This window comes from Hippopotamus amphibius, chromosome 14, assembly GCF_030028045.1.
Source record: "Hippopotamus amphibius kiboko isolate mHipAmp2 chromosome 14, mHipAmp2.hap2, whole genome shotgun sequence".
Classification (NCBI taxonomy): Eukaryota; Metazoa; Chordata; class Mammalia; order Artiodactyla; family Hippopotamidae; genus Hippopotamus; species Hippopotamus amphibius.
In genome coordinates, this window is record NC_080199.1 from 78,840,675 (window position 1) to 78,984,853 (window position 144,179).

A 144,179-nucleotide genomic window follows, 5' to 3' on the forward strand; every position below is an offset into this window, starting at 1 on the left:
CCTTAATATGTTAATATTTGCTTTATATATTGAGATGCTCCTATGTTGGGTGCATAAATATTTACAAATATGATATCTTCTTGTTGGATTGATATCTTTATCATTATGTAGTGTCCTTCTTTGTCTATTGTAACCATCTTTGTTCTATAGTCTATTTTGTCTGATATGAGTACTGCTAACTCCAGCCTTTTTTTTTCATTGGAGTAGAGTTGCTTACAATGTTGTGTTAGTTTCTGCTGTACAACGAAGTGAATCCCATTTGCATGGGATACCTTTTTCCATCCCTTTGCTTACAGTCTGTGTGTGTCTTTAGATCTGACATGGGTTTCTTTTAGGCAGCATATAGATGAATCTTATTTTTTACCTCTTCAGTTATCCTCTGTCTTTTGATTGGAGAATTTAGTCCATTTACATTTATATTGTTGATAGGTATATACTTACTGCTGTTTTGTTTACTGTTTTCTGGTTGTTTCTGTAGTCCTTCTCTGTTCCTTTCTTTTCTTTAGTTCTCTCCTCTTGTGTTTTCATTCTTTTCTTTAGTGTTATGTTCGGATTTCTTTCTCGTTTTTTTTGTATCAAGTATAGATTTTTAGTCTGTGGTTACCATGTGGTTCTTACATAACTTTGTACATATAACACAGTCTGTTTTAAGTTGATCACTTAAGTTTGAATGCATTCTGAAAGCACTACATTTTTACTCCACTCTCCACATATTTTACATCTTTTAATTTTGTATAGTCATTAATAATTTATTTTATTTATAGTTGCTTTTACTACTTTTGTCTTTTTAACCTTCATACTAGCTTTACATGCGGTTCATCCACCATCTTTACTAGATATTTGCCTTTACCAGTGAGATTTTTTTTCTTTCATATATTTTCTTATTTCCAGTTATGGCCTTTTCTTTTCCTCTAAAGAGGTCCCTTTAACATGTCTTATAAGGCCAGTTTAGTGGTGATGAACTTCTCTAGTTTTTGCTTATTGGGGAAACTCTCTTTCAATTCTGATGATAACCTTGCTGGACAGAGTATTCCTTTTTTTTTTTTTTTTTCCTTTTCCAGCACTTTGAATATATCCTGCCACTCCCTTGTGGCCTGCAAACTTTCTACTGAAAACTACACTGGTAGCCTTATGGGGGGTTCCCTTATAGGTAACTGTATATATCTAGTGCTATGGGACCACAATCATAGCTCCTGTTGGCCTCCAGACCAGGAGATCCGGAGGCGTCCCCTGGGAAAGAGCTGGAAAACTCAAGGCTCCTGACACGTGTACAAGCTCCCTTCTGGGGAGCTCATCGAGCTATAGGGAGGCCAAGGGGGTGCGCAGGGATAGTAACCCCATCTTACTTCCCCTGGGGTCACCTCTTTAGCATCTGGATGTGAGGGAAACATGAGGCCTGTCCCTCATGGCAAAGCTCCAGGCCAAGTAAACAGGTAAGCAGGCCGTTTTCACAGCCCACTGTGTTTCCACTGGCTTTCTGTGCCCAGGGCTGGTGGCCTGACAAGAACCGTCCTCATGGCTGTTACATCCCCAAGGATCAGGGACGCCAGCCCCGCCCCGCCCCCAGCCGCCAGGCACAGGTGACGGAGGTGTGCCCCGTGCAGACTGTGCACACTGGCTTCAGCCTGCTGGGGGGTGTGGGGGCGGGGCTGCTGGGCAGCGTGAGAGCCCTGTGTCTGAGTACACGTGGTGGCTTCAGGCTGGGGCCCCGGGAGACCAGGACGGCTGGCGCCCCAGCCCCAGCACGGGGCCTCGGCGGTCGCTCAGCCCTTCAGCAACGCGGCAGGACAGTGCCCGGTCGCTCGGCCCTGCGTCCGGCTCGCCCACCTGTGCTGGGAGCTGAGACAGGGCTCAGTGATGGCTTCTGCCAGCGTCTGGGTCTCCAGGAGACATTTTCCCTGCCTCCGCCCCTCGCCCATGCTCTCAGATTCACACACGAGGCTCCTTCACACACAGCCTGGGAACTTTTCAAACCACTGTTATTTCACTTGTCTTGGCGGAGTGAGACCACATGTGAGCCCTTAAGAAGGGAGTCTCAGTGTCCTGGGCACTTGGGACACTTGGACATCAGCCCCGTTGGTTTTCTAGGCTGGACACGGTGGGGGTTAGCTCTGGTGCAGATCCCAGGGGCCGGGTGTCCGATGGGGGCCCTGCCCCTCGATCCTGCAGGAGAAGCCTGGTCCAGCCAGAACCCCCACCCCCGCTGTGCGCCACCAGGTCCCTCGGCCTCCCCTGTCGTCCCCAGGTGGCCTTTCATCCTCTGTCCTGGAGCAGGTGCGCAGCTGGTCCTCGGGCTCCTCTCAGGAGGAACAGAGGCACAGGCCGCGGCGTACTCGCTACGTCTGGGGAGGAGGTGAGCTCAGACTCTTCCTACAGCAGCACCGCGAAGCGCCCCTGTAGCGCGTCACTTTATTACAACTTCTGCCTTCTGATTTTGTCTCCACCTGTACCAGACCCATCCACCTACGGCCGAGGGCAGCACTTGTTAGAAACGGCACAGCCCTGAGCCTGTGAACGGCTCCATTAACAATAATTCACCAAGTTGCTCAGCATTTATTTAAATTTAGCAGATAAAGAAGCAGGCTGGACAGATCGTCATTAATAGCCCTAATTATAACATTAACTCGGCACACTCGCTATTCCAGGAGCTGTGATGAGCTCTGTAAAGGTCCATGAATTCAGTTTGACTTCAGGGAATCCTCTTATTAATCCTAGGAGCCAACTGCTGGGTCCCGTCCCACTCTTAGGAGGCAGAGGTATGAGGGGCTAAGGAAACCAGCCGTGACCGCACGGGCGCTAAGACCAGCCTCAAATCCAGAGCCCACAGAAGCCATGCTCTGAACAATCTCTCTGTCTGCCTAGGAAGGGAAACTCCAGATTGCCAAACCACCCCTTAGAAACCACTTCCTGAGATACCCCTTGGAATGCCTCTTCCTCATCCCCAGACCCACACATCCTGGGCTGACGATTGCACCAGCGCACTCGATTTTAGGTCTGGATCGCACGCCACTTCCAGTCTGCCTGCTGGAGAAACAGCCCCTGCAATGTTTCAGCACGTCTTGTTCCAACAAATAGGATAATTACAGGAGGGGAAGGAAGAGGCCATGCGGGCAAAGGGGAACCAGAGCCTTTCAAATGACCCTTGAAAAACTTCATGCCAAACGTTGGTTCAGACTGGGAAACAAAGCGTTGAGGAAATACCCGGAAAAACTCATCTTTTCTTCACCTCCTGAGAAAATATAATTTTCATCAGACATTAAAGTCTTTTGGGGTGAAGAGTCCATTCTAGTTGGCCAAGCCACTTACAAGGACTGTTTAACCAAAAATATAAATGCAATAAAAGTACGATACAGAATTAAAGATGAGATACTTACGGATGACTTCTCAGGAAAACTTTCAAAAAACATGAAATTATAGGTGACTCATCCTTCCAACTCTCATGACTAAAAAGAGGCATGTGGCCCACAGCGGGCCAACAGCACGCCGTCTGAAATCCCTGCAATGCTCACGGGCTTCTCTGAATTTGAGGAAATTCTCCCTCCTTCAGTCAACGTGAGTTTGAAAGCCTGAGAGCTCTGTGGTTGTCAGGAGCTATACAACAAACCTAAAACACAGAATCAACTTGTGTTCCAGAGGTTTGCTGGCCTTTTCAGGAAAGTCGAACGAAACCACAAATCTCTTCAGATTCTTGAGGCCACAAGGTCTCATTAGAAACCAAAGCAAGAGTCTTCTTACAAAACTGTAGCCAGAAATTGTCATGGTGAGTGATAAATCCCAGCCGGTCTCTATCCAATGCCAAAGCAGCAAGGAGAAACCTACACCACTTCCTCTGTCTTTGGACTGAAAAAGGCCCGCCTCTCTGCCCGCCTGGCACCTCTGCCTTGAGGGCCCCCCCCCTCCCGATGCAGCTCGGGGCTTCCTCGAGGCCCGGCCCCGCCCCGCACCACCCAGCTCGCAGGAACAGGGACAGTGCTGTGTGACTCAGCCAGGGCGGCTCGGCCGCCGCATCAGACACACCCATCACCTCTGCCTCCCTCCAGGTCGCGGATGTTTTAATGACACATGACATCTACCGTGGCAGGGCTGTCGAGCGCCTTGACCTCTAAGGACACATGACATCTACCGTGGCAGGGTTGTCGAGCACCTTGACCACAAACGCTTCCCCGGCCATGGCGGTTGGGGTCCTGGCGGCCCCGCGCCCGTGACCGTGCAGGCGGGCCCCGCCCCTGCCTCCGCGTCAGCCCTGGAGCTGCCCGCGCTGCAGCCGGGACCATGAACCCAGGACCACCTGCCCTGCCCGCCCCCTCTGAGCAGGCCTCGGCTTTACTGGACTTTCCCTGACAGTCTTTCTCGAGTGCAGCAAAGGCAGAGGGCTGACTGCACAGGAGAGAAGGTTCTGGAGCGGAAGCTACTGGGCACCTCCCAGCACCAGGCACGTTTCCCAAGCTGCACCCCCCGCAGTAGAGCTGGGGGCGAGTGCCCAGCCCCGACCCTTCGCCGCACGGCAGATGCTGAGACGCAAAGAATGGCATCCCACACGCACCCTTTCAGTCACAGGGCCTGTGACACCAGAAGCCACGGAGACGTCACACACGGGCTGCCCTCGGGGTTCACGGAGGCTGCGCTCCCCGCCTCTGCACAGGACCGCCTCCCTCCCCACCTCACCCGTCACCTCTCCTCCTGCTTCTCCTCAGGGCGCTTCCCCACGTCACCCTGCTGCAGGGGGAGTAACTGGTCACCACTGTCACTGCAAGCCTCAGTAACCAGTTACTTCCATAACTAGTGACCAGTAACTGCAGTAACTGGTCACTCCTGTAACTGCAGCAGTGATTAACTAGTCGCCTCTGTAACTGCAGAGTGAGTAACCAGTCACTCCTGTAACTGGCGCCCAGCCTGTGAGATCCTGAGAGCAAGACCCCGTCCCCTCCCCACTCCAAGCCCGTGGACACCTGCTTCCCAGGGGCGTCTCGGTGCGTGTCTGCTGGACGAGGGGACAGATGAACAAACAAGGGCTCCCCTGGGGACGGACAGGAGGGCTGGAAACTGCGGATGAAGCAGGGTCAGCGTCTGGCCCGGCGGACCCCGCAGCAGCTGCAGTCCACCTGAGTTGTGACCACAACCAAAGCTCCAACAGCGTCTAAGTCAGAATAAACCTCATTACACCCTTGGAAGCAGGAAATATGGAAGAGATCAGAGAAGTGGTTTTCGTGAGACTTCAGGCTCAGAGCACCTGTAGTGCGTCTCTTACATAATATGCATCAAAACTCAAGTTCACCGCTGGATGCAGATTTAAGGCCTGACTGACCCAGGAGCCACCACACTCCTCGTGACGGGCGGGTTATTGTAATAAACGAGGGGCCTGTGACACACAAAAGGCCACCACCGCCACTGTCCCCCCAGCATCGCATGGATGGTTTCGATACGGAGGTTTGCAAAACTATTTTACATTTTGGATAAAAGCCACACCCACTGTCATCGAGTCCCCCTTGTCCAGAATTAAACAAGGATGACAAATGCCCTCAATGCCCAGGATAAAAATACGAATGCTGTTTGCACATCGGCCCTGGAAGGACTCCCCAGAAGAGATGAGCTTTAAGGAGAATTTAGAAGAAGAGGCGTATGCATCAGACAGAGCCCAGAGTCGACCGTCTAGAGAAACATGGAAGAAAGGGAAACGGAGACAGGCACGTGTGTAAAGAGCTGTCTGAAGGCTTAACAAGGAGCACTAAATGGAAGTCATCCTGTAGGGTGACGGAGTTATTTCTGGCTTGAACCTTCCAAGATATTAAATGAACTCACGTTAATTTCTCTTTTTAAAAAAATACAAATGGCAAGATCAAGAGAATATTTATTTTAGAATTGGCTGTCCATGGCTGTGCCCGTCACTCACTTTCCCCTAAATCTCTCTCCTCCAAAAACAACTGACAGCCTGACAGATAAAAATATGCCAATATTCCATAAATAAAGAACCATCAGAACAGACGTTAAGAGTAACTGATACACGCGAAGACGCCTCTCTCCTCACACAAACAAGCTATTATTTTAACAGAACTGCGTGGTAGATGCTTTCACCTGTCCAAATAGCAAAAGCAAGTCTCTGCAAAGCGGGAATCAGAATGAGACGTGAACAGAAGCTCATGAGATTAGCTGTACGGAAATGGAGCAATTTGGTGGCCGACAAGCCCACCTTTCCCTGCGCAGCCATCAAAGTGACAGTCCTTTTGTCTGTAAACACGCGCGGCCTCGTATTAAATACTCTAGCAGCATCCAAGGATGGAGGCAGACTTTCACGTTTCTCAGCCATCTCTGGAATGTGTGTGGTGTGTGCATTGTTCATTGTGTGTCTCTGTGTGTCCGTGTGTCTGTGTTCATTGTAAGTACGCCTGTGTGTGTGTCTGTGCCTGTGTGTGTGTGCATGTGTGTGTCCGTGTGTCTGTGTGTGTCTGTATGTGTGCACGTGTGTGTGTGTGTCTGTGGGTGTGTGCACACCCACACACTTAGCTGCACTTGAACATCCAGTGCTACGGCTACATGGATTCACTCCACATTTCAAAGGTGAGGTGAGATCTCAGTCCACGTCCGCTGTGAGTCTTGGCCAGTGTGGGTGCCCTCTGCAAACAGGCTGCTGCCCTGCGAAGCCGCAGGGGAGGCAGGAGGCAGCTGGCGACCGGCCAGGCCTTGCAGTTGTGTGATATCACGGACAGGACGCAGGTCACATGCCTTCCAAAAACATGGCTCCTGTTTAGGGCCCGCATTTTTCTCTCCCTCTGCAGCTGTCTAACTATGAAAAGCCTGGAAGAGACATCAAAATGCAGTTATTTTTTACACAGGGCACATTCCATAAAACCCGAGCTTCTCCTGTGGAGTTGACACTTCTTTTCTGCTAATCCCTTGCCTCTCATCTTTCTCCCTCTCTCATCTCCCTAATCCCTCTGATTCAACCGCCGTCTCCACTCACCTTCTGTGGCTCCAGGCCTGTGACTCCACCCCCACCCGTGCCCAGACCTAAAAACGGCGCCACACACCCTGCTCTGGGACCCAAGGTGGAAGGCCGCATCCCCCGCAGCTCAGACTCTGGGCCGTGCTGATCCCCAGTCCAAGGAATTCAAAGACACGTGTCTGTGTGTGAAAATGTGCTCACGTACACTGTGTATTAACCAGACACCGGACAGTTAAAGCGTGGATTGGCTGTCAGCGACGGGGTGGTCAGAAAGCTGGCTTGGGGCTCTGTGGTTCTGCTCAAAAACGTTCCTAACTTGCGTGATGTCTCCATGAAGATACGTCAGAAGTGCAGGACTTACCAATCTCTTCTGGGATTTCATTATCTTTTTAAACAACAATTAATGGACTAGATCCAGGATGAAGAAATAATTGCCACAAGTGACTGCAGTATGACACCCAAAATGTAAAATGACTGCAGGAAAAAAACTGCCACGGTTCCCAGTTCTGCCAGGAGCCTCGCCATGTACGTGTGTGTGTGTGTGTGTGTGTGTGTGTGTGTGTGTCAGGTGGGGAGGAGACCCACCACGGCCACGCCAGCCCCACGGGACACAAGCAGACACTGCGGCTGTATCTGTTTCATGGCCAGACTGGGAAGATTCATTGGAAACGTTTCTAAAGTGCTTTGGATTCATTAGAACAATGCAGGTGTGAACTTCCCACAAGTCTCCAGAAGCAACCTTGTCACCACTTTGGTTTTACACGGCGACCCTGGCACAGAGTGAGGGGAGAGGGTTTCCGTGTCTTTGGGGCACTAAATTAGGAAAGAAAGGATTAAATAGGTGCTAAATACTGAAAATACCTAAGCTCCAGCTGTCTCTTTCAATCCTAAATTCAGAAGAGCCCACCAAATGTGCCAGTCACAGCACCATCACCCTCCAAGTCTTTGGTTCCCTCCTTCCCCAAAATTTCCATCTGTGGATTTGATGTAAGTGGGTCCAAGACCTTCTTGCCTAATCATAGCTTCCAAGGTAGCACAAACTTCCCGACTCCTGCACACACACAGACACGCCCTGCGCACACACATCCCCTCATAACACGCCACTCACCACCCACCACTCCTCTCCTCCTTGCCCGCCTCCTGTCCGATCCCCTCCCCCAGCCCTGGAAGACCAGCCCCCTTGTTCACAGAAAAGAAGTCTGTCCTCTCCTGCACACGTGGTTTAGGACACGTCTTCTCTCTGAAGTCCAAGAAGAAAGAGACGACACGTAGATTCATCAAGACACTGAAGTCCTGCCTCAGCCGTGAGCCGACTGCCCTGGGGACCTCCGTGAGCTCCTGACCTGGCCTAGGGGTCCTCGTCAGCAACGCCCACCTCCCAGGGAGGACAGAGCCCAGGAACAAACAGCAGGGAACTCTGAAAAGCATGGAAACAGTTTAAACACGTCGCCAGTAGCTTGCTGATTAAATCAGAGGCAGCTCCACGTGCACTCCCACCTCTTTGAGGCAGATGTCATGGAGGGTGAGTACGCCACTTCCTCCTGAAGCACTCCGTGTCTCATCTCGCCCCCCGAAGAGTTCTGTGGGTCTGGAGGAGACCCCCAACCCCCTACCCTCCGTGTGGCCCCGCCACCCTACAGCTCCGGGCGGGACAGGGCACCCGTGCCCCCCGGGGGCAGATCCCACTCGCGAAGCCCTAGAATTCTACATTTGTATGAGCTCTCTTTAAGGAAAAGAATACAAAATTACAAGTTGAAAATTAAGAACAGGCCCTTAGAAGGGGCCTGGGCAAGTGAGGTATCTGACCTGTCTCAGCCTCATGGTAAATATGCTTCTAAGATGTTTCACAAATAGACAGAGAGCCCACTAAAGACACAGCGGGGTCTTGTAACCTTGGGAAGCCGCTCAGGGGCCCTCGGGCGGGCTGGCAGTGTGCGCTCAGAACTGCCCCGGCCGCACGCGCCTCCTGCCTGCACGTCTGACAACGCACGTTAAATCACGTCCATCCACAGCTATTTTGAGGCACTTCCGTTCAGAGTACTTGCCAGGCCTTGGACCAGAGTCGGTGCAAAGACACACGAGGCAGGTCCTGGAGGTGAGGACCCACAGGGGGCCGTGGAGGAGGATGTGCAAACTAGTGACCATGACACAGGAGGCAGGTGCTACACTCACAGGACGGGCACAGAGGAAACAGCAAACCCTGTGGCTGCTTGGGAGGTGGCCCTGAGCAGACCTTCAGAGGACAGGCACGTGGGAGGAGCAGACAAGGGAGCCCAGAGCACGTGCGTGTGACAGGCTAGTGGCTGCAGCCAGTCCAGAGGCCCCAGAGCCCGGACCACGGCAGCAGCAGGTGGCGAGGGGGTTGCTGCCGTCAAGAGGTGGCCAGGAAGGCCGGTCAACATTCGGCAGGTTCGGGCAGATTCGGGCAGCCTGCAATCACAGAGTACAGCATGTCCGCCACGTCTCGCTAAATAAAACCTCATCTCATTGGATTTAAAGTGGGGACGGCAATTAATGCATCAATGTGTTTGCGGCAGGTGCCGCCCTGCTGTATCCTGAACCCGGGAGCGAAGGATGAGATCCCTTTCCGTGGACCCTCCGGAAGGAGAAGGCCCCCAGACAACACAAGAACCTCTCAGCGTTAATTTGTCTGACACGGACTGTAAGTGCAAAGAAATTCAGGAAGGGAAAGATTCCAGGGGGTTAGAGCCACGGAGGAGAGGAGCTCAAGGGTGTCCTTGGAGGGAGGACCTGAGGCCATGGGCTGGGCCAGAGCCGGAGGCAGTTCTAGACCGAATCTCACCGGGACCCCCTCTGCTTCAGCATCACAGATCTGGGGTCCTCACGAGGGTCACTCAGCCTCCCTGGGCCTCGTTTGCTCAACTACAAAATGAAATAGATTCGTCTCCTATATTTCAAAATCCTGTAACTAGATGTTCATAAAGCAAAGAGTATCACTTGAGGGCTGTGTCCATATTAAAAGGCACCAAAGAGAAAAACGTGGACCAAGAGCTATTTTTAAAAAGGTGGTGGGTTTACTCTGGAGAAGTGAAAACTTATGTTCACACAAAAACCTGAGCGTGAATATTTATAGGAGCTCTATTGAAAAAACCACCTAAAGATGGAAACAACTAAAACGTCCTTCAATGAGCTAATGGATTTGTTTTTAATTGTGGTACATCCAAATGGTGGAATACTACTTACCTATGAAAAAGGAAGAACTATTGACGCACAGGGTAAAGTGTATGAAACGGAAAGGTTACGCTAGGCGCGAGAGCCAGTCTCAACAGTTTGTATGTTGTACCATTTCATTTGGACATTTGTACAACATCCTCAAAACAACCTTTCATAAGAAAGCTCAGAGGTTGTCAGGCGCCCACTGTGGGGTAAGGTATGAACACAAGGGGGTAACAGTGTGTGAGTTATGGGACTGACCTGCATTCTGGTTTTCACAGTAGTTACACATGTATTAAACTTTCTACAACTATATGCCAAAAGAAGTGTAACTTACCATATGCGAGTGTAAAAAATGAAAGTCTGAAAAATAAATAAATAAAATATAAAGGTGGTGGGAGAGACAGGCGCAGCTCTGCGGATAAAACCTCCTCTGTTGAGGCCTGACGTGAGGAGAGGCGGTGGAGGCAGCAGGGGACCTCCCGGGAGCCGGATGGTCAGACAGACTCGGGCTGGGGGAGGAACGAGCCCCAGGTTTCCAGGTGAGCAAGCCCCGCCCCGGGGGAGCTTCCAGCTACCCAGACTCCGAGGAGAGTCCTGAGGAAGGCAGTCCAGGGACTGTTTACTGGCGCGTGTTCAAGGCAGCCGGCCTCCAGCACCCCAGCCCCACCGAGCACCTGAAACTGGACCTTACTGGAATAAACCACGCAGTGTAAACAAACCAGCAGAGACGCATCTGTGGCCGCGAGGAGCCCCTGAGGTCCGAGGACGGCGGAGGCTGGTTCTGTGTGTGTTCTGGTCTGGTTTGGACTGCATTTTCTTCCAAAGAACTCAGTTTCTTTCCAGAGCAGGTGAGGAGAAGGAATGTGAGGCTGAAAGATCAAATTTCATCCAAAAAGTACAAAAGTAATGGAATCAGCCGTGGCATGAATCCTCACCTTCAGACGAGCTTTTCTCAAAGTCGGCAGGTGCCAAAGGTGACAGCTGCACAATCCGCTCCTTCCTCCTGCAGAGGCCGTCACAGAACCCGCTATCCTTGCCCGACATCACCAGGAAACTGCTCTTTTTGGTGTACAAATAACAGATCCCAGTAATTATTTCTTCCTTAAACCCTTCGTCCGTGGTCTGGGATCAAAGCCACCCTCACTCGCACCAGAGGCTCCCAGCCGCCCCGAGGGGTCAGCGCGCCCTGGGCCGGGCTAGGGCCACGTTTCTGGGCAGCAGGGCAGGAAGATCTCCAGGGAGACAGCTGCACTCTCGCCTGTCATGTGGCTTGAACAAAATATCACATTTTCTGAGCCCCGATTTCTTCTTCTGTAATTTAGAAACGCCCCAAATTACCTAAATGACCGTCCCTTCCTCTCCTGACGGGCTGTTGGAAGAGCCGCGCTGCCCCTGTCACCCTGGAGGCGAGGCCGCATCTGCATGGAGCGGCGCTGCGGGCCAGGAGGCGGGAGGCCGCCTGTGGGACCCGGAAGGCCCGGATCCCAGAGCGAGCCCTCTCCTCCTCGGCACTTCATCACCTTCGTTCCCAGAACAGAGGTTCCAGGGAGGCTCCCTGTTCTTAATACGCTTAATACAGAGGCCCCTCAATACTCCTCTGGGTCTAAATTCTGATTCTAGTGTACAGCAAAATACTCTGTAAAGTGTTAATTTTTACATAAATGTGAGGTTTTGTTAGGAAATTGCTCAACAGGCCTGACTGGGGTGCCCTGAAATGAAACCAGAGGCACCCCACCTTCTCTGCCCCCAACACCGTGGGGCCCAGAGGCCTAGCGTTAGAACTTCAGAGAAGAAAACACACCCCTTCAGCAAAGATGCTGGCTTCCCTGGGTGGAGTGAAAAGAGCTTCCCAGGAAAGCTCCCTGCCCTGCAGTGATTCCTCACCTATGTAGTCCAGAATTCAAATCTTTCACCCCAAAGTTACTTGCAGAAAACCAGCTTCTGGAAACAGCCCTCCTCTGGCTTAAACCCATTCACATACAAACAATATCTTTATCCCAAGGAAAAACGACCTTTTCCTCAGGCCTTCTAACACATTTGATCAATTGCAACGACCATTTTATAACATCAGTGGGAATGCCTTTATCTTTAAATGTTCAGTAGATATCTGAAGAGCTCTTATAAGTAAATCTACAGAATTTTTAAAATATCGAGTTTCTCTTCTTAAAGCTCCATACAGCATGGAGACAAACACTGCTCAGATAAAAATCTGAGCAAGGACATCTGAGACCCGCCCAACACTCAGAGCTTCTCAAATATGTCCATCAAGGTCCTAAGAACAAAGACGCTTGAGTGAACAGCCCCAGAAGTCTGGGGACAGAACTTTCTGTGGGCTGATGTCAAGCGAAAACCTGTTGCTGAACTGAGTGTTCTAATTTCAACATTCGTGCACAATGACTGTGTTTTGTTTTTTAATTTAATTTTTGTTTCATATTGGAGTATAGGTGATGTACAATGTTGTGTTCGTTTCAGGTGTACAGCAAAGTGATTCAGTTAGACATATACATATATCCACCCTTTTTCAGAATCTTTTCCCGCAGTGGTTATGACAGAGTATTGAGTAGAGAGTTCCCTGTGCTCTACAGTAGGTCCCTGTTGCTTCTCTATTTTCTATATCGTAGTATGTATACATTAGTCGCAAACTCCAAACGGTTTGTGTTTTCATGCATAATATTCCCTGTGTGTGTTTTGATACAATGTGAATGGATTTTTTTTTGTTTTTTGTGTTTTTTTTATTGGAATATAATTGCTTTACACTCTTGTACCAGTTTTTGAGGTACACCAAGGTCAATCCTCTGTATTTATACACATATCCCCGTATGCCCTCCCTCCGTCGACTCCCCCCCAGCCTCCCCATCCCAGTCCTCCAAGGCATCAGCCATCCTCGAGCGGAACTCCCTTCATGTGAATGTTTTGAATCATCCACCCGTTAAATCCCTTGACTCTGTGCTGCCACCTCCTCGATCCAATTCAAGTTCTTGGAAGCAGCTCCGGGAAGCTGCGCCAACACCTGCCGGGAACGGGTGGCCGCCATCACGGGCTCAGGAGCTGGCGGCGCTGGACAGAAGAAGGGGGACAGCCCCGACCTCTGAGCGCCGGGGCATCAACACCCTCAGTCCAAACAGGGAGCGGCTCTGGTGACACGTTGAGCGAGGACCCCCTTAACCTCCTCCTCGTCAGGCAGGAACGGCCAGAAGAGAGCGAAGGACAAAGACAGCCCGCTCCACGCCTCACGTCCTGTCCTGTCTCTCCTGGGTCGTGGGGCGACCCTGCTACACGTTCCATGTCGTGCCTGCAGCCTGTTCAAACGTGATCCAAACGCGTACTCTCAGATGCTGCACCATCTTCTTCTCAGTTTATAAACATATTCATTCACAAATGGCTGATTTCTCCAACTCTGACATTCACTTCACAAAGGAGAAGACATACTGTCCTGCCTGTGACACATACACACATGTACACCTACCTTCTCCGAGCAGGAATTCACCATCCCAAACTTCACAAACCTTGCTGTAAGGCTGTTCTGGGGTTTTGTTTGGTGTGTAGCGGACGGTGTCCATTCGCCTGTGACACTGAAGTTAACGTCCCACAAGGCAAATCCCCAGATCCCCGGCCCAGCACAGTAAAGGCGGGTTTCTCACCAGGCAAAGCCAGCCTGCTGCCTCCGGAAGCCCCTCTCTCCGCAACATGGGCCTCCACACAGAAGCGGACCTGGAGGCGGGGGGCCCGTCTGCCCTGCGCTTCCCCCGCCTGATGCGGCCGCAGCCCCTGCGCACAGCGCTGGGCGAGCCCGTGCCGCCCCGCCTGCTGCCCGGGAGGCCCTGCCGGCAGGTCTGCGTGGCCTCGACCACAGGGCCGAGAGCGCGGCCCTTTGGCAGTGTGGTCCCTGAGCGTCCAGAGCGAGGACGAGGCCGCCATTCGGGCTGAGCCCTGAGTGCCCACGTGCAGGCCCTGCCCAGGGGCCCAGCGCAATTACTCACATTAGAGCAAGCTGGTCTTTACAACAAGGGGCACTAAGACCTAAAATACAGGGAAAAGGACATTGGATTGAGGGGCTGGAAGAAAAGAAATCTGGGACCAGGCACCTCCGGGGACCCCAGATCGATGAGATTAGTTTGTTTCCTGTGATAAACAAGTGTGGTCTTCAGCATACACAAGAGACAAAAATTCTCCCCTCTCTTGGAGAACAAAAAACATATTCAATTAAGGAGCTTCTATGCTAGAGGAAAAGGCCAGCGAAGCCCTTGACCCCACGAGGGGCTTGCCGGGGAAGCTGTCTGGAACGTGAGGCTTGTCTGCCACTGGAGCGCAGGCTTTTTCAAGCATCCTGTGCCCACTGCGGTCAAGACGCACCAAAGTTTTGGGATGGAGGCGACGGCGGGGAATGGGTCCCACGTGGGGACAGGACGGGCCCTGACGTGGCCCAGCTGCTGCTCACTCCCTGGCCATAAAGCAGGGGCAGTGGAGCCGGAGTCCTGGTGTGGGCGCCTCGGAGAGCTGGCGTGAGGTCGTGCCCTGTCCACTCGAGGGGCTGGTCAGCGGCCGGAGCCACAGGGAGAGGCTGAGAGGACTTTTTTAAATATGATGGAATTTATTCCTATGACACAGCATCCCCCAGAGCCCTCTGAGCTGTCCTGGCCCCTCTGGCTGTAACGGCCCAGAGAGGCCACAGGCACTGTACCCAGGATATTCTGGTCACCATCCTGTCACTTCCCGGCCTTCGTCTGGACCTCAGCGTTAAGCTGTAATGGGCCACTCTTCCCCCTGAACGCAGGACCATAAGCTGCAAAAATATAAGTGGAACAGCATCCAGAAGTCCCGAATCCTGGGGCCACAATGTGTTTAAAAGTGGATTGAGTAACTTAGGTCTTGTGGAGTGAGGGAGTCGGGGAGCTCAGAAAATCCAAACCAAGTCCGAGAGCCGGATAAGACAAGGGTGTGGGTAGAGCTGTTAGGAAGGCAGGGAACATAAAACTGCAAAACGCAACCTTGCCCAGGAGAGGTGACGGTGTGTCTTCATCCCTGCAGGAGAGGGGAGCCGCAGTCCCCGAGCCCAGGCAGGCGTCCATGGGCACCTGTATGACCAACACCACTTCGCAGGCAGAGCCTGAGGATGACGAAGGCCCACGCCCATCTAGAGACAGCAAAGTACATCCGTCTATTTCCTCTGTTGTTTTTTATAATAATGACAATTACAGGGAACGCTTACGGAACACCCAATTACACGCAGAGTGTTGGGCCACGCACTTCATACCATCATCTCCTTTCATTTCTAGAATAATAGTCATGAAAGGCAAATTCCTGAGTGACTGTGAATCAGAAAGTGTCGGTTGCTGAAAGGCAGGCACTACATGCGCTCAGCCCAGCTCAGAGCTGGGAGCGGAGTCGGCCTCCAGTACATGTTTGTTCAATCATTTTTGTGAAACCAGAAGCAGGATTGGATAGTTAGGAGCTGGTTTACAATATGGACCTGCTTGCCACCCTTTAACCACTGTTTATTAAATCTGTTTAACGTGTGTTTAAAGATGTGCATAGTAGCCGTCCTCCCTGATATGGTACTAAAGAGGCCACACGAGCACAGGGGATTTCACGGCAACTCATGAAGAAGGGCATCACTTTCTCTCACCAGCATTTCAATGTTTCAAAGCTGAGTCTTTCCATGTAAGCAGGAGACAGCATCTCCAATAGCGAAAATAAAAATTTTCCATCCCCTTTCATTGTTAGGGATTTACAGTACTGCCAAAGAGAGGGATTTCTCAAGTCTATTATTTATATCTGCAAACCCTTCTGAAACCATGTACTCAGTCCGACGAACAAGTACAGCAATTAGTACTAAGTACGGAAAGACGGGTCCACATCACCGGAAAGGCTGCGCGCCACGGTGTGTCAATAAAAAGTATATTCCCTCTGAATGTTGATAAGAAATCTATAAACACTGGCAGTCCTCAATGTAAACAAGCTGTGATCCAAAAATGAGCTTGTAAATAGCCTTTGGGAATTTAGAACGTATTTTCCCATGAATGCAAAGCTGTAGCTTACAGTTCGTGCTGGTGCTGGGGAGTCAGGAAGGCATTCGGCCAGAATCCCAGTCCTTGACCGCTCGCTCCCTGAGCAGTCGTGGTCGGCCTGCTGGGGCAGGGCCAGGAGGCGGCAGGACAAGCCCATCTGTTACTACAGGTCACCCTGGCCTGGTGACTTATGCTGGATCACACGTGGGCCACAGGCACCGAACCCTAAGGAATGAGGCCAGAGCCTGGGCCAGAGGCTGCTGACTTCTGTCCCATCCTGGTCTTTGGAGGGTCGGCAGGGAGGCCGGGGCTCGCAGGAGTTTGCTTGTAACAAAGCACCACACGCGGACGGCTCAGACAACAGAAACACTGTCTCTCAGTCCTGGAAGCTGGAACTCCCAGATGGAGGTGTTGGCTGGCGTGTCCCCCGAGGCCTCGCCCCTTGGGCTGTGGACGTGGCCACCTCCCCGTGTCCGCACACAGTCATCCCTCTGTGTGTGTCTGCGTCCTAATCTCCTCTCCTTATGACACCGGCTACCGGCTTAGGGCTCAGCTAACCAGCTCCTTACCTGGGTCACCTCTGAAAGGTCCCCTCTCTAGACACGGGCAGATCCCAAGCTGCTGGGGGTTAGTTAGTTCTCCAACATACGGGTTAGGGGAGGACAATTCCCATCATCAGTGTCCCTCCCTTTCAGAAGAAAAGGAAAAAGGAAAGGAAAGACTCATACCTGTCCCCAAGAGCTAGAGCAGAGCCAGCACACAGTGATCAGACCAAGGACTTCTCAGATGGCGAGGGGCCCCTACGTGGCAGGAAGCCCCGGTCCTGCCCACTCACACGAGCCACAGGGGAGAAAAAAAATCCCTCTACAAACCCTGTCTGCCCTCCCCCTGCAAGAGGATGACGTCAGCCAGACCACGCCGTGGGCTCCCGGAGCTTCTGCCCACTCGCCGGCACCCCAGCCGCGAGGCCCCTTGGTCCGGACACAGGACGCGGACGTCAGGCAGGGAGGAGGGCGTGGGCCGGGGGAGGGGGACATCTGGAGCTGCCTCAGGAGGCTGCGGTGAAAGGCTGAGTTGTTCTGGGGGAGACACAGCAGAAGCTGAACCCACAAAGTGGGAGAACTCTTTAATGACAGGTCCTGGGTCTCAAGAACAGAGACTCACTGAGAACCAGAAGGGGACACCAAGGGCGAGGGGAAGAGTGTCCCCTCCTTCAATGAACTGCTGGAGATGGGGCGCCCGGTGCAAACTTTCCGAACAGGTGAACCTTGACCTCGCGGTCCTCTGCGTGCTTTTCCAAGTCCCTCTATCCCAGGGTCTCGCGTTTCTGTTCAGATTCTTCCAAAATCAGTGCTGCGCTCTCTTTCCCGTCAAAACTCCCTGTCCTTCCTGCCACTGAGCTGTAAGGAAAGGCGCTGGGCAGGGTCATGCATGCGATGACAAGACACCCTGTTCAGCAGTGCCTCCGTTCTGAAGGGGACCTAAGGCAGGTGGGTCTACACGGGAGGACACAGAAGTACACCCACCGGTGCGGATTCCACCGTGAGCTGTTCCAGGGCAGGAGCCCCGAGCCCTCACCACTGCGCCCTCCACCACGTGCGTCCGCAGGGGTCAGCCTGCGTCCCCGTGTGCGCCCCACCACCCCACCCACACGGCCCACCCCACTTCTGAAGGCAAAGACAGTCTGAAAGCTCCAAGTAGGCCCCGAGCCAGGGGACAGCTGTGACGGTCATCTAACAGGAGCCCGTCGGACCTCTTCCACATGCCCGGCAGTGTTCTGGGAGCGGCACGGAGCCCAGCACACGGCCCTCCAGAGGCCCCACCGGGCCAGAGGCGGTGGCGCAACGACGTGCATCAGACCCCAGGCACCCGGCCCTGCCTCCCAGCCCCGCCCCACAGGTGAGTCAGGAGGAGCTGTGCAGTCACCAAATACACGTGTGGAAATACAACTGTGTCCATATCAGCCTCAGACCCGAGCAGACAATAGCGATGAATCAATAAATAACTGCTGAAAACTTTCCAGTGATAGACGCCATGCCCTGCACCGTGGGGCAAACAGACCTGCGCGAGCCGAGCGCCTCCCTAAAGAGGTTTACCACCCGGCTGAGCAGCAAGCCTCCTCGGGGTTCCCCAGCCTCCAGGCACAAACACGGCCACCCGCGCAGGGCCACGGAGGCCACTGCCGGGGGTGGGGCCCCTGCGCCATCAGACCAAGGGTCCCCAGGCAACGCCAGCTCTGCAAGGGGGCGAGGCTCCACCAGGTCAGGGGACCCTGGAGCCCGTCGCCTCGGTGGTCACCTCCCTCAGCTCCCGCCTCCAGGGCCCCCACAGCCTGTGTTCTTCCCTGATGTTCCCATTTTGACTCCCGTCGCTGGCAAACGTGCCCAGGGCTCCCTGAGGGCCTTCGGGATCTGGACCCGAGACTCGGCAGGACGGCTCAGACGTCTGCCATGGGCACAGCCTTCTGGGGCTTTCAACACTGCACATCCTGGAGGCGATGCTCAGACCTCCAGGGCATCAAATGTTCCTTCCTCCCTCCCTCCCTCCCTTTCTTCAACAAATCACTGAGTCCCACTCCGTGCACTGTCAATGCCCTAAAACCACGCTGTGCTCCACGCAGAAGTGAGAGGGGCCCTTTTCCTGACTCTGGGTCACACTGGGTCACTGCAAGGGCTCCTTGGGCCTGCAAGACTCCCAGACCCTTGCTCCTTCACCTCTGCCTGCAGCCCTGGTCCAGTGTGAGGCTGGTGCCGCCCGGGGGCCAGTCTCCAGGGAGATACCATGGGCTCATCGGGCCTCTTCCGGGTCCACAGTCACTGCTTCACAAGCAAAGACCCTGCAAACCACACAGGTGCCAGGCCTGCCTCACGTGGCTCATCAGATGCCCAGACACGTCTGCAACCCCAGCTTCAGTTCCATCTGGGGCCTCCACGGCACACGGAATGTCAGAGAACGAGACAGAGATGCACACCAGGTCTGCACACCAGCAGAGCCACCAGCAGAGGTACCAGCAGACACGGTGTCCCAGGCAGGACAGATGGGGACTGAGTTTGGTTCCATGGTAACTTGTGGTGTAGGAGTCGACAGGAGAAGAAAGGCCGCCCATGACCCTGGAGGCTTTGGACCATAGAACAGACACTTGTGCAGCTGCATTTCCAGCAGAGGCTGGGCAGGGAAGGAAACGACCGAGAGGGTGAGTCTGTCAAAGACAAAAGGAAGCCAAAACCTGCAGATGCTTTATTCTGCTCGAGAGTGGAAAACCAAAGTCACAGCTTATAGGAAAGCGGGGTGGGGGGGGCTCAAGTAGACGGGGAAAGTGTTGGAGCAAAGGGGGGATGCTGTCGGGAAGAAGGATGAGCCTCAGAGCCCCTCCCCACCTCGGCCCTCCCCAACACCCGCCCCCACGGCAGCACACTGGGGGCCGAGAGAGCAGAGGTGACCACGGGACCTCTGTGACCACATGGCTGGACCTGGGCAGCACGACATAAGCCAGAGAAAGACAAACGCTGTCTGTTTCCACTCATGCGTGGAACCTAAAAACAGAACAAACATAACAAAAGAAACCAAACAGAACAGAAACAGACTCACAGGTACAGAGAACAAACGCGTGGTTACCAGAGGGCAGGGCGTAGAGACACAGACAAAAGAGGGGACAGGGACTGAGAGGCACAAACCTCCGGTTGCAAAACAAGCAGGTCACGGGGACGTGGTCTAAGGCGCAGGGAGCACAGTCAAAAACACTGGGACGACTCCGTATGGGGAGGAATCTGCAAAGACATCACGTCACTATGGAGTGCCCCTGAAGCTAACATAAGATCGCAAGTCAGCTACGCTTCAATCAATCAATCAATGAAATTGCTTGTTTACAGCGAAATATTCAATCAGTGAGAGAGAGCGAGGAGGGCACCCACAGGACCCAAGAGCCACAGTCGGGAAAGAGACCAGAAGGACGGGGCCCTTTAGGGACACTGAGGGGCCATGAGGGGCTTCGTGGTCCCCAAAGGCTCTCTGCTCGGGGCGCAGGGGAAGGGGAGGGGCGGTGCTCGGAGCTCAGAGGCGGCCCAGCACTCACACGCTGTGTGGCCGAGCCTGGGGGGCCTCAGTCTGCCCCGCTGGAAAACGGGCTTCTCTTCAGTGTCGTGAAGACACCGGGGGCCTCTGGGGAAATCTCTTGGCACGGAGTCCAGTCAGTGCCAGTGACTGTTACCAGAAGTGATTACTAACTTCCATTTCTCACTAGTTAGAAGGTGATTTTTATTTTTTTCCCCCGTTTGGTTCAATGGTTCAACAATTCATCACCACTAATGACCTTGTTTAAAAATGATAGTTATGATAATCAAATACAGTCACCAAAAGAGCACAAAAGGCATCCCCCCAGGCGGTCCAAGCTCCGTTCCAGGCTGTAGAGCGCCAAGCACGCGGGTGTCAGAGCAGAGGGCTCAGACGCCTCCGACAAGGAGCCCTCCTGGCCCCCACACTCCCCCCACACCCCCCCCCCAACAGCAGGGCCCCCACGGCCCGGCTCACACACCCAGCTCTGCTGCTCTGGCCCCACTGAGCTGGGCTCTGGTGTGAGCCGCCGCTGAGGCAAAGGCTTCCCCCGAGAGCCCCGGGGAGGTGTCCTCTCGGGTTAGGCAGCAGACCCACGAAGGGCGCGCTCCCGGCCAGCCTCCCGCCTGCGCTCCAGCCACCGCAGGAGGAGTGATGCCGCAGACGCCAACCCAGAGCGCGGGCGCTGGAAACACGGAACACGCCCCCGAGAGGCTCGTCCCAGCCTCTCCTTAAGGAAGAACACAGCCAGGCAGGAGGGGCTTCAGCTGGACGCACCCTGACCTGCAGCCCCCACAACCTCAGACCACTTACACGTCAGACACGCGGATGCCTGAGGCTCTGACTTGGCTTTGCCCCTGCCCGGCGGTGTGGCCTTAGAGCTACTGTCACCTAAGCCTCTGGCACATGGAGGTCACAAGAGGTCCTACCTGGAAGGATCTCAGGGACAAAAGGACAAGCGTGTCGCTGTCCCTCCAGCACATCTGTAGCGTGTGCACCACCTGCACTTGACTCCAAAGTGCCGCTGAGTGTGTGCCTGGAAATATCCCCCTTGAAGCGTGTTTCTGCCAGCATTTTGCTCAGCAGTTCTGTCGTGGGCTCTGCCAACGGGCGCCTTCCCCCCCAGGGGAGCCGCAGCAGGGCTGCACCAGCCCTGCAGGAAAGGCCCTGAGCGGGGAGGGGGGAGCCCAGTGTGCCTTGAGTGTGATTACAATACGTACAATTTCTCAGAATCCCGTGTCCCGGGGACAGAGCGGACGATGAGGCTGACCTGTCCCACCGCCCAGGGGTCCGTGTCCTCACAGCCCAGCACAGGGAGCTGCCCGGGAGGGGGCTTCCTCGGACGGCCCAGGTAGTGCCTTTCACCTTCCACCTCCAGACCTCTCGCCCAGATGAACACAGGGTCCCACAGACGAGCCGATCGGCCACCAAGCACGCTGTGAACGCAGGGTCTTTGATCTGCACGCCACATCACGCCACCGGTACTCACTGAACTCTAACGAGCCGCCTTGGGTTACACGGTCGCATTTTCTTCTAAAGCACAACAGAAAGCACACTTTAAAAGAACCCAAATACTCTGGAATCACCTTTAAACAAATCCATAAGATTTCTCTAGGAAATAAATAAGCACTTAAGATAAGGAATGCACTAAAGGAATAGTACATTTTGACCAAAATAAACAGCAGGGTATTGGAGTAAAGACCTGGTCCTGGGAATTTCCACTAAAACTCTCAAAGCCCAGGTTCCCCTCACATATGGGAAGATGGAGAGAAAGACATTCTCCTTTTCCTCCCCTCCTCACCCGCACAGCCCGAGGCTTTCTCTGCGGCCGCACAGAAAACCAGCTGATACACGGGCAAGGACAAGCGAGCTGAGTCGTCCTCGCTGGCGGCCCACACAGGCCGCCCAAGATGACCACCTTCAGTGGCTGGACCGCGGCGCCTCAGAAGTGTCTTTGGGGCTCGCTCCATCACAGCGCGGACGTGTGCTGTGTCCTGGACCCTACAGGAAGGATGACGTGGTCAGCAACTGTGACACTTCTGACGTGTTAACTCACAAAATCCATGAGCACTTTCTGCGCGTTGGGCTGAGCCTTTACACACACCATCTCATTCAGTCCTTACAGAAAGCCCAAGTGGATGCAGAGGGAGGGTTTGTGTGGGCAAAGGACCCGCTGAAGTCACGCAGGTCAGCCCAGAGCTGCTCCTAGGACGGTTCTGTCACTGGAGTCCAAGCGCGGGAGGCGACGCCCTCCCCCCCTCCCGAAGAGTCCTCCTCAACCCCGACCCCTTTCCTCAGGAAGACTCGAGTCCAGCGTCTTCCTGAGCTCCCCGTCGGCTCGAAAAGCGCTTGGGCACGGGGCTGGCTCCGGGGGCTGAGGTCACTGTGACCTGCAGCGACATGACAGCCGCACGCAGCGCAGGGAGGGGCCAGGAGGGCACCTCGCAGACGAGAGTCCCACGGCCGCGGCTGCCTGGAGGCCACCCAGATTTCCGCTTCATTTCCAAGCAAAAACCAAAACCTCGTCAGGTACGACTTGCTTTTTCCACTGCCTCCTATATGCTCTGCAAAAACCCACCTGGAAATTACTTTCGAACTCTTCCAAGCCAGCCCTGGTGGATTAAAAGATGCCAAGTAAAACAATTTGCATATGTCCTAAAGGGAAGCCAGGGTCCCCCCCGGTTTTCCCTGAATGAGTCACCAAGCGCATCACAGGCAGCACTGCTCACCGGGAAGACTGGCAAATTGGCATTAATGCTATACTTTGAAATACTCAGAACATCTTACTAGGCAATGATACACCACTACTTAGGAAACAAGTGCCGTTGCGATATTCAGAAGTAAAGAAACAGGCATCTTAACAGAAGTAACAGGATTTACCTGTGGGTAGGAGCAGACCTTAGACACTGCCTTTTTCTACTTCCCTCTCATCCTAGATGCTAGGGTTAGAGATCAAATTTTCGTTCATTCTCCACAGAATAAACCTGCTAAGAGGAAGTGCTGGTTAAGAACGTAGTGTCTTCCCAGAGCTCAGCGGCCTGACCCGAGGTGAAGCGTTCACATTCCAGAAGGAGTGAGCAGACCACGGACTCTACAAGATTTAAGACCGCTTCAACTCTGTCAGCCCCAGAAAAGAGACTCAGTGACGGGGGAGCGGGGGGAGGGGGTCACGCAGGGGAGAGGCTGACCCCCCGCTGGCCTGGGTCCTCTGGGCTCTTCAGGTTCATCCGTGTTCACAGCTCTGGGACTCGGGGCAAGTCGGTCCCCTTCAGGGGCTCCTTCTGCCTCTTCATTCACTCGACAAATATTTACAGGGTGGCGACTGAGCCACACAGGGGTCCGACCACACGACCTTCCAGCCCCCCAAACCTGGAGCCCTCGATCCCCTTCTTGGCCCCACGGCGAGTGGGCACAGGTGATGGTCCCTAGCGTGTGAGCACGTCAGCTGTTTCCATCCACTGCCGTTCAGGTCTTCCGTGTGTATCACGTTGTAAGCTTTCTTCACTGTGCAGAGGGAGAAGGAGATTCTCCTGAATAGGAAGCCCAAGGTCAGGGCCGCCGTGTCTCGTACGATCTGCTAGGAAAACAGTGTATGTTCTCCAAATAAACATCTCGTTCCTGCATGGCAGGAGGCTAGAGGAGGGAGGGGCAACGTGGGAGGCAGTGAAAAGGCAAGATTCTAAGAAGAGGCGGGGGAGACGCCCACCTGGACGGGTGCAGAGGGGAGAAGGACATCGCCCCCGCCTCGGGGTGCAGGTGACGGCCCAGAGCCCATAGGCAGAGCAGGAGACGGCGGGGGGGGGGGGGGGGGGGGGCCGAGCCCCCTGAGGGCAGGACGGGAGGCCGGGGCTCAGTCCTGTATGTCACCTCCACGGGGCTACCTTCCTGGCCGTGTCGGTGCGGGCGTCCCGGGAAGGGAGGAGCATTCGCGTCGGCGGACTCGGTAAAGACGACCGCCTCCCCGACGTGGGGCCTCGTCCGGTCCACGGAGGGCCTGGATAGAACAGAAGGGCCGAGGCCTCCGTCTCCTCCTGCCTTTGACACCGGGGCCCCTGGCTTTCGGGCTTGGGAATCCGGGACTCACAGCAACCATTCCCCCTCCAGCTCTCAGTCTCCCAGACTCAGACTGAACCACACCCCTGGCCGTCGGGGGTCCTCAGTGAGCCGGCGGCAGCCGGTGGGCTCCTGGGCCTCCACGACCACAGCCGCCGAGCCCTCTCACACGCGGGTCTCCACGCACGGCTCTCGGCTGAGCCCGGACCACGCGAAGGCTGCCGCGTGCCGAGCGGTCCCGTTGCTGGCCGCCCGGGGTCCACAGTGGCCCAGACGGAGGGCTCAGCACCCCCCGGGCTGCCCTCCCCTCCCTCCCGAGGCTGGGGTCCCCAGGCCACCCGCGCTTCTGAGCAACCCGCCAAGACGTCGGGAGCTCCCTCCACGCGCTCTGGGTGGGTCGTTCCGTGCCGTGACTCACAGAACTCAGGGAAACGCGGTGCTCGTGCTGACAGGTACCACACAGGATGCAAATCCGGAGAAGCTAAGCGAAGGGATGCACAGGGCGCCGTCTGAGAAGGTCCCAACCCACCCTCAGGGTGCGTCCTCCGTGTGCGTCACCGACCAGGAGTCTCACCCCTGTGTCCGGAGTTTCGGGAGCGTCTCATGACATAGGATGACTGACTGAACCACTGGCCCTGTGACTGAACCCAACCTGCAGCCCGCACCCCTCCCCGGAGGCCAGGGGGTCAGGCCAGCTCAAAGCCCCAGCCCCCAATCACACAACTGGTCTTTACAGCCCACCAGCCTCCATCCTAGAACTATTTAGGAACCTGTCTGGAGTCACCCCGTTAGCGTACACTCAGGTGTGGTCTGATGGACCCACACGAATAACAGAGGCTCCCTGAAAACTGGGGAATTCCAAGGGCGCGCGGTCAGGGTCAGGGCTAGGGTCAGGGTCAGGGTCAGGGTCAGGGCTAGGGTCAGGGTCAGGGTCAGGGCTAAGGTCAGGGTCGGGGTCAGGGCTCCCTCCCTGGACCCTGGGACAAAGACCAGGTAAACTCTTCAGGCTACAAGAGTTAATGGGCCCTTATTAATAGTTAGGGGACTAAGAATTCTGAGGACACTGTAGAAACATTAAGAAACTGTTTAATTCAAAACAAGGTTTACTTAGATGTATAGATCCCTTTAGCCAAACCTAAGAGAAGAAAACATTCCTAGGAATATTATATTGCAATTGATAAAAAAAAATAAGCACAGTTAGAGTCATGAGAATGAAAGAATTACCTGAAGAAAACAAAAAGGGCAGCCCTAGAAAGCAGAGACCACTGACAGAAGAAAGAAGGGCATAAACGGAGATGGGAACCGAAAATAAATGACATGCTAAATAAGTGTAAGTATTCACTTTCCTGGGAAAAAATTCAAAATATGGAATTGCAATTAGATAATCTATCTTAAGGCATGGTTTCACAGCTTCAAAGGGGCAGGTAAAGCCCCTCCGAGGCCGGGGAAGCCTATGAAGGAGGTATCTTTTCCACAGGAAAACCTAGCACAGTTTTCAGAGCTCCCCTCCAAGCCTTTAACTGACGGACCCCCCTGAGATTTGTTATAGGAAATTATTTTAAGGAATGGAGAATCCACTTTCCCTTCTAAGTGAGGAGTGTCTTACCTTCTACTTGCACAGATACGGCTATGGAAGCAGAGGGGGCGGAGAGGGGACAGAACCAAGGTGCGTTTAGGAAGCAGGACACCAACCAAGGGGACATGACACGAGGAAGAAGAAAGCTGAACACGACGTCTCTGCTCTCTGGCTCGGGTGACTCCGTAGACAAATCACCGGCCATTAACCAAGACGGAAAAGACGACGAGGAGCAAACACAAAGGTAATGCTTACCAGTGGATTTTGAGCCATCGTGTGGAGACGCACAGGAAGCGGTCAGAAAGACACACCTGGAGGCCACGGGTCCACAGGGCTCTCGTGTTTTTAGTTACTTGACAGGACGCTTTTAAAATTTAAAACAGTCCCTTTCAAATGGGAGAAAAGTTGCTTTCCCAAGATTAATTATCTGTCTTTGCGTGTGTGTGTGTAAACAGATCAACCAATCAATGGAAGGAAGGAAGGAAGGAAGGATGGATAGATATAGATAGATGATAGATAGGTAGATAGATAGATGATAGACTAGTTCAGTACCTACCACTTTTGTAATTCACAGTTTTTGTCAGCCAACAACACAAGAATTTTGTCTACTGTATAACATTTATTTCCTCCTGACAACGGGTGGGAAGTTCACATTTATGAAATCCCACCTCTGTCTCGCTTTGTGCCGGGCACTTACGCACGAGCCGTCCCATTTACGCTTCAGGATGACCATGAAAAGTCGGCCTGAAAACCGTATCTTCACAAGCAAAGAGCCCCAGGCTGCCCTAAGCGCAGACCCACTTCTCTAAAGCACTAGACAGCGACCTAAACATGCTACACTGCTTTCATTGCTGACTGCTTGCAGTTTAATAACAAAGACAGCAAACACTGTATCTCCTTTACTTTCCATTACAAAGTGAGTTACACGTTAAAGGGTCTTTGTAGCCTTGCCCAGTGTCTGACCTTCTTTATAACTATCATAAAATAATTATAAAAATTATAAACTATAAAAACGTATAAGATAAATGAGAGCCGAGTTCCAATTAAGTGACTTACAAACGCACTCCTGGAGGCTGAATTGGGAGGTGCTCGTCATTCGGCCCCGTAGCCAGCCTTGGAGAGGCAGCTCTCGGCTTCCTGGGAGTCCCCCGCCTCTCCCTAAACTGGAAGGACCTGGGGAGACACTGTGCCCACTGGAGTGTCTGCTTTAAACGCTCAGCTGCCGAGCTAAAGCGCCTGCCTCCTGTGCGTTCACCTGCCCCAGCGACGTGAACGGCCAGCGTCCGGCACGGCTTCCTGGCGTGAGACAGATGCGCGCTGCCCTCTCTGCCTTGGGTGCTCTGGTGACGCCACAGCCGGCAGAAGGGCCGCAGGTCCGGCGGTGACTGCCTCCCGGCCCCTGAAGGTCCCTGGGGTCAGGGGGAGTGGCCCACCCCAGGGACGGGGCAAGGCTCCAAGGCGGCCGGGGCCCGCGGCCCCGGAAAGCGCTCCACCCCTGCACCCCGGACCCTTCCTCCTGCTAGCGAGCCCCTCCCCGCCAGCACCCAGTGACCGGGAGAGGAAACACCAGCTTCCGCACACAACGCGGCAGAGGAGCCTGGGGTGGAGGCCGGCGCCCAGGGACACGCAGCTGCTGAGGAAAGAGAGGACAGCGAGGGAAGCAGCGTGTGAACTGGAAGAGCTTATTTCCGAGCTCCTGATACCGGGTCTGGGCTACACGGAGGAAGACACCACTTCCCAGACTCTTCCCGCCCTCACGGGTAGCATGATGTGCGATCCCGGTTCAGTGAGAGTGAGGCTGCGACAGCACTTTCGGGCTGGCAGGTGCCCTTCCCTGAGCAAGCGTCCCACCACCCTTGTTTGCTGGGGGTCAAAGCAACCTTCAGGTTATCTCCCCCCGCACCTCTGCTGCCAGGCAAGGGGCTCCACGTGACTGCAGGCCTTGCCCGCGGCGCTGCGGCAGCTCTGAAAGGCAGGCTGCACCACCCCCTTCCTCTGCGGAGGAAACAGAAACTCACAGACCTCCCAACTCTGTGGGCGGAAAGGCCTCTTCTCCAGGCAGGCTCCCTGGCCAGGGGAGTGTTTCCCAGCGTGAAGCTGGGGCCGCCAGGCATTACATGGAAATGATGACCCTCCTGGGAGCCGCGTGTCTGTGCTTTAATGTGCTACCTTTTCCCTTGCACAATGATATGAAGCTTCAAGAAGAAACCTTTCTTTAAGAGAAAAAGGGGAAGGGGGAGGAGAGGAGGAGGAGGAGGAAGAGGAAGACCAAGAGGAAGAGGAATAGGAAGAAGGAGAAGGAGAAGAGTTAAAGAAAAACACTGATGATGGGAAAATCACCCAGATATCACTGAAACGATTGCTCCGACAAACCTGCAGCATGTCACTCTGCCCTCTTCTCAGCCTCAAGGCCAGACTTGGACACTTCACCAAGAAAGAGTTTGAGACCCTGGCTCTGAGCACTGACACCCTCTGTCAGCCACACTCACCACCCTGAGTCTCCATCCTCAGGCCCTGGCAGCAGGTATGTAACCTGTCACGGAACAAGTGCCACCTTCCCTGAGAATCATGCTTATTCTGGCCTGGCTGTCCAGGCCAGGAAAGCACAACGCACCCAGAACAGGTGCCCTGGGGTCGCTGCGGCGGCCAAGCCAGCGCCCACACCAACACGCACATCCAGCAGGGCCGGCACGGGACAAGGGACCGGGGCGTCCTAGGAGGCCACCCGGCGCGTTGGGCAAATGTGCCCTCCAGCCCCCGACCCTCCCAGGAAGCACTGCTGAGTTAATAAGTGAGTGGGATTCACTGGTGAGTCAGCCAACACTTTTTATGTACCAGTGACCACAAGGCAAGTCACTGAGCTTAGCGCTGGGGGAATATGTACAGAATAAACACAGTTCCTGATCTAAGGGGCTTAGATCAGAACCAGGAGATCAACTGTGGCAAAATCAGTGAGTGAAATGTGCTAGAGAAATAAGGAAAAGAGGAGGAGGAGGAAGCGAGAAGAAACAGATTGTGAAAGACTGTCCTGGGAGGGAGGGGTCATTTTCAGCTAGAGATGTGGGGGAGGCTTCAGGGAAGACATAGCCCCTGAGCCAAGTCTTGGGAGATGGTTCGGCGGACGCAGGTGGAGGTGGGTGGAGGGAAACTCAGAGACTGGCTTCCTGTGGGGGGGGGAGGCATCACTGGGGTCACCTCAGAAGCCCCCACACCTGGGACACGAAGAGCCCAAGATAGCAGAATCCACGTTAAGTCGGGAATTTTAATGTCTTAGCGAGAAAGCTTTCCTGGTACCCTTGGGGAAAACAAACCCCCAATACTATTCATATATTTGTATTTTCAAACAGTGAAAATAATCACCTCCAGCTAAACGTAACCCTGAGATTCAAGAACAGAGAAACATCTCTCAGTTTATCTTTCTTGTTAGGTGAAACCACAGCCCACCTAGAACCAAACACAAGAACCTCAGGATTGAAGGAGCTCTGGGAAGACCTGTCACTAAAACACGACGCACGCCCCCAGGTCTACGGAGAAGGAGGAACGGCCACAGCCACGGAGGATGCAGCTCCAGAAGCTCCCTGCGCCCAGGTGCTGGGGCTGACCGCATACCTGCTCTATGGAACATTATCATATTTGAATCAAAATGAAACACGCCTTCAGGTTTCTCCCTGGTGAGCAAACTAGTGCCAGTGTACAAGTTGGGATTTCCTCAGAATCAAAAACATCCCTACTGTCAGCTCTTTGTTACTGTGAATCCTGACAACAGGTTTTGTCAAATGGTGTCCAGATGCCAGAACCACGACTGATCGGAGCCCAGGAGGCTCTCGGGTGACCTCAGCATCCCACAGCTGCCCCGGAGGGACAGGAAGACACACTTACTCCTCCTGGACCACGTGGACTAGGTGACAAGGGACGTGCCCGAGGGGCTGGCGCTGGTGAGGAGGTGACAGTGATCTGTGAGGCTGGCTTAGGGGCCGTGGGACAGCGTCACCATGTCACCCCACAAACCCGAAGAGCTTCAAGCCCAGAGCAAGCCCCCATGTCCTCAGCCTCCAGGGCTGCCTAGAGCACCAGTCTCGCGAGCTGGAAACCCTGGGGTCTCCAGGCAGGCACCCTGCACCTTCTTCGGCCATTTTCCTCAACCCTCCACCCCTGCTCACCCCCCACAGCTCCACTGCAGCCTCCCTCTCTCTCCTGGGACCCCTCAGCGTGCATCTGTCCCCATCGGTGGCGGAGGCTCAGGACGGATGCGCCCCCTCCGTGAGGGGCTCCGGGAAGCACAGCGACCCCCGCTCTGCAGCGTGCCCACACGCACTGCGCCCCCCGCGGTCCGGAGACGGGGGCGCCTCCTGTGCCGCACTCCATTCAGCCGGGGCAGAAGCCCGCCCGGGCAGCAGACACGTCAGGCTCATTTCCTTCATAAGGTGTGAGATCCAGGCAGGCTTTGCATACCTCCTGAGCAAAAAGTTTAAGTTGTTCTTAAACTGAATTTTAAGGACAATTTTTAGGTAGCCACAGGTCATCTGTTTGTTCAAGCTAAAATCAGAGCCGGCCGGACACACAGATGGTCCCAGAGCTGTGAGGACCTGTGCTCTGTCCCCTACCCGCGAGGCCCACGGGGCCCCAGACAGAAGACACACCTGCAGTTTGGTGTGGTTCGCACGTGCCCACTCCCTTATCCGGGGACTCTGGGGCCACTGAAGGGGCCCCGTCCTTCGGGCAGACCTTCCTCGTGAAGTGACTGGTGTCAAGGAGGAGCTTCATCTCAGCGGCCGAGGGGCCATGTGTACACGTGCACACACACATAATGACTGTAGTTACCTGTACAGGTGTATCTAAGACCCGACTCCACACAGCACAGAGGCCGTCTTCCTCTTCTCTGCAGGAGACTGTCAATATTCATTGGTATATTTGGTTCTAACTGTAACCCGATTTCTGGATTTATTTGTTCAGACCTGTCTTTGAGCTCCTCCTGTGTCCCAGACGCGCTGGAGGTCAGGACACCAGGAGGGTTCCCTCCCGCAGCACTGTCGGCTGCACTGAGTATTTTGATCCTACAGACGGATTCATAAGGGTCATCTAAAACATTTAAAGAAAGAAGACAGGATTGGTAGAAAAGTGCAAGATTTTTACTCCCCAGGTTTGTACCCCTTGCCTAGAAATAATACTAGCAAAAATAATAATAATAATAATAATAATAATAATAATAATAGGCTCTAAATCATTCCCTTCCGCCTGCCTGCTTTCTAACCCTTCACTGGAGTGAGATGGCCTGAGGGCAGGCTCACCGCTTCTGCACCCCCAACTCCTGGCTGACTTCCTAAGTCAGTCGGTGTTACAGGGTTCAGCATTCAGATATCTCAACAAAGGCAGACAGGATGCTGCAGAGGAAGTCAGCCGCCCCACCCCCGCCAGGACACTCGGCTCACTGGCGCAGAAACACGGGGGCGCCGGGACCTCCCCCACAATAGCGCTGAGGCTCTTGATAAAGAACGGACACGGTGACAACAGAAGCCACACCCGCTGGCACCGGCAGACGAGCCCAGGGACGGAAGGGAGCAGGGCTGATGGTCAGCAGAAGCAGGAATCCTCCTCTCCTACTGCATTTAGGCCAATGATTCTCACAACCAAGAGATTTGCTGTGACAAGTTCAGCTCAGTGTGGCTTAAAGGAAAGGAGATGAACTGACAGGATGTTAGAGTATTTTTTTGCCTTTGAGTCTATAACTGTGACCTTCATCTGGGCTGAGATGCTGCTCAGAGTGGTACCCATGCTGGCTGGAGGTAAGAAAGCTCCATGGGAAACAGCGGCTCTGCGGCCCCGGATGAACCATCCTTCCCACCGGCGCCCAAGAGAAGGTGACTTGAGGTGTCCTGGTAATTATCTCCTCGCTCTGGAGACAGAGAGGACCAGCCTGTCCAGCCTCTGTTTTAGGTAAGACCAGGAAGCTAAACATAGCCAATGAGCTAGGACAAAAGTGACTGAACATTTGATTTCCTGTGTAAGACGCTCAGTCTTCTAGAAGTACTGTTGGAACTGGTGGCTGCACCGCCACCCTGGGTCCCTGAGCGGCCGCAGTACACAATGTCCTACCTGCACAAGACGGACACAAAGTGTGGACAGGAAACAGATTTTTTGTTTAAAGCCGCTGAGCTGCAGAGGTCTCTTTGGTTGTGGCTATTGTTCTGCTGCAGCCTGACCTGCTGTGTCCTGCCTGACACACCAGGTCACCAGCAGGGCTGAAAAAGCTAGGTCAGGGCCACAGCCAGGCCGAACAACTGTGCCACCACGCCTCTGCTCTTCTCTGTCTGGCCAGGAGAGCAGTTTCAACATCGGCAAAACATCATGTGAAAAACACAGAGTGGGATCCCTACTTTGCAGGGCTGCTGTGTTGGCATATAACGTATGTAAAGGCTCTGAGACGGTTTCCTGCTTCGTAGTAAGTGCTCAGTTTTCTGGCAACAATTACTATTATAACTTTTAGCTACAAGAACCCTCTCCTTTGAAGATTGGGATTGACATATACGCACTACTATATATACAACAGATAACTAATAAGGAACTATACTCAGTACTCTGTAATGGCCTATATAGGAAAGAATCTGAAATACAGTGGATATACGTATATGTATAACTGATTTACTTTGCTGCACAGCAAAAACTAACACAACGTTGTAAACCAACTAGACTCCAATACAAATTAAAAAAAAAAAAAAGAACCCTCTCCTTGAGATGTTTTGGGCATGACATGAGTCTAGGGAAGGGTCAACAGAACCTAGACCCACGTTCAGTCACCCAACAAATATTCATTTAAGAGCCTATCATGTTCCAGTCGCTGTCTAGAAGTCCCTTCTGAGCCAAGATTAACGAGCAGGAAGGCGAGTCAGAGGTGTGAGGCAGAGCTGGTCTCTACTCAGGAGAGGTACAGGTTGCTATGGGAACTTGGCAGGACCACCTTCCCTAGGCCTGGGCATCCAAGAAGGCTCCCTGGAGGAGGTGACGTGGAAGCTGAGACCTGGGAGGTTAAGTTGGGGACGGTCTGGTATAAAGAAGAGAAGACGTGTGCTCACGTGTGTGAAGGTCCCAAGGGGAAGGACGGAGGCTGCTCGGTGAGAACTTCAGAGGCCAGAAGGGACGACGTAAGGGGAAGGAGGGGGACCGCAGGCGGAGGCGGAAGTCCAGCCACACTGAAGCTCGCCTGGTGGTCTTCCCAGCGCAGGGACTTCTGGAGCTAGATTTCCCCTCCTCGTCCACCAGGGACAACGTGACACGCGTCCTGGGGGCCCGGGACAGAGAAGACTCTGTGAGCTCCTGGCTGGCGTCCACACACAATCACTCACCACCCAGCCAGCCCAGGGGAGCACCACGCAGGTGCCCTGTGGTTCCAGAAGCACACCCCCTCCCGCCGCCTCCCTCCCGTCTGCCCTGCGAGCCCGTGCTCCCAGGCTGCCCTACTGGGCAATCGGAGCCCTGACCTCCAGTCTCGCACCCACCCGCTTTCAGGAAGCACACTGGCCGTCTGCACAGGTGAGTGAGGAAGAGGGAGCCCACCCCTTCCGTGTCCCCCGCCCCTGCAGGAGGACGTGCTGTGCCCGCCTCTAGCCCAGCCACCCTCTCCTGGCCCCAGAGGAGAATTTGGCTCGCCCAGACCTGCCAGGTCCCAGGGATTCCTGGCCACCCCTCCACACCCAGACAGACCAGGGGACCAGGAGACACGGCCAGACCTCACCGTGAACATGGGTGCATGGACTCACACCCACCCAGGCAGAAGTTTGCACAGGAACTTGACACCCAGAGCCAGCAAAGTCTGTGCCACGGAAAGCGAGTCAAAACACGATGGCCTCCAACAAAGCACCAGCAGGCTGTCGCCTCCTGAGCGAGAGTTTGCAGGAGGGCCAGTGAGTGAGTGAGGGCCACAGGCCCCCGCGCTGCCACCGCTGCTGAGAAAACACATGCCCGCTCCGGCATCGGAGCCCTGCAGCTAGGAAGTGCCGCGTGTGCAGCCATGAGGGTCGCTGAGAGCCAGCCAGGCCGCCAGCCTCCGATGGGGGCCAAGCTCCCTGTGCTGGGACGGCTCCGAGCAGGAAATGGCAAGCTTGTGGCTGAAGAAGAGAAACGCTCCAGAATACAGAGGATGGCTTTCCAATCAAGACGCAATCTGTTCGTGAGAAGCAGGAGCTAGCGAGGAAACCTCCCACAAAAACGACCTCAGAGAGGGATGGAGAGGGGCTGACAGCGACGGAACCTGAGGAAACCCACCAATTCCACCCGAGACCCCGCCAACCGAGGCTGCACCAGGAGACTGGCTTCCCTGCTCCATCTCCTTGACGACAGGGCATCTTCAGCCACACGACCTGCTTCTCGAGAGAGGCTGCGTGTGCTCCTCCCCCGGAGGTCTGGTCACCCATCTCTCCTGGAGCAGCACCGTCCTCTCCCCTGTGAGGGGCCCCCCGTGGCCGCAGGTGGAGGAGAGCAAGGAACAGGAGCGATGGACCCCCGGACGGTAACTTCCAGGGAATGACTCTCTGAAAACGACTTGTGAGCTGCAGGAGAGGAGCTCACCGGTGCAGGCATGAGCAGCACTGAACTTGGGGGGTTGTCATGAATCTGTTTCTTAGCCACTCTCACTTAAGCTCAGACAAAGTCAAAACATTACCAACGTTGAAACATCACCAAAGAATCGTCCTCGGGTGCAAGTAAACGTAAACACGTCCGACCCTTTAAGGTGTTTCTTTAAAGAAAAAAATCACTGGGTTATCTCTTTAAATTCACGCATCCTCAGAAGAAACAAAAGCCATGACCTCTACGTGATACGGTCCAAAGTGCTCTAAGACCTGAATTAGCAGCACAGCTTCGATCTCAAAGTTCTGCTGCGTTAGAGGGTAACCGACCTCCAGCTGCTGCATGTGCATCTCTAGTAAGAGGTGGAGAAGTCACAGGGCCACGCAGCAGGGTCGGGGCACAGGAAGCGAGCTGGGCACCAGGCAAGGACCCACAAAGGTCCTCGGATGGACACACGGCCAAGTGGGAGACACTTCCTCCCATCTGGCATTTGCCACCGTCTTGGAGTTCACCTTGACTTTGGCACACTAAGAAGCAAACCAGAGTGCAGCCAGCCACCAGCCATCACCGGCACTTAGCAAGGACGGAGCACCCCCGCCCTGGGGAGCTGGGCCGGCTTCCTTCCTGGAGCCCCACCGTTAACGCATCAAGTCACTCTCGCCTCCTCTGCTTGTGCCGAGTGATGCAGTCCTCAGGGAGGCGGGAGGGATTCTGATCTGACGTCCCTTTAAGAGTTCTTTTCATTTTGTTCAAATTCAGGGCTGCTGGGTGGGGCCGAGAGCTGCTCCAAAGAACAGAAACAGGCCCTGGAGGAGGGTCCTGAGGGGGCAGCACGGTGGAAAGCCCCCAGCTTGGCCTGAGCCCCAGAGGGTCCTGGGCTGGGCCCAGCGTTCCCGGCGGACCCAGGTGGGAGACAGGAGGCCCTGAGGCGACAGCGGTGCAGTCGGGCAGGGAGCCTTGGTCCCAGGACTGTCCTTGGCTCCCCCCACCCCCGCCCCCGAGGTCAGACAGAAGGGCCGCGGAGGCTGTTTAAGCTGGAGGATCAGTTCTGTTCTCTACAACAACCCGCGGGCTCATCCCGGCCAAAGAGATGCACCAGCACTTTTCACTCTGCGAACGTCAGAATGATTCAGGACAAAAGAAGGAAAAATCCAGACTCGCGCAAGATAAAGATTTAGAACCCACGCAGGGAAGTTACGATCCACGAAGCAGCCGTGATTGAACCACATGACATGCCTGCATCATCGCTGTCAATTTGATAGCGTGTATTTACAAAGTAATGACAGTCCACATATCACATTTTCAAAACCAATTCCACAAACCTGAAAGCAGATTGATGTGACTGCCGGACATTCCTCTGCATGTTTTTCTACTTGTGAAACTGAATTCTGTTCCTCGCCAATGTCAAAGCTTTATAGACACATTACAGAAAACACAGGGACAGGCGAGGAGCTGCCGGAGGGGCTGGTGCCGTGCGCTGAGCCCCTGGCGGAGCCGCCCGCCCACGGACCCTGAGGCGGCACTGCCAGGGGTGCACGTCCACACCGACTGGGACACGCTCAGGGAAGAACACGCGGGTTAACCGCAAAAGGTCTGCTTCTGGTTTGCTGAGCTTCTCACAGAGGGCAGTGCCACCTTCACCTTCTTTCTGTAGGGGGAAGGAACGAAATCTATTTCCTAATTTCTTCCTCTGGGTATTATTTACTGGCCCTTTTGTGGAATCAAACATTTTTTTGTCCTAAAAAATGGAAGGATGAAATTCTGATACCTTCCTTTTACATCCTTTATAAGGTCTCAGAAGATGCTTACAGTACACGGCTACCTGTACAGGGAAATAAACCGATTTGACAAAGGCTCCAGAAGCGTGTGACCCCAGTTTGTGGAGCTGCTGCACAGCCTGCAGCGGCGGGAAGGCAGGGGGCCGTCCCAGGGGGACCCGCAGAGCCGCCAGGAGCACCTCCGCCCGGCACCTCGGCGAGGCTGCAGCGGCGCCCTGAGTGACCCAGACATCCGGGCACCCGGGATTTGGCTGACGTCACAGCTGCTGTCTGCAAACCACTGAGCACCGTGCAAGCACTTGTAAACCTGCCAGTGAGCAGATGCGCCCAAACCCTTTCCGAGATTCACGAAAGGTCGAGGACCACCAGCTTAGATCTTCTCAGCCAGAAAGAACACCTGGGTTGTAAGTCCTTCGAGGGCGAGGACTGGCATCTCCTATGAACTATAAGGGTGTGAAAGGGGGCGGAAGGTGTGGGGAGATGTCTGCAGAGGGAAAGATCAACGTGTCTACAGCAAAGGAGGAAGCTAGGTGGGGGCGTGGAGGGCAGGGGCAGAGAGGCCACTGGTGGGAACACAGGAGAGCATCCTCACTCCCCTCCTTGCAAACAAGCCTCCCCCGCCCAGCCTCAGCTGCCATTAAAAGGAGCACTGAAGGAAGACACGGGATTTAGCAAAAATGACTCGTGCTGAGTGCACAGAGCCATCTAACAATGAAAGTTGATTAAAAGGGTGAATTTACGCCAAAGGGAAAAATGAGCCAAGTGTTGACAGCAGCAAAAGCATCTCAGAAGGACTCAAATGCTGAGAACTTCCGGCTCCTTCCTGGGGCCCCTGAGGTCATGTGTGTGTGCGCACAGGCCTCCTTCCTGCTCCAGCGCCTTCCTGCAGCCAAGAAGGATTCAGTAGACTGATGCTCCTCACTGCCCACGCATCGGTCCCCGGGGAACCTTGGAGAGGTCCGCATTCGCTCCCGCCACAGTGTTTATTAAGTGCCCACTCCATGCCAAAGGGAAATCGAACAACCAGAGCTACATCCTCAGCCTTTCACATTCAGGAACTCACAATGTCATCAGGTTTACTTGAAAAGATAATTTATTCTAGGTCTGGCTCACTGTCAAGAGAGGAGAATGACATTTTAATTCGAATGCCACTTTCTCCACTTAAGCAGAAAATGTATACTTCTGGGAACCATAACATCTCAGAACCTGGCTGCTCTGAGGGTGGTCCGTGGTCAGTAACACTGGAAGACGCTCGAGCCCCACCCAGACCTCCAGAGCACAGCATGCGTCCTAACAAGGGCTCTGAGCACCAGGGTCTAGGAGAGCCTGGAGGCGCCTGCAGGACGGTGAGCTGACCGCTGGGCTCCAGCCCCAGAGCTTCCGGCTTCCTGGGTCTGGGTTCCCAGGAAACACACTCTGAGAGCCTGTGGTCTGGGCACCCCCACCGCACCGCCACGCCGGAATGCATCCTGGGGCCGAACGTGGAAATCAGTGGAAGGCACTGATCCTCACTTGATCCACGTCCGAATGGCCAGGAGAGCTTTTAAAACACAGACTGCCGGCCCCACCCCCCACCCCAGATTCCACACGGACGGACCCCGCGGGACAATCACATCAGGAGGAAGTTTAAGAATAGAAAGACAAAAAGAAAATTTTCTTAAAGAAATAAAGAGCTGATTGAATTGCTGAAGATTTTCTTAAGACTGAAGAACTAGAAGCAAGAAGACAGTTTAGTAAACCGTGTTTAAATGTGCAGGTGCTTATTTCCTTAACCCAATAGGGTGCGGACTGTTTTTCTGCCACAAAAGTAAATACAGTTTTTTCTTTCCACTTTTACTCACCATTCTTGATATGATTAAAGCCTATCACCTCATCATTCTACCGTTTCCGCACATCTAATGGCAATTTTAATTACTGGTCATAAATATAGAAACATTGCTGATTTTCCCCTCGTCTCTGACCTGTGGCCTTGCCGGCCGTCTCCACGATTCCCTCTCCTCATCCGGCCCCCCCCACACCGAGTGCAGACGGATCCTGATTCACTCTGGCATTCGCCCTCCGCATCGGATAGACTTGGGGAGGAGCACGGCATGGCGGGGAGGGGGCGAGGTTTACATAACATTTTCAAAATATTTTTTAAATAACGTGAACGGGGGTGGAGACTTCTAAAGTCAAAAAACGTCAGTGACGGTCGAGGAAGGGCGGATCCCGTCTCTGAAAGAACACTGTGCAGAGAGTTGGCGTACGGAACTGGGCAGGTGACGGGGGACGAAGAACCACCGAGGGGACGCAAGCCAGGTGGAGGAGGGGCCGCCGACCCGGCTTCGGGGACCGCTCCCCAGACGCACCGGCTGCCCCGCCCCCGTGGCACGGCCGAGCTCTCCTGGAGAGGCCGGGCACTGCCTCGCTGCACGGACGTGCCGGGAACACCTGCGGTTGCCGTTCCCGGCAGCACCTCGGCGTCACTGGCGCGGCTAGAACCCCTCGGGCTTCCTGTGGGCACGGCGGGAGCCGCCCGGGACCACCCGCACGGGTGCCGGAGGAGCTGGGTCAGCCTGGGCGCACCTGACCTCCACCAGCTTCCCGCCCACTGCTCCTTGGAACTCATTCCTTCCCTGGCCTGTGCTGTGACGCAGGCTTCTTGCAAACCTTGCGCAACCCCAGGACTCACACGGGCGTTCCCTCCCTCTCCTGCCCGCCAGCAACCGCGATAAGGAAGCGATCGCCTCGCTCTCCCTCCTTCCCTCCACCGTCTCCGGGGCAGACTTTTGATACCTGCGCTTCTGTAGCTACATCTCTCCCCACCTCCACCTGGGGAGACTCTGTGAGCAGGGAAAACACACACACGCTGCTCAGAAGGACGGCGAGGAATTCCCGACTTCTCTCCCTCTCTGCCCAGGAAGCCTGCGGAGCTAGATGTTCTCCTGGGTCCTCAGGGGTGGTCAAAAGGAAGAGACGCAGGGGCTACACGCTGCCTGTTCTCCCGACAGTGGCTGCTTGTTCTGTCTCTCCGGCCCCTTGAGAGAGCACCGCCAATCCTTCAACACCTAGACTCAATCTGAGCAAATGAGCCCCCATACCTCCATGCACGCCACACGCTCTTCAGAGTTGGATTCTAGAAACTCTGAGGAACGGGCACGTCACCGTTTGCTAAAGCTCAGCCCCCACTAACCCGGTGCCCCAGAATCACCCAACGTCTGGTGGAGACCCAATCTGGGCTTTTCTGACTTGTTCAAGTTCTGATATTACAGGAAGCCTGCTGACACCCTGGCCAGCACGTCCACAAGCTTCAGGGTCACCCCCAACCCGTGTGTGGTCAGTTCCGGACACACATGCGCAGGGGCCTTGGCGCCTGTCTCCGCCCTGCACCCAGCCTGTGCTGTGTGCCGTGACAGCGCACAGCTGGCCTCTGTGACTGCAACCCCAAGCTGCCCTGGGCAGCACAGTGCCAAGTGCAGAATTCCGAGGCCTCTACTGTCTGTTCAGGTCCTGCGTGCAGCTTCCACACCCTTCCCGGGGGTCCCCAGCCACCTCCACGTAGCCTGTATTCCTGAAACCTTCTCAGAACCCCAGGCACTGGCCCGGAGCCTCTGCAGAGAGTCTCAGGCAGCCCTGAAAATGGCACCTGGCTGGTGTCGGGATCTCATGAAAGTCAGAGCGCGTCCCAGCGATGCTGGTCCCAGGGTGCCCTCCCATCTTTGTTCACGGAAGCCCGTGTGGGCAGAAGATGTGGCGGCTCACAGCAGAGTCCCCCTCGAGCTGCAGGAGCGCATGGGCAGACTTCTTTCACATCTGGGCCCACAAAACATCCCCGGATCCCAGCACCCAGAATCAGCCACATTGAGGGAAAGATAGAGCCTCGGGCTCAGGGCCTCGGCTGCCACCCGCCAGAGGGAGGGCCTTCCTTGCTCTGCTTCGGGAGGCCGCAGGCACCAAAGGCCCTGGAGGGTTTGACAATTGAAAAGATAAAGGGAGATGAGAAACAAAAGGCAGGAGAAGCCATTCTGGGGTCCCGGGAGCAGCAGGAGAGAGAGGGTTGGAAGCGCAGGGAGAAGGCTGGTCACGTGCCAGCGGACCAGGCGCTGCGGGGTCAGCACTGGTCCAGGCCTCCCCGGGCATCGCCTCCCGGGCACCACCGGCCTGGATCCTGAACCCACACAGGCACACACCGTGCTGCCAAGCTCCCGATGAGGCCGGGAGGAAGGACAGCACAGACGCTGGTCTCTCCTCCCATCCCTCCCTGCGGGAGCCGGGCTGCGACCCCACAGGTGGGTGGGGAGTTTGGCACCAGGCCCCTGTCCCGCCACCAGCATGTTCTAGAAAAAGCCACAGCTTCCCTCTGGTCCCCAGTTTTCCCCTCAGGGCACCACGTCCACAGCCAGCGGCCGCCCTGCACCCGAGGGGGGCAGTACCAGGAGCCGGTCCCCCACGGCATCTTCCAGAAGCCCCGTCCGAAAGGGGGACGCCTCAGCCCTGGGCCCCCGTGCTTCTCTGCGGCCCCCCAGGGCAGAGCCTGGGACTGCCTGGCCTTTCCCACTTTAAAGGTCACTCCCGCCCCATCCCACCTCGTGTCACATGTCTGAAGACGGCCCATGGGCACCTGCAAGGGACCCGGGCCCCGCCAGGCCACCAGCCCAGCCACGCGGCTCAGACAAACACCCGTGGTAAAGTCATTTGTTCCAGACGGCCTGTGTCTCGAATGGAAGCGCCAAAAGTGCCTTGAGGTGGGCAGCCTGGGGTGTATCCTAGTCAGGAAATCTCATCAGATTGCTTCACGGTTTCCCAGCCTTCGCTCCAAAATACCAACTCCATCACAGCCATATGAAAATCGAATCCACCAAGTGGATGGGTCTGTTTTGAATTTTTATGTAATTGGAAAAATGAAATAAATTCTTTAAAATTTGATTCTAATTTGCCTCAGCCTTTTATGGACTTTGTAGCTAATCGACCAAGATAGCACTTATTTCATTCTTCCCTCAAACCGCCTCCCATACATCGACTTTATTTGTGAATAAAGATGATTGATAGGTATAAGTATTTTCAGCGATTGCTGTTATTTAAATTTAGGTTACTTATTTATTTTTTCATCACAGAGGAATGAAAAGAAATAGAAACTATTTAGCTGGCCATCTAAAACATACTGAAAAATGCTCTGGAGATTTATGTAGTGATTTAAAAAATAATTACAATTTTTTGCTTTGTCTAGAACATTAGGGAATTGGGGGGTCCATTTTGAGAGTTGTAAAAGCCAAAAATTAAAAAGAAGAAAAACGCTTTACTTAAGGCAAACCCGCTTAACATGCCAACTACCGACGCAGGGATTCGTGTCTGGAGTCTTAAACACAAGCATAGAATGAAGCAGCTCTCAGCTTGTCGAAACGAGAAAGGACTTAACGTGACTCCAGGACGCGGCTGCCCGGCTGCCCTGGCCATTCTGAGCCACACTCTCAGCATCGGAGCACAAAGGCTGTCAGAGCACAAGTGACACAGGTTGCACACCGACCGGAGCAGCACTGCCTCGCTCGCCGTTCTCTTGCTTTGAGCGTGAGGCTGACGCTTGGTGGAAGCGGAGGCCAAGGTCGCTGTCCCCACGCCCGGCGCTCCGGGCGCCGCCGCCTTCACCCAGCTCTTCCCGCTGCGTGCTCCCTGGTCCCAGGACTTCCTCCAGCTGTTGGGACAACACTAGAAATTTTAGTGTGAAAACCTTAGGCTCTGGGTGTGCAAATCCACAGCTGGAACTTTGGGAACACGACACACAGCCCCAAGTTCCTCCCCCTCCTTCAGACAACCCACTCTCAACTCACAGCGCGCACCTCACAGCTAGAGCTTCACGCCTGCCAGAGCACAGTCATGGGAAACACATGTCGGTCCTGTTGTGGCTTCAGAAACAATCAGAAGTCATTTTATTTCCCATTTCAAAGACCAAAACAGTAGCTTACCTTTTTAATACATAACCAATTGTTTAAAAACATCTGGAGAGCTATACCTTTCTGTGTTTATAGACAGATTCTTTCTTTAAAGGCAAATAGGAAAATCTTATGAGGTCTCTCTCCTACAAATCCGGTGCTCTCCAGCCCACTGGTAGGATTCTTTTGCCTGCGCACTCACTGTTTCCACAGCGTTCAGACTCGGAGGTGTATCAGAAACACATAAACATATCCTGCCTGGACGGCCTGTCAAACCTCACACTTTGCTCGCTGCAAAGGTTCACCGAGACACACCCGTAAACACACAAGCACAGAGGCCAACAGCAAAGAGCGCGAACGAGGCGGACAGCGGCCCCACGGCCCCGCCATCACCACACCACCCCGCCGAGAACCGGCGAGCCCAGAAACGCTGACTCTGTTTCAGAGAGGCCTTCCAGGACAGCAACAAGGCTGCAAGAACCCATGTTTTAAATGTCTTCGAGTTTTATAAATTATAAGATGCAAGGGTGTGTGTGAATTTTCAAGGAAATCCATCCATGTATTTGCAATTGTTCTGTCAAGTCTCAGAAAACAGAAAACTTGTGCTGATTCAAAACCAATGTCCAGTGACCCTCTTCCTCTATATTCCAGAAAGCCTCTTCCCAGTGACATGTAAAAAGCAATCTATCATCAGAGCGTGACGGTCATATTAAGAGTCATGGGTGTTCAGTTGGGGCTTTAATGATCTAGGAAATTCTCTGGATTCCTGTTTTTGAAAAGTTGCACTCCAAACAGCCTCACTTTCAGCCCTGCTCATGTTTCTTCACGTTCTCAGCCTTACTCTCCAAGTGAGGGCCGTTCCTCCACCACCCCAGGCAGAGCTCAGCGTTCCTGGACTCTGCCCTTATGCAGACACCCCACCAAGGCTGGAGGACAAGACCCTCGGCCACTGTGTGCGCAAGTACGTCCATCAAGCCAGGACGTGGTCACACGCCCGAGCTCAGCAGCCCTCTCCACAGGGGATGCCGCAGACCGGCATCTTCTGTCCATCTACACGCGGCTGAGGAGTCCCGTGAGCCCGGAAGAGTCTCACCCCACGTCACACCCGTGAACGCAGTCCCTGGGTTAAGACTGAAAATGCCAACCTGCAACGTCAACCTGCCCCCGGCATCGGGTCCTATCCACCTCGGCACTTCACCCCCCGTGGGCAGCACCCCTGCCTCGGTGAGTCTGTCTTCAGCCTGTCGTCACCTTGCTCATTACTTTTCTCACATTTACGTGTGACCAGCTGAAAACCAACGAGGAGGAGTGCAGAACTGCCCCGGCTCCAGGACAGCATGCCAGCCTTGCGACGGATGCCATGAGAAGGCTTACTCTAACCCCCACGTTCAGACCCTCACACTCAGCCCCTAGCGTCGCCTGCTCGTCCCCTCTCTCCCCGCTCACGCCTGGCGCTGCCACGGCTGACAAGGGACACTGCTCTTTCTCCGCGGTCACTCCATCTCTCGGCGCCCCTCACCCCCCCCCCCCCCCCCGCAGTCTCTACACTCACACACACCCCTGAGCAGGTACTAGGGGCCCAGGGCCTTTTTCCGCCTGCTCTTTCCCCTCACCCTCCTCTCGGTGGTCAGAATGCTGGGTGCCCAGGGAGGAAACCTATAGAATTGGAGAGAAGATTGGACAATAAATGGTACGGAGTTTAGGGAATTTGGCAACATCAGTCCGCCTCATAACTTTTCCCCACCCTAAGCCCAAATTCCCTCCTCAAACACTGCAGGTGATGTCAGCTGTTCACGAACGCCTCCGGGGCACTCAGGCAGCTGGCCCCCTTCCCCCGCCTCTCTCCAGTCACCCCTCAACCCTAACCTGCCCAGAACCCACACAAGCCCACGTTCCCGCCTCAGAACCGGCAGCACGACCACCGCAGCACTCAGATCAGAAACGACGCAGGCGTGCACACCACGCTCCCCTCACACTCACATCCACCCACCAGCAGTTCTGCACTCAGATTACATCCCAAACATCCCCTAAAGCTGATCACTTTCCACCGTCTTCACTTCCACCATGCTGGTCCGAACCCCAAGTCTCGGCTGCAGAATCCTAACAACCACGTCCTAACAGACTTCTCAGCTTGATCTCCTCGAAACCCTCCAACAGTTTCCATCCCACCCAGACAGAATCAGAGCCACCCCCACTCCGTGATCAGCCCTCCCCCTGCCCCGCCTGGACCCCCGCCCCACCAGCTCTCTGCTCCCAACCATGTCACCCTTGAGGCTTTGCACAAGCCTCAGGGCCCTGTCCTTGCCATTCCCTCTTCCTGGAATTCTCTTCCCGCAGATGCCTGTGTGCTGACTTCCTGCCTCTGCCCCAGTGTCTCCTGGCCAGTGGCCTCCCCCAAGTGCCCCACGTGACGTGGCCCCTCGCATCCCCTCTCCGAGACTCCCCCTTCCTCTCCTGTCTGGGTGTCCTCGGCAGCGATCGCTGCTCTCTGGCAGGTCACGTGTTTGTTTATTTCATCTGTTGCCACACTAGGCTGTAAACTCCCCTACGGCAAGGGCTTTGCTTTGCTCACCGAATCCTGCTTGATCGCAGGTGCACAATCGACATGTATTCAGGGACCTCATCCATGAATGATATCATCACAGATACCCAGTGCTGACGAATCCAGTCACCCTGTGCTCCTGTCCTCACTGCCTGTGCACGCGGTGCATCACCCAAGGTGGGACAACAACAGACACAGCAGCAAGCAGCTCCCTGAGTGCCACAGGGCCAGACCTCTGAGGAGGCGCGCTCCCCTGAAACCCGGACTCCCGTCCGCACTGTCCAGCTATCAGGTAAATGGAAAACAGCAGCTGGGAAGACACCAAGATGCTGACTGCGTCTTTAAAACAGACTTATAGGGGCAACGAGTCCACTTCAAGGGCGGCAAGATCAAATGACGGAGAAAAGACAGCCTCCGCAATAAATGGCGGGAACACTGGACAGCTACACACAAAAGAATCAAACTGGACTACTTTCTCACACCATGTGCAAAAATTAATTCAAAACATATTAAGTTATTAAAGACCTAAATGTAAGACTTGAAAGCATAAAACTCCTAGAAGAAAACACAGGCAGTTTTTTAACATCCGTCTTAGTGATATTTTTTGGACCTGTCTCCTCAGACAAGGGAAACAAAAGTAAAACTAAACAAACGGGACTACATCAAACTAAAAAGCTTTTGCAGAGTGAAGGAAATTGTCAATAAAATAAAAAGGCAGCCTGAATGGCAGAAGACATTTGCAAATGATTTCTCTGATAGGAGTTAATATCCCAAATAGAGGAAGAACTCATACAACTCAGTAGCAAAAAAACAAACAACCCGACTGAAAAAAGGACAGAAGACCCGAACAGATCTTCCTCCAGGGAAGACACACAGATGGCCAACAAGTACAGGAAAAGATGCTCCACATCACTAATCATCAGGGAAAAATCAAACCAAAACCGCAGTGAGATACCACCTCACGCCTGTCAGAATGGCCATCCCCAAAAAGACCACGAGAAACAAGTGCTGGCGAGGATGTGGGGAAAAGGGAGCCCTCGCGCACTGTTGGTGGGGATGTAAACGGCCGCAGCCACGGTGGAGAACAGCATGGAGAATCCTCAAAACAGTTAAAAAGAGAACTACCATGTGATCCAGAAACTGCACCCCTGGGTATTTATCCAAGGGAAACAAAAACACTAATTAGAAAAGACACATGCACCACAAAGCCCACGGCAGCCTTGCTCACAGGAGCCCAGATAAGGAAACGACACAAATGTCGTCAGCAGATGAATGGGTAGACGATGTGGTGCGTACGTGCATCGGCCACAAAACAGAAAGAAATCTCAGCATTGACAGCGACACGATGGACCGAGAGGGCACTGTGCTAAGGGAAGGAGGTCAGACAGAGAGAGACACACGCTGCATGAATTCACTTATATGTGGAATCTAAACAGATGTAACAAATGAACACACATCACAAAACAGAAAGAGGCACGGATACAGAGGACAGACAGGTGGTTGCCAAAGGGGAAGAGGGGCGGGGGGGGGGGGGGGGCGGAGAGAACGAGGTGAGGGGATGAAGAGAGACAAACTGCCAGTTGCAAAATAAGTGAGTCGCGGGTATGAAAGGGACAGTGTGGAGAGCAGAGTGAGTAACTGTGATGTCTTTGGGGGTGACAGGCTGCAGCTGAGTTCACTGTGAGGATCATCTTTAAAGGTGTGGAAATATCAAATCATATACTGTACACCAGGAACTAACAGTGTTGTAGGTCAATTATATTCCAAAAACAGACTCACAGAAAGAGACATCAGACTTGCGGTTATGGAGGCAGGGCTGGGGGGAGGTGGGACGGGAGGCAGGTGTGACGTGCGACGTGAGTAATGCTATGTGGGGAGCTGCTAAGGGAGCACATCCCACACCTTCTCATCACAAGGAGAATGGTTTCTATCTGGTGCGCCTCTGGGAGACGACAGATGCTCGCTGAACTTACTGTGGTCATGGTGCCATGATGTCTGTTCAGTCAAATCGCGATGCCTGCACCTTAAGCCTACACAGTGCTGTGTGTCGATCATATCTCAATAAAACTAGAAGAAAACTAAGTTAGAAGCCAGACTGGTAGGGTCCCCACTACTTTGACTCCTGTCTTGCAGATGAGAAAGCAGAGCCATCTGAGGTCAGCGGTCTGTCTCTTTGGCCAAGGTCCAGGAGCAGGATGGAGCCCAGGTCTCCCCACCCTCTCTGCGGCTGCAGCATCCAGAGCCTCCTTCCTCCCACTCTCAGGACCTGCTTTAACCGTGGCCGATGCCGGTCACCACACGGGGTGGCTTCGGGGCCCCTGGAGTGCCCAGCTGGTGTGGGGCCGTCCCTCCTGCCCCTGGAGATGAAGGACACGCGCGCAGATTCTGAGGGTCCGTCACTGGATTTGCTGGAAGGGCCCCAGCACTGAGACAGACAGCCCTGCGTCAGCACGTCCACATGCACTTAGGGCTGTCTCCTCCACTCTGCAACCAAAGACAGTTTCTATGAAGTGTCCTAAAACGTTCCCCGCCGGTTCGCCTCGTGGAGCCCCGGTCATCAGCCGATGTGCCGTTTGAAGGTGCCTCAGCCTGTGAAGGGCCAGTAACGTCCTCCTGACGGGAGAGTAAAAGCAGGGAGTGATCATTTAGAATTCCACGTGTGGAGTCCAGCCCAGACACTCTCCCACCACCTGGCCCTGGATGTAAACTGCAGCCAGCGGTTATAAACAGTGAGGAACACGGTCTGAGCAGGAATGCGGCCTGGAGTCCGCGGGAAGCTCCTGCAGCGACATCAGGGCAGGACAAGAGCCGCGGCCCCAGGGGCTGGCGTGGAGGCGCCCTGCCCGAGGGCCCGGGGGGCTCCACTCTTCCGGCTCAAAACCTCGCGCTCGCCAGGGGGCGGGAAAGGAACCAGCTACAGACAACAAGGGGCCACCGCATCCGAGAGAAAGTAGGTGAGTCACAGGCCCTCTTGCTCTGCTTCCATCCGTCACAGCAGGCCTCCCATGCCCTCTGCTCTCTCAGAAGGGCTTCAGCGGCGCCCTCCCCACAGCGGGCACGACGGACCTGCTGGAGGCTCAGCCGCTAGAACAGCTCCCCATGTGCTAACGCTTCTGCGTGTCCTCCCCTCCCAGGCCCAGAAGGTTACAGACTGTCCTACAAATCTATGTTCCCGAGGGCTGTGCCCCTGCCTCTAGGCTCACATCTAAGTAAATAAGTGCACGCACACACGCACACACACACACACACAGCATCAGCAGTAACCGCTCACGGAGTAACCAGAGACGTGGCTCACGCCACTGTGGGCCCACGGCCTCCAGGGCCGCTCTGCGTCCACTGGAGGAAACGGGTCACAGGGAAGCAGCACCGGCCACGACCGGTTCTCTCCAGCCTCACACGGGCTACCGGACTGGGCTGGCGTGATGGGCTGCACCCGCCCTGGGTTTTCCGTGACGGCAGAAGCAGCAGGTTTTATTTTTCAGTAGCAAATACCGTGTGACGTCACAGCTTCCAGCGGTGCCAAGCATTTCGCAGGTCTTACGTCACACGAAGGCAATGGCTATTTTCTGAAATGCTGACATCTGAAAACCACTACAATTACATAGAACCTCTCTGAGTGTTTCATGGGCTCCCCCAGTCATTTCCAGCTCACAAACCTCTGCTGAGTCTCCTCACTTTCTCCTTTGCCCAGAAACACGTCTGCTCTTTGTACTCCGGGGCATGGGGCACACGTGGCAGGCAGCTCAGCCGCAGGTGCTGATGCGGGCTTATTGCAGGCAGGTGCGCACTTTAATATGTGTGGGCAGAGGGACCCCCTCCCGTCCCATAAAAGAACCCTGGGCATGTTCTCATGCGGAATATCTGGGCTCCTTATTCATAAGCCTGAAACGCTGAGGCAGTTGTACTGCTTTTACATATTTCCATGAACAAATGAGAATAAGCAGAAATCATGTTCCAACCCTACAACGGGACCATATTAAAACGGTTTGCGTCACCGTCTGGCCTCTATTCACTGGCTGAAAGGGACCCAAGAGCCGCGCACTCCTCTAACCTTGACGTCTCCATACTGAGGTTGTATAAACACAGCCACACGGCACCTCGGGGACAGGTAAATGCCAGCCACATTTCCATCAAAGCAAGACGTGTGCCCCCCCTCCTGTCGTCTGGGAAAGAGAAGCAGCTCTAGCAGACAGACTGCTGTCTGTATCAGACGGAGCCCTGGACGAGCAGCTCGTGGGAGACGACCCGCTCCGTGGCCTCCAGAGCACCTGTGTCCTGTGGGGACCCACCCTGATGCGGCTGGCTGGGGCTCCAGGTGCAAGGCGAGCACAGCTAGAGAGGTGGTGTCTGATAGCAGGTCCTGGGAGGAAACGCCTCCTAGGCAGGTCTGCTCTGGCCCTGGCACAGCCGGAAGAGGACAGGGAAAGAGAAGGGCTCCCCTGCCAGCTACCGTGTCCTCCGCTGGACGTGGCGCCCCTGCTCAGCCCCGGTCAGCCAGGCTCGGCCTCCTCCTGCTCAGGACACGTGTCCAGCCCCCACGGGCACAGAGCAGTGCTCAGAGCACGTCCTGAGGGATGGAGAGAATGGAGTGAAGAACCCGTGGCTGAGAGGACCCACGCCCCCTGACCACGGGACGAACGGTGGGCCACGAGACGGCTCTGGAGAAGTGTCTAGTCAACGCCCTCCTCCCACGGAGGTCACAGCAAGGCCACTGGAGGTCGGGGAGGCGCCAGTGCTGTGGCGCGCATCTGCATCTGTGCCCCACGCGCACAGCGGAGGCCCCCGGTGTCACAGCACTGTAGAGCTCACCAGCTCATGCGTGTCGATCCCTGCCACGCAGATCACAGCCCGGCAGAGTCGTGCACAGTGAGGGTAGGACCGGCCCTGGCATCACGGCGCGGGGCTGTGCCGCTCGGGGGGGGGGCCACCTGGGGGGGCCAGTGGGCAGTGGCCCTCGGGCGACACCACGTCGGCACAGAGGGCAGCCCGTGGGCACAGGACCCGCAGGTCCTGTTTCCCAGACTGCGCTTCGTCTTAACTTCTGATTCCACGGAGACTCGCCCTGCACGTCCCAAGCTCACACGTGCACGACCGAAGCCACTGCCGCCTCTGAGCCCTGGAGCCCCACAGGGTTCCCACCCCTCAGGTGACTCCAACTCACCTCGTCTCCCGCTCACACTCCACTCCCTACGCAGAATCACCGACCTGCTGGTAATTAATGCAACAACCACTGTTTGTGGGAGGCTGACCACAGGCCGAGCCCAGCTTACACCCACATTACTTCATTTGACCCAAAGCAGCCCCGCGAGGCAGGGACGGTGACCGTCTTCATTTTGTGGATGAGGAATCTGACTTGGAAACCGGCCCAGGCTTAAACCTCCGTAAACCAGGACGCAAACCCAAGTCTGTCCCTGTGGGACGTCTGGCACCGTGTTCAAGGCCGGGGAGACAGGAGGGCAGTGCCACCCCAACCAGGCCTTAGACCAGGCGATGTTCCCCAAAGCCCTTGTTAAACCGCTCTGGTTGGCACTGAGCAAATGCAGACGGTGCACATCTGCGAAACCGCACTTAACCCTTCCTCAGTCTCCTCCCAGCCAAGATCTCAGCAGCCTGGAGCCGCTCACACCCCCCCCACCATCCTGTCTCTTCCTTCCCTGCCTCCCCTGCTTTTCACGTTCCCCAACGCGGATAAAAGTCCCACTAGATTTAGACAAGGTGCTTCAGCCATTCTGCCGGGCAGCTTCAGAAGGCTTCCTGTCTTAGAACTACGACAGCACCGTAGGGTCAGCAGACGTGGCCTTGCCAACTGCATCTCAAAGAAAGTGAGCACGTAGAACAGGCGCAGAAGCCCGCGTCTGCAGCAACCCCCCGCACCGAGGACTACGGCGCTCCTGCCCGTCCCCCCACCCCCACCCCGCCGCAGCCTGTGCGCTGCCAGGGCTCCGGCTCAGCCGGGCACACCCTCTCTGGGGCCACCAGCCAGGCTTTCATGCATAATCACTGATCTGTGGCCTCCACACCCGGGCTTTGTTCATCCACAGGTGGTGAGTGTGGTGTCATCGCGTCCCTGTGCTGAGACCTATCACTTCACATCACTTCATTTCCAGGAGCGGGAGCCTGGATATTAAGTTCCCTCGTCCAGGACGGAGCACCGCAGAGCCACCCCTCAGAGCTGCCTTTGTTGGAGGCAGCTTTGGTGGAGGGCCCCCCAGGCGCCGGGACACCCGGGAGCCTCCACACGCCAGGCTCTCGTGACCACAGGGCACGACATCCCCACAGCGTCTGGTCATGGAGCCTAACGTGGGACAAAGTGTAGCTCTGGATAGAGAGACACAGACATGTGCACGGAAGTCTCTGGGAGGTCAGATTTCCACAAGGACGTGTCTCCAAGGTGACCTTTGCGTCCACGGTAAGCTATTTTCAGGCTCGCTTTAGGTTGACCAGACTCTGGAGTTGGTATCTATCAGTCACTGCCGATCACAGCACCAAGGCTGGTGGCCAGGGCCCATTGTGGCCTGATTAACCAAAGCGTGACTGGGGGCCTCGGGCACCGACAGTCGCTCAGGGGGCCCAGAACGCACTCGGGAGGCACAGACAAGAAACGGGCTTCCTTCTCAGGCCACAGGGGGACACTGGCCTTTCCCCAGCGGGCAGAACGCACTCTCGACACCCTGAGCGCAAGAGGATGAAGCAAACAGGAGGGCGGTGGACGGGCCAGGGGCACAGACGCCCGGATCCCTGGTCCTGGCGGGGCGTCCCCTCCCCCGCCTGCACCGAGAAAGCGCGGCGGTGTGAACGACAAAGGTGAGGACCGCCTGAGTGACCGTGTACGGGGGAGTCAGAGGTTGCCAGGCCAGCGCAGAGGCTCCCAGCCCGGCCCGCCGCGCCGCCCGCCGCAGGCAGCAGTCAGGCTCCAGCCCCGGGGCCGTTGCTGCGCGATGACGAGCATGAGGCCGGCAGCGCGGGGGCGGGCGCCAGCGTCCACCAGCCCCTCTGCTGCGCATCCAAAAGCCGCCACCTCCCTGAGGAGCTCCCACAACAGCCCACGAGGGAGGGGACACCGCTGCCCGCGCGGCTGGGAACGACAAAACGGAGGCACGGAGAGTCCCTCGGCCAAAGCCACACAGCAGGCCAGCGGCGGAGGTGGGGATTCAAACCCAAGCCTGGGTGAATTCGAAAGGCGACCTGGACTTCCGGATGGATGCCGCCACGGAGCCCACGTGCCTAGGAGGGGACCCTCTGCCTGCACCTCACAGCTGCCTGGTTATACTTCCCATCGCTCTCAGCTCAGGGGCCCCGCTGGTCTGGCTAAAGCCAAGTGATGTGACGTGTTGAACCAACACACACGGCTCCCAGAACTGCTCCCAGCGCAGACGACGGGCCCCGTGACACACACCCCTGCCACTGGGTTTATTTATTAAGAACCCTGACTTCACAGGGGACACTGATCCCCAATGTACTAGGCAGCGTGGCCACTCCACTCGGCCAGGAAATGGGGACTTGGCACGAACGTCCAGGCTTGCGGGTACCCCACGCTGCTCAGACACTGGGCTGTCCTGCCATCCAGGACTTTGAAAAACACTTACAGGAAGGTTACTACAAACCTTTCATGTAGATATCCTACCACCATCTCATGAAAGACGTTTCAAACCTGAAATGACAGTCTTGCTCCCACGACTGGCTGTCTTTCTAAATCCCCATGTCTGGGGCTGACGGGGGCCCCTCTCCTCCAGCAGAGCCGGAAATCAGGCTTGTGGTCCACGGGTCACCCCACGGCCCAGCACAGTATGAGCTCGATGAAGAACGACGGACTGCATGAAACAGGAAATGAGTGTAGGTGAGAGTCCGTAATCTAAGGGACAGGAAGGGCGGGGCGACCTTCCTATTGATTTCAGAAAAAGATAGCTAGCGTCATGTGAGGCTACGGCAGAAGAATCACTGTCAAACCATGTACTGTGACAGCCCAGCCGCCCTTGTCAAAGGCTCAGAGGGGCCTCTGCCCCCACCCCCGGGTCCCCGGGCGATGATCCCATCTCCTCACCCAGTGGGGAGGGCCGCCCACCGTCCGCTTCACCAGCAGCTTCCACCAGCTCCACCTGCAGCGCCCCCTCAGCTGCCCTTAAAGGGAATCCCAGTCAAAGGGACCCTCGTGCATTTCCCCCTGGGCCCCAGGACACCAAACCTAGACACACAGAAAATAACCAGGGATAAGCTGCAACTTAAAGAAAAGAATCGTATCAAACACCAGCTCCACAACCAAGGGCGCACCTGAGGCGGGAATGTTGCTGCAAGAGAGCTGGGACAGTTCTGGGGAATCTGAGCCCAGAGTGACAGAAGGTGTCCGGGGAAGACAAAGGAGACCATGTACTCCTGCATTAATCGCAGTAAAACTCCATCTAACAGAACAACAAAGTGAGTGTAAACACAGGGAACCAAATAAGCCTGGACTTTGGAAGTGCAAGGAATTACTCATTTCAGATCAAAGCCCTTAAAGATAAACACACGCGAGGGAGAGTCAGGCTGGGGGCAAGAGGAGTGTGAAATGCAGCCGCTACTTCTTTCCTGCAGCCGTGCTTCCTGGGGGGAGTTCTCTGCTTCGTCCCACAGTGATCAGGAAACCCCCTCCTGGGGAGGGGTGGCAGGAGCACCCAGCCTCCGTGGACCTGGGTCTCTGTGCCATGTCTTCTCTTCCACTGTCACCACCATGGGCTGGGTACCTGTCGCAAGCCGGGTGTCCTCACGATAACCCTACGAGCCCAGGTTTTACTCAGGACACAGGCTCGAAGTGCTTACGGGACTTGGCCAAGATCTCACAGCTGGAAACTCAGAGAACGGGCATCACGTAGGAGTTGGCTGGTCCTGACAGCCATGATCAGAAACTATGTTTTGAAATAATTCACTGCCTATGACTAATTAAGTTGCTACAAGGTATGGAAAAATGTTGTCATAACATCCAACCAAATCAACAGTTCTCCAAGTGTGGTCTGGGAACCCCTCTGGGGTCTACGAGGTCAAAACTACACTCCTGACAACGGTCCACTCCACGTGCCTCCCTTCTCGTTCCCCCGGACATACAGGCCGGCCCCTCCACTCTGAAGGCTCCTGGGATGCGTCCTTGTATATGTCCTTGCGATTTGTTTTTCTCATTTTCAATTGTAAGACCGTCAACGTTGACAGCTGTAACTCACATCGACGAAGGCTCTCTGGGGTCTTCAATCATTTTCGAGAGCGTAAAGGAATTGTGAGGCCAGCAAGTTCAAGACCTTCCCACTGAAATAACCCGGACAGATCCTGACACACGGACCCACTCGCGGGCCTTCTGTGTCCACCTCTTACCGTCCACTGGCCGTGCTGAAATGTGGAAATCCTATTCAATCTGAGGTAGGTGTGGTACTATATATAAATCGGGTGCGTCCTGCAGTTTTCATAAGGAGGTTTATACTGCATATTTGAAATCTGGAGGCTTTTCAGGAATGCATCGTAAAACCACCTCCACAAACTGCCTCTAAGGAGCAGGGACGATAACCCCACCAGGCAATTCTCAGTCGTGTGCAGGTTACCGCGAATCTACAGCATTTCTGGAGTCCTCGTTTCTATTATTATTTTTAAGGGAGGCCAAAAATCTTCCCATAGTTTTGAAGTCTCATCAGCTCCATGTTCGGAGGTTTCCAGGGTCTTGCTTCCCCCGACGAGCTGCTGCAGTCCTCACCCAGGGCGATTCTGCTCCGAGGCTCACACGGCAGGCCCGGCAGAAAGTGGTGATTGGTCTGAGCAGAGCTTTAGCAGCAGGGTTTTAGCCTCTTGTCTCGGCTAATTTACTAACACATAAAGTCAGGTTTTTACTTCAGCGAGCTATCTAATTAGCAGAATAAACAGAAAAGTAAAAATCTACCCTTTGATTCATAATCAGGAGAAATACAGATCCAGATGAATAGGAAACTCAAGCAAAATTAAGAGTTCTATTGAATTCAATGGTGTTAAAGCAATGAACATGACTTGGTGTATATCAGGCAACGCAGGAAAATGGGCCTCGACGGGACTGCCAGGAATTACTGTCAGAATAAATTAATATGCTCTGAAGAACACGTGTAAATCTCTGCTGTAGACAGTGTGCACTGGAGGCCAGGGAAGGCTGGAAACACTTGGGAAAGGGGAAAATGAGAAATTTTTGAAAATTTTCCTAAAATGCAAATTTCTGCAAACAGAGACTTTCAAGAGTGGAGGCTGTGATTTTGGCAAATCTAAACCAGGGCCCGGAGCTCTTAGGAACAAAATACACCAAGAGTCACTGTGTCGACAAGGAACTATTTTAGCGTCTATGACATCACTGAAAACTTACACTCTTCTGTGCTGTACTTTCTCCGAGAGATTTCAATCCAACTCCTGTGTCCTGTTTCAGTTCTATGATAGAATCAAAAACTGTCCAATACATCATGACTTCAGCCTTAAAGATGCACACTAGCCCCTGGTGCTCCCCACGTCTGAAATAATAAAACTATTATTAATTATATTATCTCTGCATGGCCGAGAGCAGATATTTTGTTGAAACTGTAATTAGGATGAAGCTGGCTCACTTTGAAAGCTCAGGTGAAGCTGCTCAGGGCCCGAGGTCCAGTTCTGGTCCAGGGACATGATTCCCTTAGACGTGCCCCCGCTCCAGGGTCAGGGGCGCGGGTTTGAAGCTGACCCTGCAGCTGGTGGGCTATGAACCGGGCAGACGCCCCTCCGCCAGAGCCCCTGCCCCTGCCCTGCCCTGCCTCCGGGAGGCGCAGCCCTGGGAGACCTGGAGGGAGGAGCACACGCCCAGCCACCAGGACCCGTGCTTCACCATCTCAAAGTAAAGGTCACGACTGCAACACTATTTAAATGGACGACGTCAAAAAGACAAAAACAAAAACCCAAACACCAAAACCTTTCATTATTGTGGGACACACCATTACAAGATAAAAGAGGGGGGAAAGTTCTTTTTTATATATTTAAGCTGCTGAGTGTTTGTCTTGAGTTAAACAGGAAGTCAGTGTCATCATAAGGCTTGTCCCTGTGCACACTTTTCAGAGCTTTAATCGCCTCCTCTCTAGAAGAGCTAAGAAATATGTGAATTGAGGTGTAACGTCTTTACGAAATTCCTTTTCAACTTCCTTCAACAACTAGAGCTAGGCAAACACCCTCACCTGAGAGGACGGCAGGTAACGTGTCCGTCTGTCCTAACAGCCGCGCTCTGTGATCCACACCAGGCCCAGGGCTGCGTCTTCTCTTCACGTTTCACAGGGCAGACAGGCCTTCCTTCACTCAACATCTGTGTCCCTCCACTATGCACAGGACATGGAGGAAAATGAGAATCACAGGGGACCCAGTCCAAAGGGCGGAAGAGCAGACAGACAAACAGGTGCTGACCCCCAGATTCTAAGAACTACACCAGGAGGGTCACTGCCAGGGGAGCATTCCTCCCGACACGCCCCTCGGGTGTCTGGGGTGGGAACTGCGTGAAGGTAACACTGGCGCGTCTCTCCCCCTTCTCTCCCTCCTCTGGTGCAGAAGGAGTCGGGGCCCGGGGCCCACCCCCAGCCTGGCCTGAGGGCCCCCGCCTGCCCCCCAGCTGCCAGGGGCGCCCCCTCCTCCAGCCGTACCGGGGATTGAGAGAAACACTCACCGCCCCGCCGTCCACACAGCCCAGCTCTGCCCTGACAGCCCTTCCCTCCCTCCCAATCGCTCACACTCAGCAGAGGAGGAGGCCGTGTGCACCGACACCCCCCACTCCAATATCTGGGTGCGTGGCCTGGGCACCTTAACAAATGGACCAAGACTGGCATGTGGAAAACAAAATACTACACGAAGGAGACAGCAGCCACCCAGGCCGGCAGCCGCAGGGCTCAGGCCACAGTCCGCGCTGGTTGTGTGGGATGTCCCGCCTGCGCTCACGTCTGTGGCTCCGGATGTCTCCTAAGAGGCTGAAACTCAGCAAACACTGTCCACTTGGGACCTGCACCAGCGGGGACAGACAGGTGCCTTGGAAAGCAGGCTGGTGCAGGGGCTATGCACAGGCCAGGATTTCCTTATGGGAAGGAGAGAGCCCTCCTATCAGTAGGCCTTTAAGCTTTAAAGGAGGGGACACCCTGGCCACCCCCGCGGGCAGGCGGCTGGGACACGGGAAGGAGAGCTGCAGAGCCCCCGGGCGTTGGGTCGCAGGCCGATTCTGACGGCGGGGCTCCCGACCCCACTGCCTGAATTCAGGGCGGGGCAGGTCCGAAGGGCCTGAGGCCTGTTTGTCCAGCAGCTGTGGAAAGCCGCCCACACCCACAGGCTCTCAGATCGGCACAGCCAGTTTTATGAATTATGTTAGGATCTGACTTTAGGTTTCAGAGACATGAACCGCGGCTTCACCCTCAGGACGATCATAAAGTTTTATTAATAACAACAGAAAAGGAGAATTGTTTTGTTCGCAGGTGTCTCCCAGGGGTCTAGAAAAATACCTTGTCTACAGCAGGTGCCCCATGAACAGCTCTGAATGACAGAGGCATTTATTAAAAAGAGAATATGCCACAATCTTGATTTGAGATAAAGAAATAACTTGATAAGATGACTGCAAACCCAAACGTGAAGCCTGCGTTTGAAAAGGCTGGTGCACCTAGGAACTCAGCCTGCTTGAATAATCAAAGGGAAACTAGACTGGCTTGAAAAGCTGGTTTAGTCTTATTATCAGATGGGGAGTGTTTTTTAATAATGAAATCAAAATAAAGGAAGACAGGAGAGGTATTTTTAAAAGAAATGTTGAGATTTTAGAAGCTGATTTGAGACTAAAGAAATATGAAAGGGAAATGACATCTTAATGGCAGATCACAACGAAAAAACAGACACATGCGGGGTTCACCGCTTGAAGGGAGGGCATTAGGGGAGAGGCTGGATTTTCATCGTTACGGTTCATCAAGGGAAAACGGGGCCCAGAGACATGTGATGAGCAAGATAAGACAAGCCCTTAGTGAGCAGACTGGGGCTGTTTCCCCAGAAGAGCCAGAATCCACAAGCCCTGGAGAAGCCCATCCTAGGGCTAGAAGTGGCCGGGGGTCTACAGGAGTCCACAGGGGCTCCACTCCCTGAACACAGGGTGAAAGCTTCAAGCTCCTGTTCCAGACGACAGCAGATTCAGACAACCTAAACATTATTTCACCAGGAGTGCCCAGAACGGGTCGACTAAATAGTAAAAATAAATCTATTAGAGCTGAACTGAAGAAAGAAAGAGAAGACTCAAGGCACCAAGTATAAAGAGACGGCTGGAATCGCTGAGCTGATCCTGCCCCCGAGGGGCCTGTGGGGGGTGAGGTGCCACAGCAGCAGGCCATGGGCATGGGCCCCAGTCAAGGTGAGAGCTCCAACCAAACTTGCTGCAGAGGGCCAGACCCCCCCAGGACTGCGTCCCCAATGAACAGATGGACAAGAACCCTCCCACAAGGACTGGGATTCTTGTCTGTCTCAGCCTGGGCTCCAGGAGAAAAACAAAAACAACCCTGAGGTTGTAAATCCCAGATGACAAACACTAGTGTGTGGGGTTTAAAGTGACCCACGAACATGGTCTAGGAACCCTACGAGCCGATAAATAACAGAGATTAGTCCTGGACCATCTTCAGTACCTCTCACAAAAACAGTCATAAAACTGTGTTCTGGGAATGGCCCTAACCACAAACCCAACAGGATTCCAACAACTAAAGCTCTGTTAAAGATGAGCTCACAGCCCAAAACTACAAAACACGTGAAGAAAGCATCCAGCAGAAGCAAGAGTCGGCACAAAAGGCAAACAGACAGATGGCATCCCTGGAACAGCAGATAACAGAACAATTTTACAGAGGTTGTTACACGGGCATATTTACATAGACTTAAGATGTCAACGAATGTCTCATAACGTTAATAAAAGAACAGGCAATACTAGAAGAGCCGATGAAAACTTCCACAAGTAAATGCAATTAGAATATAAAATTCAATAGGTCCAACTGAAAATTATGTACAGGTTAATGAAAAATTATTAAATTAGAAGATCTGAGGAAATTATCAATAATGCATCACACAGAGATTCAAAAGATGGAAATTATGAAAAAGAATGAAATGAATAGATCCAATTTATATTAGAAGCTTAGAGCACTTTGCTATCAGTCATTCCCTCCTGTGTTATTCTCCGTTCCAAAGTACTTCTTTTATCTGTTCTTTCAGCAAGGATCCAATATAAGTTTCAAAAAGAACTTGAAAATGGGTTAAAAGTCCTAAATGTGAGAAACAAAAAACTAAACTGTACAAATGCATAGATTATCTTTATGATACTGCATCATGGAAGAATTTATTTAACAAAACACAAAAAAACATAAAGGAAAAGATTCATACACTTGATGGTATTAAAATTAAAGCTTCCATATGACAAAAGATTCTACAATCAAAGTGAAGAGCTAATCCATGAGAGAGAGATTTACAACCCAAACCGTGTAACTGACAGATTTTTTATCCAGGGTACATAAGAATATGACCAATCAATATGAAATTAAGTCAGCAATAAGCAAATTATATAAAAAAGGGATTCAGAGAGGAGGAATTCCGAATGCCCAATAAAGGCCCAAAAAATAAATGTTTCGAGCGCTCTCTAGTAATCAGGGACATGCATCTTACGATAAAGAGCTAACATCTACCTCCGCCCGGTTAACAAAACTGAGTAGGTCTGACCCCACACAGTGCTGAGGGGAACGTGGGAACACCACCTGCCAGAGTGTAAACTGGTTCAGCTTCTTGGCGATTTAGCCGGGTCAGCCGGGTCAGCCCAATGCAATTTCCCACTGGTTACCACCCCTCAACGCCCTCACACACGCGTCCTATCAGAAACACACAGAACTGCTTGTGCGGTGTGGACAGCAGCAGCGAAACCATCAGACCATCAGAGGGAAACGGATCAAAGGTGGTTGATTCATAGTACAGAATATGATTTAGCAGTTTAAATAAAAATGGATTACGTTTATATAGATATATCTCAAAAGCATCATGCGGAGTGAAAATGAGTTGCCAAATAATACAGTATCATTTGTGCAGATTTTTAAAGCATATCAATAGCGCATATTTTTGTGGCTATATATACTTAGGGGAAAGTCCCAAAAAAATGCATGGAAAGTAATTAATCCCAGGATTTCAGTGGTGATTGCAGGGTGGTCATTTCCTCTGTGGAAGGGAGGAGGAAGAAGGAGGAGAAGAAAGAAGGTGACTTTAAATATATCCTTACATTTTATTTATGTTTAGTGAGAAATCTGAAATGTGTGTGTATACGTTAACTCTTTTACCTTGGTGGTGGTTACACAGGCATCTATTAAAATATTTGCATTTCATGATCAAAATGCTTTATCATTCAAAATGATTTTTTTAAACCTAAATGATTATAGATAAGAGGAAGGAGGAACTCAGCTCCGTGTAGACATTCATGCGAAGGAGAGGAGATGGTCCTCCAAAGATAAAAAGGGGGGAGGACACCAGTCAGATGAAATAAGCACTGGATTTGTATAGTTCTCTTAATCATTTACGCCACATCTGATTTTAAAGCAACTCTGAAGCACTCGACAGCGGATGACCCTCCTATAGTGGACCTATTAAAGGAGAACAGAAGAACCAGACTGTGAGTGAAGATGTTGTGACAGAAGACCCAGGCTGGCACAGGCAACAGGCAGTGTTGTAAGCACAGGATTCGGGACAGGATGCCTGGATTTGAACACAGTCTCCACCACTAACTAGCTGTCACCCACACAAGCCAACTGCCTCCATAAACCCAGCTCTCTCACCGGTTAAACAGGGATTATGCCGCTCTTGTAGGGCAGTAATAAGGATTAAATGAAAGGATTGGGTAAAGTGTTTTCCACAGCACCTCGAAAGAGGCCTAGTGAGTACTCAATACATCCTAGCTATTATAATTATTTTTGTTACAGAAGTTGAGCATATAACTTAACTCTAAGATTTCTACCAGTTAGACTAAGCAAAAAAGTAACTGAAGCAGTAACATAGATCCCATTTCCTCAGATGGATGGATGGATGGATGAATGGATGGATGGACAGACGGATGGATGGATGGATGGATGGATGGATGGATGGATGGATGGACGGAGGGATGGATGGAGAATTGATGGGTGGACAGATGGATGGATGGATGAACGGATGGGTGGATGGATGGATGGGAGGAGGCGTGAGAGAGGGGAAAAGAAATATCTTACTAGTCTGAAGGTCTCAACATATTTTCCAAAGTCTGAATTCTAAAAGGGTTTTTGCATGGTTCTCCACACAATGTACCTGAATCAATAAAAAAGGTATCTGACCCAATATAAACCTAGAAACTCCGATTTCCTATCCCACTGAACTTCACTCCCAAGAAAACCATGGCCCTGATAAATGCTCTAAAGCCCTGAATCACCGAGAGGAGTCCCTGGAGCACACCCAGACGGGTCACGACAGGTGTTTTATTAGCAGTTCTGTAAGGCTGGACAGTTGGGTACAGTGTCAGCAAGCAGACCGAAACATCACTCCTTTCTCCTAGTGTGCTTCTCATTACTAGGAAACGGTTTTCAGTGAGAGCAAAATCGCAAGAGAATAAAATCAGAAAAATCACTGCCTTGCCAAACTCCTCCCCAGAAAGTATCAAATCTTGGAATATTTTTCTTCCTAGGTTTTTCCATTGGCTTAATCACTCTAGCATTACATACAAGAAAAAATGCCTTTGAACAGGTGCCCTATTTATGAAGACATTTATAGCTGCCATAAAAAATAAATGGGAAATTATTATTCCTTCTCCTTGTCTCACTTTTTCTGCTAAAAAGTTAGAATAAATTGGGTCTGAATTGCATGACCTGCTGTATTTACCATGCCTAAATCTTCACATGTACAGAAAACAAAGTTCATATTTCTTTACCTTCCTTCATTTCCCCTGCAACTCCAACATACTTCTCCAGGGCTAACTCTGACTTTGTAAAGAGTCCTTCAAAATGCCAATAATAATAATGAAATGCTGTTCTCAGGAAGCCTCTGTGCTCAATTTCATACTCTTAAGTTACTACTGTTGACTGAAAAAGACTGAGTAACCAGGTGTTATCTTTATACTATAAAGCCAGTGTATTTGAGACCTTAAATGCCATTATTATGGGGAAGGCCTCGTGAACTTAACAGTTATTTTCTTCATAATTACCTCTATCTCATAAAATCATAAGGACTTAATGGCATTATTACATTTAAGGCTCTAGTCACGTTACGTGCGGAACTTTAAAAACTCACAGATGTTCTACACCCCACAGAAAAGGATAGGGAATAGGAAACGTGTAATACTTGAATCATCTTGATATTAAAGTGAACGTCTATCTCCCCTTTTGGCACACCCATACAGAGATCCCGCAGGAAGTGGAAACGTGTAGCAGCCTTGACTAATTTTGGCAAAGCCAGTCCTGAGCTGCCTCTTTGCATCGCATCTGTAATGTGTAGTCTGACCACCCTACGTGATCTGAGTCTGAGCCATTTCTTCTTGTGTCTGGACTCAGCGATGGGCCCCAACCTTGAGAACAAGGAAACGTTCATTCTCCCTAGAAGGAGGTTTGGAAGGAGCTAGAGTCAAGACACTCTTCAAAGAGGTTAATTAATGATTTGTGGGAGAAAGAGGGGAGGAGTGCGCGGGGTTGGGGTCTCTTAGCTAAGAATCCCGCAGAACATGCAGGCAATTCCTTTCCCCCGTCCTCCTCCCGGGAAGCCCAGCGTGTCAAACGCAGCCTGTATCTTGTCAAGAAAAACTCAAAGGCAGCCGTCCCCCACACAAATAATGTGAAATAAATACTCTAAACGAGACGGTGAGACATGACACCTTGGCTTGGCTGGGCTTGGGAGCGGAGCAAACACCAGCTGGGAAGCGGGGTTCGGGCCGAGGGCCTGACCCCGAGTTGGGAGTCGGACGGGCAGGGCGCGCGTGTGCTGTGTTTTGTAACCTTGTTTTTATGGCTATCTGCTGGTGGGCTGCCTCGCCTGGTTCTGCTCTATTTCAACATCCATTTGTGCTCCACGGCCAGTTCCTAATAAACACATTCTTTCGTCCACCTTGCCAAGCAGGAGTCCGCAAACCTGGACCCACCCCAGGAATAGCAGGAGGTCTCTTCTCTGTTTGGGGGAGTGAAAGCCCCTCCTGGAAGGCTTCCCCGTACCCCGCACCCCTGACTCCCAGAGCGCGTCCTTCCTTCCCAGGGCAGACCCAGACCCCCAGCAACTTGGAGAACCTTGGCCCAATGGAACACACGGGATATGATCTCGTGGTGAAAGAATCCACCTTGACTCTCAAAGCCGACAATGAAATCAACTAACGTTACTTGCAATTCCTACTCGATATTTCTTCCTGGTCTAAATTACAAAATGATTTAAGACACGTAAGAAAAGAACACTGCTCAGAAAAGGACGGCTTACTCAGACAAACAATGCCACACGAACACCACAGTAACTCTGCAGAGGCCGCCTGGGGTGAGACAGTGGCTCCAGCGTCAGACCAAGGAGGGTGAGGACCGTGCTCTGTCACTTACCAGCAGCACAAGGAAGGAGAAAAGGACCCAGCCTCTCCCAGCCCCCATTTTCTCACTTGGGCGAGAGCGACTGCACGGCCCCCACCCCCAGCACTGTCGTGGGAGCGGGGACCACGTGTTGGGACACAGCCGGCGCTCCGCCCACTGGCTGTCCTTTCCCTGTGGTGTTGAACCCATTAGAGCTCTGCGTGCCCTGCTTCCTTCTCGGCCCCAGACAGCGTTCCCACACCATGACCCCGAACATACGCGAACACGCCAAAGTTTGCTGTAAACCAAATCTTCACGTGTGTCTTCTCTTCATGACATCTGACCCCTCTTCCTATTGTCATCTTATTTTCTAATACAACTGTGTGTATTCAGGGTGTGCAACATGCTGATGGCATGTACACACACGCAGTGCAACGACGGCCACCGTCAAGCTGATGAACACCTCCTCACATGGGTACCGCGCACACGCGCGTGTGTGTGTGTCTGTGTGTGTGTGTGTGTGTGTGTGTGTGTATGTGAGAGTGATGGGAGCACCTGGAATCTGCCCTCTCCGTAAATTTCCAGGATCCAATAGTCTTAGTAACTACAGTCACCATGCGGTGCTTTAGATCTCTAGATTCGTTCCTTCGACACAACTGCCACTTTGTACCCTTTGGGCAACAACCCCCATTTCCCCCACCTCCTCACCCTGGTAACAGCCTTTCCACTCTCTGCTCCCATATTTGACTTTTTTAGATTCCACATGTAAGTGGGATCATGCAGTTTTTTCCCTTTCTGGGTCTGGCTTATTTCACTTCTTGTAACGTCCTCCAGGTTCATCCGTGTTGTCGAAATTGGCAAGATGTCCTTTTGTGAGGCTGAGTAACATTCCATCGTATATGTGCACCACATTTTCTTCATCCATTCATCCATCAGTGGACACTTCGGTTGTTTCCGTATCTTGGCTACTGCAAATAATGCTACATAAACACGATGTCTCTTTGAGATACTGATTGCATTTCCTTTGGGTACATTCCCAGAAGAAGACTGCTGGATAACATGGCAGCTCTGTTTCTAGTTTTCTGAAGAAACTCCATACTGTTTTCCATAGTAACTGCACCAGTTTACACTCCCACCAAAGATTCCCTTTTCTCCACATCTTAGGCCACACTTATCTCTTATTTTTTTGATAGTAGCCATCCTAACAGGTGTGAGATGATATCTTATTATGGCTTCAATTTCATTTCCCTGATGACTGATGTTGAGCTGCTTTTCAGGTACCTGTTGGCCATCTGTATGTCTTCCTTGGAAAAATGTCTATTCATGTCCTTTGCCCATTTTTTCATTGGGTTGTCTTGTAATTGAGCTGTGTGAACTCCTTATGTATTTTGAGTACCAACCACGTATCAGATGTGTGGTTTGCAGTATTTTCTCCCGGTCCACAGGCTGACTCTTCATTTGGTTGATGGTTTCTTCTCCTGCACAGAAGCTTTTTAGTTTGATGTAGTCACACTCGTTTGTTTTACTCTTGTTGCCTTTGCTTTTGGTATCACATCCAAAACATCACTGCCAAGGCCAAGGTCAAGGAGCTTTTTCCCTGTTTTCTCCTAGAAGTGATATGGTTTCAGGACCTACGTTTAAGTCTTTAATCTATTCTGAGTTGGTTTTTGTGCATGGTGAAAGGTAAGGGTCCAATTTCATTCTTCTGCATGTGGCTGTCCTGTTTTCCCCACACCATTTGTTGAAGAGACTATCGTTTCCCCATTGTGTATACTTGGAGCCCTTATCAAAAATTAGTTGACCATATACACTTGGGCTTATTTCTGGACTCTCTGATCTGTTCTACTGGTCTGTCTGTTTTAATGCCAGTACTATAATGTTTTGATTACCATAGCTTTGTAATATAATTCAAAATCATTAAGTGCAACATCTCCAACTTTACTCTTTCTCAAGATTTCCTTGGATACTCAGGGTCTTCTGTGGTTCCATATGAATTTTAGAATTTTTTTCTATTTCTGTGAAAAATTCCATTGGAATTTTGATAGAAATTGCAGTGAATTGTATATAGTCTTGGATAGTATGGACGTTTTCACAATATTAATTTTTCCAATCCATTAACATTTATTTGTGACTTCTTCAATTTCTTATATCAATATTTTCTCATTTTCAGTGTACAGATCTTTCACCTCCTGGTTAAATTTATTCCTAAGTATTTTTTGATGCTATCATAAACGAGCCTGTTTTCTTGCTTTCCTTTTTTGATAGATTTTTGTGGTGTAAAGAAATGCAACAGATCTTTGTGTGTTGATTTTGTACCCTGCAACTTTACTGAATCCATTTATTAGGTCTAGCAGTTTTCTTGTGGAGTTTTTAGGGTTTTCTACATATAGGATCATGTCATCTGCAAAAGGATGATTTTACTTTTTCCTTTTCAATTTGGATTTTTTTTTCCTGTCTGATTGCTCTTCCTTGTACCCCCAACACTACGTTAACTATAAATGATGAGAGGGGGCATCTTTGTCTCGCAACAAATCTTAGGGGAAGAACTTTCAGTTTTTCCCTGTTGATTCTGACGTTAGCTGTGGGCTTTTCAGAAAAGCCCTTTATTATGTTGAGGAAATTTTCTTTTACATACATTTTGTGGAGAATTTTGTCATGAATGGATGTTAAACTTTGTCAAATGCTTTTCCTGTATCTATCCAGATGGTCATGGGGTTTTTGTCTTTCATTCTGTTAATGAGGTGTATCATATTGATTAATTCTCATAAGTTAAACCAACCTTGCATCCCAGGGATAAACTCTTGGACACTATTTGACCCCTCTTGAAATCATCTATAGAAATGTACGATTCCCTGTGACTCGTTTTAAAAAATTTTTTAATGATTTATACTGTTATGCATCAATCAAGTAAAACGTATGCTTACTGTCTCAGCAAATTAGTTTGTTGGAGGGAGACTATATAATCCTAAACCAATTTTTATCACATATTAATCCAAATTTACGTACAGGCTTGTTAAGTAAAAGATGGGATCCAGTGCCAAATTTTATTGTGGGCTAGAATTCGCATATTCTCCTAACTCTGCCTTTAGGAGAATGCACTTTGAGCAAACATTCAGCCCAGCGAGCGCTTACTGAACAGTCAATGACCTGGTAATGACTCCTCCACTTAGGCAGAGTCAAAATCAAGATGTTCACTTGAGCACACACACTGGTGAAAAGCAGAAGCACAGTCAGAGCATTAGAAATGAGATATAGGATTTCACACTCTCAGGGCTTTTCTCCCACAAGTTTATTGAGCATTAAAGTTAGGACAATGACACCTACACAGGTGATAGAGAAACCCTACAAAATTAGGGTGGCCCAGGCTTCACAGTCTAGGGAATTGTTTGTGGACTCGTCTCAGCCAGGAATAGAAGTTCTGGCTTACACATCTAGGATGAATAGGTGGTTTAACAAATGATAATAATCCAGTATTTTCCCTCTATGAACAGAATCTTTGTGAAAATTGGTGTTCTGGAAAAGAGGTACCTATGAGTTTGTTAGGTTTAATGGGCACAGAGAAGGCCAACTGGACACACCAAGAATTTACCAGGAGACAAATACACAGAAAGAAGGACAAGGATATAGTGGCAGAGAGGCAGAAACAAACAGCAGAGATAGGCACAAAAACAAAGGAGTTATAGAACACCTTTCAAAAAATGAAGGTCACCTCCCCACATGTCATTGGCCCTGGCACCCTGGATAGCACTTATTTGCAAGGCTGCACTATTACCACATTGGAGCCTGAGAAAGGGGGTTGAAGTGGTTCCACATGGTAATGAGCGGGTATAGGCGTCATTCCCCTCTACTGGCGGAGCTAATGAACTACACCACTCATCTTCACTTAATCGCGGTGAAAAAACAGGTTTGAGACCAAAAAAATAGAAAAAGAAGGGGCAAAAATACTAAAAATGCAGTTCATTTCTGGGAATTCGGGGTTACTTTCCATTACCAACTTCTCTTAATCTTTTTCCTGGTTTGAAAATGAAAACAAAATAAAAATAAGGCCCAAGTAGGCATGATTCACGGCCCCACGGACCATGTGGCACACTCCCCAAACTCCTCAGCCGACACGTTTGGACTCAGTTGAGCCATACACCACACTTACAGCAGGAACGGTCCCCTTGCAACTCAACCCAGACATCAGGTGGCTTCCGAGTAAAATGTTTTCAAGGACCTGTATTCAAAATACAGTGTCTCCTCCTCGAAGGTGGAAGCAGCAGCTAGAGTCTGTGGGGCTGTTACGGCAGCCACATCCCCCCTGTTCTGAAACCACATCAGCCAAGGTGGCGGCCCAGGATGCTGAGAACCGGCCTCCCCGCCAAGGTCTCGGCAAAGGCAGGGCTTGACTGAACAGGGCAGGACGCTGGTCCTCTCCTCCCTCAAAGGGCATTCTTTTTCTCTCCGTGTGTAGAAATACCTTCTCTGCAGCATTTGAGGCATGTTATTTTTACTCTCAATCATTTTAAAAAGTCCTTGATCTTTATTTTACACAGTGATTGACTAGAACTTAATATGAACTCAGGAACATAATGAGAAGATAGAGTAGGTTATTGTGATTGTAAAGGAAGTGGTTGTGAGAGGGAAGCACGCAGACCTGTCTCCAAGATGACGTGAAGCTGTATGCAGTACACACCTTGGACGGTATCAGAGTAGTTCACGTCATTAAAGAAAGCGAGATGCGGCTGACATCTGAGTAGGGATTACATTTACTTTAATCTGAGTTCCTCTTTGGGGGGGGAGGGGAAGCACCATACAAAACTGAATATAACGTTTAACTAAATAAGATAAAAATATTAGTACTGGAGGTAAATCTGGGATTGACTTAGTCACAGATGTAAAGATGTAGTCAACGGACGCGTCTAACCACGTGACGTGTCCTAAGGACCACAAACAACCAAACGCTGCAGCGTTCTGCGTCCTGCATTCTTCAAGGGGTCCTAGGTGGGCACGCAAGCTGACCATGTCCACACAGATCTCCTTTGAGACCAAAGCCCAGCAAAGGACAGTTCTTTGAACCGCTGGTGGACTCGAGCAGAAGGCAACGTGTAGACAGCCTACCAGTTGCCTCGGAATTTCAAAGAGCAGAATAAGATTTTCATGCAGTTGAACATGTAATGACTTATGATGAAAAACACGGACCTCCTTTACCACCCACTGGTGGGGACATCACACACTCTCTTAAATCCATTTCACAAAGACTCGGGGCCGTCGGCAGGTCCCCTGCAGAGCAGTTAGGAGCTCCATTTGGGGCAGACTCATGGGTTATTTTAAGATTTGCCCAGATTCTAGCTTTGAGGCAATATAAAGCTGGAATCTGCAGCCATCCAAGGTTGTTCCAAGCTATACTCATGACATTCAGGGCTATGATACAACACACTTCCAAGTTCATAGCACACATCCAGGTCAGCCGGCATCAGACAGCACATCTTAAAATTCCTACCAGGAACCGTAAAAATATGTGAACCACAGTTACACGGAATCACTCATTATACAGTCATTCAACAAACAATCACAAGATATTTCCTCTACTAGAAACTGTAGAAAGAACAAAGATGAATCTGACACAGACCTTGTCCTTGAAGCGCTGGCCTTAAATCAAAGTCAGCCACAAGGCAGAGCGTGGTAAGCGCCCCCAGAGAGCAGCCAATCAGGGCGACGGGGCCTCAGGAGGGGGGACTCCGTCTGCCAGGCGCTGCATGGGTATCACACAAAGGCCGCCTGCTCTAAGCCTCACATCGGGGGCAGCTTCTCTCACGTGACAGTAAGGACACTGACTGAGTTATGTGACGTGGCCGAGGTCACCAGGCAGTGAGAAGACGGGGCGACCCTGAACCTCGGCTGCCACCGTGGCTGCAGCCGGCGGCCCTGTTCACCCGTGACCGCCTCTCCCTTGGTCGAGCTGCAGACCTGTACACCCAACCAGATACTCGGATAAGATCTGTAGCCTCTGGGCAGCCTGTCAGTTTAATCTGCTTTTCTTTTTTCAATTTTAAAAATCATCAAAGATTGGGTTTGTAGTTGCTCCCTTCAGAGTCAGCAACAAACAGAATGAATAAACATCCCTTTGATCAAAGTCACTGTGTCCAAAAAATTAAACCTCCTTCTCTCCCAAATGCTTCGCCACCCGTTACTAAAGATGGACATGGCGAAGAACACGCATACACGCAGGTGCAGTCTGGGCAGGGTTATTTATCACGCGTGTATACTATGATCTGCACGGGAAGGCCACCGAGGGGATAAATACGGTTGAACGGGATTTAATCCAAATAGCTAAGCCGGGAACAGCAGCAATTAGTCAGTGAAACGCTAAATGAAAGACATGGATCTAGAACACGGAAACGAAGGTTTGAAGGTCTCGCTAATGGGACAGAAAGACAAAGAACTCTGTAAGCAGTTTCACAGATTGGAGGGTTTGAAACAACAAGCATTAGAGAATGGGACAACTTATATGGCCATGATGCACGGTGGTAAAGAACTGACTAAGACAATAGTTACATGGTTATAAGATCATAGAGATACGGGAATTGTGGATATTTTCACACAAATACGCCACGTAAAAATCCCTTTTTGCTGAAGAGTTTAAAGCTTGTTTCCAAAATCCTGAACTGAAGTTCTCCTGGTGCCATCCACCGAGTCAGGCAACGCTGGAGCATTTGGGAAACGTTTCGAGGAGAATTTCTGTGTTGCTTTTTCCAGCCAAGAGCAGGGCTGGATTGGGGGAGTTTGGATGTTATGTTGTTATGGGTTTTTTTATACCTACAAAATAAAGGAATAAATAACCAGTAAACATTCCTAATCAGTTCAGAAGCCAGAAAAGGAGCTTTGAAATACTGAAATTACTCCCTGCTGTTAAAGCTTAGGATAACTCGGTGATTGCATGGAGGCTGGGCTCACACACACCCTGACTTCCCACATCCGAACGCCTTTAAGAGGAGGACTGCTGAGGTTCTTCGAGCCACTGCACCACGACTCGAGCAGGAGGCAGCCTCCCTGTTCTGATTTACCCTTGTGGTGTGAATCCCTTAATAACCACTTTCTTTCAGTGACACGCCACCAGGCAATAACCTAAAGCATCCACGAAAGCAACAGCTCTACAGGACAGACGTGGTCCCGCAGACAAAATGCCCTAAACTGCTATAACTGTTTTCCTACCATTCATCCTACTAGATGTTATACTTTTTGCCTTAATTTCTTTTCATTAATTGTCAGACAAAGCTATTCATTCATGTAGCAACTTAACACACTCAAGCGCATGTACTTGTTCCAGTGCAAGGCAGAGCAGAAAGGCCCTGTCGCCCTCTCCCTCCCGCGGGCAGGACGCTGGTTTGCGTTCTCCGCTGGCCATGCAGCATCGCATCACCTCTGAGCAACGAGGGGACCCCCGGGTGTCTGCTCCCACCAACCGGAGCTCCCGGAGGGTGGGGACCACGACCCACACAGCACCTGACACCTCCCAGGCCCTTCATAAGTGTCTAATGATGAGGAACTGCCCTGATGCAAGTCCCTGAGGGACCCGAGCACACAGCGGAATGGAAAAGGTGGGAGTCAGAGAAGAGTGCAGGAGGGAGAGGGCTCTGGTGAAACCCAGGACAGGAGCAGTGACAGCCCACAAATCCTGCGAGGAGGCCGCTCTGGATGTGACCCCTGTGCCCCCGCCACAGATGCAGGTTACGGTCGCCTGTGCCCTGGAGACACGTGGTTATAGACAGTCATCCCTCTGAAGTCCCGGGTTGAAGACTGTGTTTTGGCATCATGAAGATACTGCCCTGAACCAGGAGGACATCACTGGAAGTTGCTGGCAAAACCCAAGGGTCCAAAGGAGGCCAGAGGAAGTCACAACACTGCTTGAGACAGGCATCCTCAGGAAGGTCGCTGTCCTACCTGAGCAGACGGCAGCCGCATTCACCACCACCTCACTGCTCCTGAGAAACCACGAGAAATCAACCAGAAGAGAAGAGCTGCAAGATATCTTTACTCCATAATCCATGTGCTTAGTCAACAGAATTGCAGAGATTGCTTTTCGCACAAAAGGCACAGGAAAGAAATCTAAACACAGCATCTAAATAAACAGTGTGCAGATAAAAAGAGAAAAACATCATTAGCATCCAAAACAAAACGATCTCAATGTCCCCAAATTCAAGACAGTCACATTAAAGAGCTATTTTATATAACACAACCTTACAGAGAACTCAAAATCCCAGCTGGGGAAAGACAGACCCCTAATGCAGTTTCCCTCAGCAAACGACCTCACAACTTGGAACATAAATGTATCCACATAAAGGTTCGTGTGCCTTTTTTTTCCCTGATGAATGCCACAATTTTGGCAAAAATGAAATTCATAGCACCAGCTATTTTTGTTATGCAAACACACTAAAAAGAATTCTGGCTATTTTTCATATTGAATCAAAGTATGTTTTCCATCTTGGCATAACGTTATAACTGAATTCACTTTTTCTTCTGAAACCTTACTAAGCTACCGAAACCTATTTTTTAATAACATGTGAAAAATTAATCCAAGGCAAGCTTAAATATGAACCCTCTGAGACGCTGACCTGACTAGGCAGCATGTAATTCCACAAGCATAAAACGCTCTGCTCTGATTTAATGCGCTTAAATACACTCTCATATGTTTCATGTTATTTTGGAGGATACCTTCCCATTAGCCTCAAATTATCTTAAATTTAGCGATTTGTAAACACTGACCTTGCCATATATAGTGGAAGTCTTACCAACTTTCATGTTATGAAATAAGGTTTTTGCCAACTTAACAAGCAAGGCCTTCACTTAAGGTCATTCCTCACAATAATTTTATGAGAGGTTTTTTCTGTAGCTAGTCTCAGAAAACATGATTTGACCCACAGTAGATTCATATTTGTGTCATACAGCTGTGATACATAATGTTAAACAATAATTTTTAAGGGAGAAATTGAATACAAGGTTTTTTCCAGATTCTCCACCATTTTAGTCACTTACAGTGAAATGTTTCCACATGTTTCAAGCCATCATTTCATTTTCACAATTAAAATGTTATAACTTTATAACTTTATGCAAAAAAAAATAAGAAAACCTATGCTGAAGGAGCAAAAGCTATGAAAATTTTAACTAACAATACTTTTCAAAAATCTGCTTGCACAAAGAGAAACGCAGAACAAACCATCTGCTATTACACAGTGAAAAGAGACACCAAACGTGCGCAATCCCCTTTTGAAGATTTATCAACATCCATGGGCACTTCTGTATGTAGATATTATCACATGTGCACTTGGCAAATACTGGCATCATTCTCTGACTTATCAACATTCTTAGGTAGAAAAATGCTGCATAAATGAGACGCTAAGTGTGTGCCTGGAACCAGAGTAGGCTCTGCACCTGCTTGACGGTTTACAAGACCCGCAGGGAGCCAGAAACATCGAAGCCAGTAACCCTGACCCATGAGAACATCTGTCCTTGCCGTGGCTGGACCACACTCTGCCCTCACCACGGCCCATGGACCCTAGCTCTCTGAACACATCTCAAGGCCAGGCAGTGTCACCTAAACGTCAAAACAACAATTTCTGAAATGACTTGATATTTGAATATTTTTTAAAGCACAGGAGAAATGATGACGAGAAACCAGAACTTTGTCATGTTCATTTTGATTGACACACTGCTGCTCAAAGAGGACCATCGAGAACTCCCTCTTCACCACCGAGGGCCGGTGGTGCCAGCCCTGCGTGTCCCTGTCACGGAGCCATCCGGGACCCTCAACACCAGGAGCCCATCAGCCTCTCACGAGGAGCTGCAATGTTTATTGAATCCCCCAGAGACTGTTCAACCGCTGTGGATAGAAGATTCCATTTATCTTAGGTGACGATCATATCTTTACATTCTATTTATTGGACAAAAATAGAGCTAAAATTACAATATTCGTTAATTTTGAAAATATCACCACCCTGAGTCATTTTTTAAAAAAATATTTCCTATTAAACTTAGAGTCTCTGCTGTTTAAATGTAGCAGAGACATTTAAAAGACTCTGAAAGACATTTCAAGCCATTAGGTGCATGGAAGGTGTTGCTTCCTACCAGGTGGAGGATACACACACACACACACACACACACACACACACAGATGGCAAAAAGACAGGAAACATGGTCGAAATATATTGCCATGATCTCTCCTAAAGCCTCACAAATTAAAGTACGTATAATACACAAAAATTCAAAGTTTTGGGACCAGTACGACTTCTTCAATTTTCTTCAGCTCTGTTTTAAGCCAGCGTTAAAGTAACTGAGATACTGAAAAAATGATTAAAATGAAGCGTTAGCACCTAAGTTCATCAAACACATTCCACTTTACAGACAAGGAAATGAAGCCCACAGAACCGAAGTAATTTGCCAGAAGTTGTACATAAATTAAACACAAGAATTTGGAGGAACTGTTAAATTTCCATTGTAATTATAATTTTTGAATTTTTTAAAAAACTCTCTTAAGCATAGAGTACAGTACTTCTTTTACTAAAATGTTTTTATAAGTTTAGAGAGCTGAAATAACTGTGAACTCCTCAAATTCCATTCCTCGTGATAGAATTGGAATGGACCTTTTACAATGTGTTACAAATTCCAAAGGCAGAAAGGAGGGATGCGCGGACATCTCAGATGGAAGAGGGAAAAGCGGTCTCCTGAGAGCAAGCTACAGTCAACATGTCATTTAGATAAATTAATATCTTCACTCCCCAAAACTCGGCCAGATATTTTTATTTTGTTGGGGGGGTGGTAATTTTTGATTTATGGGGAGTCTCAAGAATTTGTTGCTTAATTCTCCTTTGGTAATAAAATCTTTGGATATCCCGATTTTGAAATCTTTCAGACAGTCCATCATCAGAAGCCCGCACCTCCTAGAAGGCACGCGGCCATTTCCCATTTCACGCTCTTTGCCCGTAACCATCCATCCGGAAGACTTCTGACCATAAACAGGCGGGGTTTAAGCCCCCTGCCATCGGGGAAACGGCAGCATGACCACACCCAAGCAGACCCTGAAGCTCTCTGAGCCCAGGTCATTCTCCCGCCTGCTGCCTGGTGGGTTATCTCGGACAACCGTGCTGTTTAAACAAGGTGTGCGGAGTGGGGTCAAGGGGAGTCCGTGGGTTAATGTTTGTTCAGCACTTTGGACTAGACAAACGCGACACTGTGCCTTTTGTACTGGATCTGAAAGGTGCTCTATTTGACACAGCAGACCAAAACAACGGAGAAGTAAGATGTGACAGGTAGGAGTGGAGGTGAGGAGGAAAGGGGCTCCTCGGCTCTAAGGCTGATATCCGACCCCGACTGAGCCCCCGACAGCTGCCTCCCGACCCACGGGACGGCCCGGCTCCAGCACTGCTTCCTGAACGAAGCGTTTTGTTTGCAACCACAGCTCCTGGGGCGGCTGAAACTCTCTCGAGTCTCTGCAGCAGTGTGGAAACCACAGAATCCGCCTCACATTTCTTAGGGTGTCCTAAGGAATGAAGCCAGGCTATAAAATGAGTCACGTGGGTGATACGACCCCTCAGATGCCTGCCACCTGTACAAGTCTATGCCTTTCCTGGGATAACGGAATACAGCTGACTCCATCTCTAAACTTTCCAGGAAATGGTCCATTCACATGTTCAACAAAGACCTACTAGGGACCCATGTGGGGAAGGGGCAGGGCAGGCGCCTAGAGGGCAGGCACGACCAGTACACAGCGGCACCCACCCTGGAGCAGAGGGTCTCACGGGAGAGACAGCCCTACCGGGGGTCACCTGGGCTTGGTCACACAGGAGAGGGGCTACACCCACAGGCGTGACAGAAGTGCAGGGCGGAAGGCGTGACGAGCTGGGAGACGCGGCGAGGCCGAGGGACACAGACACTGCAGCCAGACTCTCAGTGAAGGACGACTAGGCTCCACTCTGGCTGCCATCAACATCTTATGCGCAATTTCCTTCAGATAAAACTCAACCTCTTCTAAGGGCAGAGAGAATAACAAGAGGACATCGTGCACTGGGAGTGAGGAAGGGTCTCCCCACAAAGGAGAAGCAGCTAGGCCCTGAGAGATTCACAGCCTCTAACACTCACACTTTGTTACCTTCCAGATTAATATTCTCTTTGCAGCTGCATCTTCAGCCAGCAGAAGTCCATCTTTAAGAGAAGATTAAGCAAGAGCACCTTCTGGCCAGAGCAGGCAGGCCACCCCCCGTCACAGGGGGCTCCTCAACAGCACTGCTTCTGCCCCTCAGCTGTGAGCTATCCCCTCACTCGTGCATGCGACAGGCGTCCACGGGATGGTGGGGGGGGGGGTGCTGTCCTTGGATGACGGACACAGGGCAGCAGGCACGGTCCTGCCCTCCACTAGCTACAGGTGAGACGCATAGACAGGCATGCTTCCTCCGAACAGCTCCACTGACCTGGAGGAGGGTGAGTGTGTGTGCAACATGGCCTCATAAACTCTGAGTAAGCCAAGAAATCACAGAATCGTGACCTTCAGAGGCACAGGACACCTTTGGAGCTCATCCAGAAGCAGAAAAGGAGGCCCAGACAGATTGAGTGAGGTGGGTCCAAGTCTCAAATGCATACACTGACTGTGGTCCAGCGGTCTTCCCCTCGCCCCACAGAGCCTTCCCTACCACAGAGCACAGGGCTGTCCTCCTGACTGATAAAGTTTTGATCAGTTACCTTCGACATGCACATTGGTTGAATAACACGGCTTATGTCTCCAAGCGCATTTCAAACCATTAAGACCAAAGGGAACGCCTCGCCACTGTCCTCTGACAGAGGAGGTGCAGGCGGGACATTGTGAGTTGAGTCTGAGTCCGCGGGGTCTGCTGTGGCCGCCCAGGAACCCGCTGGTCGGCTGTTGACCGCAATACCAAGCGCTCTAGGAAGTGACAACACACAATTGTGCTGACTTTAGTAGAGAGCTGCTGTGTTGACTCTGTTGTCCGTCGTCATGAATATGGTTACATATATAGTTAACTAACAATTTCTGCAACTGTGCTTCACACGCAAAAGGTGCTATTTTGATTAATCTAAATGAACTGGGCTCCCCACATAGGATGGATGTTACCAAAGAGACTGCCTTTGTGTGACGTACGTTCCTAATTAAACAAGTCATTCAAGCTGAACAGAAAAATAGCAAATGATTATTTTAGAAGTGAATACATGCACAGGAGAGAAAATCCTCCATGAGCTTCATCTACTGTTAAATGTGAGCAGAAATGTTCGTCATGAAAATCTCTGTTTTCCTATCCCAGATGCCTTCAGGAAAATCACCTGAAATTGCCTGCAAGAAAACCCAATTTTATGACCCAGCAATCCCACTACTGGGCGTATACCCTGAGAACACCATAATTCAAAAAGACACACGCACTCCAATGTTCACTGCAGCACTATTTACAATAGCCAGCACATGGAAGCAACCTGAATGTCCATCAACCGATGAATGGATAAGGATGATGTGGTACATGTAGACAATGGAATATTACCCAGCCATAAAAAAAAGGAAATTGAGTTATTTGTACTGAGGTGGATGGACCTGGAGTCTGTCATACAGAGTGAAGTAAGTCAGAAAGAGAAAAACAAATACCGTATGCTAACGCATATATATGGAATCTAAAAGAAAAGGGGGTACTGATGAACCCAGTGACAGGGCAAGAATAAGGATGCAGATGCAGAGAATGGACTGGAGGACATGGGGTTGTGGGGGGCGGGGAGCAAAGGGGAAGCTGGGACGAAGTGAGAGTAGCATAGACATATACACACTACCAGCTGTAAAATAGATAGCTAGTGGGAAGTTGCTGTATAACAAAGGGAGATCAACTCAATGATGGGTGATGCCTTAGAGGGCCAGGACAGGGAGAGAGGGTGGGAGTCACAGAAGGGAGGGAATATGGGGATATATGTATAAATACAGCTGATTCACTTTGGTGTACCTCAAAAGCTGATACAACAGTGTAAAGCAATTATATTCCAATAAGGAGCTTTAAAAAAAAAAAAAGTAAAATAGATAGCTAGTGGGGAACTGCTACAGAGCACAGGAAGATCAACTTGATGATTGGTGATGACTTAGAGGGGTGGGATAGGGAGGGTAGGAGGGAGACTGAAGAGGGAGGGGATATGGGGATATAGGTATAAATACAGCTGATTCACTTTGTTGTACAGCAGAAACACAACATTGTAAAGCAGTTATACTCCAAAAAAGATCTGAAAATATATATATATATATGATATTGTTTTTAGAATGTGTAACTTTGGGGGCTTGTCAAATTCTGATGCTTCCACAAAACGTTAGACTTTTCAACAATCTGTACCTCCCTTTGCCACCTCCTGATTTCACACCTGCCACAACTTCTGCTTCGATTTACCTGCTCCAATTCAACTGCTCCTTTCCAGAGGTCTCATGCTGCTTCTGGAAATTCTGCACCATGAGGGCTTGAAATGCAAAGGGCAGGCAGGAAATATGGCCGGAAGCAGAAGGGCCCACTACCACTGGCTGGACACAAAGGCTGGGGGCAACAGACCAGGTGGCCAGACTTTCAGCACCCTGGGCTGGTGGTGGTCTGACTTCCACCAAAATGGTGAGGAAATGAACATTAGGCTAGAATAGGACCCCATAAAAATGACAAAACAAAACTTAAATTTTAAATTAATATTACAACACAAAAGTAGAAAAAAAAAGTCATATATTACTACCTTTTTAATTGCACTAATGTGTTAAGGAAAGAGACACACACCTGAACAGATGCTTCCGAAAGGGTCTAGTCTCCCAGGTTCAGAGGCTGATGTAAACACATAGAAGGGCTGACTTGGAAACAGAGGTATCACGGCCAGGAAACGCCCTTACACACCTCACTTCTAGGCCGGCACCAGCTCAAAAGCCTAGCGGAAGGCAGTTCCACCACCCTGTGCCATCTTCAAAGGATGGGGTTCTGAAGCAGAAGGAATATAAGAATTTGTACTGCAGGCCTTGGGAACCGCGTGCCCACTAGGAGAGAACCTGGTGACTTTCCTGCCATTTGGAGGTCAGCTTATCTCTGGGTCCGGTCCAGTTTGGGCTACAGGACATCAACCTCTGCAACAACCCCTCAGCTTTGGGGTGGACTTTTTTGCTCAGCTGAAAGTCCAGGGCAACCAAGAAAGGGGGCAAGCAGGTGTTGACATCGCCGGCCAGCCTGCCCTAACTGGCCAGGCGCTCCCTGCCTCCCTGGGCGGGGAGCTTCAGTGGAGGCTGACTTCCAGGAGTGGCTGAGGGAGAAGGGGACGCCCCACCACCTCTTCCACACCCCAGGCCCTCACGCCGCCTCTGCTGAGTACCGGCCGTTCCATCTCGTTTGCTCTCGTCCTTCTTCCTGACTTTCTCTCTGCCTCACCCTCTTATTTTGACATGAAATTCAGAGTATTCCCTGTTTATTCCCATTTCTTTCTCTTCATTTGCATGGTACTGTGTGTCACTCACCTAGCCTCTACCCAGTTCCCCAACCTGCCAGCCAAGGCTGTGGAGCCACTACTTGAAAGCACAGGGATTTGTTTTTAATGAAATGAGGTAAGAGGAAATCCTAAAGGTATTCCCCACTGGCATGTTACAGGACTCATCACAGGCAAGTCCCCATCCTACCCCACCCCCACGCCAGGCATCCTCAGCAGGTGAAATATCGATATTACAATGAACATTTATAATCATCTTTTGTTTTATCCAACTATTTCAGACAGTGGCTTTTTTCAGGTGCAAATCTCTAAGTATAGATTCTCCTGAGTTTCAACTTGTAATGACTGTGTTTTCCATTTTGCCCGTGGTTTAAGGACACGGGCACTAATAAAGAAGGTATCTCTGTAAATCACTTTAATCACAGTGATGTTCTTCATCTATATAAAGCCAATAAGCACTGCCATTCATACAAGCAAAGAATGAGGCCACATAAGGCTGAGCAGAGCATCTGATTCTATGATGATGTTTCACGATATTTCTCATTGATGGCCAGCAGCTTAGAGGCACATGACTAGAAGCATGTTATTATCATTTCTGATGAGTTTTTCTAATGTCACAGATCCAGATTTTGTAAGGGAAAATATTATTTAAACCTGAAGAACATACTTAGTGAGAAAATTCTAACTGGAAATGAACATTTAACATTATTGTTAATGAAAATAAACTGGTTTTAGAAGTAAAGTTTGCATTTTAAGGTGTCATCAGGAACTTTTTGTCAGCCAATTTATTTTTTAAAGTAGAAAAACAAAAATATAGAAAAAACAAAAAATAAAGTAATACATGATTGAGGCAAAGAGTATATCCACACAATTACAAGGGATCCACGCCTGCTACACCCTTGGCAGGGTCGCCAGTCCAGTAAGCAGAGTCCACGTGTCACTCAGCTCTCACTCATTCATCTAACATGTGTCCATCAAGAGCCTATTGCGGGCCAGGCACTGTGGAAACAGTGGTGAGTAAAGCAGATACGCTCTGAGCCCTCAAGGAGGAGGGACTCAGCACTGAAAGGCCAAAATGAAAATGCTTCAAGGAATTAAAAGCCAGAATAAGTAACAACAGTAAGAAACATAGCCCATTGATTTAAATGAGTTCACGTCTCCAGGTCCAAACGGATTGCACTCAAAATACTAAAAGAATGTGTAGATATGATGACAGAATCACTGTACTTCAACTTCAGAGCGAACAGGAGAGATGTCAGAAGCTTCTTAGAAACAAGCAAGCGTCCTGACTTCCAAACACAGGAAAAGGTTCCAGGAAAATTGCTAAAAATTATCATTTAAGAGCATATGTCAAACTCCAGAAAAAATCTTGAATAAATTATTAAATACAGGCTTGTAAACACTTTCAAAAAGGAGGTGGCAGTCACTGGGAACAGCTCTGATTCACCAAGTGAGACTCAAATTAACCCCACTGTGACTCACTGGCTAAGGTCCCAGGGCGGGAGAGGGGGGAAAACTGTAGACACTTGGAATCTTAATTTCAATCAGGTACTTAGCAAGGTCTCTTGTGATATATTTTGTGGGTGGGAAACATTAAAAGAGAAAAATAAAGCTTTGTAGATTTCTAGTTGATTGAACTGCCAAAGACTGTTAATTAACAACGTAAGGTCAATTTGAATTGCCAACAGTACACTAAAGTTTTAGTTCATGGGCCTGACTTGGTGAACATTTCAGGTTTAAAAAATACAGAAAACCCAACATTCAAGCCAATGGGTGACCCTACACAACATGTTGTATAACAAGATCAAGAGTTATAAAACCTCGACAGACCGTAACAAAGAGCCAACACCAACATCGAATACACTATGGGATAATCATAAAGTGCTTCAGTCAGGTCCAGAAAATAAACTGTTGCAGCCCCCAGATATGCTGCACATGGAGCAATTCCCTCAGGAGAAATCCAGAATGACTCCCACACATGGTGAGTGAGAAGATAACCCACATGGAAAAGGACAGGAAAGGCTGAGACGTACTCTCACTATGAACCCCACCCCCCCACACACACGGTGCCACAAGATCTGAGGAGATCTCCAATTCTTGGCATCTCCCTGAGGAGATGCTCCACCCAACATCTAGTGCCCAGCTTCTAACGCTCCCACCCACAGGATGGGCCACCAAGACATCTAGCTCTGAAAGCCAGTGGGGCTTCAACCATGAATGAGTTAGCACACATCTAGGGTATGGCTGCAGTTCTTCCTCCCAGAGCCCAAGGAAGCCAGAGGGCACTGCCCCTTCATTCTTCCTCCAGCTCACTCCAACAACAAAACCAGGTCACCAGCACCTCTCTGGAAAGAGATCGTACATGTGTCTGGAGCCCCAGTTTGTGCAGCTGCCACCTGAAGGACAAGTCCCCAAATCACGTAGTTCTGATAGCCAAGGCTTGTAGTCACGAGTTCCACAAGACTGTAGCCAACAAAGAAGCAATTATTACTTCTGCTCTACACCCAGTGGCTCTATACCCAGGCTTAGCACAGAGGAAGAAGGCAAAACGCCCATCTCTCAGTTTTTCCCTAAAACAAGTTTAACTGCACACTTTCCCAGCTGCAGCCAGAGGTCCTACTTCTAATCAGCCTGCATGTGGATGCTGACTGAGATCCTACCCCTTGGGATACTGATGGTCTTGACACACTCTCAACTACTGGGAGCCACTAAGAACAAAGACAGAAGTGTGGATAATCACTAAGGTTTGAGAGACAGTGAGGAACTCAAGCAGGGCTGACTGATAATTTCATCTCCTACACAAGACCAGTCTGTCAAGACGTAGGTCACTGTTTTGTCTAATGCAGAGAAACCAACACAGAGGGTCAAGGAAAATGAAGAAATAGAGGAATGTGTTCCAAAAAAAAAAAGAAAAGAGCAAGATAAATCTCCAGAAAACAATCTTAGTGAAATGGAGATAAGTAATTTACCTGATAGATAGTTCAAATAATGGTCACAAAAAATGTCCACTGAGGTCAGGAGAGCAGCGCATGAAAAAGCAAGAATTTCAACAGAGGTTAAAAATATTAAAAAGCATGAAACAAAAATCGTAGAGCTGGAAAATACAATAAATGCACTGAAAAATTCAATGCAAAGGCCCAAAGTCAGACTAGATCAAGCAGAAGAAAGGATTAGCAAACCTGAAAGCAAAGCAGTGGAATTCATCCAACAGAATATCAAAAGAAAAAAGAGTGAAAAAGAGTGAAGGCAACTTAAGAGATTCATGGTATACCATCAAGTGGATGAATATACAGAGTACAGGGGTCACAGAAGGAGGAGAGAAAGAAACAGAAAGTTCACTCAAAGAAATAATGGCCGAAAAGTTCCTGAATCTGGTGGGAAAAAACAAACATCCAGATCCAGGAAGTCCAGAAAGTTTCAAACAAGACAAATCTAAAGAGATCCACACTAAGACACATTATAATTAAATAGTTAAAAGTTAAAGACAAAGAGAGAATCTTAAAAGCAGCAAGAGAAAAGCAACATACAAGGGAATCTCCATAAGATCATTAGCAGATTTTTAGACAGAAAGTTTGCAGGCCAGAGGGACTGGCATGATATATTTAAAACGCTGAAAGGAAAAAAAACTGTTAGCCAAGAATGCTCTACCTGGCAAAGTTTTCCATCAGCACTGAAGGAGAGAGAAAGAGTTTTCTGGACAAACAGAAGATTGAGTTCAGCATCACTACTGGCCTAACAAGAAATGTTAAAGGAACACCTTCAACCTGAAACAAAAGGACACTAATTAGTAACATGAAAACATATGAAAGTATAAAATTCACTGGAAAAAGTAAATATATAGTTAAATTCAGAATGTTGTAATAGTGGTGATTAAATCACTTATACTCTGTGTATAAGGGACAGTGTAAAAATGTAGCACTTTTGTATGCATTTGAAATTAAATTGTTTTCAGCTTAAAACAGACCTCCATAATTATAAGATATTTTATATAAGCCTCTTGGTAACCACAAAGCAAAACCTATACTAGATATGCAAAAGAGAAAGAGAAAGGAAATATTTGTAGACGTTTATGCACCAAACATCAGAGCAACTAAATCTATAAATATTAACAGAATTGAAGAGAGAAATAGACAGCAATACAATAACACTAAGGCACTTTAATATCACACTTTCAACAAGGAACTGTCATCCAGACAGAAAATCAGCAGGGAAACACTGGACTTAAACTACACATTAAACCAAATGGACTTAACAGATATATACAGAACATTCCATCCAGGAGCAGTAGAACACACATTCTTCTCAAGTGCACGTGAAACATTCTCCAGGATAGAAAGTATGTTAGGCCACAGAAAAAAACCCTCAATAAATATGAGAAGATTAAATCATATCAAGCATCTTCTTTGATCACAGTTGTATAAAACTCGAAAACAATTACCAGAAGAAAGCTAGGAAATTCACAAATACATGGAGATTAAACAACATACTACTGAACAACTAATGGGCCAAAAAGGAAATCAAAAAAGAAATCAAAAAAATACCTTGAGACAAATGAAACTGAAAACACAGCATACTATAACTTACGGGGTGCAGCAGTAGTAGTTTTAAGAGGGCATTAATAGTGATAAAATAAACAACCTAACTTTATACGTCAAGGAACTAGAAAAAGAACAAAACCCAAAGTTAACAGGAAAAAGGAGATAACAAACATCAGATCAGATAAATAAAATAGAGACTAAAAAGACAATAGAAAAGATCAATGAAACTAATAGATTTTCTTAAAGATAAAACTGGCAAACCTTTAGCTGGACCCACTGAGAAAAAAAGAAAGAAGATTCAAATAAATAAAATCAGAAATGAAAGAGGAGACATTATAACTGATACCGAGAAATACAAAGAATCATAAGACACTATTATGAACAATGAAATGTTGGACAACCTAGAAGAAATGGATACATTCATAGAAACATACAACCTACCTAGACTGAATCATAAAGAAATAGAAAATCTGAATAGACCAATTACTAATAAGAAGATAGAATCAGTAATTAAAAAACTCCCAACAAAAAAAGTCCAGGACCAGATGGCTTCACTGGTGAATTCTACCAAGCATTTAAAGAATTAATAACAATATTTCTCAAACTCTTCTAAAAGACAGGAGGGGAAGAAGCACTTTCAATCTCATTTTATGAGGCCAGCATTACCCTGATACGAAATCTCAATTTTTATTACAATGATCTGTTACTGAATCTCTAATTCATGTTTTAGGGGGAAAAAATGTGAACTTGCATAGGAAATTTCATTAATTGAAATGATTTTTTTAACATAAAACTTTCAAAAACCTCAGTTGTAATTTTGTACATTAATGTGAATGGAGCAACGCATCAAAACAGGATTGGAGATATACTATTTCAAATGACATTTTCACAAGACTGTGACAAATTATAGTTCTTGACACATTTCTAGCAATGTTACTATAAGCCAAAATTATTTTTATATACAACAAAGACATGTTAAAAGGACTGACTTTCTAGTGCTCCATCAATTATAAATGTTTAGTATGTTCTTACTCTGTACAATTAGCACAAAGTGATACATAAGGAGAATGTAAGACATTATTTCTGACTCCAAAAGCTTGAGATCTAACTTAGAAGAGGAGCTGATATTCCTGGGGGAAAAAACAGTAAGTTCCAAAGACATGGATAAGACTAACAAGAGAAATTTTTTATTCATTCAAAATATTTATTAAGTGATAGACACTATATTAAATGATGGAGACAAAATGGGGATAATTATGTGAGTAGCGTGCTCTGAGCCCTCCAGGAACTCAGCCCAGCAAGCGAGACAGACGTGTAAAGTAATCATTGCAGTTCAGCGTGATAAGAGCAAAGAGCAGAGCTCTCCACCTGGCACAGCTGATAGGAGAGGAACCACTGAGCTGACTGGAGGGGTCTTAATGGAGGAGCCATTTGGGTTGGGTCTTGAGAATGAGTATGATTTTTCCAGATAAAAGACAGGAGACAAAGTTATCCCCACCTACAGGAACAACGTGTGCAAAGTGAGGGAAGAGTGAGACACCTGGGAGGGCTCAGGAAGCTGAAAGGGGCTCTGCCAAGGGCGTGAGGGGACGAGGTCAGGTGCTCTGGGGAGAGGAAAGCAGATCCTGCAACACCGAGGATGCTGTACCCTTTGTAGAGAGCAGCATGGTCAGATGTGCATTTTTGAGGCTTACTCCAGCTGTAAGAGCAGTTGTTTACATGGAAAAGGGCAAAACGTGGACACCGAAACCATTTAGCAGTCTTAGGAATTGTCCACAACAAAAAGGTGATGAGCACTGAATAAAGGGGACCCCAGGGAGTTAGGGAAAGGGAACAGGTGTGAAAACCACTAAGCAGTAAATCACACTTGAGTAGCAACCACCAGGAATCCACCTGGCTGCTTCACCAAACACTAGTGAGCGTCCACCTTGTGCCAGGTCCAGAGACACAGGGCTCAACACCTGCCCTCATGGCGCTCCCAGTCTCACACAATCACACACATAAAAGTCAAGTTGTCGGGGGTGGGCAAAATCGGTAAAGGGTCGAAAGGTACAAACTTCCAGTTATGGGGATGTGATGTACAGCGTGGTGATAACAGTTAATAATATTGTTTGCATATTTGAAAGTTGCTAAGAGAACAGATCTTAAAAGTTCTCACTGAAAGAAAATGAGTTCTGTAACTATGCATGGTGACGGGTGTTAACTAGACTTACTGTGCTCATTTCACAGTGCGCGCAAATATCAAATCACTACGCTGTGCACCTGAAACTAACACAATATAATGTTGTCTGTCAATCATACCTCAATAAAAAAATAAAAATAAAGTTGTGACCGCCGCTACAAAGGGCAATACAAGGGATTATGAATGATTGTAACGGGGCGGGGGGGAGGGTGTTTTTAACGTCTCCAGAGACATCGAGGAATGTATTCCTGGAAAAGCAACATGTGAACTGAGGTCTGGGGCGAGGAGGCGTCCTCCAGCCGGCAGGCGTTCTGGGCAAGTCCCTGAGGCAGGCAGGTTCACAGCAAACGTGAGCCTCGAGGAAGGCCTGATTCCCCAGGTCTTCCTGCACCCACCAGCCCTCTCCTCACTCCCAACTACAGTAAACGAAACTCTGTGAAGACAAACTCTTTACACCATTCAACATCTGGGGAGCTTTTCGCACACAGAAATGAAATAAATAATGATTATTTCAAACTGAGGTCCATCAACGGCTGAATCCTCACATCATCACTTGGTCTGCCTCCAAAGTCTACCTGTTTTTCACACATCTGTTCAGGCCGCAGCCCTGCCTGCCAGCCTGTGCACCGAGAGCAGAGAGCTCTCACCCGGCAGGCCGGGCTCGGAGAGTGGCTGCCTCCCTCTGGCCTTCCACGCACCATCTCCGTGACAAGACAGCAGTGGGGGCCAGAAGGATGCCACATCTGCTCCTAACCCACTACACAGCAGGGGCACGCTTAATAACGACGCTGACAGCTGATTTATTTCTCACCTCATAGGATTTAGGCTCACAGAGTTATAATCAACGTACAGAAAACAAAGAAAAGCAGAAACGTGATAGACTTGGAAGGCGCATAATATATCCACCGGGTTTAAAAGAAGTTCCTCATTCCAGCATTATCTCCATGTACTTTTTACAGAAGTATAGCACAGTTGTCCTTGAAACGTATCTTGTAAATGAAAAATGAATCTTCAGGCTAAGGATATAAAAACCTCAGGGAGGCCTTTCCAAATTGGTGTGGGAGTTGCAGGGTTTGGAGGAGTTCCAATCTAAGCACACAGAGACATTCATCACGCACTGCCCAAGTTCATCTTCACTGCTATGTTAATACGAAATGTTCAGCAGTTATTTTGGTTGAGTTAGATTTATTACTACTTTTAATTTAAAAGAAAACAATCAAACAGAAGAGGGTCCTTTCTTCTCTCTCATCAAAACATTTGTATTCCAGAGACAGAGCTACCTTCCATTAGCGAGAAGGAAAGCCAGTCCTCACCACGTGCAGAGTTACAGAAAGATAGTTCTTTTCATACGTGGACAAAACGTTGTGAAACGTCGAAACTAAGGGTGGGTGGCTTGCTAAAAGCATGTGTGATTGCTTACCTTCAGCCTGTGGGCCTTGACTTTGCTGGGCCCCTGGTGGCCCAGAGGCTGCCGTTAGCCAGAAGCCGCGTGGAGACATTCCTGACAAGAGCGGCACGTGGCTTTCACTCTGCGGACCACTCATCGAGTGCACAGGGCAGTGAAAGACTTGTTTACGTCGCCAAAAGAGGGAGAGACTTTTGAAGGCACAGCAAAATCGTCGTGCATGTTTCCAAATACAACCAAAGATAAAATTAGATACTACCCAAAAAGCATGTTTGTGCAAACTTTTACCAACATACAGGTAATCGTAACTGTAATGTAACTGAAGGTAGTTGGCCCAGTGAATGTGTCATGTAAAAATCTATACTATTCAGTACTTGGTGTTCTTAATGACATTTTCTGCTTTGAGAGTCTGACCCTGACAATCTAGAAACCCATCGGTCATTCCTTACACGTGACAAACAACACCCTACTTTCTGGCAAGATGTCAAAGGGCTCGGCCAAACGGCTACTTTTTCCAAGTACAATTGATAGCAGATGACAATGTCCAGCTCTTCTCTAGAGTCTGACAACTATGTAACAACAAATAAAAAACATTCAAATGATTTACTGTTTTAATTCTACATTGTTGTGCTCTGTGTTTCTTTAAGGAAGGTGCAAGTGTATGTGTGAGAGTTGTGAAACACTGTGGTTACCATGGCAATTATCTGTGTTTAGAGAGCGTGTGGAGTAAAGGTCCATGTCGCGGTTGAAGAAGAGTGCATGTTAGCGATGGCTTCTCACGAGCCTAAATCATGTTACGTCCCCAGTTTCAAAGAAATGTTGGGAAAAAAGGAATGTAAGCTTTTATCTGGAAAAGCCCTAAGTGCCAAAGTGTGTTTTGTTCCAGGGGCGACTTCCCTCCCAGTAGTTGGATGAGACTAAAGACTGAAGGGAGCATGAGAAGGGAAGAAGGGATTTTCTGATCAGAGAGTGTTCCTTGCTTATTTGTGGGGGGACCCACTGGCTCCCTTGCTTCCCACAATCTGGTCTGCAGCCCCTGTAACACCATTTGGTAAAGCCCAGGTAGCCAGTCTACCAGAAAATACCAAGTCCTGTTACCTGATGGCTGCCATCTGAACAGAACTTAGCACCAGCTTAGGATAACCTTGCACTCACAAAGGTTAGGAGATGCTGAAGGGCACACTGATGGAGTTGTTTTCACTCTCTCGGGTCCAAAAAAGCAACTAACAACAACAACAACCTGATCCAAAAATGGGCAAAGGACATGCTCAGAAGATATACGCATGGCCAATAAGCTCATGAAAAGATGCTCAACATCGCTGGTCTCCAGGTAAATGCAAATCAAAACCACAATGAAACATGACTTCACACTCACTAGGACGGCTAGTATTAAAGAAAAACACAGAAAACAACAAGTGTTGGTAAAGATGTGAAGAGACTGGAACCCTTGTGCACTGTGGGTTGGAATGTAAAATGGTGCAGCCGCTGCGGAAGACAGCATGGAGGGTCCTCAGGAATATGAGAGAATTACCATATGATCCAGAAAACCCACTTCTGGGTACAAATTCAAAAGAAGTGAAAGCAGGAGTTCGAACAGAGTTATTCACAAAAGCCAAACCGTGGGAGCAACCAAAGTGCCCATCAAGCAACGAACGGATGAACACACTGTATATAAAAGGACGGCGGAAAGCTGTTCAGCCCCGCAGAAGGAGGACCTCCCGGCACAGGCCGCACCACGGCTGCACCTTGAGGACAGCAAGCTGAGGACAGGTGCTGTGCGATTCCACTTGTGTGAAGCACCGAAAAGAGTCAGATTCACACAGAGAGTAGGAGGGAGGTTGCCACGGGCAGGGGGAGGAGTGAGCCGGGAGGCAGTGTCTAGTGGGGACAGAGGTTCTGTTGGGGAAGATGAGAAAGTTCTGGAGACAATGGTGGTGATGGTTGTACAGCAATGTGAACATGCTGAACGCCACTGGACTATATACTTTAAAATGGTTAAAATGGTAAATGTTATGTTATGTATATTTTACCACAATTTTTAAAAAGCAAGGGTCCCACGGTGCCAGAGGACCTTTGGGTGAACTATGTTTGCACAGTGTTGTTACTGACAAGGCCTCAGAACGTCAGCATAGCTGGAACCATCCTGTTTGTAACCAGCTGGTCTAAAAATAAAACAGTGACTTTCCCCAGCTCATGGCTTTCATTATACATGCCCAAAACAAAAATGTTTGCGGCTGACTGATATTCACAAAAACATTTCCCCTCCCAGGTCCCCAGACCAAGTAGCCAGTTAGACAACCATGGGACCTCCCCGCGGGGCTGCCCCTGAAGGCAGGCCGGAGCCCTCCCCGCGCTGCACGGACTCAGCTCTGGGAAAACCAGTGCTGCAGCTTCCTCGCGTGTTTCCCGAGGGGTGAGAAAGTTATTCCTACGTAGTTCCAAGCTTGCGACAATGAAGGTCACAAACTGATTTTGAAAATATAGTCACTCAAAGGACAAAGGGGTGAAGGAGCAGCAGAAGCCCTCCTTAGGAAATAAACACGGGCCCGTGGTCTGCACACTGGGAGACGGCGTGCAGCCCTGGCGGTCGTCAGGCCAGGGGTTTAAGGTAAGTGGGTGGGTGCTGTCTTTTCCTCGTGGAAGGGGAAGTCAGGGGATGGGAAGGAGCTGAAATGCTGCTATGAGAAGGTGAGCTTGCAGCATCAACCTAGACACAGAGGAAACTAAAAAGATGCAAAGTAATCAGGCCGCGGTGATATGTGATGTAGGGACCCCTACATCACATACACGTGACCCTGCAGATCACAGGGTTGATTCCTTTCACTGGAGCTACATTCCAACACACCCCCCGCACCAGAGAGCGCTGTCCCACGTGGGAGAGTACTTAACCCCTGAGGACTTGACCCATCCTGGCCTCGTCCCAGGCTAAGAACCCGACATCTGATGGTCAGGAAATCCATCTCAAAGAAACACGTTATCATGTCTTAACCCTCTGTCACCGTGGGCCTTATGCCACTGAGCTTGCTTTACAAATATTTATTTTAGGGGCCGGAAAAGTCCACGCTGAGTCTGGTGGTGGTTTCATTTCATCGACGGCAGAAAGCACCATCAAGTGCGAACCCGTTGTGACTCCCCTGGGAATGTAACAGACCTGAACTGGCCGGATCTTCTTAAAGATGAAGGTGCTTTCTAAATACAATCTCTCTGCGATCAAAGCACATTTAAGCCTCAGCCTGTACTGGAGAGAAAGACCTTTTTAAAAAGAGTGAGGGGAGGTTGGGCTGTTCTTTTTTCCTCTCATTTGGTTAAAGAATAAGCCAGCATGTGGACAGAGTGGGTGGCTGTTCCAAGCATAACATGGATGTGTTCAACCCAACATGGTTGATCGCTTTCTGCACGTGGAACCAGCTGCTAAAATCGACTGGTGACTTCTGCAGCTGACGTTGGGAGGAAAAGAATTCACCATCCTGGGACTCCCCAAAGTAACGTTTATTAATTAACCTTTGCTCTCAACACCACTTCATCAAGCAGCATTTTGTGAAAATGAACAACACGGGCTGGCTGAGCACGTACGCCATGCCGGGCCCTGTGCTCCCACGTCACACGCATCAGACCATCCCTGCCAAGGAATAAATATGGTCTCTGTTATGCTGCGCAGGAAACCAAGGACTGGACCGCTTGTAACTTACTGAAGCTACACAGTTGCTAACCTGAGTCTGAATTGCAGAGCCCAGCACCTGGCCCCCGATGGCCTCCCCAGATGCAGTCTGGGTTGCTCCACATTGGTGGAAAGGATGCACCCAGAACTGGCTGGCTACTAAGCTTTTCTCCACCCACCGCAGAACTTAGCACGTTCCTTCCTCGTGAGTCTCTCTTTTCATGAAGGGACCGGCTTTTCCAGGCATTAGTTGGGTAAAAGTGCTTTAGAAAGTGACTCTCCACCCCAATGTTCACAGCAGCACTGTTTACAATAGTCAGGTCATGGAAGCAACCTAAATGCCCATCAACAGGTGAATGGATAAAGAAGATGTGGTACATATATACAATGGAATATTACTCAGCTGTAAAAAGGAATGAGATTGCAAGACATGGATGGACCTAGAGAGTGTCATACAGAATGAAGTAAGTCAGAAAGAGAAAAACAAATATTGTATCGTAACACATACATGCGGAAGCTAGAAAAACGGTACAGATCAACCAGTCTGCAAGGCAGAAATAGAGACACAAATGCAGGGAACAAACATATGGACACCAAGGGCGGAAAGTTGGGGGGGAGGGGGCTTTGAGGTGGGATGAAGTGGGAGATTGGGATTGCCATATATACATTATTAATAAGAAAAAAATCAAATTGTTACTTTAAATATATGCAGTTTATTGTATATCAATTATATTTCAATAAAAGTTCTTAAAAAAAAGTGACTCTCTGCAGCCCAGGGGATCTGGTTAAAGTGGAGGTTCTGATTCAGCCCGTCTGGGAGGGCCTGAGGCTCTGCACTTCCGAGATGCCCACGCCCCTGGTCCCGTCCACAACGCCAGGAGCAAGGGCTGGGGGCACAGGAAATCGGCCATCACTGTGGGGCGGGCTCCTGCGCACCAGAAAGAGGCAGAGCGCCAGGCAAGACACAGAAGACGTACCTCAGCACTTCGGGAAAGCTGTCCAGAGGCACCCGGTCTGCAGCCCTCCCCCCCACAGCACCCCACCCTTCGCATCCCCCAGCCCACCTCACCCCCAGAAGAGACAGCAGCGGTCCAGGAAGCACACAGACATGCAGAGGCCCTTTGCTCTCAGAGGGGTTTGGAACCAAAACTACATGAGCGTTTTGGACAGTGGATGTGTGATTTTCATGACCTGTACGGAAGCAGTACATTAGTTCAATAAATTCTGACTCTACCATTTGAGGACTAGACAGCCAATGACATAGCAAAAGAATATTTCAAGACATTAAAAGATAGAGTAAGTGGGAAGAGATGGTTATGATACAATTATATTATGAAGAAGTACTGGAAGGTTCAACACCAAAATTTCAATGGCAGTTATCTAGGGCTAAGATGTTAAGATAGTTTTATTTCTTTTGCTTATCTACATGTTGTAAATCTTTTACAACTAGTATGTCTTACTTTGAAATAAGGAGAACAATAATTTTTACTACCTATTTTTAAAGATTACTCCAAATCCATAATGATACTGAGCGACACTGAGGTGGGACGACCAGATGGCGGGGGCACGTCCCAACACAGGTGACAGGAAGCAAACAGAAGCCTGTGTGAAGTACTCTGGCCAAAAATGATGAGCCTGAACAGAACCGATCCGCTAGAGCCAACCTCCACGTGCAGGGAACATGGCTGGTAGAGGGCAAGTTCAAAGGCTGAACAAGGAGGCCAGTGGACAAAGCCAGAACGCAGGGCATTCTGCAGGGCAGCCAGCCCAGTTTCTGCACGAGTGCACGGAGGGGCGTGAGAAGACTCAGGGACATTATAAGTGAGCGCGACGTGCGCCAGGGCGCAGGTCCCATGGACTGAACGCCTGCATCCCCCACCCCGTCCACGTGCTGAGGCCTGAACCCCAGTGTGACAGTACTTGGAGGCGGGGTCTTTGGGAGGTAGCTGGGTTTAGATGAGATGGTGAAGGTGGGGCCCCATGCTGGGATCTGTGCCCTTATAAGAAGCAGCAGAGACTAGAGCCTCTCCTCTGCCACGTGAGGACACGGCAGGAAGGCGGCCATCTGCAGGCCAGGGGGAGGGTCTCACCAGACCCTGAATCAGTCAGCACCTTGATCTTGGACTTTCCAGGCTCCGGAACTGTGAGACGTGGCTGTTTGTTGTTGAATCCAGCATGTCTCTGGGGTTTTGTTCCAGCAGGTCAAGCTAAGACATGCAGCCTCAATGGAACAACCAAGTGCAAGGAGATCAGGGTAATGCAGTTATGTAAGTAGAGCTAATTTTCAGGTGTGTAGTGGCCTTGTGTTACAGAAGTGTCCATACTTCTTAGAGATGCAGCCTGGAGTGTGCTGGAGTAAAATGAAATGACGTCCCAGATACTCGTTTGATTTCATGAGTGGATAGTGTAAGTGAAGTGGAAAGCACAGTAACAGTCGGCTCTGGGTGGTGGGCACGCCAGGGCTCACTGGGCTCCTCAATCCCCCTGCTTTTTCACAGTGAAATAGCGATATCTTAATGTGGTCAGGGATGCTACTCTTTCTACACTCAAGTAAAATCCTAAGGTAACCCAGGACACAGATCCACCTGAGACACACAGGTACCTTTAAGCTGGAAAAAGAGGCATTGTCTGTGCACAGTGAACTTCAACTATTTCACACAGACGCACTCGAGAAATGGAGACAGCTGTAGGAAATCTGGATTTCGGGAGCTGTGAAGAGGGAACGACGTCATAAGGAAGCTGCAGAGATCCTGGTCACGGCTGGGTCCTGAGTTCAGAAGCAACTCGCCCAGAAACACAAAGGAAAGGATAAGAATAATACACGGCCCATGTGCCGAGCATCACGGCTCAGATGTACATCATTCAGGCACGTCATTTTATTTCATCTTCACTTTTCATTTAACCCCACGTACTTCAATTCTAAGGTATAAGATTACTTTCCACCTTTTATAGACATTTCTGCAGACAGAGTCCCTCGGATCCGGGCACATGAGAGAGACGTGGCCTTGGCTTTGTCTGTTTGGCACTAGCGGCCAGGTGTCCCCTCTGTGCCCCTAAAATGTAAGCTTGATACATCATTTCCCAAATTAAAGTCCCTCAACTCACAACAGTCAAAAGGTGGAAGCCACCCACGTGTTCACAGACAGAAGAATGGATTAACTGTGTTCCATGCACACAGTGGAATACTATTCAGCCTTAAAGAGGACGGAAACTCGGGCACGGCTACACATGCATGCACCCTGAAACACCACGCCGCATGCAGTAAGCGGGCACGAAACGGCACATGCTGTGTGATTCCACTTATGAGAGGTCCCTAGAGCAGTCAGGTTCATAGAATGGGGGTGCCCGGAGCTGGCAGGGGGGGCAAACGGGGAATTATTGTTTAAAGGGGTAAGAATCTCCTTGTGGGAAGAGGAAGAGGGTCTGGAGAGGGACGGTGGTGAGGGGAGCGCCGCGTGGACGCACCCAGGGCCACTGGACGCTGCACTTAAAACCGTTCAGACAGGTAAGTGTCATGTTCCGAACGTCCTACCTCAGTGTTGAAACTCCTCCCATAACTGTCGCCTGGAGAGGAGCAGTGGGTTCCTCAGAGACTGCCGTCCGCAACCCGCCCGCCCCTCCCGCAAACGCTGCCCAGAGGTTCCGCTGCAGACCTGTGCTGTGCAGGCCGTGCCTGGGGCCCTCCGCCAGGGCCGCACGCGCTTCCTTTCACCTGGGGCGCGCCCTCCCTCCTGGGCGAGCACCTGGCTCTGAGCTTGGGCCCAGGCTCGGGGCATGCAGCCCCGCCCGTCACCGCCCTGCCACGTGCCGCTGCACAGGCATCCGCCTTGCAGGCCTCCGCTTGCTCACCTGCCAAATGGGCGATCCACTCGCCACTACGGCAATGGCATGAACAAGCACACGTAAAACGCTTAGACTTGGGCGTGACACACGGCGGATACTTAATAAACTGTCACCTGTCGCCCTGAGAATGCCTCTGACAGGCTCACACCATCCCTGGTCTCAGGAAGAGCAAGGCCCCTCTTCCTCTGCTCCCCACTCCGTGCCTTTCACACGCTTCTATTTTTTTTTAAAGAAAGAAAGAGTGTTATTGTTTGTGTAGACACGTGGCTGCTGCTGACCTGTGAGCCCTGGAGGTGAGACAGCGCCTTGCACCTCCTCGCCCCGCGGCAGCCCCGGCATACCCTGCGCCCGTCCAGCTGCGGGAGACTCCGTGGAGGACGGGAGGCCCTGGGCCTCGGCACACACACACCAGGCCAAGGAAAGGAGGGCTCGCCTGCCGGGTGCAGCACACCCCGCCCCCCCCCCCCCCACAAACAAACGTTCACAGCTTTAGACTCAGGTATCTGTACCACATACAAGCGGCAACTGCTGCTGCGAAGAGTCAGGAAGCGCCCCCCTGCGCGGCACGGGCACCGGGGTGTGGCGGGGGCAGCAGATCGGGGCCGGCCCGCCCAGGGCCCTGCCCCTCTCCCCCGACCCTGGGTCTCGCCTCCTGAGCAGAGCTATTCTGCCAGAGCCATGGGATGAGGGCAAGGTGGCGGGGGGAGAACTTGGGGTCCGAGCCCCCCAGCAAGACGGCTGTCACGGACCCACAGCATGTGTCAAAGGGTCTCCGCATTTTCTTACCGAAACCTCTACTTCTGACTTTACCGTGAACTACAGGTACGACCGAGGTTTCCACTTAGCCCTTCTCCCCCACCCCACCCTCTCTACAGGATGTGTTAAGCCCCAGGAAGAATGCCTTGGTAAACATCGTTTTCTGTTTAAACATGTTAATAATTGTCGAATTTGGTTTGAGGGAATGTTTTATTATAATGGCTGTTAACAGGAAGGTCTCCAGCTGTCAAATCACCTCACATGCTTCACAGGGAAAAGTCGAGGTGTCCCAAGGGTGGTCCCGGGCCTCTGCGTGGATTGACAGCCAAGCAGACAGGGTCGGGGTGGGGGGAGACAGAGCATTCGTGACAGAACAAAGAGAGCATCTCAGCCTCACGACGCAGTGGTACCTGACTGTTCCCAGGCTCTGTTCTTACACATTCTGGCGGGGGGGGGGGGGGGGGCAGAAATCCCATCAAAAGGCAGAATCAGCTGCCCGGGGTGGGGGTGGGGTGGGAGGCAGAGTCCCTCCCAGGCTGTGAGGTGCGCCATGACCACACTGAACGGTGAGGTTCTTCAACAGGTAAACCGTCCCAGACAGCTAATGAGCCATGATTCTTTCATTCTTTTAGAAAAATAATAATCACTTTCAACCAATTTCTTTTTGGTTTTGAAGAACTTTTGCGGAAAATATTTTAGACATCTATTTCCTCAATGATGGCCCTACTGAGGCGTCTAAAGTAGGACCTAAGTCTTGAAACTTGAGGGAACCACTACACGAGAGAGAAAAAAATTGGTCTGGGAACAGGTGCAAGAGCGCTGCCTTAGGAAAGGAGTGAGGTTTTGTGTTAAAATGCAATTAACAAATATTTTCCCTTTATTCTTATCTCCCAGTGACCCCGATCCAGAAGAAAGGTGGCCTTCATTTTCTAAACGAGATGAACACCTTAAAAGCTGTAAGTTAAACACCTTCTTATATTTCATAGCCTTTGGGAAAGACTTCTTATTAGAAGATTCCTGTTGTAAATGGTTTTGTTAAATAAATATCATTCTTAATTCAACTTCACGTAAATCTGAGTTGTCCTGAGTTGAGTTGGATGATTTTTAATGAAAAATCACTTTTATTTTTCCTGTCAAATAGTCAAGACCTTTTGACTCTCTCAAACCTAAGATTCCACTAAATCCAGACACACGTTCCCCCAAGAATCTGGCTGGTGTCCCAGGAAGCCTGAAGCCTTCCACAGCCCGGCCCTCATTTCAGCCCACCCCCTACTAAAACATTAAACACCTGAAAGCACACGGTACAGAGCATTTCTTCCATAAGAAATGAAGTCACGGCCGTGCCTCAGCCCAAGCAGGGCTGGTGGCTGGCGCGGGGCAGGAGGGGGTCTCCGTGCACACCTACCCGTGAGCACACGGGTCAGGGGGCCAGGCACACACGTCGATTCCTACCCTCTGACTCCAATCCCTGCTGCACCATGTGGCCTGCGGGACCGCCACCCCAGCAAATGTTCAGACAGGCTCCCCAGAGGCAAAGGATGGAGCCTGGGCCCACCACCACCCCCGGCCCCGCCCCAGGGCTTTCACCAGCTGATTAGCCCTGGAGCCACTTGCCTTTTGTTCCCCTGCAGACACGGCAGGAACCCGATGCCAAGCTACTAGCCCACCAGGCAGAGCACACATTCCAGAACCTGGGCTGCCTGCCAACCCGCCCGCCGGAGGTCCCCACCCCCGAAACCCAAGCCCGGGGCGTGAGCCCAGGAGCCCCGGCGGATCCCACGCTGGCACCGCAAGCCCCGGGGAGGCCTCTGCTCCGGTTACGACCTGCCGCAGAGCGGAGGCCCGGACCCCGGAGGCCAGGGTGGAGGCCCGGAGGCCAGAGGCCGGGTGCGGCCGAGGCTCTGCTGCCCTCACCTTCTGGTTGACTTCCGTGGCTTCCCTCCAAATCTTAGCCCTGAAAACAAGACAAAACGTTGCTGGGACGCTGTTATCAGTGGTTTGGTTACTTGGTCAAAGTTTGTTCTAGGGTTTGCAGCGTGTGGGGCTTTCTTCTCTCATTGACAACCGTTCCCAGTACCTGACCCCTGACCCCAGGTAGCACTGAGCCTGCACCCTGTCTGTCTTGGGGAGCAGGTTGAGGCTACTTCTAAACGTCATCTAGTCTGCTCTCGGTATGGGATACCCGAGCGGAGGCCTTCATCACCGCTGAGGACACCAGGGCCCCTGAGATGTCAGGAAAACTGTGAAATGAGGACAGTTCTCCTGAAAGTTCTACCACTTGTCTTTGCCTACAGCTCTCAGCGTTCGTTCCCCTCCTCTCTCCCTCTCTCTGCTTTCCTTGAATATCAGTGGCCCCAGATCTAGCAGGAAGAAAACGATCTGGGACACCATCACCCTTTGGGGGTTGTCTTTTCTCGTCTCCTCTGAACCGCCTGGGCCCTTGGAGGCAGCACCTGACACCGTCGAGCCCTCCTTCCTCCCCCGACCCTCTCCCTGCTCCTCCTGCTCCGCCCTCACCCGTCCCCATCCGTCCCCCACACGCCCTGTGCCTGGACGCCCGGTCTCCCCCTCCAGCCTGACCATCCTCCCGAAGCACCTCGTGACAACCTGGGCCCAGAGCAGCGTGTCCGTGTCCAAGGCTGGGGTCACCCTCCCACAAAACCAGCTCCTCCTCCCATGCCCCCACTCTCTCAGCCTGGTCACCCCACCTCCCTCCACGCCCACGCCCACGGTGTCCGAGCCCTCTGTCCCGTCCCCCTCCTTTCCATCCCCTGCACAGCCCAAGCAGGCTCTTTGACGGCTCACCTCCACCGCGGCAGGACGCCCCAGCTGCCCCGCCCTCTGGAGTCTGAGAGTCCCAGAGCAGTCCTGGGCCTCAGGAAGGACCTTCTGTCTGCCTGTGTTCACGGGGAGGGAGGGAGCGCAAGCCCGGGGTGGCCTCAGCAGGGTGGGCGTCACACTGGCTCCTGCACTGGTGGTAACGAGACCGCAGCCGAGACGCTCCCGTGTGGTGCCAACGCAACACCCGCCCGTCCACTGAATGCAGCCACACCTTCCCGCCCCATGTGGGCCTCCTTTTACCCCTTTCCCTGGACACGCTCCTCCCGAAGTGGGTGGGCTCCCCTTCCTGCACCACCGGCAAGGCCCCCTCAGGAGCCAACCCTCCTGCTCTCGGATGCAGCACATCTCCCCTCAGGACAGGTCTTCATCCTGCTTGAAACTGCAGACTGCCTGCTCATTTTTTATCCTTTCCAGAGCCTTCCACCCCGAATAAGAAAGAGTTTGTCCGAATGGCACTGCCTGGCGCCACAGAAGAGGGTGGTGGTCCCAGCCAGGCCTCCCTCCAACCCCCACCCCCATCAGGAAACGATCAGGAGTGGAGAGGAGGAAAGAGGTAAAACCACTGTGGAATGAACACCAGTGGCTGCTTCACGGCAGGAGCGACGGGACTCAGCCCACCAGGAAGCCTAGGTCAGGTGAGCCCTGGCCCGGCTCCTGGGACGCCGGCTGGCGTGAACTGGGCCCCGCTGGCCCTGCTCCTGCAGAACGGAAGCCCGTCCTGTCCCCATGCAGGCTGCAAAACTGCAGTCCCACCCTGCGTCCCCTCCTCCGTCCCACAGAAACGCTCACTACGTTTTCATCAGGAAGGAACGCGTTCACTCTGCCGAGATGATGTCTTGCACTCTGTTGCCCCAAAGCACCATCACTGAACACATGGGGAAACGTTTTCATGAGAAAACAGAGGGGCGATCTTCAAACTCCCGCCAGGCTCTCTCGGCCAAAGGTAGTTGGTGCAGGAGGGGGGACGTGGCAGAACGCAGCACAGAAGATGTCACCTCTCGAGGCCCTGTCACACCGCATGTGTGCCCCTCTGCCTCCTGGCGACTGTCACAGGCCTGAACCTGGTCACTCTGGTCATTTCTCCAAGAAGCCATGGGGGGGGCTGGAGGGCGGCCACGATGCACCTGGGGGGCAGAGGTGGGGGCGTCCTCCACACCCTCCCCCGCCGACGCACAGAAGGACAGTCGGCAGCCACAGGAAGGGCTGGATTTCCATGAAAGCCGGCTCGCCCAGCCTCCCGAGCGACTGCTATAGAAATATAATGTACCACCGAGTATAAATAGAACTCACGGCTGCCAGGAATCTTCTTTTCTTTTCTCCGTCCCTCTATAGAAGCTAAAAATATTCACACCATACGAAGAAAAACGAGTGGAGAATAATTTAAGACACCTTTGAAATGCCTGCTTGGGCTATTTTTACTTTTTCTCATTCCATTGAGACAAAAGGTCCTAAAAATGGACTTGGAAAAGCCAAGTTTTGATACAGCCATTTGGTGAGGCTTGAGCACGTGCGTGCAGGGGCCCCGCGCTGCATTCCTGTGTCCCCGGAGGTGACCCAACGGAGCAGCATGGAGGGACACGCGTGGGTGAAGGGCGACGTGGTGCCGCCCCCACCCAGAAGCAAAGGCTGACGTGGACCGAAGGGGGCTGCCTGTGCCCACGAGGGGACCCTCCTTAGAGCCAGCAGACAGAGAGGAGGCGGAGGGGGCCCTGTAGCTGACACAGAACCCTGGGCAGGAACACCCTTCACACTCCCCGGGCGCGGGCGTGCGGCGCTGCCAGTTCTCGTGGGGCCTGGGGTCTGTGCTCCCGCAGCTGCGCCTCCTCCTGGGGGGGCGGGGGGCTCTGCGTCCTGCGTCGGGGCCTCCTGAGTGCTCTCTGCAGCCCCTCCCTGAGGGTGCGACGCCCGCCGCCCGCTCACAGGGACGGGGACCAGGCCCGAAGGGGAGAGCCCACGGCCTGGAGTCCCGGGGCGAATACGCGGGGGACCAGGGCATGAGTGGCATCCATGTGTTTTGACCCCTGGGACCAGGACTTCTCTAGAAAAGCTGGCCTCCCTCCCCGCCCCCCACGGTACCTCCCCTCCCTCTGCCCCCGACCCCTCGGCGATGCCCGTGTCCACCTCCACACCTGCTCACACTGTTCTCCCACGCGGGACGCCCTCTCTCCTCCTCCTGGTGTCTCTTTCTGAAAAACTGTCTGGAAAATCAGCATAGACGTTCTCATCTAAGGCCTGGTGTTGCTATTAAATTCCTCCAAGCATCTTGCTTTGCGGAAAGCACCAATGTCTCCACGCGTGGGGACGAGGCCTCGCGCTCCCCCAGACGCCCGGAAAAGGGCGAAACACGAGGTATCGTGTCACCAAGTGTCCACCGAACTGGAAAAGACCCGTGACAGCCTGTGCCCTGTTACCGTGGGTGGTGGAAACCACGGGTGCCACCCAGGTTTGACTCTCCCCTCCTTGGGGCGCTCAGAAGACGCTGCTCCCACCCAGGCGGACCGTGGGGTCCCTCCCAGGCTGCCTCTTCCCCTGGGGACGGCGGGAAAGGCTTCCTCAGACATGACAGAAACCCACGGTCAGATGGGCCTGCACCCCCAGCCCACGTGGGGCAGCTGCTCTGAGAGTGGCCCTGACCCCACGACGCTGAGCAGAAGCAATGCGTGTTGTGTCGGACCTTCCAAACCAAGGCGAACGGCCCAGACAGAGGGCGTCGGGCACAGTGGAAATGACGCAGACTAAAACACCCTGGGCCTCGGGAGACTCTCACCTCAGGGGTAAACAAGACACAGCCCCACACAAACACAGGCGCAACACGCGGGATAAAGTCTATGGAGGGCTAGGAAGTCTGACAGAAAGGAGAAGATGAGGGTCCCTTTCAGCGTTTCAGGACTGCAAGAGGTTCCAGGAAGGACCCTTCTTCTCCGTAAACCCGGGAAGGTGAACAGGCCCCCCGCGGAACCGAGGGGACAGGGCCGTGCAGGAAGGCAGCCGCGCGGAGAGCACCCAAGCGCTGCGGGGCCCGAGGCTGAGGCTGGAGGAGACCCAGGGCACTCAGGACCGGGGGACTCAGGCACTGGGCCGCGGGAGCCGATGAAGACCTTCTGACGGGAGCAAGTCCAGGGTCAAAGCTAAGCCGTGTAGCTGTGCACGGGATGGAGGGGGAAGGCCGAGGACAGACGAGCCGGAGGAAGGCGCCTCAGTCTCGGGGCCGCGGAGGCGGCGGCAGGACAGGTGGCAGCGTGGGGAAAGCTTGCCTACGGGGCTCGCCGCGGATCAGGTGTGAGTGGTGTGGGGCAGGGGTGCGCGCACAGTCACAGACTGAATGAGGAGCTGCCCCCCACCCCCGGCCCGGCAGCTGTAAGTCCCGCCCCCGCTGCCCTGCTCCGGGGCCTCGGGAGGAGCTGCGGCTTCACGCGGGGCTCGTAGAGCCAATGCTGGGGCGGCTGGGAGCCCAGCACGGAGGGTCAGGGGGCCAGGAAGCCACGGGGGTGGAGGCAGAGGCAGGGCAGAGAGGAGGGAACCGGCGGGGGTGCCATGGGGCCCTGCCTGCCTTGGACAGGACCCGCTGCCCTGAGCCTGTCTCTTGAGGTCAAAGCCCCCAAACCCGAGGCCCAGCCAGCTCGTGTAAGGACACTTGGGAGGGCTTCTCCCTAATCCGTGGCCCCCCTCCAGCGGAAGAAGCCAGCTGAGCTCTCACAGTGTCAGCGGGAACAGGGCTCGGCTTGCCCTCCGGTTCCCTGGTCTCAGCCAGCCCGTTTCTGTCCACAGCAGGAACAAGAAACAGGAGAAAAGTCACTTAGTCACATGAAGCCAGTGATGTACGTGAAGCCCCACAGCCCTTCCTCCATTCGGTGACACTTTTTCTAAGCCTGAGAATCGCCCTATAAACTAGAGCTCCCAGTACTTCTAACCAATGCAGCAATCCCATTGATAGGAAAACATTTCCTACACGGGGGCCTTCTGAAATACGCACACTGGACCGTGACTTTTTAAACGCATTTCAACCCACATCCCTGGCAGGCTGACTGCGTCTCTCCTGGCCCTTCCCACCTGGAAGGGCCCGCTGGTGAAGACAGCTCTGCGTCACGTGCAGGCGGAGGGGCCGTCGCCGAGGAGCTGTGACCTGGGACCCAAAAGCCAGGGACGTTGCGCGAGGCCGCCGAGAGCATGCAGGGCGCAGGAGGCTCAGCAGAGAGCTGCCCCACCCCACTCTCCTAGTCCCGGTGCGCCTCCAGGCCGCTGCCCTGGCCCGGCCTCAGGGTGGACCCCCACCTCTCTGGCTCCCATGCAGACGTCTGGGTTCAGCATCCAGACCAATGGCCGGTCGCTGCTCTGTTTGGGGGCGTTCTCTCCGGGCTCGTCCCTGACCCCTTAGCCCGCAGCCCCTCCCCCAACGCCCGTCACACATTCCCTCCACGTGACCAGCAGACACAACTCTCGTGGGAAAAAGCCAAAGGAAAGAGAATCTAGAAATGGGGAAGAAAAAGCATCTTTCCCTCCTTCCGGGGGAAAACAGTTGTCTCCGGCAGCAAGGGTCCTGTGGTCACAGGGCGCCCGCTCCAGGGCTGCAGGGGCGCCTGGCTTTCCCAGGACCCGGCGGAGGGGCAGGGAATTCGGCAGGAATGAGGGAAGCTCTGTCCTTCCCTGCGCGCAACAGCAACACCTCGTGCCTCAGGCCCTCGTGTCAGCAGACGGACCACCCCAGGCTCCACGACGGGGACGTGGAGCACTGAGCACATCCACCAAGCCCTGGTCCTGGAGAAGCCACACCGCCTCACAGACGCAGCCGCACGAACCAGAGAGCTGATGGTGGTGACAGGCGGCTTCTGGTCAAGGACACAAAATAAACTCACACTCATTTTCCTAAAATGAAGCTCACTGTCACACCCACGACATGAGGTGGATATTCTCGCTAAAGGGACTGTGTGTCTCTAGCTGCTTCTCGGGCCAACGGGAAGGAAAGCGATTGTCACGCCCTTCGCCTTTTACAAAATCTAAAAGCATCAACAAGTTAAACCAATTCTCACCTTGAGTCATAAGAAAAAGTCATTAATTCAGACTCTACGGGTACAAAGTCATTTTAAGAAACCAATGTTATCCTCTTAGTAGGAGAGTAAACAAGACTGGGGAGAATGCTAAGACACCCAAGAGGGGAGATGCAGGACATCCCTAAGCACTGCCCCCGACAGGTAAGTGCCGAGCTGCTGACTACCACAGGCAAGCCGACCCCCCACCTCTCGGTCATTCCACAGACCACGCACCCCGCGTCTCCCACGGGCAGCCCAACTCAAGGCACTGGGTGTCCCACGGCAGAGCAGACTCTGCCTTCCCGAAACCTGAAACGTGAGACATATCTGATGACGAAAACAGGATCTTACAAGTCAAGTTTATGAAATAAATCACATGTGTGGAAGTATTCTTGACAACTGACGTGTTATCCAAATGTTCGCCAACTTCATCCACATGATCCCAGTTACCTACCTTCTAAAAGAAGCAAAAATTTAGTCCGTTTTCAAATATTCCAGCATGCACACATTTCCCTTAATTTGGATAGAACTTTCTCTTCATTTAATTTGGCTTAACTCTGATATGACTGTGCATCTAGAAGAGATCCGAGGTTCTGGGATCAAACTGTACCACTTTAGAGCTAAGGGAGCTAAGGTCCAGGAAAATCAAGTGACCTGTCCAAGGTCAGGTAGCAAGTCGGTAGCCAAACCAGAACAAAAACTTGAGCCAGAAAGTTTTTTTTCCACAAACTGCTTGGTTTGTCTACTAGTGGAAAATCACACTGAGGGAAGATACTTACGACACAGATTGCCAAGAAAAGCTGAGTATGCATAATATATAAATAACCCCCATGAGCAAATTAGAAAAAGTCAAGAGAGAAAATAAAAACAGACAAAGATATCAACAGACAATGCCCAGAAAGGGGAATCTAAATTGTTGGAAAATATATATGTAACACATCACATCACGAGCAATCAGGAAAATCAAAAACGAAGCAAAACACAATTCCACACTCATACGCAAACGTCTGAAATCTGGAAACACCCCGGGAGAGCCGGGGTGTGCAGCAGGGAGACCCCTGCCCCTGGAGCAGGAGGGGCGGGGGAATCCACCGGTGCAGCCACGCTGAACAGCAGCCCGGCAACCCCTCATGAAGCCAGAGCCACCACCAGCTCCACGCCAGGGATGCACCCCAGAGAAGTTCCAGGCGCACTGCACAAGGAGATGCAGACAGGAATGCTCTTTGCAGCATTTTAATAGGGAAAATATCGAAAACAAATATACCTTGATCCCGTGGAAAATCAATTGTGAATGGATAAATAAACTCTGACTCAGTCACACAGGGGCAGAATGGAGAACGTTTAAAATGAATTAACTAGTTGTACGTGCACCTACAGGACCAGGTCTGAGACACATAATGATGAGAGGCAAAACAGTGCCCAAAAAGCTGTACAGGAGGATACGATGCATATGATTTTTAAACACCCCCAAAATAACATATATTATTTTAATTTTATACATACTTATATAGCAGAGATGAAAAGAAAAATTTGCTTTGCCGTGAAGGTACTAAAACTCAGATGTAAGTAGAAGACTCGTGCTTCAGGGTAATAACTGCTCCTGAGGAAGGGTGAGAACCACGGGGGCCAGCACTGTGCTGGGCACGCAGCTGTGCCTCTGTTCGTGCTCCTTTCTAAAGAGGCGGGGCGGCGACAGCCATTACAAACCACAGGACAGAGGGGCCGAAAAATAATAATAAAGAAATAAAGAAACAAAGAGGCGGGGCGGCGACAGCCATTACAAACCACAGGACAGAGGGGCCGAAAAATAATAAACAAACAAACAAACAAACAAACAAATAAATAAAGAGGCAGGGCGACGACAGCCATTAAAAACCACAGGACAGAGGGGCCTAAAAAATAATAATAAAGAAATAAATAAATAAATAAAGAGGCAGGGCAATGACAGCCATTAAAAAAACCACATAACAGAGGAGCCTAAATAAATAAATAAATAAAAAGGCAGGGTAACATGTTAGGGTTTTGCCTGTACTTCTCTGCACAATTCAAATATTTTATAACCAAATTCAACTGAAAAAAGAAATGCTTATTAATAAGAAATTCTTATTCTGATTAATACAACTTGTCATATGTATGCATTAAAAAGCCAACGTGCCGATCAGAATGTGAACCTCAACAACGTGGGTGACGTGGGAAATCTGTCCTTGTGTGGGTCTCTGCCTATTTCCTGCTGGGATCCACAAGAGGATTACATGTAAGGGGAAGTCTTTAATCAGTCTTCCTGACTCATGTGAAAGTCTCTTGGACTGCTCAGCCTCAGTGACTTTCTTTTCAGAAGACAATGTTCCTAGACTCTTATTAACTGTCCCAAATTGCTCTTTTATTCTTGTTTCATAGACAGATAAGAGATGATAGATGATTGATAGATAAATGATAGGTAATAGATATAGATGATAGATACAGATTGATAATAGATAGATGATAATAGATAAATAATAGACAAATGACAGATGATAGATAGATGATAGATAGATAGATAGATAGATAGATAGATAGATAGATAGATAGACAGACAGACAGACAGACAGAGTGACTCACCCATCCCATGATAGGTGAAAGTTTGGCTTTCTCTCCTAATGATTTATAAGATACTGGAGTTGAGGAGCAGGCTTGGGATAGGAAAGGCCCTGGAGAGAAAAGGTTGCAACTTAACTCCCCTCTTCTTGAACATGGGCTGCACTGAGCGGCCTAATCCCACAGGACGGAGTGCAGCAAGGGGCAAACGGTAACTTTCCAGTGAAGAGCCCTAGCAGACACACCTTAGCCAAGGGCATGTTTAACTCCACCAGAGAGAAATCCTGACGGTAAATCAGATGTACCCTTTGACAGAAAGTATTTAGAAAGGAACTTCACACTTGTGCTATTTTGTCCAAAAACCCATAACCCCAGAGAGTCAGAAATTTTCCCATGACTTTCTATCTGACCTTAAGTTTGCCCTCATTTACCACGTCCCATGAGTGCTACCTCCCAGCGGTGCTAAATGATATTACCATCGAGGGGAGAGAGGGCCAAAATTACTTCTGAGGTTCTCTTTCCAAACTTTGAGACATAGAGTCTATACACTCAACTGTCCTCAAAACCAGGGACTGTCTGACTCAAAACACTGCCACAGAGGGTGAAGAAGACGTGGTGCACTCATGTGTGCAGTGGAGTATTTATTACTCAGCCATGAAATAGAGGAAACCGTGCCATCTGAAGAGACGAGACGTGGATGGACCTAGAGATCGTCATACAGAGGGAAGTCAGTCAGAAAGAGAAAAACAACTGTCATATAACATCGCTTATATGTGGAATCGAGAAAAATGATACAGATGAACTTATCCACAAAGCAGAAACAGACACACAGATGTATGGACACCAAGGTGGGAAGGGGCGTTGGGATGGACTGGGAGACTGGGACTGACATACACACACTACTGATACTGTGTTTAAAACAGATAACTAACGAGAACCTACTGTAGAGCACAGGTGATCAATGCACTGTGGTGATCTAAATGGGAAGGAAATCCAAAAAAGAGGAGATATATATATACGTATAGCTGATTCACTCTGCTGTACAGCAGAAATTAACACAACATTGTGAAGCAACTATGTTCCAATAAAAATTAATTTAAACAAAACAACAAAGCTGCCATTGTCAGGATTAAAATCATGACACAAAACTCAGATCAAATTTTCTGGTGTCTGGACTGGAACTGTCTTTGGAAGCTAACTGTTCCGTAAACTACTGATTGAACTTCTTGACTGAAGCTCACTTGTGCCCAAGCATGGAGTGGACACTGCTGCTCTTAGGGGCTGACCCTCAGCAGGAGGGAACCAGAAAGGAACTTCACACGTGCGCACCCACCCCAAGACGCACCCGGAGCCGCCCAGGCACATCCTGCCTCTCCAGTCCCCCCGGGGCCTCCCCCCGCCCCTCCCCCCAGACAGCGGCTTTGGCCTCAGACACTCATCTCTTCCTCAAAAAGCCCTCCCCCAGCAGGTCCTGGCGGTGTCCTGGAGCCCCTGGCCCTCCGTGTCCCAACAGTCATCGTGGTTTTCATCACACGTTCAGTGTCTGCACCCCCAGAGGCTACCCCTCTGCTTTGTTCAGCTAGAGCTCTAGGGCCACCTGTGCTATGCCCCTACCCAGCACATCACAGAGGTTCACCTAATCACTGCTGAAGGAGATGATTCACACTCTCCGGACAGGACACCCTATGCGCAAACGAGCAGTCAGACCTGACCACGGAAGTGGGCAGAGTGGTCAATTCAGAGAAGAGGCATGGAAAGCTCTCATGAACTCTGAGATCTGAGAGGGTTAAAACCTTGCTTTGGGGGAAGGGGGAAGGAATATAACATCCCATCTTCGGAAGAATAAATTAAATGTACAAGAGTTATGACATTTATGCGTTATGACCAGACTCCTTAAATATGTATCTGAGAAAAACAGATTGCAAAGTAAGAGAAAGTCCTCCCCACAACTGTGCTCTCCTTTGAGGAGCACTCAGTCCTCTAAAATACTAGGTCAAAACCCTGGTCCCAGAGAGCAGTGCTGCCAAAGGAACCAAAGATGTGATCGTTGTCCAGAAACCACTATGCTTTGCTTCCTCCTGCCACTGCTTATTGGAACCAGTACAAAAGACCAGATTTGAATTTCGGCTTTGAAAAATAATTTGAGCAGTGAAAAGAGTTCCTTCTAAATATCTCGTTTTCTCATACAATTCAACAGCATTGTTTACTCTGAAAAAAAAAATTGGCAAGTTGAGCCTTAAGAACCTAACATGTGCACCTAAAAAAATACTGAAACTCAAATATTTCAAGGTTAAAAAGAGATGACCGTCCCGAAACACCCTTTGCAGCGTATGGGGCAGCGTGTGCGGCCACAGGGCACAAGAGCAGCTGCCAGCGGCCAGGACTTCCACCTCTCCTTTCTCTGTGGCCATGATCACGAGAGAGAGGACCAGTTCTCCATGATTCTCCGCGGGCACCAGGACTGTGATTCCGCGAGTTTCCAGACCCCACCCACCACATCCCACTTCGGTCAGAGAGGGACGTTAATATTAACCAGCTAATGCTCCAGCTTCCATCATGTGAGGGAAAGACATTACTTGTTGCCCAAATAGCCACATACCAAATGGATGAATTCACAGTGACTCTTAGAAACAGCACTTGGAGAAATTTCCATCACTGAGCACAGATTGCACCGTCGCTGCTGCCAGGCTCCTAGGACACAGCACCACGCTCACCACCAGGGCATGAGAAGGACAACTGGACCAGCCTCCTCAGGGGACTGGATGGGGAAAAAGCTTTGTGGACTCAGGATACCATCTGTGCCGTAACTGTGACTGGCTACACAGTAATAGGTTATCCTCATAAATACCTCTCCCTAAGTGTCAAAATGTACAGAAAGTTCATTTGCCTTTATCATTTTATTCATTTCCCTGTTACTTATTCTGTAACTATTTGCTATGCTGTTACTTATTTCATGCTTGTTTATTCTATTATTATTTGTTATGATGTTACTTATTTTGTAACAAGCAGACAGAAGCCTTGACTTGTGCAGGCTGCCCCTGCACTAGGCAGCTCAGCAGCTCAGAAGCCAGCCTTCCTGAGACTCTGCGTGCTTTTTACCAACACCAGGGCTCACATGAGGAAGGAATTTTTTTTTAAGTCTCTGGGTTTCTCTAAATTTTTTTTAAATTAAAAAAGAGGATTGGTCTTTGGCCTTCTAATTTATGCATCTTCAATTCCCATCCCAGCCTTGGAGAAGAGAGCCAGTGAATCCTGCAAATCTGATAAACTACAAATTGACTCAGCGAAGCCTCTTCCCATCCTGGACAATACTGCTCAGTGCCGAATGGGCAATGATTGTCACTGCTGATCGTGGTTAAATGACCTGAATGTCTGCAGCCCCAGTTTCCTCACCCACTTAATCAAGATAATCAGGCTTCTTAAAGGACTTCTGCAAGCATTTTAAAAGAGGACACATTTAAAAACACAATGCATGACACATAGAAGACACCTAACACCCAACACTCCCTCCCTCACCAGCTTCTCAAAAGAGCTCTCACCTGGGAGTCAAGAAGATTCCAAGAAATTCCCAACAAATATCACAACCTAAATGCAAGTCAAGTGAATGTTTGTATACTCACTTTATAAATTTATAACCTCATTTGGATTCTAGTAATTCAAATGCTGTGATCATTTCATCAAGGACCTTCCTTAGAGGGGGAGAAAAACTTGCTTCACAAATAATACAAATTACAATGTCAAGAATATCAAATATAGGATACCTGTAACCCCCGGCAGTGTGCTGCAGCATCCTGACGCAGTTCAGAAGCTCTGCGCACACATGCTGGCTGTCAGTCCCTCTTATCAACCCCCGCGCAGGTGATAACTAGGAGCAATGGGTTACCGAGCAGAAGCCAGGTTAAGCGCAGAGCAGCAGAAACCCATTTCCTTAATAAATCTATAATCAGAATATTTAATAACTTGGTCTTATCTTCTCTACAAGTATTTCGAATAAAGGCTCACACCAGATAGCTCAGCCTCCAACAGAAGGGCAAAGGGGCCCAGGGCCACCACCTCACCCACCACAACATTGCTGGCATCCTGTCTCCCGCAGCTGTGAGCTGATGCTGATGTGCCCTCCATGCTCCACCTGGATGCAGATTTGCATGTCACCTTCCCCAATCCTTGACCTACTTGTGCAACTGGATTACTGCCTTAAACTGTTTACCCAGGATGTGTTTTGACATGGATTTTTCTCTTAGGCAAAACCCTCTGTGATTTATGGGAAACTGAAATCATGTGTTTCTGGTTAGTTTATACTTTAAAGCACCAAAATGTTATTTTGTAGAGCTATTTCAAAGTCCAAAGAGTTTTTCAAAGACTTTTTTCTAAGAATTAGAGTCAACGTTTTGCCCAGGTGATCAATTCCCAGACCCTAAGAACCAGGTTTGGCTCAAGATCTCCTTGGATTTGCAAGAAGGTATTCAGTTCAGCAAAGATGTCACCACCAGAAGAATCCCAGAGTCTGATCAGCGCACCAGAAGGGGAAGCCTGCCATTCCCTCTGGATGCGCCACAAAGAGCTTATGTCCACAGCTCTGGGGGATCCTGGGTTTGGGAAGTCATTCTGCTCACAAAACCAATAATCTAGAGTTCATCGTTCCATTGAAACACAGCATCTTTTGTGCATTGCCAGATAATGTTTGAAAAGATGTACTTGAAGAGATGCCCATTCTGTTTTGAAATTTTAAACCTGATTACAAAACGTTTTTACTTAAGAGTGTTCTGAGGTTCCTAACTAATTCAAATTGGGGATGTTATTCTGAAAGCAGGGAAGCACTGAAAACAAGTGTGCTCTGCAGAGCTGTCCAGCAGGGCTCAGCCAGCACAGTCCTCGCCCTGTTTCCTTGCTGCTGGCTGCCACTCACTGTCCTGCCCTGGCCTGTCTCCATCAACACAACCAACTCTCCCTGAGTCTGAAGGGGACCATCCCCACCCCCAGGAGAGCGTCCTGCACCAGGAAATCTAATAACTGATGAACTTGGGTGCCTCCACTTTAATACACACTGTGGGTATTCTTATACCATCTGGATACACGAATGGCCTGCCACACATGGAGAATCGTTTATTTCTACCTGCAGATTCATCTTAGATATGTGATACGTGGTAGGTTACGAGATGCATTTTAGCGTGTTATAGAAGAATGCTCATTTCTTTTCAAACACAATTATCTAACACAAAATTACTACTATTAACTGTATACAGGAGTTGTTATAAAATCATGTGATGTTTCTTTTACAAACACTACAGAACTCACAGCGTATCCCTCAAGGAAGCCACAGGAAGCGCCAGAGGCAGCCGTGGAAAGCGAAGACGCAAAAAGGCTGCCTCGAATGAGGCCGAGACGAAAGGGGAAACAAGGGACAAGTCCATCTCAGGGTGTGCTGTCAGTTCAGAGCCAAACCTCAGCTGCTCTGCGAGAATCCACTGGGTGTCACCTTACCATTAATGACACTTTTAGAACTCACCATGACACCAAATCGGGCAGGCATTGTCATCACGAGACTTCACTTATTTATACTCTGTCTTTTCATAGTGGCAGCCATGCCTAATTTTATATGTAAGAATTTCAGATGGGGAATGTTGACAAAGGTCGTCATGGTGACCACACATTTTTGTCTCCGTGGTGACACTCACAAATGGTAAAGACCCTTAAATTCAATTTTATTTAAAGTACCAAAAGATTTTCTTCTCCTCAGACTCAATAATATAACAAGACTAAAGCAGTTCTGGCTTTCCATCCGCACTTATGAAATCAAAGCGAGAAGAAACGTAAAAGGAGGAAGAAGTAAAAATTCTTTAGAACATAAATGTGGAAAACAAATCAATGGCCTTTGATAAAGAATAATGTGTCCAATAATTAAGCATCTCCTCTTTTATACCTGTTTTCCTACTGAATCTTCACAACAGACATTTGTCCTGTTCTACAGATAAGAAAACCGAGAAGCTGAGGACTGGTTTGTCTAAGGTTCCACCGCTGGGAAAGGATGGGACTGGGGAAAGACAAGGCTTTCTGAGCCCAGAACTCCTACCACTCATTCAAGGGTGTGAGCCATGCCGGCCAACCCTCATTCAGCTCCACATAGATGGGAAGAGCTTCCCTGAGAAGTGAAGTCAGTCATGAACCTCAGCTCCCATTCTCCAAACAGGAATTCAGAGAGACGCAGTCAGGCACATGACTGCTGGGGAGATGTAAGCAAAACGAATGAAAGTTGAGAGAAGGAACAGTTTTGCGCTCAGAAGTACGCCCAGCAGGCCAAGGAGGTAACTAAAAGCTGACATGACAGTGACATATAAGCCAGAAAAGCCTAGAATTCCTGGGTGGGGCAGAAAGCCTCTCTCACTTTGTAGACCAGGAAGGTGCCGAAGAAGCTGAAAACAAAGTTCCTTGAAATAAAATCTGATTTTTCATTAATTTTATGTTTAAAATATTGCTATTTACCCCACATCTCCTTTGCTGTTCAGTGGCAGCCTTGATGCACCTCAGGGTCCCTCTGAATGGGCTGAGCTGAGTCTCAGAGCCCCAGCTTGCCCCTCCTGGCTCCGAGAGCACGGCCAGGCCTGCCCAGGAAACCCCTCTGATCTGAGCATCTCTGTGTGACCCCCTGTACATTGGCTCTGAGCCCCGATGTGCCACTCACGGTCCTAGTCACTTGGTTCCCTTCTGACCCTTTTCCTGTGGTTGTGCAGAAGCCCCTCCTCCAGCCTGCCACCTCTCGTGACATGTCCCCTCAAGACTTCCCGTCTGGGGAACTATGTATAATGTATGTTCTACCTCATAAATTCTGCAAGGTTCACATTTTCTTAGGACGTATTCATTTAAAAGGAAGGACACCTGGAGAACACGTTCCCATGTTTTCCAAACTTTCCCTCTGCAAATCCACTTACTGCAATAAACAACCTTCAGGCAAAAAGTAGACGCAACACAGAAATGGCCAATCGCCCGTCTTCACCCCCCTCGTTGTAAGGTCACCTACTTTCTGGTCTCTGTAACAGGGCCAAGGAAACGTGAACAGTAAACAGGAAGAGAGCGCTATGCACACGCGTGGCCCCCAGAACCACCACTGAGGAGGAAGCGACAGTGCACAGCCGGGGGAGGAGTTCTGTGGACAGCTGGAGCAGGGAATACGACGCCACTCAGAGCTCTACACGTTACTCCTCAGGAACACACATAAGCCACGTGACGAAGAGCCCTCTCCAGCTCTCACCACAGCTAGGGAGGCTGTGTGTCCAGACATCTGAAATACGGCGTATCAGGGGACCCGAGAGACACAGAGCAAACAGGGGTACAGGTACAGCTACAGGCATGGACACAGACGCGCGACACAAATATTCAGAGGCAGAGAGTTAAAGCACCGGCTCATGTACCCGTGCATTGGGGGGACAAGCCTGAAGTCCGCAGGGCAGCCCAGCAGCTGGACACTCAGGCAGGAGGTGATGCTCCGGCCCAGAGGCCGCAGCCCTTCTTCTCCAGGAAGCCTCAGGTTTTGCTCTTCAGGCCTTCGACTGACAGACGAGGCCGGCCATGTTGTCGAGGATAATCTCCTTCACTTAAAGTCAGGGGACGGGAGATGTTGGTCACATCTGCAAACTACCTGGATGAGGTGGTTTTTTTTTTAACTTTTTATTCTATATGGAGCATAGGTGATTCACAATGGTGTGTTAGTGTCAGGTGTGCAACAAAGTGATTCAGGTATACGTATGCATGTACCTATTCTTTTTCAAATTCTTTGCCCCAACCAACCAACTGGGCACCACAGTCTAGCCAAGATGACACAGAACCAACCATCACACAAGGAAGAAACTCGTTTTAAAAGGAAAGTACCCTGAGATGGCAGGGACGTCCCTGGGGTGGGGTGTGCATGGGGGCAGGGCAGAGTAAGCAGCAGAAGTGGCGGTGGGGGAGGGGGGATTGGTCACACTCGGTCCAGCTGCGTCCCTCATGAAAGCCACAGACAGGAAGCCGCCGGTGTCCAGGAGGTCAGCAGGCGTGTTCAGTGCCTTTAATGGACAGTTATTTCAAATGGCCAAGCAAAGCGTCACCAGAGTAAAGCACTGACCACCCTTCCAGTTCCCACTGCCTGTCACACTCTAAGTCAAAAACAAGACCTTCAGCCAAATAGTTTTCTATTCTCCATGACAATGTGTTGACCTCTAACTTCCCCATCTCTTTCATTTTCACCGGAGAGCACCCAAGGGGCTGTCTGGGGGGACAGAGCTGTAGGGTCGCTGGGAAGACGCGTGGCTGGTGGCAGGACTGGGGAGAGGCACGCAAACCATTAACGCTTTAAAAACCCTTCTGTGAGGAATTTCATTCAGTTCAGACAAATATAAATAGAAGTGACTGAGATATCTATATATTTCTAAAAAAAGAGAGCTGCATTACAGTAAGAATACCTTTATTATCCCAAATTAGCTGCGAAAATCCCTTCAGAAACTTGACAGGAGGTAAAAAAGAGATTTCTCACGGCATCACAGAAAAGGAAAACCCCAGGATAGGAATATTCATACAGTACAAGTCTGTTTCACAACACAGTCACACAGCCTTTAATACCCAGCAATCACAGCAAAGGAGAAGAATGAAAACTGCTGCAGAAGTGAGGGTGAAACACTGGAGAGAATTCACGCAAACATTAAAAGAGAAAAAAGAACTCTACTTAAAGTCTCAGGAATCCCAGAGTCAGGAGGGCAGCTTGCGTGGGGGCCGTCTTCACCCCCAGCTCACCACTCAACGGGCCTTCAGTGATCCAAGCTGTACTGCAAAGCAGTGTGTAGCTGCTGAGTGGGGCCTGGAGAGCAACAAATGGTCCCTGCCTTCAAACGCCTCAGAATCTAGTAAACATTCTTTTTCTTTTCTGAGCAATCGTGTAGCTTTTATGGAGTCTTCTATCTTCCCCAGAAAACTGAGTGATTTAAAAAAAAAAAAGGCAGGAATGATGTCTGTACAGCTAGACGTCATAAACCAACCGCACACGCAGGGTGGCCGGCCCTGCCTCATCACCGGCCCGCTGGATTCCCCTCCAGATCCCGGGGTCCGCCAGGCAGCAGCCACCAGGTCAGCCTGTGGGGACGGGAGAGAAAGGACATCAACGCAGCTGATGACCTCAGATGGTTGGCATGCCAGCAAGGGACACGGATGTGCACAGACAGTGGCGCCGCGAGGGGACAGGACGCAGGGGAGGCAGGGAACAGCAAGCTGGGAGCTGGGATGTTCTCCTGGAGAGAGAAGGAAGAAACCCACCTTACCTGAGGTTCTAAGACCTGCGCAGACATCATGCTGCTGGCATTGCTGCTGGGACTGAAAGGGGGGACTGAATTTCAGTTAGCAGAAGCGGGTGTTCCCGGCAAAAGGGCAAGTCAAACACAGGCAGCAGACGGAGACAGCGGGGCAGGCAAGACGTTCCGCAGTCGGGCTCCCGAGGCCCACAGGCGCAGCTCTGCCGCCAGGGGACCCCGGGGGCTCGTCCTGCAGCCTCTCCGAGCCTCCGTTTCCTCCTCTATAGAGGGCAGATCAGGACACGTCACATCACATGATGAGCACTCAGGAAGCCTGCACACTGCCCGACACCTAGCAAGTGCTATGAGCTTGCTTTAAAAATCAATAAAAATAAACAAATAAACCATGCTACAACCTAACAGATCTTTAAATCAGCCGAATTAAGCTCCTCTAGCTTAACTTCATTTCTCCCACTCAGTATTCAACGGGCCTGTTGTTCTCCACGTTCCACATTCAGCCCAAGTGCCCATGGATGTCACTGTGGTTCGCACGTTTCCAAATTCCCAGCCACCTCCCTCAGGGTCCCACCGTGAGGCCAGTGGACCGATGTCCCAGCATATGCACTAAATGGTCAGAACCATTTGCTAACCATCCCCACTGCCTGCTGGGCAACCAGGAAAGAGGTGGAGAGAGGCTGTGAAGGACTGCTGGCCACTTTGCTTTCCTTGGGTATAAAGCTCTCTCCCTGAAAAGTGCCGAAACACTACAGACAGAGAGCTCCGCGAGGTGTCAACAGGTCTCTGAAAGCTGAGAGACGCCTCCCAGGCTGGTATCCACACACACGCAGGAGGGTGGCCCCCGAGAAGGAGCTGTGCTTCAGGGGCTGTGATCCCTGGCGTAACTGCTGCGGTAAAAACACGGCCAGCGCTACAAGCACGCGCTGGCAGCCTAACCAGCTCCTTCATGTCACACATTACTTTCACAGTATTTGCCCCAAACCCTGGATGGAAAAAATATGAACTTTACTAAGCAACCCACTGACATGAGTGAGTAAAGGTGGGCCTCAGTCAGTCCGTAAGTATGTTTCAAAATAAAAAGATACGAGGCCTCATGACCTGCAGAATATGGAGCAGCCCAAAGCCACTTTTTTAATTTAAAATTTTTAAACTTTTTGCTGATTAAGAACAACAACAAAGTCTCCTCCGATCCGTCCCCAAGGTGACCACATGCGCCTCCTTCCTGAGCTCCGTTAACAGGCTCTGCACAGTCGAACTGTGTCCTTTCTGGTACCCCGCAGGAGGGGGTGCCTGCATAACCACAGACAGACAGACACACAGACGCACAGATGGGTATTCTGTAAACCACAGTTTTCCTACGTAAATTTACACTGATTTTCCTCCGACTCTACAGGTGAGAGGTGTGATGAGAACGGATGGTGTCTGCACGAACGCAGCTGATACACACCAGCCGCCGCTGTCCTCGGTACACTCAGATGCCATGGATGGTTTAAGGAAAGATTAAGGCAAATCTTCCTCAGAACATAAGATAGCATCCTCCTCCTTCAAGACCTCACCTAAACGACAGTAAAGAAACGAAGCGGTGATAAACCAGTGATGACGCAGAGAAGAACAGGGAGGAGAGGTCAGTGAATCTACAGGATGGAGAAGCTTCAGAGAAGAACTGTTGGAGCAGGATGGCTACAGGGAGCTCAGGAGAGCCGTCCTCCAGGTATACCTAGGAGTACAGAGCCATGACAGACAGCCCCTAGGAAGCAGGGCAACCAACCAACCAGGAAAGCAGAGGGGGAGGGGAGGGGAATGGGGAAGAAAATGAGGAAATAATTGAAAGTTATTGTAAGAAAGCATCAACTCCACACACTTGCATTTCCAACCAGGAAAATGCCTCCAGGCAAAAAAAAAAAAAAGTCTAGAACTTCATCCTAAAGCATCTAACCACTACAGAAGAAAGAACTATACACTCTAGTATATAGAAGTCCCCAGTAAAAAATACTGTCACCACCTATCACCCTAAATCAAACTCCACCAATTCACAAACCCTGTTCAAGTACATAAAGCTCACCATCAGGTTTTTAGTGCCTCCCTTTGAAGTTCAAAGGTCAGTCAAGGATCACCAACATATAAGCCTCCATCATGGGGGGGTGGGGGGGAAGACCAGGATAAATAGGAAAAAATACTATGGAGTATTCAGCAATAATTTGAATATTCCAATTTGTATAATCATTACAGATGGTATTATATTCATAAAGCAAAAACAGAATGCAATGAGTAGAAAAATTAGAGAAAGAAATGAAACTTTTAGAGACTAAAAAACATGATAAATTAATAAAAAGAGTGGAAGATAAACTGGGAAAACCTTCCAAAAATGAGAACTTTGTCTCTTAAGACAAAGTTGAGATTATAGACAAGAAGTATACAGAATTAGTCCAAGATCCAATTAACAGAATTTTCAAAAAGAGAAAAACAAAGGAGAAAAAATTATCAAACAATGTATTCAAGAGAATTTTTCAAAGATTAAATGATAGCAACCTTCAGGTTTAAAATGTTCCCACATGCCTAGAATAATAATAGGTGAGAAAGGACCCACATCTGTGCCACACCTGAGTGCAATATTGTGAAATTCAGAATACCAGGAATGGGAGGAAATTGTCTTCAGGGAGAAAAATCTACTACAGTGTAAAACAAAAGGCATTGGGTGGCCTTCTCATCAATAACAGCGGATGCCAGTGGCAATGAGAGATCCTCTCAAAACTCAGAAGCTACTTTCTACCCAGAGCTCTATTCATAACTGCAAACTGAGAGTGAGGACAAATTATCAACATCTTCAGAAGTGGAAGGACTCAGAAATTTCTTCCTGCACTCACTACACCAAAAAGCTATTTTAGGAGGGGCTAGAGCATTCAAAGGACCAGCCAAGGATAAAATCTCAGGATCTAGGAAGCAGTGAAACTAAACCAGGGAAGAAATAAAGAAAAGTCCCAGGACACCAGCCAGGCAACAGCCCTGGAGAGAGTTAAGTCCAGATGGAGGAGGGAGGCCTTTTGTCTGGGACTGGGAGAGGCCTCTGGGGAAAAACAGATTGAACAGCTCATTAGACAGACTGGACAAACCTGGTTACAACTGAGAATGTGATACAGCAAAAGGACAAGACAAAAGTAAAAGCCATGATAAACTCCAGGAAAAACAGACGATGTACAAGAAAGAAAATTCTCCGTTTACTTGGTTCTGCAATGAATAACATTTGCATAGTCACAACGACAAATTATGTATTATTTTTCTACTTGCTTAACCTACAGAGAATGAATGGACGAGATATTTATGGTTTCAGAACAAAATTAAAATGTTATTATTCTTGGTATTTTAAGAGGACAGAAGTTCAGAGAAGAAAGAGAGCTGAAGGGTGAGAGGGGCAACGTCAGGATGTGCCACCCCAGCAGCCCCCAGAGCCCCCACCAGAAGGGCCCCGTGCTTGGTGTAATGCTCTGTCATCACCATGATACGCCCAATGCCTTCCAAACAAGGCGCGCTGCAATTTCATTTCTCACGGTCCCTAAAAAGTACGCAACGTGTCCTGGGACTGAGTGCAGTTAGAAGCTGACAAACTCCCAATACTTAACGCAACGAGAAATCAAGCTCAACTTATACTCCCTAAAGTGACAACGTAATCCAGCAATGAAGGGACTCAAAATGTGGGATGGCCGTCTCGAGACACTGGGAGAAATGCTGATGAGGATGTGTGACTCCTCATCTGTCCCATCAGAATAGAGAAATAACAGTACAAACCAACATTTAGGGACTGGTAATAACGAACAGAAGAAACAGCTAAAAGAGATAAAAGCAGTCGGGCCTGAGTAAAGACACAAGGATGAGGAAGGATAGGCCCCGGGGACCACTGCTTCTTTTTGTAGGTCCCAGTGTGCTCTGTTTTTTAAACCTTGCCCATGTGTTACTTCCATTTTTAAATTAACTTTTAAAGGATAATTTTAAATCATAATCTAGCAAAGATACATTCTATAAATGTACTCTAAAAACTAGTTACATAAAGCAACAAATCATATATAGAAACTTTCTAATTTATCTAATACAAACGTTATATGATTTATATCTTAGAGCAGGAAGTGGCAAGCTCAGAACATGTATGACATAGTTTCTGCCCTCTAGACATTCACTCATGTTGTAAATCATGCTGTCTCAGCCAAGGTCAAGGCTATATGGAGAAAGAAGAAATTATCAAAGCCAAGTGGCTTACGATGGTCGTGTTTGCTTTAAAAGGCTGTTTGTGCTTTTTTCTTCTCCCCCTTCCATAACAGTGATTTTGAAAGCTAAGCATCTGCAAATACCAATACAACTTTCAGCAACTGGTCCCTATTTTGGTTAAGGACAGAAGAAGCAGAACTCTTCTCCTTGGGAAAATAACTACTTAGTTATTAGTATTCTAAATAAAACGTGGCAGCAAGGGGTTTGAGGAAGCCAATGAGAACTCTCACCCATCGGCAGCTTCCCGCAGACTTTCCCCTGCCTGATGCGAACACACATACTTCATCCTCAACAAGGCTGCACGTACGTCTTTCGCAAGTAGGTTACAGCAGCCGACGTAGATACAAAGTATGGAAGCTAAGTGTTTGGTAATGTGCTAACACATCACGTCAGGAACAGAAGCAGCCCAGAAGCAGCTGTGGGTCCCGCACTGTCATCCCTGCCTTCATGGAAAGAGCAACTGAGGCAAGAGCTGCACACCTGCTACCAGGTAAAATAATTACACAATTCAGCTAAGTCTTAAAGGCTCAAATCCCCCTTCTCAGCACAAGTTCAAAAACAACAAAAAAAAAAGACAAGAAAGCCTAGCATGAGAGCCACAGCCCAGCAGGTGCATAAACCTTTAAACTTGGCATTCCCCAGGTCTTGCTCAGGCACAGTATCTTCATAAATTCTCTTAATGCCAAGAGGATCAAATTCGCTTAATGTGAAAGTTATTACCAATCACATGATAATCTTTCAGAGTTGCTTTAACCTAGCTGATCTCGCACCCCACTAATGAAGGCGTGGGGGGTGTGTGACAGTCTGCGAGGGGCCCCAGGTGAGGGCGAGGGGAGTGAGGAGGACAGCTCCGCAGCAGAGGCTCTGCCAGCTCTGGTGGTCTTGGGCGCTTCAAAGTCCTGCCACACACCTTAACGTAGGGACAACCTGAGGAAGAGGAAGCTCGTGGTAGGAAGAAGCCAATCCCGTCCCACCGAAACGTCGGTGCTTCCTGGGGGGAAACACAGGGCCTGTCCCCTCAAGCAGCGGTCAGGAAGAGGTGGGCCGTGACCTAAGAGTTGGACCACCTAAGCGATGCTCAGCTCCTGTGATGGAAAACAACATGGCAAAGAGCAAGTGGTGGGGAAGAGGGAGCAGGTGGGGGTGTTCTCACCCGCTGGATGGCAGGAGGGAGGGCCACCAAAGCATCGGGAGGAGAAGGAACCAGACTAAAGGAAGCTGGGCAGGACGAAGGGGCAGGACACAGCCGGAAGCTGTCGCTGCCTGTGTGGGGTCTGGGAGCCTGGGCACAGGGCTCCCAGGCAGCCGGGCCCTGGAGGAAACCACGGAACATGGAGAACAGAAGAAATGGATGGAGATGTGGATTTGACTTTCTGGCCCACCTCCACCCCAACTGTGGCAATATTAGTAACTTTTGTTTCTTTTAACCTCTCATCTTGAAATAACTTTATGAGAGTTGCAAAAACAGTACAAAGAACTTCCATACACCCTTTATCCAAATTCACAGGTTTAACACTTTGCTTTATCATCCCCTTTTCTATATATAACACATTTTATTTATTTTATATATAAAAGAAAATATAATATATAATTACACTCTTTCTGAACCTTTTGAGGGTTAGCTGATGATCTCCTGCTTCTTCACCCCAAAATCCTTCATTACGCATTTTCCAGACAGTAACATTCTCCTGCATTACAATAAACAAACATTCAGAAAAGTGAGCTTTGATTTGACAGGATTATCTAATCCACAGTCCATATCAGATTTTACCAACTGTGCCAACAATGTCTTTTCCATCCGTTTTACCCGATCCAGACTGACATGCTCCACTTAGTAGTCCTGCCTCCTGAATATCCTTTACTCTGGAGTGTTTCCTCCACTTTCCTGGTCTTTCATGATATCAGCACCTCTGAAGAGTTCAGGCCTGTCGTCCCTTGATTTGAATTAGATGTAGGTTATGCATCCGGGCAGAAATGCTAGGTAAGGAGTTAGCAGAGGCATCGCAACTGGACCTGCATGCTAGTTTGCCTGTGATCGGTGACAGAAACTTTGCTTTGAATCCTTGGTTGTTAATATGGGTCTCCCAGGTTTCTTTCTATAAGGCTGCAGTTTTTACCTCTGTGATTAACAAGCAGTCTGCAGGGAAGGCTTTGAGACAATGTAAATATCCCTTCCTCTCCCAGCTGTCAGCCAGTACTTTCAGCGACCACTGACACCAGCCTGAACAGACCTTCACTCCCATGGTCACAAAGTGGTGATTTTCTAACTCTACTCTTTCTACATTTCCCAGAGGACATGCCATTCTGCTTTAAGGAAGAGCTTCCCTTTCTTCCCCACTCGCCTACTGACTAGCACCATGAACCTGGGGGTTCTCACAGCCCATTCCTGTCATCATTCATCTCGCTGCTCCGATGGCCCCTCGTGGGCAGGGAGCCCCAGCCTGCCTGTGCTCCTGCCAGGCGTCCAGCACTGCAGGAGCGCTTCCTTACCTTCTAACTTCCTGAGATGAGCCAGACTCATCTCCCACTTTCTCCTCCCAGCCCTGAAGTCAGCCATTCCTCCAAGGAATGTTTGTTTATTTAGTGGGGCATAATATTTAGAAACCAAGCTCTAAACACACCATGTGCTCACGTATTAGCAATTTCTTACAGGGAAGCACTCAAGGTCAATCTAGAGGGGATTTTCTGGGGGAGTAAGGGGGGTGAGCTCTGCAGAAGGAGTTTCTAACTGGTCATATGATATTTAAGTTATATTTTAGCAAGTCCGTGGGAAATGTGACCCACGCTGCCCCTGTTTTTAGTTCCAGGAGAATGCTGTTGTGGAGGTTGTTGTGGAGGCTGTGGTGTGGCTGTGGTTCTAACATCCCAGGTGTTGCCTGATGCACGAGCACCTCCAGTCCAGCTGCACTGGCCACATCCCTGACCACTCACGTAGCCTCTGTATTTGTCAGTAAGAGTAAACTAACCCAAACTGGCTCTTCCTGTATGTTGACGTTTGGGCAAGGACACAGTAACCCAACCAGGGCAGTTGCATTTATCCTATAACAAGTATTCATGCAATCACGGAATCCACCAGAAGCCATGAGACTCAGGTGGCTGGGAGCACTGTCCCCTTACACTGACCCAGCCTGCTGTCTGAATACACGGTCCATGTCCTCTAAAGACTTCTTCCAACCACTCACAGACGCTTTTCAATCCCTTCTATGTCAACCTTCGAGTACAGCTGCATTCCACCTTCTGCTTTCATTGGCTGAACCTCACCACATAAACCTAAATGTGCAGTGACATGTTATTTTAGCCTACCACAGGAAAATTAATTTGGGGGAAATAAACGAAATAAGCAAAACCTCACGGGAGGAGTTTACTACGGTTGCATGCCAGTTTCAAAGCTGAAACTGGAAGGATTAGTCCAAATTTCAATAGCTAGGTGGCATGAAAAAACGAAAATATTTATCCTGCACAGTGAATTTTTTTTAAGCATTGTAAAAATTCTGTTTCAACAAATTGTATCTCATGCCACTTTATTTCTAAAACTCTTCACCTAATTGAAGGCAGGAAAAGAAACTGCAGAGAGGTTTCAACGGGAAATGGTCCCAATAAAACCCCTTCTCAGACACCCCACCTGTTAATTAAATAGAAACCAGAACAAATATTCTCAGCTTGTTATAAAACAAAACATTATCTGCTTATATACACAAAAAGATTTTCTACCAATATGTTAACAAGTTTCATCACTGAATGAGGAAATTATTTTCACATTCTCATACCTTTTGCTGCTAAGTTTCCTACAATGTATGTGTATTACCTCTGTCAGAGACTCAGAAGATAATAATAAACATGAGTTTTCAGACAACAGGAAAAGAAAAGTACCAGCTCCGGCAGCAGCTAAGAGCCTAACAGGAGACACTGCTGGGGCAGGCCAGGACGGTGGTGGGGAAAACGGCATCTAATTTCACAGTTGGTAAGAAGTCCCACATCTGAACTTAAACAACTGCAAAGAGATAAAATTTCTTTAGACAGCAACTACAGAAAACTCAACAGTTTTCCACTTACTAGGTCTTCAGCCAATTCTCAGAAGAAAAGGTTTAGTTTTGAAAGACTATTTTACCTTGCTGGACCCCAAGAGGACCTCAGCTTCCTTTCCAGTCTGGAGACCTGAGTCTCCCTTTGTGTGCAGGGGAGGGGCCCCAGAGCACAGGGAGAGTCTGCCGCACCCGGGGCAGAGCGCCCCGACGGTCCCCTCTGCTGCCCTATGTCAGTTCGTCATTCAACAAATACGTTCTCAAGACCCACCATATGCCAGAAACTCTGCTGGGCATCAACAACACAGAGACCTGCCGATGTAGTCCCTGCCCTCAGAGCGCAGGACAGAGAGGACGGGGTGAGGAAGACAGTGCACTGACAGAGCAGAGGGCTTTCCTTTCCGCGTGGATGTTCTTAGGAAAGAATGAATGAAAAGAAGAGCAGGCGGGAGGAGAGAGGGAGGGAGGGAGGGAGGGGGAGGTCTACCCATGTGACAGCACAGCTCCTAAGCACTCTGATAAGCCAACTACTTTAGTCTAAAGCTCTTCAAAGCAGAGAAAAAGCACACTTCTTTGCCTTAATCACTTCTAATATCAGACCACTACCGCCATCCTAATCCCTCCGGTTACCGCACCACGTGAAGCATTTCCTACAGCCTCAGAGCTGAGGGCTGGCACCTCTGAGGGAACCTGTGGGTGGCGCCCCGGACTTCTGACAGTGTGCAAGGGAGCTGGACGGCAGAGAACACCGGGGCCTGCTGACCCCAAGCACCGTGCAGTGGCCTGGCCAGCAGAGTAGGTGTCTGCAGCAGAAATGTGGGCCCCCTGCCTCCATGTCCTCAGCATTTACCATCCTCCTACAGGCTGGCCCAACTCCCTGCCAAGCCCTGTAACCTCCCGAGGGCATCGTTCCTCTCACTGGGCAGGCCAGCCGTGCGGGAGCGTTCGCCCCTCTCCCAGAAGCAGCTCTCAACGGACGGTGAAGAGGAGTCAGTGGGGAGACATCCGCTTCCCTGCCCTGGGTGGGGTCACTGGGAGGCACAGGACCCACGCTGGCCCCAGAGTTCTCAGCAGGAGTAAGGCCCAGATGTGCTGAGCGCTACCTGCCTGAGAAAGTGCTTTCCTCCCCAGGCTCATCCCCTTCCTGGGTCTGCTGGGATCACCTGCCCTGGGATTCTTATCTCAGAATCCACCTCTGGAAGAACCCACACTGCGACAGCATCTAACCACAGACAGCCTCCCATCCCAACTGGCTGCCAGCTCACTCCCCTCATTCTGCCATCTACCTGATAGGGTGGTGCCTCCGCCCCCCACAGGGCTGCTCACAGGCTCTCAAAGCCTGCTCCGGACATTTGTCAAGTAACTAGAATCCAATAACTAGAGTCTGGGAGATCCTTTGTTGATCTATACTTCTGGCACATACATGTAATACACTTAAGGATTCTGGTGTGCCTTGATCATCCAGTTTACATAATACATCACTTATTTCCAAATCTTTCCTAAGCACTTGAACTTTTCTCATATTCCAGGCCACAATGACATATTCTAGACCCATTACCTATTACAAATCATAACATTTAAAAAGTTACAACATTACCTGAAGCTCATCTGATATTGTAAACCAACTATATTTCAACAAAAATTTAAAAATTAAAAAGTTACCTGTAAGTCATTTTCTTGTTAATGCTTATATAAGAAAACAATGTATTGATTTTAGAAAAGAAATTAATAAGATCAGCTTTATCCCTTTGTGGAATATACTTCTTTCAACGATAAAATTTCTACAGATTCCCTTAAGAATCTCATGAAAGTGGTAAGCAGAAGAAAAAAAAAAACATTTACATATACATACAAGTTTTTGTATTTAATATCTGGGTCTAAAGATTAGGTGCATCTGGGACCTCCAGGTTAAGAGTCCTGAGCTTATAAGTAAGATATACAAGCACTTTAGAAGTGAGGCAAACAACACATGAACTGTTTCTCATCATAACTACACTAATGAAACACACAGCACCGTGCTCAGCTACACACACAATTCCTCTATTCAGCTGTAGGCTACATGTTGCACATGAGATTAAAAACCAACTCAGTAAATATTGATAGAGTGCCTGCTTTATGGTCCCGGTGGAGGCGACAGGCTCACGGCCATGTTCACATGGAACAGCTTACACCCCCCACTGCCGGCGGCCAGGCCACATGCCACCTGCTCCAGTTACCACGGTGAGACACGGCCTCCGTCTCAGGACAGCCCGCTCCTCCCAGGCCCACGCGCACAGCACCAGCTTCTGCTTTGTACTGGCGGAGGGTGGCCTTTCTCTCCCTCGTTGCTACGTTAAGATAATCTGATACCCAGAGTAGAAAACAGCATCCTGCATCCTATTCAACAAACACTGATGAAGGAATGAACGAATTCATTGATTTTTCAGGTGATCGTTTGGAAAACAGACCACGTAATTCAAAACAGTAAATGGCTACTCTCTCCACAACTCAACCCAGCAACTCGATGTCACGCTCCCCTGCTTTCTCCGCCCTGCAAAACACACACAGCCAATAGGCTCCTTCCCACTGACGCAAATAAAACTTTACAAGATGCACTAGAGCAAAGCGACTAGAACAGGGTGGTCGTTTTTACAAAGCATCGGTGAGTGTCAGGAGCCCTCGTGCACGTAGCCAACCCCACACAGCCCAGCCCAGGCAGCACTGGAGCAGGAGGCCGTCTTGAGCATCCCCTCCTCCGCCTCCCCTCCACACCTGCTGGGCGACCTTGGCCTCCACATTTCATCTGGGAGGTCTCAGCTTCCTTGTCTGAGTCAGGGGTAAGCCTGAGATACCGCAGGTAAAGCAGCAAACACATCACTGCGGGCGCCGTTGTTACGGCTTATGGCCCAGCCTGTGCCCTACCCCCACGCCCCACCCTCAGAGCCCAGATGCAGCACCACCGCCTCAGCCTCCGTGCCAACCACAGTGCCCTTCAAACTTGATGCAGGAAAACAAAGTCATCTGATCAACTTACCAAGCCTTGACCATGCAGCAGGCAGCATGCTGGGGGCCAGGCAGAAGACATCAGCAGGACCCACCCAGTGCCTGTGGTCTGGGTGCGTGGACTGCAGGAGGGACGGTGTGCAGGGTTGAAGCTGCCCAAGAAAGGATGCGGCAGGTTTGATCAGGCGAGAACAAAGTGGACAGACCACTCCAAGTACAGAGGCTGGAACCACGTGTGCACATGCCCAAAGGGAAGCAGCTTTCTGTGTCGTGGGCATTTACAGCCGTTCCGTATCGCAGGGGACAGAGCTGGAGGTGGGAGGTGGGCAGAGATGGGATGGAGCAGAAAGCATGGCCAGATCCCAGCAGCCTTGGAGACCCCATGAGTGAGTTTAAGCCCTGGGATTGCACGCAGGCTTGCAAAGCAGACCGTGAGGACTATGGTCAGGATAGAAGGATCTCAAGGGCTGCAGGGCGCACAGTGGGTGTCCAAGACCAAAGGATCAGAGGCAGGAGGCCGAGTGAGGCGGCTGCTGCAGGAAACCAGGCAGCAGCGAGCGGCGTGAGTAGGGCGGTGCAGCAGGGCTGGCACTGCACATGGAAAGGAGAGACAGTCAGGGGAAACTCACGGAGTTCCTGGACACCAAGAGGAGGGGTGAAGACTTCTGACTTGAGCAACTGGGTGAATTCTGTGCGATGGGGAAAATGGGAAGAGGAGCAGATCTGGAGGAAAAGATTCTGAGTTCTGTTAGACCTGGTGAGACAGAGATGCCTGTGGACACAGGAGTGGACGTAATTGCTAGGCAACCGCGGAGGCAAGTCTGGCGCTTAGAGACAGGATACATTTGGGTGGGCTGACTCTGGGTACTAACTGGATCTTGGGAGTGAAGAAGGGGCCAGACTGCCAGGAAGGCAGAGTAAGCACATGCTTAGGATATTAGCAAACAGGAACAAAAAAAGAAAAGGTTTGAAAGGATTTCACATTTACTATTTCAAAAAGTGCAAGAAGCTAGTCCTCAAGGTGAAAATCAGTGCTCAGTTCATGCGTCGCTATGTCCACTTTGCAGTTTAGAATGAATGTGAACTTCTCATGGCCGGGGATGGGAAGACCATCACATTGTTTGGGGCTAAAGGTCCTAATATCAACACAGTCCTGGATGTAAGCACTGCTGCAGAAACCTCAACGCTATCACGAGAAACACGAGCTCCAGACAGCAGAAGCACTGGCCCTCTCCACAGGCACTCGTGGGGACCTGCAGGTGACCTGGGCCTGGGGAGGCAGGGGGGACCCAGCCCCTGGTCAGAAGCCAGCTGGGTGATGGCAGCACTTCGTGAGGCCCCACCTTTAGGGTCTTGCAGGTGACTCTTTAATTCATAGTATGTGGTCTGGGTGCTCATGTGTTAATGCATTCCTCTTTCAAGCAGAATTTTTGCATTTTACAGATGTTTTGGAGACCATGCCCAAACCAAAATGCAGAGATCTCCTGGTCTAAATTTCAGGCTCTGAGGTAGGTCTTTGAGGAGAGAGGCCTACTTCTTGATCTGGGGGCTGCTTTCCTGGCAACTTCCAAGTCACACTACATAGGTGGCCCAGTTCCTCCGCCCGCTGGTGTGGACGAAGCCATAGTATGGCCATCACTCTCCGCATCCGAGGCCTGGATGGCGTTCAAACTCACCCAGCCGCAAAGTCCCAAAACCACTTCTGGCTCTGGAGGTGCCAGCCCTTTATAGAACCTCTGAAAAGCCAGAGTGAGGGGCCAACTTCAGCAAAAGCTTGAGGTTTTCACTCAAGTCACAGCCCACTGCTGTGAAGGTCGGGGCTGGCAGGAGCATGCCCCCCGGGCCCATAAAGCTGCTTTTCCATAAAACCTTCTCGGGCCTTGTAAACACTCTGTCCTCTGCGGATGTAAATGTCCTCAAGGTGTATTAATGAAACTGAATCACTTCCAGTTCAGCGAGTTATTAATAGCTGCGGACTGCTCCCCCCAGCTGGCAGGGAGAAGAGGGGGTGGGGCGGGGACTTCTGTTTACCTGCATAGCGAGAGTTACTGCTTAACCAAGCCGTGCTCAGCATGTGTGATAAGAGACCAGAAAGTAAGAAACGGTGTTTTTTCCTTGGAAGTTAGCAATTAACTTATGAAAAGCGGAGAGATGTGCTGAGCTGATTTGACAAAGGTTCTGGAAGGCGGCATTCACCTTCCGCTCACCCCACGTCAGCTACTGCGACCTTGCATATAGAAAGACCAAGGAAATCCAGCTGAAATAACGTGGGGACGGGGTGCAGATGACGCGGAGGGAGGCCAGCTTAGCTGCTGGAATGAGCCACGTGCGGAAGCCCCCCTGTCCCGCGCGAACCTTGCCGTGCTCCCCCGGCCACGCGGTGAGGCTGCGGGGACACGCGCGTGGCGCAGGGCTGGGAGCAAGGGAGACACCGGCCCCGGGCGTTCACATCTTCACGGCTCCTCACAGGAGACGCCGGAGGGCCCGGCACGAGGAGACGCTGCCTCAAGCTTGCTCCTCGGCGAGGAAAAGGGCGGACGCTTTCCCGGCACATTGCTGGAGTCTGTCCTCTCGGCGCGAGGCCGCTGGGGGTCAGGAAGGGAGAGGGCAGGCTGCCGGCTCCGGCTCCGGCTCCGGCTCCGGCTCCGAGAGGGGCGCTGCCGGGGACCGCCGAGGCCGCTTCCCGCGCCCGCCCTCTCCCGCCTCCCGCCGGCCTCGGGGCAGCGAGGAGCCGGGGTGGTGGGCCTGGGCCGCGCCCGCGGAGGAAGTCCGTGTCCTCGGCACCGAGCCTCCGGGCCGCGTGTGGCCGCCCGCGCCCCGGCCGGTCTCCCGCCGCCGCCGCCACTCGTGACCCTGGGACCAGGGGCCTCGGCCGCGCTCACGCCGGGCCTCTCCGCGGAAGTGAGGCGCCCTGTGCACGGCCGCGCCGCCCGCGAGGCCCCGAACCTCCCGACGAGGGGGAGCGGGCCGTGGTCCCGGGGCCGGCCTCGCGCGCGGGCACGGCAGGGGCGCCAGGTCCCCGGGCTCCCGGCGGCCGCCTGGAGGCCCCCTCAGCCCGAGGCCCTCCCGTCACGGCCCGCCGGCCGCGCGTCCCCCGGGGTCGGCTCCACAGGAGCGTGCCCCCTCTTCCGCTTCCGGGAGCGGCCCTGTGACCGCGGGCGCGCCCAGAGGGCACGTGCGCGCACGCGCGTGCCCACGCACAGAGGCACAGGCACATGCGCACACGCGCCCCGGCACGCGCGCGCATGCGCGCACGCCAGGGCCTCCGGGTCGCCCTTCCGGGAGAGCCCGGCTCCGTGGGGGCGACGCCGGTGGCGCCTGTGTCCCCGCACCCGCCCCTTCCGCCCGCGGGCGAGGGCCCTCCCTGGGGCCACAGGCCGGAGCTGACGCGCAGCCCTGAGGCCTGGCCGGGCGTCCCGCTACCGAGCACGTGGTTGCTGCCTCTGTGTTTGGTGTGGAGCCTCCGGGCCGCGTGTGCGGCTTTGGCCTCAGGGACCCTCCCGCCGCGGGGCTGGGGGCTGGGGGCTGGGGGCCGGGGAGGGCCCCGAGCAGCCCCGGCCACGCGCGCGGGGCTCGTCCATCCTCCTCCTTGCCGCCTGTGCGCCTTCTGACCGCCCTTTACGGATGACCACATCCGTGCCCAGAAGGCGGAGGCTGTCCCGGCCACGCGGCGCGTGGTGGCGGGGACAAGATGTGGACGCAGGTCCGCCCGACCCCAGACCCCGTGCTCTCGTTTCGCCAGCGTCTCCTGGAGACCAGGATGCAGCCGGGGAGGAGGCCGTGCGGGAAGCCGGGGAAGGACAGTGGGTGAAGGGCGACGCCGCTCTCCAGCCTCGAAGCTTCCCCCGGGGAGGAGGGCATGCCTCTGGCTGCATCTGTAAGGAGCCTCGTGGTCGAAGCCTCCTGCCGAGGCGGCCCATGGCCTTTCTGTCCGGGTCCTCGGCACCAGATCCCGTGTCTCGGCTCCGGATCACCCAGGATCCAGTGACGTGTGGAGGAGCCCAGAGCCTCTACAGATTCACACCATGTGAGGAGTGAGCCTCTGCGACTCAGCTCGGCGGCCTCTCCCCGCGATGCCCAGCCGGAAAGGGGACGCCAGGTAATTTAAAACCTTTCTCTTTGACGAGATCTCGATGAAGGTCTCACTGCTCCTGCCCTCTCGCTTCTGCAAGGACACTTGGGCCGGACGCTTGGGCCACATTCTGCCCTCGTGATTAGAATCTAGTCCCACGTCCAAAAGTCTGAACTGAAATACATTTAGAGTTTTCACAAAGAGTTGATAGGTTCTGCGGTAAAGCTGTCTGCTAGTTCTCTAGTTCTGATGCCTTAACCAGAGAGAATGATAAACAGCTGCTTATATGACAGCAGTAAAGAAGAGGATCAGCAGTCGGCACCCTGAGTAGTTTTTCTTTTTTCAAGGATGTAATCCTCATAATTAACCTGTTAATTAGTTCTTTCAAACAGCGCCCTCTTCTCTTTAGCGTTCTATCACATCCACTTTCTCTAAACAACTAAATATTCAGACACGTGCAAGAAAAATTGTATATATGGAGAGAGAGGATCCATTTTACTAAAAAGAAAATCACAGTTTCACTTACATTTTGATAACTGTAATTCTGGTTCTTAGGTGCTGGAGGACAACAAAAATTTACAAATCTCCATGAATAGTTTTAAATTTAAAATGAACTCTATCCTCCACATACAAACACAACTTGGCGTTTCTTTTTAACCCTCCTTTTCCTATCCTGAACCCTATCTCTGATAGTTACACAGTCTCTGTGACCCCATTCAAAGCAGGATGCTGCCAGATCAGATACGACACTTCACAGACTCCTGTTTTTCTCGTATTAGTCCAACTTCTAATCCCCACTCAACCAGAGAGAGATAGAGAGAAGATAGAAGGCACTGAAGAAAGACTATTAATTTTACAGCCTTTCAATGAAACTATTACTCTGCAGCTTCTAAGTCCTCATCTGACCATCTGGGAGAGTACGCCAAGACAGAACCCTAAGACAAACAAGTACAAAGCTTGTTTGCATTTTGCAAAGAGCTGGAAACCAAATGCATGTTTACTGTGAGGTAAATTCCATGAGTGCCACAACTAAACACTGTATAATCATATACCTATATTCCAGCCCGCTGGAAGAACATTCTCTTCCCCTGCCCCATAGTGTTAAAACTCTGTTCAATTTAAATCATCAACAGCAAAAATTTTTGAGGCGCAACACAGCATACTGGTTAAGAGCACAGATTTTGAAGCCAGACCTCCTGGGTTACAATCCCAGCCATATCACTTACTGTGTGACTTTGTGCAGATTACTTAATAGCTGTGTGCCTCCGTTTCCTCATCTGTAAAGTGGTAATATTACAGGATACCTGCCTCATAGGACGCTATGGAGATGAAATAAATTAACATTTGTAAAGCTTTTTTAAAGTCCCAGAAAAGTATTTGACAAACAGAAAAAGAAAAAACTAAAAGTGCCATCACCAGTCACACAGCAACACCAGCCTTTAAGGAAATCAGCAACTAGTTAGGAACATGAAACAAAGGTAAACATAAGTACAAAGAAACAATTATTACATAAGTATTGGCTTTTGATATTGGCTATAAGTGAAAATGACTGGAAGAGTTGCCTAAAAATAGACAATGCTCCATGAAGTTGCTTGAATTGATATGGTGATGTAATATAGTGTCAGTCATGAAAATAAAAGCCATTTTATTCGTGACAGTGGTTAAGTTTAAAACCATCATAAAAGGGAAAATAATCCATCATCTCAGAGCTTCCAGTTCTGGATTCCAAATCTGGTCTGTTATTTTTACTGCTTCATTTTTTTCACCAGAGAAAGTTAAGAACGTGAAATTCTTTGTGTTTCTGGCCTGCAAGAATCAAATTCCAACTTATGCTATAGTGTCATTAAATGCTAAACAGTGGTGAGGGTGATATTTAACAATTTTCTCACCTTGAACCTTTAAATAATGTCAAGTTTGGAAACTCATCAAGCCAAAAGTTATTAACATCTTTATTTTCTTAAGTTTTTAGTAAAAATGAAAGTCTATTTTAAAGTAACCACTTTTCTACAGAGCCCACTGTGTCCCTGAAATATGGCTATATTTCACAAAGAAAGGACTGAATGAAAAAAAATCTGTTCTAGAGGACTTTGCATACGCTGGAGAAACAAAACATGCTGATACTGTTGAGACAACCAGAGAACAAAATCAGGATAATACGTAAGGAAGTACCTGGCGGGGAAGGTCTCCACTGTGGAGAAGAGCCTACAGCAGGTCGCCAGAAGGTGAGTTTCAGGTAGAGGCACAGAAGACATGTACATGCAAAGTGCCTTTGAAATTAACTTAATGGTTAAGTAAGGAATTGTAATAAATGCCATAGTGCTGTAAACCAGGAGCAGACTTCAGTGACATGAGACTGTCTGTCAAAGGAAGGTAGGGCATTCCCCTCATCTCACACTACAAGAATGATGTTTCAGTAAAGGTAAGTCTCTCACTTTTTGTCTGATTTACCTGATGAAAATACTAGTTATTGTTCAGATTTTGGAGCGTTGGTACATATGTTTTTTGATAACAAGAAATGAGGATTACATTACTATATCTCTGTAAATCCTATTCACAGATTATTCACGTTATACAATAGTTTCTTTTACTTGCTGACACAACAATTTGCTTATGTTTTTCATTTCCTTGCGTTTTTGTGTTCTTGTTAATTCAGTTCCAAATTCTCCTCTAGTCCTGTAAACTTCCTCACATTCAAACGCAAACTTGTGCTACCTGCTCTCCTTTTCTTTTTGGCCTGGTGGGTTCATGCCTTTTTAACATTGCCACCTTATTGTCCATTTAGCAGCACCAACAGAGAGAGGAGGGGGCCACAGCGGGTGTTCACTCTGCCCTCCTCGCCTGGAGCCCAGAATCACTTAATGCTGCTTGAACCTAATACCTTCACCAATGGATGACTTAATCTGGGTTAGGGCCCTTGGGAAACTGAAACACAAGGAGCAAAAGAAGTCGCTGAAAATGGAGCTGAGGGATTCACTTTCAGCGCCCGGTGTCGAATTTCCCGAGCTGTGCTGCCAAATGACCTGCAGGGCTGGTGGGGGCAAGCCTCAGCCTGAGGGAGGAGGCCTGGGCTCTCTGCCTCCACCTCCACCTGTCTCCTGAGTGACCGTCAGGCCGACTCCCCTGTGCTGTCCTCCTCCGGGTTATCCCTGTGCCTTCTTTCCCGAGAGACAAGGGGTCAGTAAACATGAAGCTAAGCAAGAAAACTTTCTCTCTGCCTCTGTCACCCAGCTTCTGTCTCTTCCCTAGCATACTGTGTTTATCACTTGAGGACACACTGTGGTGCCCCAGCCCCACGGCCCTGAAATGATTAGGGCTTCAGAACCAGTCCTAGGAAACGTAGGGAGTGGGGACAGCGTGTGCTAACAGGATCCCAGCCATCCTTGTGGCCAGTCTCCTCCCACCCAGGGCTGGCTCCCCACCCCAGCCTCCCAGCCTGTGTGTTTTAGGAAGAGCTCTGGCTGGAGAAAGACAGGTCTGGACTCCTTTGTTTACCAGCCGTGTGATGCTGGGCAAGTCATTAAACCTCTCTCAAGCATTTTATTATTTGCAAACTGGAGATAACATGCTTGCCTTGAAGAACTATTATTATATTTATAGTTAATAAACAGAGAACTTCCACTTCCAACAATATTAGGATTTAATAACCTGGTTCCTTTCCCACTATAATATAATCTAAGATATTGCATAAACCATGAGATCCCTTTTAAATGCCTAGCTGGGTTCTCAAAAAAAAAAAAAAAAATGGAACTCCCCAATGCCCAGAAATGAAACCAAAAACCAGAGTGAGAACTGCGTGAGCCCACACTGACAACTCCAGGGAGAAGGGGTAACAACCTTAGTTCCCCAGAGGGACCAGGAGGTGCAACAGAAACTCCCACATAAAGACACAACTCTTGAAAAATCAAGGAAACAATGAACTAGGGAAAATTCACCCCCAGCACAGGCAGAGAAAGAGAAAGCCTTTCTGTCTCTGATAGTTTTGTTTTTCCCCCTCTGAGAATTCATAACCTCACGCCAGATCTCACACAAGTTTGGGAAGGTCGTGCTACCCAAGATGAGATCCTGGATCACCTAGAAAACCATGCAGAACCTCTCTGGAGGGACATAATTCTCAAACTCAGGTTCTTATACAGCACAAGAAGCAAGAAACCACCAGCAATGAGAGCAGAAAAAATAAACAGCAGGATTCATTTAAGAACTTCTGATAATAGAACTACTGTATAGCAACTAAAAAATATATTTTTAATGATTTAGGACAAAAATAATAAAAGATGTAAGAAATAAGACTTTAAAAAAGGAAAACACGGACTTAAAAAGCAAATAGAGCTTATAGTAATAAAAAGTACAGTCAATTGAGTTTAAAACATTTCAGTGGATGAGTTTAACACACTATTAGACAAAGCTGAAGGAAGAATTAGTAAACTGAAGGTAAACCTGAGGATATTATACAGAATGCAACAGAAAAAGAGAAAAAGATTAAAATAAGTGGAGGTAAAATGAGAATATCCGATATAAAAACTGGAATTCCAGAAGAAATGGAGAATGGTATTAAAAGAGACATTGTCTACAAATAATAAGGTACCTAACAATAAATATTAATGATTTTGTTTTTAGTCCTTATATTCATGTAACTCTGAAGCTCAAGTACTATTAACCACAAGTGCACAGAGACTGGTGTAGATCTTCTCCATCTGTGTTCTTGGAATACTGTAAGTGGAAAGAACCTTAGAGGTGACCTGATCATAACACTTAAGTGGATAAAGCTGAGTTTTTACCCAGCTCTGACACTTACCAGCATATAACTTAACTGTCTGAGCTTTGATTTCTTCAGCTATAAAATAGGAATAAAAACTAGTCTTCAAAAAGAGTTGCTGTGAAGATCAAAAGGAAAAAATGTGGGGAAAACGTAATATAGAGTCTGGTACAGTGAGCATTCAACAAATTAAAGCTATCAAGACTTCTCACCATTCATTTCCACTTCAAGTGAGAAAATAGAAGCACAAAAAAGCTAACTAACTTGAGTGTATTCCCAGTAGCCCAAGAATTAGAATCCAGTTCTCTCAGCCATATTCCTGTGCTCTTGCTGTCATGTTTCACAACCTCAGAAACACAGAGATGAGGGAAGTGGAGGCTGCCCTTCAAAGAGCCACATGAGACTTGGGAGACATGGCCCAAGTGTTTTCCATCCTGGCTTGAGATGACTTAACATACTGTGTGAAGACACAATAAGCTTTCAAGACACAAACAAATGAATACTCAGTGATGAGATGATGGGCCTGTGGGGAAGACATTTCAAGCAGAGAAGTGAGCGGGCAGATTCAGCACTTCAAGGCAAATCAATGGCAGCTCTGCTTCTCAGAGTGACAAGGTTACGCAGGCACCAGTCCCATGCTCTGACTGTCCCAGGGAACAGGAGCACAGGCATATCAACAAAATAGGTGCCTCATCTGTGATGTATTGCAATAGCCTCTGGAGCTCAGCTGGAAAAATTAGTCAATATCAATGTGTGTACTTTAGTAGCGCCAAAGCAAACTTGAAATGTCCATTGTCAGAAGTATGGTTTCCTGTTGGCCCCAAGGGAGTCTGAATTGTGCTGTCAGTTGTGCAGTCAGGCGATTCAACTATAGGCTGCCTACAAGAGACTTCAATTTTAAGGACACACGCAGACTGAAAGTGAAGGGGTGTGAAAACATATTCCATGCAAATGGAAAGCAAAAGAAAGAAGGAGTAGCTATATTTATACAGAAAAAATAGACTTTATGACGAAGACTGTAATGAGAGACAGAGAAGGGCACTACATAATGATAAAGGGATCAATCCAACAGGATGATATCACATTTGTAAATATGCACCCATCATCGGAGCACTCAGTTATATAAAGCAAATAGTAACAGACCTAAAGGAGGAAATAGACAACAATACAATAATAGTAGGAGACTCTAATAGCCCACTTTCATCAATAAATAATTCATCTAGACAGCAAATCAATATGGAAACATTGTGCTTAAACAACCATGAGGTCGGATGAATTTAACAGACATTTATAGAACATTCCCTTAAAAAATAGCAGAATACACATTCTTCTCAGTACACATGGAATATACTCCAGGATAGATTGTATGTTAGGCCACAAAACAAGTCATAATAAATTTAAGAAGATTAAAATCATATCAAGCATCATTTCCAATACAATACTATGACACTAGAACTCAATTACAAGAAAAAAACAAAAATTTAAAAATATGTGGAGATTAAAGAACATGTTACAGAACAACCAATGGCTAAGGAAGAAACCAAAATACAAATTTAATTATTTTTAAATAGTAAAAATATTTTAAATATAAATTTCAAAATATTTTGCGACAAATGAAAACAAATACAACAAACCAAAACTTATGGATGCAACAAGAGGGAAGTTTATAGAGATAAATGCATACATTAGGAAATAACAAAGATCTCAAATAAACCACCTAACATTACACCTCAAGGAACTAGAAAAAGGAGGGAAAAATGAAGTCCAAAATTAGTAGAAGGAAAGAAAGATTAGAGTGGAGATAAATAGGGACTAAAAAGCCGGTAGAAAAGATCGATGAAACTAAGAGCTGATTTTATGAAAAGATAAATAAAAATGGACAAACCTTTAGCTAATCACTAAGAAAAAAACAGAGAAGGCTCAAATAAATAAAATCAGAAATGTAAGAGGAAATATTACAGTATTTCTGATAACACAGAAACTACTATGAACATTTATATGCAATCAAATCAGATAAACTAGAAATGAATAAATTGCTAGAAACATACAATCTACCAAAGCTGAATCATGAAGAAATAGAAAATCTGAATAAACCAATTGCTAGTAAGGAGACTGAATCAGTAATCAAAAACTTCCCCAAAAAGCAAAAGTCCAGGACCAGATGGCTTCGCTGGTGAGTTCTACCAAACATTTAAAGAATAATTAATAATAATCTTTGTCAAACTCTTCCAAAAGGTAGAAGAGGAGGGACCACTTCCAAAATCATTTTACAAGGTCAGAACTACCCTGATACCAAAGCCAGACAAGAACACTGCAAGCGAAGAAAATTACAGGCTAACATCACTAGTGAACTTAGATGCAAAGCTTCTCAACCAAATATTAGCAAACCAAACTCAGCAGTGTATTAACAGAATCATACACCATGATCAAGTGGGACTTATTTCAGGGATGCAAGGATGGTTCAACATATGCAAATCAATGTGATACACCACATTAACAAAGTAGAAGGATAAAAATCATATTGTCATCTCACTAGATGCAGGAAAAGCATTGAAAAAATTCCACATCCGTTTATGATAAAAAAAAATTCTCAACATACCGGATATAGAAGGAACATACCTCAACATAATAAAGACTATATATAACAAACCCATAGTTAACCTAATATTCAACAGTGAAAAACTGAAAATTTTCCCTCTATAATCAGGAACAAGCATGCCCACCATAATCACTTTTATTCAACATAGTATTGAGAGCCGTGGCCAGAGCAATTAGGCAAGAAAAAGAAATAGAAGGCATCCAGATAGGAAAGGAGGAAGTAACACTGTCTTTATTTGCAGATGACATAATATTATTTATAGAAAACCCTAATGAATCCAAAAAAAAAACTGTGAGAACTAATAAACAAATTCAGTAAAATTTAAGGATACCAAATCAACAACTGGTACAACTGTTATGGAACACGGTACAGAAGTTCCTCAAAAAATTAAAAATAAGACTACCATATGATCCAGCAATCCCACTTCTGGGTGTATATCTAAAAGAATTAAAGCAAAGTCTCAAAGAAATATTTGCCCACCCATGCTCATAGCAGCGCTATTCACAGCAGCCAAGGGGTGGAAGCAGTCCATCCTTTTGGATGTGGGAAGGAGAAGGACGGCAAGGAGTTAGGAGACCTGACAGAGGTACCCTCTGGTGGCCAGGCCTCTCGCGTGCATGATGGGAATGGAATGGGGTAGAAGGTTGGCGCTGCTGAGTGGGGTACGGCCTCAGTGCCCACGAGGTTTGAGTCAGAGCAGTCTGAGAAGCACCGAGGTTGGAGTGTGGGGGCTGGTGGTGACTGGTCATCTCAACGATGTGGATTTCTCAGCACTGCTCACAAGCCGTAGCACAGGAGAAGAGGAAAGGAGACACTGGCCTCTGTGGCTGACCAGGGGCCAGGAGTGAAGGCTGAGTGGTGGCGCTGAGAATGTTTATTTGACAGCCATCAACTCAAAAAACATCCTTGGAGCACTACTTCTGTGTCAGACAATGTGTCAGGTACTGGGGTAAACACTTTCCCTGTCCTTAGGGAAACCACAGTGTCTTATCAGCTCAGCTGCTACAAATACCAATGACACTTCCCACAGTCCTGGAGGACGAGAACCAGGACCAGAGTGCCGGCTGGTCTGGTTCTGGTAAGAGGTCTCTTCTAGCCCTAACCCAGCCTTGGGAGGTTAAGAAGCTTTCCATAGGAAGTGGCTTCTAAACTGAGGACCCCAGAGGGAGAATAAGCCAGTCAATTGGCTGGGGTGGAGGGTGGGGGGAGAGGGCTGTAGAAGATCTCTTCTAGGCCTGCAGGCAGTGGAGAAAAGCGGCTCTGATCTGTCTCACTTCTTTAAGGGCACCGATCACTTCATGGGGGCCCCATCCTCACAGCCTCATCTCAACCCCATCACCTCCCAAAGGCCCACCTCCTAGTGCTGATACCATCACATCCAGGGCTAGGCCTCGTCCCAGTCCATCCCGGCTGCTTTAACAAAATACCACAGACTGGGTGGGTTATAAACAACAGGATTTATTACTCTAGAGGCTCGAAGTCTGAGACTGGGCCCTCTTCCAGGCCGCAGACTTCTTGCCATGTCCTCACACAGTGGAAAAGTGAGGGACATCTATGGGGTCTTTTTCACAAGGACACTAGTCCCATTCACGAGGGCTCCACGCTCCCACAACCTCATCACCTCCCAAAGCCCCCCCCCCCCCCCGCCGCCCCCAGATATCACCGCGTTGGGTGCTAGGACGTCAATATACGAACCTGGAGGGGAGGTGATGGGAGTAAGTCCACAGTGTCCATCCAGCATGATGCCTGCTACAGGGACACTACAGAAGCACATGGCAGGGCCCTAACCCAGCCTTGGAGGGTTAAGAAGCTTTCCAGAGGAAATGACTGCTAAACGGAGGACCCCAGAGGGAGAATAAGCCAGTCCATTGGCGGGGGTGGAGGGCGGAAGGAGAGGAGTGTAGAAGATCCAGTGATGAAGCTGGGGACACAGGCTGGGGAGAAAAGTGGGCCCAAATTGCAAAGAGCCCCCTGCCAACCTCAAGAGCTCGAACTTGGTCTTGAAGAGCAGGTGCCCTGGCAGGGGCCTAAGCAGAGCAAGGCAACATCAGCCTCGCGCCCAGGGAGCTACCTCTGGCTACGGTGGATTCGGGGAGCAGAAGCCCCAAAGGCAAGCTGGAAGTTATATAAAAATACTTCCACCTCCACCAGGTTCAAAACAACACCCGCCCACCTCCCACCCCTGCCCCGCCCTGCATTGGGTCAACATTCGAATGTTCGAGATAAAGAAAGCAATAAAGATAAGACAGGGTGTGAACCCGAATGCCGGCCTCGGAGCCCAGACAGGTGCGCAGGTAGTGAGGCCGTATCCAGACACGTCTCAAGACGCTTTCCTTTTACACCCTCTCTCACAAAACCAGCAGCAGGCGTTTTGTTTTTGGTTTTTGGTTTTTTTCCTTTATCATTTACAGTGACAAAGAAGCATCTTTTTGTTCTGTGAGATAAACTGACAAAACACAGCGGTTTAGATGGTGAAGGTGGCGGGTGTGAGTCCTCCAGTGCCCCCTCCCCCCAGGCCAGGGTTACTCACCGTGACCTCGTGACCTTCAACATCAGTATCACCTAGCCCTTTGTTAAAACCCCATAAATGCCCTCGGAACCTGTGGGGGTGCCCAGGAATGTGCGTGCTCACCAACGTATTAGTTTCCTCCAGCCACCATGACAAAGTGTCACAAACTGAGTGCCTTAGCACAGCAAGGGCACTTACCGTGTGGTTCCGGGGCCTGGAAGCCTGAACACAATGTGTGGGCAGGGCCTGCTTCCCTGAAGGTGCTGGAGAAGGCCCCTCGCCCCCTCTCTCCTGGCTTCTGGTAAGAAGGCGGTCCTCAGCTTTTAGACACATCACTCCAGTCTCCACCTCCGTCATCGCCTGGGCTTCTCCTGCGGGTCTGTGTGCAAACGTCCCTCTTGTTAAAGGACACCCTGGATTAGGGCCCCCCTGATCCAGTGTGACCTCATCTTCGCTGGATTGCCTCCGCAAAGACGACTTTTCCAAATAAGGTCACATTCATAAGTGCCAGGGGTTAGGCGTTCAACACATTTTGGGGAGACACCATTGAACCTGTGATGATTTCAGTGACTTTCACAGTTCATGAAGCTCGGCGCCTCGAGGAACGTGGATGACAGATTCCTTAATGACCCAGTGAGGCGCGAAGCCACCATGGCCGGGTGGCACCCCGACCGTCTGGGGCCCTGCCCACCTTCTTCGATCTGGGGGTGCAGGGGGGAGAAGATGTGGGTGCGGGTAGGGGGTAAGATGCACAGCACTCTCCCTGTGGGGCGCGCGCAGGGCCACGCGCTCCACGCCGCAGGCCAGCCTGCCCAGCTGCCCAGCAGAAGCACAGCGCACTTTCCAGGGCGGACACAAGGTCACACACAGCCCACGGAACGCATTGAGGCATCTCACTTTTACCTGAAGCGCGAACCCAGGGCCGAGGCCTTTCCCGTCGAGATGCCGTTGTCCGGACTGTGGACCCGAGTCTGCAGCTCTGCCTGTGCTCGCAGTGAGTGTTTTCTCAGCCTCTGGAGTCACGTGGCCTGGTTCACACCCTGGCTGTGCCGCTCACCACGTGATCTTACACACCGTACATCAGCTTCCGTTTCCTCATCTGGAAAGCAGACCTGATAACAGGAAGGACCTGGTAGGATTAAGTGAGATAATACGTGGAAGCTCTTGTCACGTAATCCGAGTTTACTACACACAAGTTATGCCTCTACAGTGTCACCGCCACAACCGCGGGTGACCAACCGGTATCTGACGAAACCGACCTCTGCAGCTGCAGCTCCTGGCATCACTCCTCCATGTGATCATGTAACTGGAAACCTAATAAATTTATGAGTCCGTGATGTCCTCTGATATCTGTGAATGAAGGCAAAGTCTTGAGGCTACGAAGCACATTTTGGTCAAGACTTCTTGATAAACCAAAGCACCAGTGCATCTCCTTGGGGATTACAGAGGAGGGGCTGGGTCTTGGAATATACACTCATTATGCTCTCGGTAGCCTCTTTAAAATTGCTGTTTATTGAAAAGTTTTATTACATGCCCCACGAAATGTAACATGGTTTCCTCACACATATGGAAATAAAGTGGCAGTGTTCTCCCCAAACTTGGTAGAACCCAAGGAGCACACTGCCAGGTGAAAAAGAAGCTGGCCCCAAACAGGAAGTCACCAGCAGTGACCAAGAAACACCAAGCTGCAAGGGCCCTGGGTCTGTTTGTCTGCTCATCTAAACGCACAGGGCTCAGCGTGTGTGACATCAGCCGGGAAGGCACACAGACAGCCCCGCCGCCCGGTGCGCAGGGAGGCTGCTGAGGGCACTACTGTTGTGGACGCACAGTATCTGCACCCGCAGAAATCAGCCCTGACGCTCAGGCACAGGGCCAAGGGCTCCCAGAAGGTTGCCGCTCGCCCTTTTCACGTCGTCACCCACGTCACGGCGCCGTGGCCTTTGGTGTCAGGGCGCCACGGTGGGGCTTAAATCACGTCCTTTCGGAGCACGGGCACCACCCGGCTGTGCTCTGCCCGCGTGTCCGTGACCCACTTTCCGTCGGGGGCGAGGTGAAAGCCGGTTACACAACAGCACAGATGCCGGCCTCCAAGTCCTGCCCCTCGTGGGAACGGGGCTGCCGGGAGCCGCCTCTACACCCAGACGTGCACCCCACGCCGGGAGGCACCAGACACGCGCGAGCTCAGCAGTGCCGGGGCCGCTCACGCCCTGGCCCGTCTACAGCCCGGGCCAGGCTGCCGCCACCGCGACTGGGCACCTGTGCTGTCGTGTTTAAAGCGGATGACAGCGCGCTGTCTCACGTGCACTTGGTTATCAGCCCATTGGTCCTGGGGGTAGGAAGGGGAGGCAGAGGTGTGTGAGCATCCTCCGAGACCCTGTCACCCCCACGCCGCCACCCACTTCCTTCAGCACCGTGACCCTTAACGAGAGCTGCGGAGGCTGGTTCTGAGTTGCCATGATTCGAGCGAGCAAGCAAGCAAAAGGTAAATAATCCACTGGCATCAATTCACTAAAAAAAGCATCTTTCTGTGCCCACCACATGTTGGGCATTTTGTGGCGTGGTTGGCATCAGAGTGGACGAGACACGTGGGCCACGGAGCTGCGGCACTGGGAGCTGGGAGGCGCGCGCCAGGGCTCAGGGCCCAGGGGAGCTCAGAGGAGGGGTGGTGGGAGCCAGGCTGCCTCCAGGGAAGGGAAGCAGGGCCGTGGGCTGTGCTGGAGCTTAGGGTGGGGGGGTGGCACCCACGGGGATGGAAACCAACCTGGAGACAACTCCGGGTTCAGATCAGGGCGTGCAAATGCCTCCCTGAGTCCAGACTCCACCCTGAGGACAGGGCAGATGTGATTCAAGGCAATGATCAGATTTTCATCAGAGAACACTTCCCACAGGGTGAAGGGCAGAGCAGAGGAGCACAGATCAGGGGCAGGAAGACCCCCAGAGAGCTAACCCCCGTGGAGCCCTGGGCTGAGAGGCTCTGCGGCCAGAGGACCGGGCTGCAGTCTGGAGGTCCCGGGCTCCTGGGAGCAGCCAGCGGAGGGGGTGAGCGCCGCTCTGGGCACGGCGGGTTTTAAGCAGGAGGCGCCACCTCCACATCGCCACTGTCCTGTTCAAGGACGCTTCTGGACGTGGTGTGCGAGAGGAAGGAGAAGACACCGAAATCCCAGCGCCCAGCTCTCGGTGCTTCCACGTGGCGCGTGGATAACACCGTCCCTGCCGTGAGGCCACAGCTGCTCCCGCCCGCACCTGGCTCTGCCTGTCACCCGCCCCAGACCTGCCGGGCCGAGCCTGGGCTCCGAGAGGCCCTCCGTCTCTGCCTGCTCTGCTGGCCCTGCCCCACCCCGTGCCAGCCCTCACACCCAGGACCCACCGAAACTCTGGTTTCAGGGGCTGACTCCCCCTGCCCTCAGGCACACAGGCCAGTCCCTGCACTCTGCCCCAGTGGGCAGCTTCAGCTGCTGGCCCAGATGGAGCGGGGCCTGCCGGTCAGGTCCATCCCCTCGGGCAAGAGCCACTGAAGACCTACTGTGTGCGGGGCGTCACCTGGTACCATGTGTGCGCAAGACACACAGAGGTGCATCAGACCCTCTGCAGGAGTGGGACCAAGACCACCACAAAGGGGTGTGTGAAATGACACAGAGCGAGGCCCCCAGGGCAGGGGAAGGCCAGCGCGGCAAAGACACTGGCCCACAGTCACCGGGCACACTTTTAAGGGCTGATATGCAATTTTTAGTGGTCAAATGTCCAGGAACTTTCTAAGCCAGTTGTTGAGCCAAGGGTACTTTGAGGTCAGCCATGATGAGAGTGGGTACACCTTGGAAGTCAGCAAACCCTACACATCAGGCCTCCCCATCCCATCACCCTGCCGTCTCCTTGACAACTATGGTGGAAGCTCCACAGGTGCTGCCCCCTTCTCCCCTCCAGCTCCGGGGTGCATCTGGGAGTGTAGGACACAGCCCACACCACAGTGGAGCCTGGCACTTGTGCTAAACTCAACGTAGAATTGGACCTTAATGCTGTGAACAGCAGAGGATGGGATGTGGGGTCCCCGCTTCCTGACCTACTCCCAGTCATAGACGTGGGCAGGGGGGGTGGAATTCCACCCTGTGAATGGTGGATAAGAGGTCAGGCTGCTCTATCAGCCCAAGAGGAAACTGAGGCAGGGGAAGGAGGGGCCTACCAGGGTCTCTCCCTCCTCCCAGGACCTGGCTGTGTGCCCCGGGCGCAGGCCTGACAGCCCCACGCGTGGTACCCGGAGCATCCAACAGCCGGGTGCAGAGCAAGCCCCGCTCAGCCGCTACCCGTCTGGTCACGGCACAT